Source organism: Gymnoscopelus microlampas (assembly GCF_963454915.1).
Source record: "Gymnoscopelus microlampas genome assembly, chromosome: 10".
In the NCBI taxonomy this organism is placed as follows: domain Eukaryota; kingdom Metazoa; phylum Chordata; class Actinopteri; order Myctophiformes; family Myctophidae; genus Gymnoscopelus; species Gymnoscopelus microlampas.
The window spans coordinates 23,028,017-23,172,195 of NC_139947.1; the positions used below are offsets into that span (position 1 = coordinate 23,028,017).

The window sequence follows — 144,179 nt, forward strand, 5'->3', positions numbered from 1 at the left end:
AATATTAATTACTAATGTCCTTGCTTGCTCCTTGCTCAGGTTGAGCACTAGAATGCTTTCATTTCACCTCATATGTAGGCCTACAAACAGTTGAATGTGAAGAAGAAAATGTTAAGACTTGTGGTAAAGGCTATGAGACAGAGTTCAATATATAAATATTATTTACAATGCAACAATTATGGTTCCAACAATGTGAATGCCCTTCAGCTATCTAGCATGTCTTATTGCAATGGGGATATAAAGGTCTTGTCTTGACAAAGGGAAATGCTCAGAATTCTCATAAAACTATTGACATTTTGAAAGTAAAAATTATAATAATAAATTATGAACAAAGTAGCCTAGTTTGCTTTGATGTGGCAATGCTATAGTGCAATTCAATCAAGATTAATCCCACTTGTTTTTTTCCTAGTGTCTGGAGGGGACTTTGCTACTGATCCTCTTCAAATACAGTCTTCCTTTCAATGCAGCACGCCACAGACACTGGAGAGTAATATACTGTTGAGCTTGCATAAGCGTAAAAGTGTAATTTATTGTTCACTGTTTTTATGTAATATATTTAACCCACTTAAGGCTTACATACTTTGTTGTGCGATTAATTGCAAAAATAGACTATCTACAAACTCACATCATATTGTGATGCCACATTTGTAAGCTTGTAGATCTGATATTGTCTCTATTTGTGAGAATTCGCCTATAATGACATTGGTGACATAATGACATCACGGTTGAAAGTGGTTAACACCGGCTGACTCCATCACGACAAATCTCAGTTGAGCTAAACAATTCCTGTTAGAATCTATGCTAGGCTTGACACAGTTGATCACCTCAGTTTACAGGGTAAACACAATGTACCTGTAGGCTACGTCACCAGCAGCTAAATATGTCCAGTCAACAGCACCCAGTTCAAATGTTAGATAATGTTCAATTGTCTGACACTGAGTGGTGTAAATCTAGAGGGTGCGACTGTTGGTCTGCCAAATGACAGTGTCCAATATTGCAACATGCTAAATTGTTACACATATTAACCTTCACTTCCATCACTATATAAATTGAAATTAAAGACCTGTTCTAAAAAGCCAGTAGATTAGTTCAACAAAGCCAGAAGAAAGTTATTTTGACATAAACGGGTTGTAATGGGAAATTAATGCAAAGTTTAAATCATGTCGTGCAGAATTTCCAAGGGGAATTTAGGGGATGCAGCACCCCCAGTAATTATAACTGGGTTGTGGTGGGGCCCACAACAATCCGATTTGGAGACACCTTCTCTTTTGAATTGCCTTCCCTCTGGGGCGGGCTGACTGGAAATACAGGAAATACAGATTGTAGTCTGAGAGCACCTCCAGTTTATGCATTATTTACATAATCAGACAGAGTTTGCCAGATCTGGCGGTGGCAAGCTCTCAGGGCACGGAATACAAACGTACAGAATAAGTCCATAGTTCTCCTCACAACAGAGCAATAGATTTCATGTTCAAAACAATTTAAATCGTGATAGAATGAAAGTAATATGAACATCACTGCCTGGGGAAAGGTCATTCTTTACTCATTTAAAAAATCGTAGTTGAAGTGAAAACTCCAAAGGATTGTGCTTGCCATTTTAAGGCCCTGACATTGAGAAGAGATGTACTTCTCTCTATAAAGGAAAAAAAATGATTGATGAGAACCTGACTTCAGAGTTTGCGGATTTTATCAAGACTAGGGTAATACTGTGATTGCAATGTTACCTTAATGCGTTCAAAGCACACGCACATTTGAGCTGTAAGCCAGTTAAGCCTTAAAAAGCAAATATAGTAGATCTACAAGCTGTGAGCTTATAGATCTGCTATGGCCTACAGTTTTTTTTAAATGTTTGAAATGTTTGGAAGTTTTCACCTACAGTACAGTATAATGAAATGGCCAAAATAGGGATGCCGGGGTTGAGAGTGGTTAAACGACCTATCCCAGCTTCTGGTTCATTTCCTGTCCATGACCAGTACTGACTGCAGTTTCCAATTCTGTGTTGGGAGCAGGTTGCACTGAGGGTTATAAAATCCTGCGACCAAACATTGTCTGTCTGCCTCCCAGGAAGCTGCTGTCCGGTTACTGAGCTGCAGCCGGATCCAGCAGCGAGCACTGTGAAACCAGTGATTCAGGATGAGGTGGCTTTGTTTGCACTGTCACTAAACACCTGTTTTTGCATCAACACGCAGCGCTGCATCGGTTGTTTTTCATGAAGGCGTATCAACGAAAAATGATCACCGCATGTAGGTAAGGAGCTGCTGATGTGGCTTATGTCACAACGCAGCGCTTCAAACGGCTGGGAAGTGCCAACAGAACCAGCGGGTGGCATCATGAGCCTGTCTCTGCCGACGGACCAGTAGAACTGATGAACCACCTTGCAGGAAGACAGATTTGTTTTCTTCAACCATAAATTAAACATTCAATGTCATTACACTGAAGCAAGGCACTGAGGGCAGGGGAAAAGGGAGATAAACAAAGGAGAGAATTGAGGGAATTACCAAGAAACAAAAACATGCAAAAACTCATTTTAATTCCACTTCAAAAGAGAGACAGATGACATTCAGGTGGGATCAATTGCCTGCATTGTATTTTTATCGTCTCCACCAAGGAGGTGATGTTTTCTCCCCTATTTGTCTGTCTGTTTTTGAACAAGATAATATAAATAGTATGATAATATAAATGTTGCACTATCATGACGCTCAATGAAAATTCAACTGAAAATGTGATGAAATGTGTATCCATGTTTTTCCAGTTAATTTGGTACATTCAAATTCAGACAGGGCTGCCATGTAAAATAGATATTGTATCTCAATGGAATTCAACCTGTATAAATAGGTTGGATAAAAAGATAATCATATATAAATTTGTCTTTACAGCTCATAAGGAAAAAATATTAAAATATTTCCTCAGACTACTATTTCCTCAGACTACCTTCCTACCTCAATGGCCTATGAAGAGCTTTAAAATAAACGCATCTTAGCAAATTGCTATAGCTTGGGGTAGTAAGATGTGTATTTAATTGCATAACATTTGAGATGGTTGGCCTGCTGAGAGATGGGATGTCAGTGCTGGAAACTGGGTGGAGGGACTTTGTTACTATGGTGGAAATCCCACTGATGCAATATGAGCCAGGAGCAGCGTTTGAAGTGCTTTGTGGCAGGTGATCAAGTCGCTTTAGAGGAAAGGTTGAGGCAGAGCAGACAGGCAAGGATTCTCACTGAGGAATGACTCTCAAAAAAGAACCAATCCAATCAAACAAAGTAGGAAAATGCATCACGATAAGGCAGCATCGATAGACTCACATTCTAATGTAATTCTTCACTGGAGGAAAACAAACGGATTGTACTGTACAACCTTTACAGGTCCAAACTGGGTCACTTTTTACACTCTCAGAGTTAAATCAATGCTGAGGATGTTCTGTAGCTGCACTTGGATGTACCTCCTTTCCTTTAACCACTTAAGACCTATATACTTTGTCAAACAAGAGATAGCTAAATCTACTCGTAGATCTACGATCTACGATCTACAAGCTCATCAGTTATTTTCTAATTCTTTGACAATTTTCAGCCTATAATGACATGCCCAAAATAGGGATGCTAGGTTGAACTTGAAAGCTCCCTGTGGACCAGCCCCACCTTTGTATAACTGCTTAACACTTCAATAGACCACCCATGCCAGGACTTGTGGCCCCCAGCCCAGCCCTCATTGTGGGGGCCTGCTGTTGACTATAGGCCAAATCTGCCTGCACCGCTCTGAGGATTTGTTAAGAAGGTGGTCATTACACTTCTTTAGAGGAACACAAGCCCCATCTGTGGGGGTCTCCACATGGCAGATGGGTAGAATAGGTGGGGCCGAGGCCAATTTAGACATCAGACATTCAGATGGCACGTTTCAACTTCTCATCTGAGATTTGGGGAGGGGCGTGAGGAACATACAGTACTAAACTGTCCATCAGTGGTTCTCAAAGTGAGGTCCTGGGACCCTCCAGGGGTCCCCAGCAAAATGTGTTATTATATCATCAAAATCTGGTTAACCACTTTAACCCTACAGTATATACAGTACATTGGCTATTTTCAAAGAATCTTCAACACTGCACTGGCGTTCTTTTTCCCTTTTTCTTTTCCTACTGACACGTTAGCAGAAAAATTTATACTTTAAGTTGTTATACTCTTTTGTGATGTTTCACAGAGTAGAAAACAGAGCAAAGAATACTTTATCTATTTCTATTTTGTTAGTGTAAAATAGAAGCATAATGGCCCGCCAGCATGTCGCGGGTTCGAATCCTGATCCCGACGACCTTTGCTGCGTGTCACTCCCTGCCTCTCTCTCCCCATTTCCTGTCTATCTACTATATCCTATCAATAAAGGCAGAAAAAAAGTTTTAAAATAGAAGCATACAAAATTATTATAATGCCATGTTATATGGGCATTGGAAAGGTAAAATTAAGCATTTTAATAAAAAGAACTAACACTAGACATGCATCCATGTTTGGGCTCTAGTATGGTTGGAAGGTTATAAATTGGAATATTTTTTGTCATTTAGCATGTTAATATTTCGGATAATGAAAGGAAATTATTTCACATACAATGAGAGGACCAAACTAACACATTCATTTTCAAATAACATCAATTCAGAAGCACTGTAAGGCTCACTGAGTTAAAGTAGCACAGGGTTTTACAGTGCACTGTCTCTCCACACTTGGATGACTGTAGATCAGGAGTTCTCATCCTTTTGAGCATTGAACCCATTCTGTCTCAAAGGATCAACTGAAGTACCCTCTATGATTTAAAGTTTAGCCTAATTTAAATGTTTTAGCCTAATTGCAGTTTAGAAAAATAGGCTGCATGTGTACAATTTCAACTATCAGTCTCACTTAACTCATTCTCACACTTTTATTACAATTTTAAGTCATTTTTGGAACCATCTGCAGTACTGGAAAATACCCCTAGGGATTGAGAACCCACGCAAATCCTCAGTGTTGATATATCCATATATATCATATCCATATCCTTATGTGTCCATTAGGTTTTGCTTTGGCGACCACTGAACGTCATATGTTACCGCCCGCACGCGCGCACGCACGCACGCACGCACGCACGCACGCACGCACGCACGCACGCACGCACGCACGCACGCACGCACGCACGCACACACACACACACACACACACACACACACACACACACACACACACACACACACACACACACACACACACACACACACACACACACACACACACACACACACACACACACACACACACACAGTAGGTTAATAATGATATATAGGTGTTGACTTAGCCATGTCTCCGGCTAGTGCTGGTTTTGCATCTTGGTTTGATTTGAACAAAAGAAGTCACATGACAGATCAGCCCTGCCTGCTGATCCCACACCAGCATCCGCTCAGTGAATGGAAAGTTATTTGCATAGGAAAATGAAAGCGTAAGCCTTGGGAGACTACGAGAATATACACCTGCTGACAGTGGTGCAAAGTAACTAAGTACGTGTACTCAGGTACTGTGCTAGTAAAATGTTGAGGTACTTCTCCTTTACTTGAGTTTATCAATTTTTCAATACTTTATACTTCTCTACTACACCTCAGAAGCAGATATTGTCCTTTTTATTCCACTGCAATGATTAGGCAGCTTTAGATACCAGTTGCTTTGCAGCTTTAGATTATTACAGTATTACAAAAGCCAATCTTCAAGTTCACAACGCGTCGCATCCCATCGCGTTCTGAGCTTGTAGATCTGTTATTTTTTTAACGGTTTGTCAAATTGTGACACTTTTTGTACTTCAAGTTTTGAGTACAGGCCGTTTACTTGTAACAGAGGATAGTTTATATTTTGGTATTGCTACTTTTGCTTGAGTAAAAAATCTGTGTTCTTCCACCACAGCCTGCTGAACGTGGGGTCATTCACTGACAATTTAGCATATAATTATGATAATAAAAACTAAACAATCCACAAACAGTTCATGTTTGTGGCTAGTTTGTTGGTCTTCTGTTGGTTCCGTCTTTTCTTTTCTATTTATTTGAATTCCATTGAACTTGTATTTCACCATATTCCACTGAAGTACCTAGAGTATCCTCATAATACTATTACTACACACTTCACAATTAAATTTGGAGTGTTAATTTAACTCCATTTTAGGGGAAGGAAAAGGTCCTCAGGGCAGGAGGACATTTATTTTACAGCTTCACCCAGCTGATGGCTGTTCAGATGACTTAAGATGCATACTTAAGTTAAGGGTTAAGTGTCATACAGTATACTGGGTATGCCAAGGGTCAAACCTGCTAGCTTTCGATTCGGCCTCTCTACCCACTGAACTGTGGCTGCCTCTTTACTGGGTATTTTAAACCAGTATCCTGTTATATTACAGTGTAATTGTGTGTATTGCAATTAATAAAGTCTAACTGTTGGATTTGTATCCATTTATTAAGTGTTATTCTCCAAAGATTACCAATGAAGGAGAAACATGTAGCTGCAAACAAATCCAGCAATACGACCACGACCAGTAAACAACATCCGGATGAAATGTTATGAGATCTGTTGCTATTGAATAATGACTGAAGAAAAACTTCTCTGAACTAAGTGTTAAAACACATTTCTTCCCTTCAGACTGAGTCCACGTGCCCTTCGTCCAGTGAAACAGACTGATTTGCATCCGATGCAAATGTTAACTGAAGGACTGATGTATATACTATATGAATGTGAACGTGAATGACTGTGAATATGACTGTGAAAATGTATGACTGTGAATATAATCCATTCCAAAACATATTATATATGAATACATATTTGATATCTGCTGCTAAGTGATGTTTCTTACTTGACCAAGAGACAGTTTTTTTTAAAGGACACACATTATGTATACTTGATATTTGATATTCCCATATTGTTATTTGACATTTACCTTTTCCTATGATTATCTATTGAAACCTGTGGAAAGCCTGTACGGAAAATAATTTCAATTTCATGATGTGACAATAATAAACTTGAAGTTAAAGTTGGTGGGTTGATGATGCAGACCTAAGATAGTGGTTCTCAGAGTGGTTCTGTGGACCTCAGGGGTCCTTGAGGGTGTTCCAGTGGGTCCCCAGTAAAACAGAACAATTTAATGACACTATTATTTCAGTAGCTAGAAGAGAATGACTTTGGTCAGATCATAGGTTTCACTCTTTCCACTGTAATCTCCCCACCTACAGTATCGACAGTTGCAGAATTCTGTATTATTCTACTCTTAATCCATTAAGACCAGGAAAGCATCTGTGTCATTAGCAGTGTAATAGTAGATATACAAGATATACAAGATATACAAGCTCATATACAAGATATACAAGCTCATAGCGCAGCCCTCTGTGCCGCGCTACAGTATGAGCTGTTTAACCACTTAGACCCTCTATACTTAGTAAAACGGACCGGAGTTGCACTGTACTTGGTGAGTTCTTTTTCTACCTTCTACCACTGTGAGCTTGTAGATCGGCTATTTTTGGCGAATGTTCCCCCCAGAATAGGGATGCTGGGGTTCAAGTGGTTAAACGTCAAGTATAAAGTGATTTTCAATCCTCTTAATGGAAACGGATATTCTCTCAAAGAACGTTTCCTCGTAATACTGTATCTTAGGGGGAAATATTGACATATTTACGTACCATTACTGTATATGACATAGATGTACGGTGCTATAAAGTAACTTTAGTAAATACGTTATTTTACAGGGGTGACCTGAGCCAAAAACGTAGAGAACCACTGCAGTAGACTGTAAAATCCTCAGTGTTAATATAATATAACTAAATGGGTCCAGGCTCCATTTGATTCCATTTGTACACTCTCTGAAGTACAAATGGGTTCCATTTGGTTCAATTTATACACGCTCAGAGTTGAATTGACACTCAGGATTTTACTGTGAAGGCCTCAGTAGTTACAATATGGTGTTATTGTATGAAACTGAGGTCCCACAACAGATACGATGATCATAATCTTATTTAAGACTTGTTCATCCAATGCTTACTGTTTCTCTACAGGGTGAGGGGTATTTTCGATGCGAGTTATGACTGAGAATATTACATGATGTACTGTAAGTTCTTCTGTGGACGCGTGGGAGATATCGACTTCCTGTTGGCGTGTGAATAAAGTAGCGATGGTAATAATAGTGTACGTCCGTGTCTGTCAGGTGGCACGCTGAAACACATGCACGCACGCACGCACACACACACTCTTCAAAGGGAGGTGTGTGCACGTACGTGTGTTGTGTGTGTTGGCGGGGCCTCTGTCTGCGGTCCCCCCCACATGAATAGAGCCAGGCCCAGTGCAGTCGACAGCTGTCTTCTTTGAACCCCACAAAACAAAAAAAGAGCCTTAAATCCACAGCCCTCCTCTTTCATGTGTTCATTTGATACCAGCCTTCCTCACCTCACTGTCACTGCATTCAGGTCCATGGCCCAAGGCTTCTACTTATACTAGTGCTACACTGCTTCCTGCTCCAGGGCTCCATTTTAATGACGCTCCCTCTCTGAAAGTTTTAATGAAGTGGAAATGGATCTGTTATCTCTCATTGTGTTTTAAACAAGAACAATAAAATCTAACATTCATTTTTAACCACTTAAGCCCCTATTTCACATTTTTCACATCTACAAATTCATAACACATTGTGAGCTTGTAGATCGGCTAATTTAGTACACATATATATGTTCAATAAAATAAAAAATAAATATGCCCAAAATAGGTATGTCAGCTTGGAAGTGGGTAAATCTCTAAGAACACAAACTGCACTGAAGGATTTCTGCTGAAATGAGTTGGAAAGTGTCTTTTTAAGGCATTTAGTGAAAAGTTACAGTAGCATGCATGACTGCCATAATATGTGAGGCACAGTTTGACAACATGGGGGAGGAAGTTCAAACAGTCTTAATGCTTTTTAACCTTCCTTAGCTCGGGCTGCAGATTAGTTAGGCGAGTGCTCAGTCTATAATGAGCATCGCGGGAAACTCAGGTCTCAGCTCCACGCTTCTATTCTCAACCAATCACAGACTCACTTCAGTAAATAAGTAAAAGTAAAAGAGAAGTTTGCATTGCTCACTCCTTGCTTGCTGTTTGCTGCTGTCGCTTGCTGCTGCCTCTTTAAAAAATGCTGCTCACCCTCCACCACCCCAGCTAGCAATTGTTGTTTTGGATGTGCTTTTATGTACTACTAGAGGTTCGGACTGATACGCAGGCCTCACATCTAAAGTTCGGGCCACTATGCGGCCCTCACACCTACGTCGCACCGCCGATCTGACCAATATGCCCATATATGGAGATCTCTGATGTCATCAGTATATGTCATCATACATGGGCATGCCCCCTTTTGTGCCCATATATGGAGCTGACTGATTTGTTTGCAAATTGCACCTGATGCCATGACGACCCATTGAGGTTAGACAACACACTCCATATTTGGGCATAGCTGCATTGGGAACTCCTTATATGGTTTTGGCTGAGTCATAGTGACTTGAGTGTGATGACATGGTCTGCCGGCCGGTCCTCCCTTAAGCCAATTTTTTATTATAATAAGGCTGGGGCATTTAGAGGGACCCTATAGGGAAGATGGCGTGTGTTCCCTTAGAGTACCTAAAACAACAGCCTCATTAAAAAAGTAATTTTTAATGTAAGCCGGTGAAACGAAGCTACAAACTGACAACAACAAATCAAAGTTGAACTGGCAATGCTTTGAAGTGTCAACCAACTCATTTCTTTGTTTCACCTTTTTCGCTGCCCTCCTCTCATCCCACAATTCCTGTTCTGTTCCGTAATTGGAAGAAAGTTTCATTCTTGCCGTTAACCAGTTCCTTGGGCTATTTAACCCTACCCTTTTATTTACCGGGACACTAACAAAACTAAAGCAGCTTGGCAGAGGTTGGCCACTCTTGCGAGAGTACGAGCGCTTGAGCAACACCTCAATGGTGACTCTGACAGTGTAACTGGCCACGCCTGGCTTCGTTTGCAGCTTTGTCACTATGAGTGTGAACACAGCATTAGGTAAGTGGTCCACTCACCATACCTCCCATACACCTAATGGCCTTAGATGAAAAAAAAAGAAAAAAGCTACAGAGGCGAGCTAAAAATAGTTAGTTAGGGAGAAGAATTGGGAGTTCTGAGGTGTGTGCTGTGATAACCCGGGCGATTGGCCCTCTGTGTGTCCGCCTGCCTCCCATCCAGCAAGGGCAATTAGAAATTCTTGAGGGCAGGATTCCTTGGCTCAATGCATGCGCGTATGTGTGTGTGGTTGTGCGTAAGGAGGCAGGGGCCTAGCACTGTACCAGGCAAAGGTTTCCACCAAACTGCTCTTGCATAACTCAGTGAGTGATAACACCGGTGCATTCCTCTCAACACACATCACAACTGCCAACATCTTTTCTCCTTAGCTTCTCCCCTTTTTGCCTTGCCCATCTAACCCAGCTAACATTGAAATACTGCCACAGTCTATCCCATTGTCCTGCGTGAGTCAGTGCACGTAATTTCTTCTCATTTCGAGTGGATTTAATCAAAACGCAGCAAGGAGCTGAGGCGGCTGGCCCGAAATGAAGACACCCTTTCGCTCGTCTCTTTGAGGGGAGAGAGAGGAGACGGATGGGGCTGGGTTCTCCTCCAGGGGTAGAGGTCACGTTCATCAAGAGGTAGGTCAGCTCAGGTTAAGGCTGTAGGTGTTCCCACATCTATAGAGTGTCTGTCTGTCACCCTGACACAAAACAGAAGCAGCCTCGGGCGGTTTGTGGCTCAGGAGGTGGAGCGGCCGCTTGGTAAACGGAAGGTTCCCGGTTCGATCCCCGGCTCCCCCTCGGTTAATGTCGAAGTGTCCTTGAGCAAGACACTGAACCCCTGACTGCTCCTGATGAGCAGGTTGGTGCCTTGATGGTACTTCCCTCTGCCGTGTGTGTGTGTGTGTGTGTGTGTGTGTGTGTGTGTGTGTGTGTGTGTGTGTGTGTGTGTGTGTGAGGATGGGTGTATATAATGTACATTGTAAAGCGCTTTGGATAAAGTCGCTATATAAATGCACAATTTACCATTTTAACATGTGACATTTTTATCATTATATTATTATTTTAGCCCCACATGCAGGGACATGTGTGCAGTCAGTTTTTTTCCAGCTGATGTCAGGATGTTGATTCAGGGACAACAACTGTCTCTTCCTGAGTTGTATTTCCTGTCCTGGCATTGGCTATACAGTGGTTCTCAAAGTGGGGTTCGGGCACCCCCAGGGCACCTCAAGGGGGTTCCAGGGGGTCCCCAGCTAAATGATTGATAGCTAGGAACAAAATGGCCCCTTACAGGTCTGTAACTATGAGATAAATGAACACTAACACTAGAAATGACCTAAAAATGTTTTTAAAGTGTAAATTGGGGTCCCAAAAATGGGGGTCTGTGACTGGGGGTCCTTAAAATGAAAAAGGTTGAGAATCACTGGGCTAAAAAACACTTCCCTGAGAGGGAACACAGAGATACCATCTGTGTGCCACAGCGGAGCTGTACCTGCACCCTCAATGCATCGTTATCCATCACCCAAGGAACAGCTGGTCTCCTTGACTCCCGCTGCCTCATAGGCCCCTTGCAGGGCTGTGTTGCATCTTTGCTGCCCTTTGATTGGCTGTGGGGAATACGAAGATGGTCCCTGCGCCTGGAGACTCTTTTGTTGACAGAGAGAGGGAGAGAGAGAGAGAGAGAGAGAGAGAGAGAGAGCGAGAGCGAGAGAGAGGTCCAAATGCAAAAGGTGTGTTTGGAAGGCTGTAAAAACAACTTTCAACTTGGCATGGCGCCGTCCATAATTTGGGCATATCATTATAGATGACAATTGTGCAACATTTTCCATAATTGAATGACGAAAATATCAGATCTACAAGCTCACAGCGTGATGTGGGGTGTTTTGAGCTTGTAGATCTGCTATTTTCACTATTTGTCGCACGATGAGGTGTAATAGAGCTTAGGTGGTTAAACTGGCTGAATGTGTACATTTATAGCCCTCTTACAGTGTGTGTGTGTGTGTGTGTGTGTGTGTGTGTGTGTGTGTGTGTGTGTGTGTGTGTGTGTGTGTGTGTGTCTCTCACTAGAGAGAGAAAGCGGCAGAGAGCAAGAGAAAGGGGGATGGTCAGATGACGTTTGGGCCCATGGACTTTGATCCTCATTTCCTTCCTGATTCATAACATTGAATGAAATCTGCTGATCATTTACTTGCAGAGACCAGTATGATTGCATTCAGTCAACGAGGTCATTCCATCCTCAGGGTGTTCTGGCTGGTGTCTGCCTACAGTCTTATCTAATAATGAGCAGGAATCCTGTCCTGTCCCTCTTTCGTCTCAAGGGAATCATGTACGCATGCATTGCCTACGGTATCATTCACACGCACCGCAAACAACTGGTATAAAATACATAACATTCTGACTGTACTTCTGTACACGCTCAAATTGTCATGGTTTAAACCACTTTCAAACTGGCATCCCTATTGTGGACATGTTCTCCAAAATGTAAAAACGTGCAACGTGCGTCGTGAGCTGTAGATCGGCTAGTTTGACTATTTTTTTAATTGGTGGTTAAACCTAACAAACTACGTCCTCATCCAAAGTGATAATGAATGTACAAAGTTATCAAATACATACATCTGTACATGTAGTATGGATAGGTGTTAGTAATGTTAGATGTATTACCTGTCAAAGGAAATGATTCCCTCTGTGACCTCATGGCTGTCTATTACAGTACCTGTAGACAGGTGCTAGAAAAAACATGGAGTTGAGTCACACGCTTTATTTGCCTGGTCAGCTAAGACATGGTTGCTGTCAGGCAGAAACCTGGTGTCTCCATACTTCAACTTTTTATGTTTTGTTGTAAATTAATGCCCTCATTTATTGTCATACAAGAGTGTGAGAGGCAAAAGTATTCGATTTACGAGGCAGTGTGGCGTGTCATGAGCTTGTAGATCTGTGATTTTTACAAATATTTAACAAATGAAAGGCGTTAACAAGAGCTTGTGACTAAATAATAACTACACTGGATCCATTAGAACACAGGTGTTATTTGAAGCACCAATGCCTGCCTTTTGTAGCGTAGTCCTATAGTGATGCATTGGGCAGTTAAAATGACAGAGCGGCAATAACTGACACCTATTTGTGAGAATGTGTTACAACATAAAAAAAGCACATATTCTAGAAGTACCCTTTAGATGTATACATTCCTTTAGATTTTCCACTTGGACAGTAAATATATGCATCTCCCATGGTAAATCTAGGATAATCCTGTAAAGAATTATATTTTTACAGATTTATGGTCTGTAAAGATTTTATTGCTATCCATTGCCATTTAGCTATTTCTATTCTACTTGTATTGTAATTAGAGGTGCAACAGTTAATCAAACTAATCACGCACGCACGCACGCACGCACGCACACACACACACACACACACACACACACACACACACACACACACACACACACACACACACACACACACACACACACACACACACACACACACACACACACACACACACACACACACACACACACACACACACACAGTGTATATGTGTCTACGTAACCATATGTAACCATTGTAAAGTATTAACCAGAGCTTCTAACCATATAATAACTACATTGGATCCATTGGAACACAGGTTATTTTTGGACATACTAGGTTTTGGACATACAAGGTTTCTGCCCGACAGCGAAGATGTATTCCTTGTTGATAGACTGTAAATATATTCATTGTATTCATATTCACTGTTGATAGGCTGTTCATTATTCAGATACTCTGCTAAAGGCTGGTTGACACTGTACATATATTCAGTCTCACATTCACTTTTGATAGTCTGTGCGCGCATAATCCATCCATTCATATATCCATTGGCGACAGATGTATATTCATGCATAGATTGTACATTTACTTACTGTATATTTATTGACAGAATATACATTATGTTAACTCAGTCAGACCCCCTTCAGATTTCTAGTGTTAGACTCTTCATTTTATCTTTATTCTTATCTCTCTACCTTTACCTATCCTGTGTTTCACTCTCACTGCAGTTGCTGCTTTGAGTTTATCTTTAACTAATCTTATCGCTTATCTTTAGCATAATATACAACCAGATACAGCACTATAGCACCAATTATTAACTTTTTTTTAATAACCATTTCCTGCTATACAGTATGATGTCCAGGAAACCAAGTGGTTTCTGTTTCTATTCTTCATGTGTTCCAGTGAAGGGGTGTGATGCTGTCTCGCATCCTAAGATTTAGTTCTGGTTCAATCTCTGGTTCACTCTCATATCTTTCATGAGATAAATGAGATGATTATGGAGTTATGGAGTGTCATAACTCTTGCACTCCATGCTGCTTTGTTGCTGTTATTTTTTTTAATCTAAGATAGCGTTTTCAGGCTTTTCCTGAAAAATTACGTGGGCCTTTGAGGGGGCGAGCTGGGTGTCTGGGTATCTCCCTAACCACACCACTGCTGAGGTCAGCTGTATATTTTGGCCGTGGCTATCAGTATTGCCAAGAATTGTAAATTATCAAGAGCTATAAATCTAATTTAATTGGAACCTTTAACACTGCTGTCTTGTAAATTACAGACAATGAAACCTGACCAGAATCCAAGCTTATGTGGTTGTTTTCAATGTCAGTGCCGAACTCTACTGTCAGCAGGAGAAATGTCAGATATTTATAACAAGGCAAAATAAAAAGTACCAGAGAAGATCACTTGGAAAAATGTGCCGAGGAACACAGACAGATGGTAGTCAGTTGCTTTGCTTTTTCCCTCATACGGTACTCATGCATGTGCGGGTGGATGTTTCTAAGCATATAGGGATCATTTACTACCATTGAAGTAACTGAGTTCAGCAACGTTCAGAGATTTTCCAACGTTGGTGCACGACACAGTAAAATCCTCAGTGTTAATGTATCCATTTGTAACTCGTATATTTGTACAAATGAATGTACAAATGTAACCAAATGGACTATTCGGCTTCATTTCGTACACCCTCAGAGTTAAATTAACAAGGCTTTGCGTTGTACAATTTGAGGTGATCTCTCGTTCACCTTTGATTTTGGAACACAATGCACGTGTAAGTAATAGGCATGGCGGGCCAGGATGGTGTGTGGTGTGTCCCCAGCGTGGCAACAGGTCCCAGTGGGCAGGGCCCTGGCTGTGTCTTTACCTGACTGCCTCTCTGGAGGCGCCTCTCCACATCACAAACACATGTTGCATCATTAGCGAGATCTGCTGTTCCCCTGCTCTGGAACAAGCAGCCCAGGGCCCATGATAGGCTCTCTGGGAGAGATCAGTGCTTATTCATGTCTGACACACAGGCTGACTGGATTTGCCGGTGGCTCTGTAGCTTAACGCACATTAGAATGTCATATATGTGAGATATTATAAACAGAAGTTGAAAACGTGTCTTGTCTCAGAGGCCCATATGTTGAACATTCACATAATCTGGGAGAGTCCAAATTTTCTAAGTAATATTAGTAATTTGCTTTGCTTTGCTCTTCTTAGCTTTTGTACTAATCTGATTGATGTTGCCTTCATGTACTGTCTTGAAATTCAAGTGATATGTGTGTGTGTGATGGGGGTTGCTTTTTATAAATAGGATAGTAGAGAGAGGAAAGAGGGGCCAGAGAGTGACGGACATACCACATAGATCTCCGGCCGGAATCAAATATTGCATTAGTTGATCTGGTTATCTGCCAGCATGCCCCATGAAGTCCCACTTTAATTCATTAGTAATGGCCATAAAACAGTTAGAACTGATGTACTGAGCTGGTGGTTTGAATAGCCGTGTTTCTTTTATTGTATTTCCATATCATTTATTATGATTACTGGTGTATAATCAATGGTTTTACATTAACCCATTAAGACCGGAAACGCATCTGTGCCATTTTAGATTTATTTGGCTATTCAAAAATAGCAGATCTACAAGCTCATAGCTCATCTACGAGCTTGTAGATCTGCTATTTTTTTTAAATCATGAAAATGTGTGCAAATCTGAACATATATATTATTTTTTAAAGCGAACATTTTTAAATCAAATCTTTCTTTCTTTGGGGTCCCTGGAACAAAATATTTTGAGATGGGGGTCTGCGGCCAAATACATATAATTTTGGGGGACCTTGACATATTATAGCAACATACGTTTTTCAAAAAAACTGTTAGGATTTAGAAGACATTTGTAGAATCCCCAGAAGCAAAGATTTGAGTTAAAAATATTTGCTTAAAAATATATATATTCAAAGATTTGCAAAAATGTTCACGATTTAAAAAAAAAATAGCAGATCTACAAGCTCATAGCGCGGCACTGCCGCGCTATGAGCTTGTATATCTGCACAAAAAAAAATAATACACAAATGCGTTCCCAGTCTTAATGGGTTAAGTATCAATTTAATTAAATAATCTTCTCGTTAAAGGTTTTTGGATTTCTTTTGTCATAAACATACAGTACAAATCTGTAAAATAAAAAAAATACATTTATATGTTGTTGAAACATATGATCTTGATTTTGTATAACTCACAAATGAATGAAATAATCTTTATTGTGCACTGTGTCCAATCCATTCTGTCCAATGGGAACTGTGTCTAACTAAAAGGATGGCAATATTGATTGGTCGGTAGGTCGGTCGGTCCAACAAACAAGATATCTTAAACCTACTGACTGGATTGTCATGAAACATGTGTGCACCTTGATGCTATCCTCTATAGGGTCAGTCACTAGGCCACTTTTAGACTCTGTAGCCTGTAGATATGCTATTAATTTTCGCCAAATGTTCATCGCCCGTTATGCCCAGAATAGGGTTCATGTGGTTATTGGTTGAGGGGAAAACAATACAAAATATCTTATTTTCACTGTGCCCAGACATCAAAGGAGGTTTTAGACCCTCTGTTGTGTGGTGAAGGGTTGCCTCTTTGACTAATCCATGTATCTTTTCTAGCCAAAGGAATGAAACATCTCATACTTGCTCATGACAAGTAAAAGGCCTGGAATTACCCACATAACAAGGCTTTTGTTAGTGACAGTCACACTTTTCCTTTCCCTAGGTGAGCTCATAACACAAACATAGACTGGGGTATACACCCAGTGCTTCTGGCGTTATTGAACTTAGAATCTATTGTAATTTTCCTCATCATAATGCCTTAGTAAACACATCACACAGCTAGCTAATTACCTGAGACCAAACAGAGAATCTTTTGGAAGGAACAGGCAGGTGTGTTTGGAGATGTGTACGCTATCATAGCCGCTCATAATGCAGTTGACTGAGCACACAAACCATTTCATGCTAGTAGACAATGCCAGATTTGGCCCCAAGGCAGCGAGGCACACATGCTATTTAGTGTGGCGCACAATGACTGGTGACCTTGAGGTCGACATTTAAACTCATTTTCTAAACAAACTCTAACGTCTCAGGCATGGCTGTCTCGCCCCTCACTACTGAAACTTGACACAGGGCAAGCCTTTCACAAAGGTGATTGATAGGCAATGAGAACCACACCAATGGCATAGTGAATGTCTCTGTGTGTGTGTGTGTGAGAGAGAGAGAGAGAGAGAGAGAGAGAGAGAGAGAGAGAGAGAGAGAGAGAGAGAGAGAGAGAGAGAGAGAGAGAGAGAGAGAGAGAGAGAGAGAGAGAGAGAGAGAGAGAGAGAGAGAGAGAGAGAGAGAGAGAGAGAGAGAGAGAGAGAGAGAGAGAGAGAGAGAGAGAGAGAGAGAGAGAGTGTGTGTGTGCACGTGCGTGAGAGCGTGCGTGCATACGTCTGTCTGTGGTTGTGTGGGTGAATATGTGTGTGGAGGCAAGTGTTTTAATATTTGCAATCATCCTTATCATGTATTACATTTTACTTATCACTACCAGGGCCTCTAATGGATACTCAATATACCATGGATAAATTGGATATTCCTCATTATTCTTCTCACTGTAGATTGACTGTCCATATCTATGCATTCTCCCACTGTGTATGTAGCTGGCTGACACTGTATGTGTGTAGGCTATATAAATCTGATGTGTCCAGTGGGATACGACACGGGTTTGACATCCTGACCGACGGAGCCATATGGATGGTGATAGATGGTACAGTATATTAGGCTAAGAGAAATGACTGCAAAGCAGATGGCAGAACACTCCAGGTTAAATAAAAGTGGTGCACGGCTCAACAATGTCATGAAGCACAAAATTAATGTCCTTTTCCACATTTTTATTTACCTCTCACGGACAGAGACAATGGACACGTTTCAACCTAATAGGTCTTCCTCAGCGTTGAAACGTTAGGTTGAAACGCGACATTCATTGTGTGCTGGCTATTTCCTTACTTTCATGACAGTATATTAGGCAAAATACAGTAAATGTTTCACTGTTGATTATATATTCCTCATTTATCTACTGTAGATTGACTGTAAATATTTATAGATTGTTATACAGTAGATTGTTGATTGTTAATTGATGTTTTGTCTACATACATAATCCCAGTCGGTGCAGTGCACCGGAGTGCAGACAGCCAGACCTGACCTTAAATCTCCTATTTGGTCATTTGAATATTAGTTCTACTTCCTGTATATGACTACCTTACTCTTATTATTTTTACTCTTGAAGATTAGAGGCATCTCTCTACTCCTGTTTCATACTACGGTGCTGCAATGACATCTGAATTTCCTTTGTGGGATCAATAAAGGTCTATTCCATGTATCAGAGTAGCCCTGCCTGTTGTCCAGAAGCCTATATCTCCCTTAGTAAGAGGAGATTCACCTTTGGGTGAGCGGTAGATATTTGGTGTCCCATGCAGGACACCTGGGTTTGAATCCAAATGGTAATATCAACATTATATGAGTGATTGTCCAACAAAATGTGCAAAGTCATATTCCTACAAATATATGACTGTATTGTCCTCCAAAATGCGGACTACTTTCCTTATGTGGATTTACATGTGGATTTACAAAGGTACCTTACGTGGATTTACATTATGTGGATTTACATTATATGGATTTACCCTACATTATGTGGATTATCATTTACTATACATGGATTTACGTTACGTGGATTTGCGTTACGTGGATTAACCTTATGTGGACCATGCCATGCAGAGTAACCTAATATGGATTTACCTTTCCTTGCTGCACGAAGACCTATAACCTCATACCGGTATCTGTTATTGCTCTAGTGAACTGCACCTTATGTATTCTTGCACCTGCGGCTACTGTTAACAGCACCATATCGCTGCACCGTATGTACATTTCTGCGTATGATGCCATTTGCGAACCTCATGTACATACCTTTTTCTACCTATGCTATACGTATATACATACTGCATGCATGTGCATATATACAGTATATCTTTTGATTATTCAACCTGTTTCTATCCTGTGATTTTCTCCTTGCTCTTCCTCCATCTCTATCCTCCTATATTGTCATGAAAACTACAAATGATGGAGTGTGCAGGGGGAAAAAACTATTTTCACCTACCCACTTCTTTACACCCATAGACCTGTGATGTGACTGTACATTTGATTCTGATTCTGATATAAACACTGTAGAGTCTGTTTAGGTGTGTTTTATCACATAAGGAGTGTATCCATTACTCTGCACTATTCCTAGTATATGGTGAGGAAGGGCTGTCCCATACATTGCATGCACTGACATCAGACTAAACAATAGTAAGTTGGCCTCAGCCAACGGGCCAGCCAAACAGGTGTGTTGTGGAATAAGATGCAATAATAATTGGTGTGGCTTGCTCCCCTTCCCCTCCGTCCCTATGGTAACTGCCCCACTGGGGATTATGGGGTACAGTGGTGACATACACACGCTACACACCCCCCACTAAATCCTCTGGGGCCAATTACCTGCTGCTGCTGGAAGGCGGCAAGTTGGAGCAAGGCTGTGATTGCTAGACTGCTTGTGTGCACCTTGGTCCCTCGGTGATTCCCTTCCTCCATGAGAAAAATGATGCTCAAATATCCTCAAGTCTCTCAACTAGGCACCTTGGAGGTCTAGTTGTGGAGCTAAAACAGGGTAATACAAGAGTCATACACTGTAAAAATCAAACCACGTAGGCGTGAGTGCATTGCAAACACGTCTGGTGGCTGCATGACATGCAGACATTGTTCTCCGGTAACCAGGCAGACAGGGAGCTAATTGGCGAGAGACTCCGTAGAAATCAGTGGTTGAGTGGCTGATCAGGGTAATGAGGGGCCTTTAAACATCGCACCTGTGCTAAGTCCTCCAATTTCCTGTAAGACAATGTAAATCTATGTAATTATCCCAGAGTCACCTGAGCAGCAGGGGCAGTGCATGGAGACAGGTGGATGAAACAACAGAAACTACCAAACAAACAGATGCTACTTATTGCTGTGGATGGATACAGGGTGTTAATGATAAGGTGTCTACCAATAGACTGTCTATCAATGGTGGCAATACATTCTGTCTATGGCAGTGGTTCTCAAATGTGTTATTTTCAAGGAACCCCAGGGGTTCAGGGACCTGTAAGGGTCCATTTGTACACTCTCAAATTTACAGACCTGCAAGGGTCCATTTGGAACCCTCTCAAGGAGACAAGAGGGTCCCTGGACCCCATTTTGAGATCCAGTGGTCCATGGCCTTTCACAAAGCATGGAAGGGCCATTATCAATCAATGTTAACCATGTTCAAGCATGTGATTATTCCTTTTGAAGTAGCTTGTAAATCGCTTGTCCGCTTGATTGATACAAACAGTAGAAAGCAGCATGGAAGCCATTGAAAACGTTACAGCTTTTTATATCTTTTACTACTATGTCTGTTACTACTATACATGTTCCTGTCTATCTAAGTGCCAATATCAAGAAGTTCAACGCACATCATATATACTGTAGCATCGGACTAGAAAATGTGCATGTCATGTTTCCATCACCGCCGATCGGAACTGGAACTGATAAATACCCGTGACTACTGCAAAGTCATTTGTCGTGTGAATGAATGCCAATAACCTTTCCAACTAAGATGTTCATGAGTGTCTTTTTTGTTCAGTAGGAAAGGGGCTTAAAGGACAACTTTGTTTTTTTACAACCAAGGTTTATGTTTTAGATTGTAATTAAAGTAAATAAAAGATGAGTGTTAAAACATTTTTTTTTACTGCTTTCTATAGTTTTAGCCATTTTCGCGATCTTTTTTACAGTGGGCGGGGGCATTCTGTCCAGTGGCTAAATATGTCTTTTTTTACACAATAACCCGGCGTTTTCTTTATTATTATTTACAGTAGCTCTTCTAGCCCCCAATAACTCACATCTGGCCATCAAAGACCACAGGACCTTTTTTATCGTGTAAAAAAGGCATATTTAGCCACCGGACAGTAAACTGTAAAAAAATATCGCGAAAATTGCTAAAACTATAGAAAGCAGTAAATGAAAAAAAAAGAACGCTCATCTTTTATTTACTTTAATTACAAGCTAAAATATAAACCTTGGTTGTAAAAAAACAAAGTTGTCCTTTAAGTTGAACAATCATGTAAATGCTATCTCTGTATTCAGGCTAATATCAGGATCCATCTCTCGACATGGGGTTATATTATATGCGCGTTGTTTAACCTGTGTCACTCTTTGAGAAAGGGTCATTGCAGGTTGAGCTATTGCAAACTGGCTGACATTATACACACATTGATAATGTGATGTACTGTAGCACTCAATGGTACTCAATGTTAATAACTGTGATCTTAAAACTGATTCACTGAACATTACATCATTTAAACATCACGGCTAATCAGCGACTGTTTCAGCCAATCTGCAATTCAACATATTCCTCACCATTCAGTATGACAATATTATGCTGGTAGAGGCTAAACTTGTACCTACAGTATCAGTATTTTCCAAAGGTTTTAGAATGATTTTTCTTACTTTACTATATTCAAGGAGGGTTCAAATATCCATTAAATCTGAATTAAACATAATCCAATGTAATAGCACTGTTTCCATGTCTTAATCTGTTTTCTTTGTCTTTGTCAGTCTTGTTTCTTTATTCTAACCTGTACAGCACTTCAACCTTTGGTCGTTGTAATTTGTGCTTTATAAATAAAGTTTGAGCTGAGTTGAGTTGAGTTGAGTTGAGCACTAAAACATCGTATTCTCTTCTAGATTAGCAAAACAAATATTAGCTTTAAAAAACAAATACATCTAATGTTTGGAAGCACAAGTTAAAGGTGGGCTGTTGTACTGCACCTACAATAAGGGCTATTACACACCCCTGTATCCAAGATACAGCTTATCAGTTATTGTAAACTAGCTTGTCATTTGCATACAACTACAACAAGTTAGGTATCCTGAGAAACAAAAATCTGAGAAGTAGTTCATTTGCACTCAGTAATATATGGTGACAACGATCCATGTGAAAAAAAATGAAAGACTTTCTCAAAATAATAAAATGGCGGTTCTGTGGTTAATTATCCTGTAAATCGTGATTGTAATTTGGGCCTGAACTACTATACGTACACTATGGATTCAGTTAGGGCCTGTTCTACCTCTACAGAATTAGTCACCATGGATACGGAAACACTGATTACTGAGAAGGGACTACGCAGAAATGTTCTGACATGAAAAAGGTAACGGAACATAAAGAACAATAAAACAGTTAGGTTTAACATCTCAAATAACAAGAAGCCATGGCATGATCCAGATGGCACTGAATTCTGTTGGTTAGGCCGGGGTTACTGAGGAAGACTAAACACATCACAGCGTCAGATTAACTCATTTTAAACTTCTCTTCATGTTATTGGCTATTATTTTGTTGATCTAGCCTAGAGACAAAGGGTGTTCATATGCTTATTCTTAATCTTATCTATATACTTCTTATCATCATCATCATGATCACCCCCACCAGCACCACCATGGGGATGTGAAAAAACACACAAATGCAACACTAACTGCAAATGCAACAACAAATCCTACGGGCCTTTCTCAGAGGCACCACCAAGGGCATCCTGACTGGATGCATCATTGCCTGGCATGGGAACTGCACTGCCCTCAACCGCAAGGTGCTGCAGAGGGTGGTACGAACAGCCCAGAGCATCAGTTGATGTTAGCTTCCCTCCACACAGGATGTACACCGGACGATATGTCAGTAAAGCCTGTAGGATTATGAAAGACCCTAGCCACCCCAACCATGGACTGTTTCAGCTGCTATACTGTCTGGCAAGTGGTACTGCAGACCAGAAGGCTCTGGGATAGCTCTTGCCACCAGGCAACCAGGCTTATGAACTGAAAAAAACAAAAACAATAACGGTCTGTTGTCTGTCTGTCTGCTTGCCACACACACACACACACACACACACACACACACACACACACACACACACACACACACACACACACACACACACACACACACACACACACACACACACACACACACACACACACACACACACACACACACACACACACACACACACACAGCTGTGCATACACAATCACACACAAACAGTGGATGTGCATGTGTATGCACGACACGTACACAAATGAACATTTATTAAGGTGGATGTACACGCACGCACGCACGCACACACACGCCCGCCCGCCCGCCCACCCACCCACCCACCCACCCACCCACACACACACACACACACACACACACAAACACACACCATACATATTACTTACAGTATATTATGAACATATCCCACACACAGGCACTCAGCACTTTATATTTATAATTAAACAAAATAAATGTACACACATGTAATGTATGGGTCATTCCATGAAATTGGTGCGTTTTCAAGTTCAACATTAAAAAGTAAAAATGTAAATAATGTTAATCACCACTTTTTATATAGCCAGGGAATAAAGACACCTTACAGCTGCACTATGTAACGTTTCCTGTGCAAGTGCTGAAATGTTTTACCATTGAGCTAATAGAGCCTGCCTGCTTGCTCAGGGGATAAATTGAATCTTGACTTCAGATCAAAATTCATGTCAGACCCTGTGTCCTGTGAGACATGACCTTTGACACGATCTAAATGTCTCAATAGAAGAGCAGGGAGACAAAATACAACCACCCCAATTGTATAAGTTATATTGTATTAACATACTCTACCATACAGATTGGACAAAATTGCATTTTAGTCATACAAAAAGGTTACATGGTGCCGCTCTAAAATGACAATACATTTTAATTGTATACCAAAAACACTGTTTAAGAATAAGACAAATTTTACGTTTTACAAATTAATAATCTTGCTTAAGTAAAATGTTAGGGATAGGCCAGAAACATCACCCTTATCAGCAAGAAGTAATTTTAATTAATTAAAATATTAATATTTTTTATATTTTAATATTTCTAAATTACATATTTTACATAATTTTATGAATGACTATTTCTTGGAAATACATAAGGCACTGATTCCACAGAATTACCCATATGTACTGTATGTACGCCACACACACACACACACACACACACACACACACACACACACACACACACACACACACACACACACACACACACACACACACACACACACATCCTATTGTTATTTTATTGCTATTTCTTTGCTATTTTTTCTGTATGATAGGATGTAGTAAGAAATAATCTGTCAGAATGTCACACCACTTTTATCATAATAATAAAATCACAAAAGCAATTCTAGGAGGGCCGTTGCGCTTGGGGGCCACTTGTGATTTTATGCGTTTGTGTGCATTTGCTATTACGTGCGTGCATGTGTGCGCGCATGCGTGCATGTGTGCGCGCATGCACGCATGTGTGCGGGTTTGTTGTTGAGGGGTGTGTGTCTCCTGTTTGGCTGCTGATGGCAGTTCTTGCGTCCTGCCTTGCGTGACAGGCCTGCCAGATAGCCATCAGTATCCAAATGAGTGCAGGTCAGGCCCCCGCGCTTCACTCTAAACCTCATTTGGTATGCAAATGAATATCCTAAACAAAGCAAACCTTTCAGACTGGGGCAAGTGACCATCCATTTCCTCTGAAGAGGCCTAGCTTCATTCAGGGACAGAACCTAATGGGTGATGTTGAGACTAAAATGCTCATGCTTAAAATTGCTTATTCTGGTGGTCTAGTACCAAATGAACTAAATGACCATAGTCATTGGGGTTTTTGACACATGTTTTGGTCGATCATAATGAGCTAATTTCCTCGTGCTGTTACATTTGTTAATTTAATCCAAATTTAACATTTATCGATGAATGAACAATATTGATGCTTTTCTCATCGTCTGTGATGAAATCTCACAGGTTTTTGACTCACGGATTCTAGCAATCACCTCTTTCCTCCTGCCAACGCAGCGCCACAGCAACCTGCGCCACGCCCCTGTGAAACAGGATCCGGCTCTGGCTTTGTGCTCATTGTTGAGAGACTAATCCAGACAATTACACCTCAAGACTGAGAGTGGCTTGCCTTGCCCAGCAGCTAGCCTCGCCCTGGACGGGGCCTCGGATTAGCCCCTCATGCCTCTGGGGCGGTGAGCCTCAAGCCTATACGTACCAGCCCCCCGTTGATTGACAGATCCCACTGCTCCTGCTTTGGTCTGAGCAAGAGTGACCAGACATCCCGGTTTGGCCGGGATAGTCCCGGGTTTCAAGCTGGGTATCCCGAGATCCGACAAATATCTGTAAAACATTTGCTACCAAATAGTCCTGGATTTCACCACAGTTAAAATAATAACACTTGTTTTGTGCTTACATAGATGTTTAGCCTATCATGTTCTGTTCTGCCCCGCATCCTAATGAAAACACCAGGTGAAAAAAAAACATTGTAGCAGATCTGAGTGAGCTCATAGCTTGGCTTTTTTAGCCATTTTAAAAATTGGATTTGATTAAGGGTCCTTGAAAGCGTTTTTGAAAATATGGTCACCCTAGTCTGAGCTCTCTCCCGCCCTCAAACCGCCTGTGTGTGTCTCTGCTTTGCTCACCTGCACTTTGTTCACCTGTCATTCTCTCTAATAAACGCAGCAGGGTTATAGTTGGCCTCAAATGGGCGTATGAACACAAAGAGAGGGAGAAACAAAGAGAGAGAGTGAGAAAGAAAGAGTGGGCCTGGAGAACAGGAAGAGGGCAAAGGGCAGGTACTTCAGGTTACGGTCGTGTCATACGCCAAGAAGTAGGCCAGGGTTCATGTATGTCATAAATCGTGTGTACACGTCTTCAGGGGGTGGGGGAGGAGGTGAGGGGTTTCTCGCCATAGTTTGCCAGTTTCTTGATACTTAACTTTTCTCAGCGAGCACCTTTTCTCGTCCCCATCCCTCAGAGAGGATGGTGGCCGAGGATGAGGGCAATTGCCGTCAACTGCTGTGAGTGTTGTGATAGGAACATAGGAGGCCGTTCCCACAGAAGCTGGAGCTGACATCATAAAAGAAAAAACACAAACACACACACACACACACACACACACACACACACACACACACACACACACACACACACACAACAAGGTACCTGGGGCGGATGAGAGGAAGGGAAGGTGGGGGCAGGCGAACCGGTGAGGTGGGAGTCGGGGGGGGGCTGGGCGGGTGGAGGGGTGTTTCGTCTCGACTGCGATTGGCTAAGCGTGTCGCGGTGGACACACCTGTGGGTGCCAGAGGCTAAGGAGATTGGCTGCGACCTGAAAATTACACCTGCGGGGGGAGGGGGAGGGCTACATGTAAACCAAGCCCTTTACAAGTTCTGTCTCTCTTCTTGAGGAGCTTAACCAACGAACATCGGCGACGAGAGCACCCGGAAAGAAGAAGCAGAAGAAGAAGAGGAAAAAAACAACTACTTTAAAGAGGCGCCGGGACAGAGTTCACTCGCTTCAATACCGGTTTGGTTTTGTTCCGCGACGGGCCGGTCCTCTCCGTCCCATAGATGGATCTGACCTCCCAGCGAGCTGACCTGACACTGCATCTACCCGAAAAAGGACAGCTTTTTCTTTCCCCCCCCCGAAGCCTACAAAAGTTGACCGTCCTTCAGCGAGAAGGAGGAAAGAGGAAGACTAAGCCAGCAAGGCGTCAGCGCCAGCGCACAATGATGTCTCTTGTCTTGGGTTTCTGGCTCAATGACCACACCTGGGGACAGACAGGGTAAAAACTCACAAACGTGATACTTTCTTTGTCTGCTTTTGCATCATTTTTAGACGTACTTTTGTTGAAACACTTGCCGTTTGTCGTTGACATAGTTAGAGCTTTATGGACGTTTTGTTTTACATTGACTTACAGTACGCACTGATCAGGAAATGTGTGGCAAACCAATTAGGTCATAGCGTGAAGCCTTCGGCGTTTGTACGCTGATATAGGAGGGTCGAGTTAGTTTCGATGGGAAGCAAAAGCTTAATCTGTATCAAATTCCAGCTCCATTTAAACAGAGAAAGGAGAGGAAACAATAGAAGCCAACGCTCATTCCTAAACTGGATAGACCAGTTGGGGCAGGTAAAGGCAAGCTGCCAGACTTGTCAAGGATATGAAAACGGTGGCAGATCGCTGCTATTGGAAGACTGAAATGTTCTTTACAATAGGACATTTGAGCAATTATGGTACGAACGACTTTTACAAATTGAGGAACTGATAACAGGTTATTATTTGTTGTTTCTTATAGGAATAGGAGTATTGTGAAATTGGATGTTTAGTTATGGATTAGGATTCTTGCCACAGCGAGCGATAATTCATATGAGAAACTGCTTCAACAACCTTTCTCTAACACCTGTTGACTGACAAGCCTTTGTGGTCTTTTGTTAAGATATTTGTCTGTTGAAGAGGAGGCTAAAATACCAACGGTGGACATGTTCTTGCTTGTCTTTTGGCTTGTGTAGCTAGAGATTTGAGAGAATAATCCCTGTTTTTTTGCCTTTGATCTGAGAAAAGGAAAGCTGGTACAGCCGAGCGTGCCGAACATAAAATGTCTGCTCATCCATTTTATTTGCCTCCGTGGTTTCTGTAGTAGTTTGCTAGAGAGAGAATTTAGTCGACTTCCTTTGACCAGAGAAATTCAGAGAAACCTCAAATTAACTTTTTCTTGGTTGATTTAAGGTGTTCTTTAGTAGCTCTGCGTTATGAGGTTTGAAAAGGCATGGGGAAAATGGAGGGAAAATGTCGACCACATACTGTACTGTACAGCAGTGAACGCAGAGCGAGGTGGAAGGTTGTGATTGGTGGAAAGGGAGACATTTGTTCAATTCTTTCAAGTCACATGAGTTATAATAGCTATGCCAGTGTGTGACAACAGGGTGGAAACAGAGTAGAATTTCAGCCAAAAGCGAGATGAAATGCGATGATAGGGACATCAAACAAAATGGTGGACCTGCTTCTGAATGGTTGCTTTTATAATGTTTGTTCACAGCTAGCCATTTGAAGCAGAAGAGCGACTGCCTTGTAATAAAAAGGAACTGTTGCTCTTATCACCACACAGGGTGAGAGGTCAAGTTAAAGCAGCATTTGACTTAGTGGATTGACTTAATGACAGCTTTACATTGGCCATGTGTCATGGTCAGTTTAAACAGTTAAAACTATGCTGACGGTGTATGATGTATTTTTTCCCAAAGAACTGAGCAATGATAATTAGGTGATGTATTGTCTAATAACTGACATCCAAAGTAATAACTTAATAATAACTAATAGTTGCAACTTCATGGCAGCAGTTATATTTAATGAAACATAATTAAGGATAGGAACTCCTCTTGGGAATTCTTCACTGAGCATTAGAAAAGCATTAGAGAATTAGAAAAGGAAGGGTACAACCCTTTTTGATTATCAAATTTCTTGCAAATTTCACCCATTCATTTAAATATTCAAAACAGAAAGGGAAACTGACTGCAAGGGAAGAGTTGATGATACAACGGCTCTGAAAAGGAAATATTTACATATTTGCCAAAGAGAGAGCAAAACTGAATAAAGCAGCTGTAGCTTGTAGACCTGTGGTTCTCAAAGTGGGGTTCGGGGAACCCCAGGGGTCATTGAGGGGGTCCCAGGGGGTACACAGCTAAATTAGTTAATATACCATCAAAATCTGTTAAACTACTTTAACCTTACAACATACATAGACTTATTTGTCTAAATAGGCGATCTACAAGATCACAAGTTTATAGATCTGATATTTAAAATGTAATTTATTTACATTTTTATGTGAAAGATTTAGAATATTTTTGAAACATTCTAACAACACAAATCTTATACGGGGGTCCCTGGTGCTAAATATTTTCAGGTGGGGTTACAAATTAAAATCCCTGACATGAAAATGTTTGAGTACCACTGTTTTAGACAATCAATGTATCATGAAATTTAACATGAGAGGAGTAGTAAAAAAAAAACAAGGAAGCAGCTACACATCATGGTAACTAGGCGACTCCCCGGTAGTAGGAAGGCCCAATCAGGTGCCGTTGAGATAAGGTCCGGACTTAAATAAGGTTTTGGGTTTCCCAACCATTGTTTTCTCACAAAGACGCCAACTATTGATTAAGGGCCAGGCTGGTTTACCTATCAGGTTGTTCATTTCACAGTGGAGTCACATTCCAGCACACAGAGGGCAGGGTTACCTGAGCACGCCTCACTTACAACAGCCACAAGCGTGGGCAGCCATAAGCGTTTCTACTCCCACCGAAAAGAACACCAGCTTCAACAATGGAATAACCCCGCACAAGGAACAAAGTTTGCAGAAGAGGAAATATTTGGAAGGAAATGGCAGGTTAGAACAAATTCAAAGGAAGTTTGTTGGAGGTACTGTAGGGGTCTATCGGGGCGGGGGGGGCGATAGGTAACGCAGAACAAACTAAACTCTACCTTGACCAGATACTATTACTTTTGTGGACACTGCTTCTTTCTGCCTACTCTGGGCTAATCTTTTTTTTTCTTTCTCTCTTTCTCTCTCTCTCTCTCCCTCTTTTCTTCCTCAGAGGGCCTGCAGCACTGGTTTATAATGCTGATGATTAACTAAATAGAGTCTGGGAGAGCAGGTCTGCTTGGCTTTCTCATTTCATGGGGCCTGACTGACCGGGAAGAAGACGCCGCGTTCTCAGACAACTGGCTGGAAATTCAAGTTCTTTTTTTTTCTTCCGTTTTTGTTCTTTTTCCTCATCTTTCTTTTTCAGCCACCAACCCCCCACCCCTCCATACTCACTCTCTCACTTTGGTTTTGTTACAATCTTTCCTTGGGGTACCTTTCATGACGGTAAGGTTACAGGTGTATTCTACGTTTTCCCTCTTCTTGCCTTCCTTTCCTTGAACTTTTCCCTCCCTTATGCTCTGTTCTCTCTCTCTCTCTCTTGCTCTCTCTCTCCCTCCTCCCCCTATCCCACACTCAAGCTCTTCTATTTCGCCTTGCTTTGCAGGATGACTGGAAACCTGTTCTTTTTTCCCACTTTGTCTTTTTACACAAGAACTAATCACCCAATGATTCTGTTTTCTGTCTTGAACGAAAATGTGTCACTTTGTGCGATATGGATATGACTAGACAAAATGGCAAAAGTAATAGTAAAGTGGGACATAAAGAAACCCTACCCCGAACTGTAGAATAATTTGCTGAAAGAAATGGGGAACTTCCCTTTGTTTACACAAATTATCTGTATATTATTGACTAATATGCTATACTTCACCTCTCATGTGACTAAACATTTGTAATGTGTTCACGCGGGCCTCACTGCAACCGTGTAGCTTAAAGTTTTGGCTACATAGACAAAAGATAAGGTGTAAAAATAGCATTATACAGGACAGAAACACAAACAGGGAGTGTGCTATTTTCACACAGTGTACCTGTGAATGGCACACGTTATTCAGTAAACGAGGGCTGACTGCATGACCTTCTGCCTACACAGCGTAGGCACAGGTCAGCCTGAACAGCATTCCTTCAGGCTTTCATCACAATGCAAACAACAAAGACGGGAGACTCTGAGAGGGCTGAGGGGTGATTTATACTCCGTCGTACCTCAAAGTATAAATCGGGCTAATGAGGAAAGAAAAAAAATCACCTCCAAGTTGCTTACATTTCATAAAACGATCTGTTGAAATGCATTTGACAGCATGCATTTATTAGAGACAGCTAGTGCACCATGTTGCAACGTTACAAAAACATGACCACCATCTCCAGGGAAAATTGGTGCAAATAACTCCAGGGGTTGCAGGGTTGCTTGAGACTTTGTGGTATTACAGGATGGATGTGTGCGAGGAAATGTTTGAAATAAGTAACCGCCATCTATTGTGCGAGAAGCAGCTGTCGCAGCCTTGCCGTGCCATAGATTCAGACCAGTCGGAACAGGTTTGGGCAATCATTAACAACGGCTGTGGCCCAATCTTCTGTGACAGCTAGTTTAAGGTAAAAATCCTCACCAGAACAAAGGATCCGCAATAATACATAAGAGAGAGCGAGGGACGCAGCTAATGACTGCTCATGTTATAAAATGCTAACTCCAGGCATGCAGCTAGTGACTTCCCCCTGTTCTTCACAGTAGCAGTACAGTTTGTTACTAATATTTCCACCATAATGTTCATTCATTTTGGTTGGATAATTAATCAATTTCTAAGGAAATATTAGTTGGGCCTATCTGGTTTTACCTGAGTCAAACATTACATATTAATTACAGCCCATGTACTGTATTTATTACTTAATATTACTCATGGTTGATGACTTCAGGTTTGAAACTTCCCCATCTTTCTTCTACCTTTTTTTTTTTTTTTTTAAGTTTTAGTTTTAGTTTTAGAAGTCTTGAAGTCAACAGCATACCAAAGGATTCACTTTATGTTCACACATCTTCCATACAGTAGCAGAAATCTCATCTCCTTTACCAGAGGTGTTTGTCAGGAGAAACCTACTATGGATGATTATCTCCATCTTACGAGGCAGCATTGGATAGCAACACTTTCTCTAATACTGCCTGGTAATGATGATGATAGCTGTCCGCTGTACTGCAATGAAACCCGTCACGTTTGACGTTAGCAAGATTAGTAGACTGCTTCAGACTATTATTATTATTATTAGGTTTGGCTACAGCTTTGCTAAAAAAAGGGGAGGGTTTCAACAGAATTGGCTCTCAGGACCCATCTTACCTTACAGTGCTGGATTGTACGTCTGTGTTCTAACACTGTCTGGTAACGATGTTTTCTGGGTGACCCATGGACTGCAGCCTAACCCAACTCTGAAAAAAAACATGCTAAATGAGTCACTCTAAAGCACAGCCTATTATGTTACCATTTTGACGTTTGATAGTTGTGACTTCAGTTGTTCTTAGTATCCCTGGATTTTTATGAATGTTTTTTATCTAGAGTCCTCTGATGATGTCATTGTTAGGTAAACTTACCTGTGGCCTCAGCCACTGTCATTATTTTAGCTGAAGTTAGTGCACCAACGCTCTGGTACTACAGCTGTAACTAGAACAGGAACATATTTGCATGGTGATTCAGCACAAGTACCAACTGTATACCTAAAACCACATCCGTATATTTAACCACTTAAACCACTTAAACTTTGTTGTACATCAAATAGTGAAAATAGCCTATCTACACACTCTGAGCTTGTAGATCTACTATTTTCTCAGAATGTTTGCAGACTGTTTGTCTATTGTCGCCTATGATGACATGCCCAGAATAGGGAGACTAGGTTTCATGTGGTTAAAACTGTTTTATAATTCCTATCATAATCAGATCATTCTGATAGCCATTCATTTCAACATCCTTTTGAGTTTGTGAGAGAAACATTCTTTCCTCTGGGAAATGAGAAAGAGTAGACATTTGGGCCCTAAAGCTCAGCCATTGTTCTTCCTCTCTGTACTTCCCTGTCCTGTATTCATTTTCTTTTTTTTCTTTTTTATGGCGACCCCTCCCTGTCCGAGAGTATCAGTCGGTTGATGGTTCCACCGGTCGTGCCGGGAGTCATTTCCTTGTTCCCTCCCCCCGTACAGTGTGGGCCTTTGTGCTGTGCGGCCACGATTGGTCCAACTCGCCTTACCTGCGTGGCACATCCTGAAACTGACACATGAGCTCACCTGAGCACTTAACGACAAAAATAGACCTCAACGACACTGTCGTCTCCTCCCTCTCCCCGCTACCCACGGCCTGTGTGCTACAGAATTACAGCATATTTCAAGAGTCAAGAATGATTCATTCACGTGGGAAGTAAAGATATTAATTAGAGGTTTAGTACCGCAACAAAAGACTTTTGAACCACCAGACCACCCCCACACATATTTTCCTTTATGAATTTCAGAGGATGCTGATAACGTATTTTAAGTGAAATAAGCAGATCCTTCGGGGAAAATGAGGGTTTTATCCCTTGCCAGCAGGAAAATAAAACCCAATTAAATGTGTGGAACCTTCAAACAGTCACCACAGACGAAGGCAAATAATAAACACAGAGCTGGCAGAGGCCTAATGTTTGTTTAAGGAGGGAGAATTACCCTGCAAATATTAAGCCACACCTATATTTGCCCACCCAGCTCCATTATCCGAGTCATAGACACATGCAATATATAGCTTTGCTTTTTTTTTGTCCTTCCCTTCTTGTTTAGTCACCGCCCTTTTCTTTCTCCTGGCGTCAAAAAGCCAAACATTAATTTCAGAGAGTAATTATGAAACCAGGAAGGCTAGGTTTCGTTTAAAAAGAAAACGTCATAAAAAGAGTTTTGCTAAGCTTCCTTTGTCGTCTACCTTGGCCTGTACTTACTTACAGCCAAAATGTCAGCTCTCTCCATGGGTTTGTTGTTCCTGTCCATGCATGGCAAATCACTGTCAATATACAGTACTGAACTACACTGTGTGGGCTTTGTGAACACTACAAAGTACACAGTACACAGTAAATTCCTCAGTGTTAATTTATCCAAATGGAACTCTGACAGTGTACAAATTGAAACAAATGTCCATTTGGTTACATTTGTGCACTCGCAGAGTAAAGGATTTTACTGTGTAAGTGTGCTTGTTTTGTCCTTTTTGCTGCTTGCATGTCTCACTGTCTCTTCTGGTTTCTCCTTCCTCAGTCGTGTACAGGTACTGTAAAAGCTCAGAGGTGATCCTTCCAGCCCGTTGATAGGCGTCTTACCAGACATGGTTAGATGTAATTATTTGTCTCTAATACTGTCTGGTAATGCCGTCCATTAAATGGCATTACCTTCCGCTCTCTCTCATTTCTCTCTGTCACTCTTTAACGTGTAAGTGCCCTCCGTCACCTTTGGCAGACGTATTTATTGACAAAAGCTGTACAGTCGACGCACAAGTGATTACGTAGCGACATATGGGGTGGAATACACGAATGATGGCAATAATGTATGTATATGGAACTATGAGCCTTGCACTGGAAGAATGATTGAATTCTTGGGGTTTCTTCTATGTGGTTTGTGTCAGAGTTCCCTTTGTTCAGCGGCTATTCCCCATAATGCATTTGGAACATCACTGCACCTGCCGACTATTTGAGTTTCAATAAAGGCTGTACATTTGAAGGTTAAATGTGTGATATGTTGAATGCTATGCACACAAAACATTCATATATCATTAAAAAAAAGTATTTGTATAATATGCAAAATATGTTGTTTTGTTTTGAATGAAATAAGTGCTTCCTTTATTTCCATGTTATGGACCCTTAAAGATCATTTTTTACACTGTCATAGTTAAATTAACCCTCACCCAGGATTTTTACAGTCTAGTCTCATCCAAGAACATTCCTCAGGTACAGTAGCCTAATGTTTCTGAATGCATATAATCACACTGATTATGAATGAACCCCTAAAACCATATGCAAAGTAACTGCATTTAAAGCAATACCATATCATGTTATGTACAGAAATCCTGAATAAAAATGTTTACATTGAAAATGATAATGGTCTTTTTTTCATCATTTCCATTTTCTGATTCATATAATGATTACATTTTTACTCTTTTTAAAAGGGGAGATTTATCAGTGTTTTAACTACTTAAACCCTCTATAATTAGTAAACTGACACTTAGTTGACATGGGGGGACCCTGTATTTGATCTGCTCTTTTTACCAACTCCATACCAAATGTCTTTGTCGAAAATATCCGATCTACAAGCTCAAAACGTGTCGCTGTTTGAGCATGTTGATCTGCTACTTTCGCCGAATGTTACCCCCAAAATAGTGACGCTAGAGTTCAAGTGGTTAAAAATGTATTTAGGGCTTTTTCTTTATCCACTGGGCCTCCATTTCTCTGGTCGTTGTGTTCTGGAGAACTCTTGCCTGCCCAGACCGGAATGCCAAGCCCCCAGTCAGGTGTGGATCGGGTTACAGGTGAACAGAGCTCCTTTTTAAATGCCTCAATTTACCCATGAGGTCCCCCCATCAGCTAAGCCCTCATTGTGTCCTAGAAAAGGCAGACGTGGCCTGCTTGATAAGCCCAGAAGCACAAGGCTGTAGTCTGCCACTGAGACCCAGGTTATTACAACTTTACAGTGCAATTTATATGCTACAACTGGTTTGATTTGCTGTACACCAGCCTTTTTTTTTTAGCACCCAACCCCCTCCTCTCTCACATAAATTGTAAGCCTATTGGTGTTTGATTAGGGCTGTTAGCTTGGGGGTTCAATTGACTGGTTAAATGCAGCCCTGATTTTATCAGGACGAACACAAACACAAAAAACATTTGGCCATTTACCTCGAGGCCCCATTAACCATTTAAGTGCTACTGCAATAATAGCAAAAAACTGCCTATCTTCCATTGTAGCATTGTGAGCTTGTAGATCGGCTATTCTTGCTACTTTTTACATTATCTTGAAAATAACATGCAGAGAATAGGGACACCAATGTTAAAGTGGTTACAGTCCCCAACAGAGAGGGGCCCACATGCATTCACATTACACTCGGCACCAACAAATGGGCACAGACAACAAGGTCGAAACTTTCACTTTTCTTAAAGCTACAATCCGGGACTTATTTGAATGAATAACATGTTATTTTATCGAATCTGTATGGTAGAGTATGTGACTACAATATAACTATCACATCTGCAGTGGTTAGAGATAGTCTCCGTACTTTTATTTTTTGTATATCCTTTTTAGCATCCTTTTGTATAAATCTGTACCACTGTACCTTCTTTGCAAACTGTTAAAAAAGTATTCATTCAACAAATCAAACTATTCCATTGAGAAATGTAGCCCCTGGTGTCAGCTAGGACAAACGGTGCACTGCATCTCTATTGGACACTAGAGAAAGACAACGGACATAAAGCCTGTAACTTTTAAGGGATACGCTGACATTTTGACTTGTCTGTCCTTAGTTTGCCATGTTTGTCGATGGCAGCCATTTGGCAAACTCCAATAGGAAATAAGGTGCCCTTCAGCTACACCTAAAAATTAATTGTTAGCATGACTTTTGAAGCCAAGAGGAACTGCATTGGCAAGCTAATAGTTTAGATTGTGGTTAGTAGGCTATAACTTTCAATAAGGAACAAGCCATTTGTTGGTAGAGTAAAATGTAGTTGTAGTAGTGTAGTCCTTTTTGTTTTAACAATATCATAAACCTTGGAATGTGTTGTTAATAAGACAAGTGATCATATCATACACAATTGAATAAGTCTGTTAATAAATGCATAAATCCAACCAAATGACTAGCCAAGGGCAAGGGCACTAGGACAAGGGCTACAACAGGAGATTCATTCTGATATTAAAAAAAATCCAAAATAGAAAAGAAATCCAACCTACAAGCTCACAACGTGTCGCATAGCGACGCGTTGTGAGCTTGTAGATCTACTATGTTTGCTATTTACGATAACGAAGTATAAAACAGGGCTCAAGTGTAATCATACTAATCAATTTAGTTGATTATGAAAAATCTATTCGTAGTTTTCCACATCTATTCTTTGATATATACATTTTTAAAAAACTAACTATCAAAGAAAACACTCTTCTCCCTTATTCGATTAATGGAAAAAGTAATTGATAGAATAATTCCTCCGAAAATGATCGATAGCAGCCCTACATCTGACCTAGAATGACATTCAGTATGCCAGTCAATTGGATGCAGGAAGAAATCTTGCTTCGTCATCCTGCGGGGAGGCTGAACAGAGAATGGACGTCGGCGAGCAGCCATCTTGAACGAGTGTGACATCATCACAACCACTGCAGTTACATTCCAGACATGGAGAGCTATAGTGAAGGATTCCAGCACTGGTCTGTGCATGCTCCTAGTCGGACCAGATTCCTATCCTACGCTCGACTACGGAGGAGGAGGGCTTAAGTTCAATCGAGTTTGCCACTAAGGTGAGGTGGAACAGCAGAGCCGAGGGCTAAACTGGTGTGACATACTGTAGCTACGGGTGTGGTGACGTAGGCCCAACGCGCTGTCACGCATTCACCCGAGGAGGGAACTCCTTTAAGTAGTGAAGCCAGAGGCTTTGAAAAGAGCGTACTGAAGGTGAAATTGTAATTGTAAAAAGTTATTTGGCCATAAACTATGTCGTATAGATGCAGTACTGTGTGCTAGTAGCCACTGAAATACTCTTCTAAATCACCTGGATTCAGTCAGAATAATCATTATGGCTTCCATGAGAGAAACACAATACATTTTAAAAACATTTGAACTCGAATGTCATCCAGTAAGCCAGTTAGATGGAGGCAGGACAACATTTTGAGCATTTGTTTGATCTTCCATTGACTGCAATTATGATTTGCCAATGCTGATGGATGAGGCCAGGCTGCCAAGACAAAGCATGCTGTTCTACAATCGTGGCAGTTATGTCTGAATAAGCCTGTTTGTGTCTTCATACTGTTAAGCTGCTGACTGGGTTAGCAGCTTTGCAACCAGGTGTGTCAGTGTTTAGAATCGACGGCCAAAACTCAATGGTTGCCTAGGGAACCGTACACACAAAGAGTGATGCTTTAAAAGTGCTGATCCCTGAATATTTTGTATCATTCATGCCATAGTGCACAGCACACCCATTGTGTTTTCAAGCTTTGCAAAACCAGATCCTGATATGCGTGTTTACTTATACAGCTTTATACAATGATGCAGGTAATGGCAGGAACGGGTGAAATCTAAAAGGAGTATTTTCTATCAATTACTCACCCGATGAAGCCTTGAATTCATGGAGAAGTTTGTGTTGTTGTCGCATTCCAAGCCAATAATTTGATGACCAGCTCTGGTAGGAGAGTCAATGGATACTTTTTGATAATCAAATTATTGGCTTAGGAATGTGACAAAAACAAAAAAATGTCCATGAATTCAAGGCCCCATGGGGTGAGTAAGAAATAGAAAAAAAGTTATTTTGGGGTATCTATCCCAAAATTACTATCCCTTTAACTATTCAAAGAGAGAAGTTTCTCTCTGACCACAGAAGCTTTATGGTTTGGACATGTACAGAGGAGGGGTAGTGAGTATATCGGTAGAAGGATGCTGAGGTTGGAACTGTCAGGCAGCTAGGAGGCCTAGAGGAAGACCAAAGAGGAGATTTATGGATGTAGTGAAAGAGGACATGAAGTTAGTTGGTGTGAGAGAAGAGGAGGCACAGGACAGGGTGAGATGGAGGCAGATGATTCACTGTGGCGCCCCCTGAAGGGAACAGCCGAAAGGAAAATAAGACAGAAGCTTAAACTGGGAATGAGCCATGTCTCCATAATGGAGTAAAATGCAGATTGTGATGGAAAATACTTTTTTTTATACGTGGTCAAAAGACGGTGTCACATGGTGAAAATAAGTCACAACTACAAGCTCACAATGCGAGGTGTTGTGAACTTGTAGATTTGAATGACATTAACAGTGACAACAGCTAGAATGAGACAATAGGACCAGTATCAAAGCTAATACACTCTAAAATCATGCAAAAATACTCCCATGAGGGTCAACACTGAGGATTCTGCTGTTATTTTTAATTAAGACTTTAATTAACAACGTATACCCATTAAGACCTGAGGTCGATTCTACAAATGCCTTCGAAATCAGTATTTCTCAAACGTTTTCATGCCAAGGACCCCCAAAATGCGTATTTGGCTGCTGACCCCCCCCCCCCCCCATCTGAAAATGTTTGGTGCCAGGGACCCCCAGAAGAGAAGATTTGTGATATATATATTTTTTTATTATTCAAAATCTCCTTTCAAGATGTGTTCAAATTTTGTTTTAGCAGATCACTGTGTACTTGTATATCTGCTATTTTTTAGAACCACTGTTCTAAACCACTGTTCTAAATCCTAAGAGTTCACTGAAAAAACATATATTGCTATATATATATATTATATATAGCTAAAATCTAAAATGACACAAATGCTTTCCCGATTTTAATGGGTTAATTCAGCTTTACCAGGTTGTTACTTGAGATCAATGGGCACTTTTTCAAGCAATAAGTCAAATATAAGAGAAATACAACAAGGGAAAGGCAAATGATTGGGATGGGGAGAGAGAAGGCCACTGACTGTGTAGGTTAACCTGGTAGCTCAGCTAGTCAGCTGCCCGTGTAAGAACAGGGTTCGAACCAAGTCTCCATAACTTGACAATTATCCTTTATGTACAGTATGTCCTCACTGTTCCGTATCGACAAAAATCAGATATGCCCCAAAATGAATACATTTTGCAGCATTTATTTAAGTTTCACTGAGAAAAGGATACTGGTGTGTAGCATTGTCCTTGCGGTTTTGGATGTGGGTCAAAACCAGTTTTAGTGAAACTCGACGTGAGCATATCCCTATCTTGTATGTCTCACCTACGGTGGGATGGATTGGCTCAAGACCATGGGAACGCTGCTTTCCCAGCAGACCCCCCACCCCCACCCTCAATGCCGATGTAATTCTGTAAGGAAATCATGAATAGTGGGAGAGAGAAAGAGAGAGACCCCATTGAAACGGGTCTTTCTTTACATTGTAACTTAACTCCATTCCTTCCCCTATAACACCTTGACAAGGAGAATCCTTGCAAATAATGGGTTGTGCAGGGACACCATTGCTGCAGGCAGCACCCCTGTAATTGCAAAACTACTTCCTGGTGCGAGAGGCGGTTGAGATGACATGGGAATGGGCTTGTCTCCAAAGACACACGGCTCGCAGTGTCACCGCCCAGTGACAAGGCCCCGCCCATTGGTAGGTATACACCTTCCAATTCACACACTCACACACACACACACACACACACACACACACACACACACACACACACACACACACACACACACACACACACACACACACACACACACACACACACACACACACACACACACACACACACACACACACACACACACACACACACCAAACAACAGATCCTGTAGATTTGTTGTTTGTGGTGCACAGCACAGGCACGCAACTAGGTAATAATCTGGCACAACGGTAACCTCAACCCCCTAAACCTCTAAATGTCTAATCCTAAACTTTTCCTAATTGTAAACCTAACTCTAAAAATAAGTTTTAACTATAAAACAACCATTTCTCATGTGAGGACACAATGTCCATTTCTCTAATTCTGCTATACTTGTACGGACATTTGGCCCTCACAAGTATAGTAGCACAAGTACAGTACGTGTACACACACACACACACACACACACACTCAGACATTGAATAAGATATACTCATGTACAAACATATGCCCTCGCAGGTGTACACACACACACACACACACACACACACACACACACACACACACACACACACACACACACACACACACACACACACACACACACACACACACACACACACACACACACACACACTCTCTTGGCAGATGGCGGGCTGAGGGATCGGTGGGGCTGTAAAACAAACCTGTTCTCTTTGTCCACCTACGCGGCACTTTGCACAGTGTGTCTATCAGATGGCGGCTCTTTATCAAGGTGTGGCTGACACTGGCTCGACACCAGCCAAACACAAAGCACTTTTTACACAAGAAATATACCTCCAATAATAAATGGGGCGCCTCAGCCTGCACTAACGTTCTTGCCAAAGACCTGTTTCGTCGTTGTTGCCATTTTTGTACTCCAAATGAGGCGTTCACAAAGCCACAGTCTTATGAATGACGGAACAGGCTGTGTGGCTCGTGGCGGTATCTTACTTTCTGCGTTTACGGTGAAATACGTTTCTTAAGACTTTAACAAGACTGGCGTAGAGGGTATGCATGCCTCATGATGAGATGATCCATAATTGTATGGTTGCATGGATGCTTGTTAGAAAAAACGCCCCTCCCTGTCAATTATCAGGCAGTTGGGAGGAAGAGGAGATTATGGTTAGTTGCAAACTGTGGTTGGGCCTGGGCGGGCCCTCAGTAATCAAATCACTGAGACAGGGAGTGATTAGTGGATTTTCCATACGAGGAGACAAACGCTATGTTGCTCAACTGCATACTTGGCATTGCATCTAGTAACTTTACAATATAACTTTTAGAAGTTTGCCAGAATAACAATTCACAAGGAATTCAGTCATGTGAATTCATCTGAGTAAAATCATTTCATGACATGTTCAATAACACTGAGTCATTTTTAGTTTTTTTCAGGAACTTATCTGCTTTGAATTCCAGCCTGATCTGAAAGCTAATTTGTAGATATGTTGTAGTTACAAAAATGTATGGACCTTTTTCACGTCACTGTATGAATCAAATGTAGACCGGCAGTGTTTTGACCAACTCTAACTAATCCTAACCTTAAATCAGTGGAGGAGGACCCCTAAATTAAATTGTATTTGGCCACAGACCCCCATGAGAAAATAATTTGTGCCATTTATGAGAAAATATTGTGTGCCCCATACGAGATTTGTGTAAAAAAAAAAAAAAAAAAAGTCAAATAGCTGATGTATATAGGTTTAAAGTGGTTAAACTGATTCTTTTTTTTTACCAACAGATTGGTCATTAACAAATTAATTTAGCTGGGGACCCAGCTAAATTGTACGATATGTATTAAACCTTTCATGAAAATGATACTGATTGAGGAAAGGTTTTGTACGGTATGAATGTGTGGGAATTGTGGGTCTTCAACATTTTTCAGGCCAACAAGCCTTAGCTTGTTTCTTTATTTGTTTACACATATGTTTTCTGGTGGATATGATGGATTCATGTTAATGAATATATGTATTTTCAGACATTTAACCCCTTAAACACTCAATACTTGGCTCTGTACTTCTGCTCTTTTTCCCTGTACACCAAACTTATTGGCCGAAAATAGCCGATCTACAAGTTTGTAGATCTGCTATTTTCGTTCCCCCCAGAATAGGGATGATAGGGTTCAAGACAAAAACAATCTTCACTCTGAGGATCCCCTGTTGAAGACCTATGACTTAAAGCAATACAGTATGTACTTCTGACTGAGTGGATTTGATGGTTAATAACTTCCTCAAAGGCACTTTGATAGTAGTTACTTACTTTATAGTACTAGTTACTTACTTTATTTAAACAAATTACTTAATTTGCAGATGTAAGATGTTAGAGACATGTTAGGCAACATTCAGAACATGGTGTCCACTAGAACAAGGGTTCCCAAACTTTTCAGGCCGTGCCCCCCCCCCCCCAAAACAAATAATCATATTTGAACTGGGGACCTCCCACCCTGACAAGCTCTTAGAATTGTAGGCATTACATTTAGTTTGACTCGGTTCCACAGATAAATATCGTGAAAATAGCCGAACAACAAGCTCACAACGCCTCAACTGCAAAGCCTTGTGAGCTTGTAGATCGGCAATTCTTTCTTGCGTAATATTTGACAATTTGACCAATTTGGTATTGGAAAGGACTTAAAGGTCCTTAAATTGTCTATACTATATACATGTGCAGATACCCTGTATACACTTACTGTATACTGTATGTTGGTTTGTTTACTGCTGAGTGAGAAAACAGTGTTGCACATTAAGATAATCATCTGGGGACCCCCAAAATCATTTGGAAAACCCCTTGGGGGTCCCGCCCCCAGGTTTGGGAACCATTGTGCTAGAATATTGTCACTACAATGAAGACAAGCATAAGATCATGTTGAAGCCCATAGCGCACTGACTTCGCTCGTGCCATGGCAATTTGCGCCGGCCCATTTCATCCATGAGTCCTGAATTTCACATTGTATGCCCACGGCTTGCCGGCAGGTGTGTGTTTGAGTTTTCTCCTTCATTATGATGACAGCATCCAAAGCATGTCATCAATCCTTCAGAAAATATGACTTCACCCTTTTTAGGTCTGGATATTATACGTTGGAAGGCCAACAAATCCATTTTGATTGACAGCCTGTTCTCATGTTACTCATATAGGGTTCACAGACGAAAGGATTACTGGCAATTAATATTGAATGATGTTAAACGTAGGTACAGGGCCAATTCAGGACACTTATCCTTGAGCGGTATGTGTTGGGTTGATTGTATGGCTTGTTTTCAATATAATTAGCAACTGTTGCCTAGGGGCCCATTGCCAGGGCAACCAGTGATTGTTTACACTGGTCTAGCTAGTGTGCCCACACTGACTGAAGAGTGGCCAGTCGACTTCACCTCTCTGTTCTCCACTTCAGCTTGTAAGTTAGCCATTTCTCTGGTACCTCCTGTTGGACTACGAGGTGGACTGCATTTGGGTGGAGGAGGGGGATTAGGTGTAGGTTTCATGCATTTTTGCTGACCGTGTGCTTGCTTCATGGGAAGTTGGAAGTGACCCTCTCCAGTTCTAGAAGCATCAGCCAATAAGGTTAGAGTCCACCCCGTGACAGCCAGTGCAAAACGCCACATTCATTCAGATTATGTTCTGTATGTATGTTCAGTATGTTTTTGTCTTCTCATGTCTGCTTAAACCTCTCTGTTTTAGGACTGATAAATGTATTGACAGACAAAACTATAGAACTAAACTACTAAACTATTTGCTGTCAACAACTTATAGAATTCAATTCAAGCATGTGCAGTACACCAGGATGAAAGAAGCCAACCCCAGTGATCTCCTTTCAATGTATTTCAAGTCTATCTTGACTCAATCTACAGAATTGGATATGTACCCGGTGTTCTCTGCTCTGTTAACTGTAGGGCGAGGAGACAGAGAGAGGTCCACCTCTCCCCTTGGCTGACGGCCAGGCCCCAATGGAAATTCTCGATTCTCCCCCAACGATGTGGGTCAGTGGCGGCGAATGACGTCATCCAAGTATTGGGTTGAGCCCAGCCCTGAGGGTGAAGCAGGGTTGACGGGGCTGCTGGAGGGAGACGCAGGGACACGAGCGGAGGAGGCACAGCTCGCCTGCAGGGACAAATGTCCTGCGGCCATCTGGACTCAGGGGGACACAGAGGTGTCTGGAGGACAAGATCCTTTGTCCCCAAACCGCAGGATCAATGAGGAGGTAACGTCAGAAGGAGGTCCGGAGTGGGTACAGCAGGAGGCAACAGAGAGGCGTCCAGAGGGGTCCGGCCGGGGGAGTGTGGAGGAAGGGGGCAGGAGCAGTGATGGAGGGCCAGGTGTGTGTGGGGAAAGGTGGGCCGTCTCATGATTCAAATGATTACAACTGACTGAGTGTTGCTTAACCCTTTAAGACCGGGAACGCATCTGTGTGTCATTTTAAGATTTCTTTGGCTATTCAAAAATAGCCAAAGTATAAAATAATGGTTAAAGTGGTTAAAATCTAAAATGACAGATGCTTTCCCGGTCTACATTACATTACATTACAGTCATTTAACAGACGCTTTTATCCAAAGCGACTTACAATAAGGTCTAAATTGGTTAAGGTCTTTACACACCGGGAGCGTGACCAATAAACAATCCGAAAATGCGTCGGCGAATATTTCGCATGAAACGACCCATATAGTTGATGCCTTATTCATAAAGGCCGATGCCTTTATTCGCGGTGAAAAATCGCCTTCGTTTCAAAACGACATTGGCCGCTTTATTGCAGTGTAATATTCGTGTTCTGTGTGGATGTACTCATGACACAAGCAACAGTTTGAAAACATATATAATATATCTATAATATAAGTGATATTTGTTAGTTAAAATAAGTGTTGGATAACTCTTTATTGATAGTAATCGTTGCTAAAGAATTTTTCTTCAGTAACAGGGATCTCGCTGTGTCTGTACTGCTCTGAATACGTTTCAGGTCGGGACAACAATATCATCCAATCAGGAGAGAGAATTGGAACGCTATCAAATTAAATAAATAGGTTCTCTCTCCTGATTGGATGAAACTGGTGACCTACCTGAAAATGTATTTTCTGTTTACTAAAGAGCTGGAGAGACGTTAAGAGATCCCTGTTACTGATCAAATACTCTATATATCAATTATTACTACCAGCATATTGAGCTCTAACAACAAAACTAAAAAAGCCTTTTTGTTGTAAATACAAAATATCACTTACAGCACCTTTTAATCGCACAGAAAAAAACACACGCTTCCAGTGTGGAAGGGCCTTTGGTTTTATTTTTTGTACAATCGCATGAGCCCAAACAGATCATCTAATCTAATTATCAGTGAAAGCAACAACTTACATTAACGATTTACAGCAGTTTTCTGCCTTTATTTGATAGTATACAGTAGACTGACAGGAAACGGGGAGAGAGAAATGGGGAGTGACACGCAGCAAAGGTCGTCGGGATCGGGATTCGAACCCGCAACACGCTGTGGCATTAGCAGCCTAGGTGCCCAGACTGCTACGTCAGCTGTCCGGGCCTGGTTCATCTTTCTGTTAGTTTTTTTCACTATACTTCCCTTAGTTACACAAGTCATCATAAATGACTAGTGATCACACAATGTGTACATCTGTGTGTGTGTGTGTGTGTGTGTGTGTGTGTGTGTGTGTGTGTGTGTGTGTGTGTGTGTGTGTGTGTGTGTGTGTGTGTGTATACACTTGTATTACTATACTTGTGAAGGCCAAATGTCTCCACAAGTGTAGTAGAATTGGAGAAATAGACAATTTAGCTGGTCCTGACAAGAGAAATGGATGTTTTATGGTAAAAAAAAGATATGGGGAGTCAGGCTTACAATTAGGAAAAGATTCAGGTCGTGGATATGGTTAGGATTAGACCTGGATTAGACGTTTAGAGGTTAGGTTTAGGGGTTGGGGTTGGCGTCGTGCACTGGAAAAAGCAGATCTACAATACAAGCCCACAGCTTGTACAGTAGATCCGCTATTTTCGACTTGGGTTATGGTTAAAAGTGGCCAAAAATGATAAAACAAAATCACCGTCCTAAAATGTTGATGTCCTCACAAGTTTAGTAATACAAGTGTGTGTGTGTGTGTGTGTGTGTGTGTGTGTGTGTGTGTGTGTGTGTGTGTGTGTGTGTGTGTGTGTGTCAGGTTTGTGTCTGGTGGAGCGTTACTTCAGTGCGGTCAGCAACAGGAGAACCTCGTCCAGACGAGTGGAGGAGCTCTCCTACCCAGACAGGGAGAGGGAAACCCGGGGCCCTGGGCCCTTCTATTTCTTCGGGGGAGCCAACGGGGTCGAAATGTGAGTACAAGTCCAAAACACTCTTTTTTTGCAATATATGTTTTGCCTGATATTATTTCAAACAATACAGATGATCACTTCCTAATACAATGCCTGAATTGAATACTTAGTTTCGGCATGTAAAACTAATAGCTGTATAACTTATAGCAAATAGCTAATAACTTAACTACGTTCAGCATGTCACCCCTATTTTGGGCATGTCATTATAGGGGAACATTTTCAAAAATGTTCAAAAATGTTAAAGAAATGTCAAAAAGTCTCAACAAATTTCAAACATTTTCAGAAATGTGCAAAAATAGCAGCTCTACAGGTAGATTGGCTATTTTCTCTATTTTTGACATTTCATAAATTATGTTTCAAATGACGGACCATTTATTTCAGCTAAACTGCATGATCTCATGACCTGTGGATAACAGTATGAGGTAAGAGTAGAAGTGTGATGGATTTTCTCTGGGTCTAGAGTGAGCGATTATTGCGAGAGCAAAGGATGGAGGCGGACCTACGACATGCGCAGGGAGGATTTCAAGCTGAAGTGGTGCGAGACCAAGTCTCCAGCCAACTACTACAGCTTCAGAGAAGGTAAGCAGTCATTGGTGATGTGAGATGACACCAAACACACTTTGTGGTAATTCTATACATTACACTCCCTTATAGTAATTACAGCACACTGCTTTTCCCGCACATAAAACTGGGACACCTCACACCTGGTATTTTTTGTTATACTGTACACTATCATCATTGTTGCTGGGTGAACGCTAGCTCTGGTCCATAGCGCTAGGAGTTCTCCTTAACGCTATGTGACTCTTCGGGCATTTCTTTCATATCGCCGGTAGCGATGGATAGCAAGTTACTAGGTGTGATATTTATGAACAAAGCACCAATGATGTGCTAATGATGCATGCATGCGCACGCACGCACGCACGCACGCACGCACACACACACACACACACACACACACACACACACACACACACACACACACACACACACACACACACACACACACACACACACACACACACACACACACACACACACACACACACACACACACACACACACACACACACACACACACACACACACAGGCTTGCCTGGCCCCATCGGCGCCATGCCATAAAAATCCAAATTCCATCCATGTTTGCATCCAGGTAAACAGCTGGTGTTCCAGATTCCCAACAACAAGGTTCTGACCACTAAGATCGGTCTTCTCTGCAGTCTTCGGGAGTATGAACGTGTCAGTACCAAAGTCAACCATGGTCAAGGACAGAGGTGAGACAACAAATCCACACAATTGGTACAGCTCTCTTCTAGTGGGGTTGACAACATTTTTAAATCCATTCTCCAAATGGGTACACTGGTTTCAAAAGGGAGGGATGGACCAATGAACCATTATCTGTCTCTATTGTTACACGTCGTAAGAGAATACTGTGATGTTTTGAATTTCAGTCAGTTCTTTTTCTCTGTTACACACTAATGGCTTCTGGTACTGTGTCCCTTGGCTTCAATAAATAATGTTCACAATGGTAGCAAACATCTTGGGGCAGAATATAGCAACTTTCTGCACACAATGTGACAAGCTTGTGGTGATGTCAGGATATTTCTGGAGCAACGTATTCCTTGGAGCACAGACCTGCTGTTTACTCAGGTTTCAGTGATGTGACCTGCTTGCATGAACTAGCTGTAGGCGAGCTTATACTGAAGGAAGCAATATGGTAGGCTAAAGTGCATGTTGACAGCAGATACTAGAATCAAATTACTGTTCTAATTCACGTAAACTTTTCACTTGAAAATGATTTACTACGACTGCGTGATTTTGAAATTCTTTACATGATGAACTTGTCTTAACAACTCAACCCTGAAGCACCAAAGGAACATCACATTTTCACCTACAGTAATATCTGGATTATAAATTAAACTCTAACTTTAATTAAAATTTGCCTAATAGCCTAATAAGGAATAATTATGTTTTTTATTTTTTTTGTATTTAATATCCTACATCCCATGGTTCTTTAAAAAAAAAATCTCACATGACACGTTGTGGGAGCTGCTTGCCACCCTGTATTTTCTATTTTATCTTTTAAATGACGCCTCTGGTTTCAAAACAGTTACAGATGAGAGGAAACCCACACAGGTGTGATTGTTCTACATTATTCATGTCCTCCATTCATGGCGGACATGGCCTGCAACTATTTATTATTTTCTTAGCAAGTATTCTATCTATCTATTCTATCTATCTATCTACGTTTTTGTGTTTTTTTTTAATATATATATATAATTATATCAACGAATCAATTAACTAAAGCGTTATTTTATGCTTTGTCGCACTACCGTATCGTGCAAACATTTTGAAAATAGCAGATCAACAAGCTTCCAAAGTGTCGCAATGCGTCGCTTATATATCGGCTATTTTCACTAGTTATCAAATTCTACACAATTTTTAAACCTTTTGCCTATAATTATGTTATGAAATGATTGATTATTGCTTATTTTTGATTAAATCGATTAGTTTGATTAACTATTGCCCCCTTACATTATTCATGGCCTCTAGGATAATTCCCTATTATGTGCTGTGTAGTAGGAGACTGAGAATGGAGGATTTCTTTCCTGCAACATTCCGTTTGGACGTGAAGGACGAGAGAGAGGTTTTCTTTGCCCAACAGGAAGGTAAAAAATTGTGACACAGTGCTGCACAATAGCATGCTGATGCTATCACACTGGTTAAACTAGATTCTTGTTTTGTGAGGGGGGCGTTCGTGGGAAAAGTTAGCAAGAACTCGTTCCAGTCGTTGATTTTGCAAAGAGAAGAGAAATGATGGAATTTGCCTGGTGATGTAAATATGGCTGCAACTATCGATAATATTCTTTGCGATAACTTTTCCGATTGATAGAGAAATCGAGAAGTGTGTTTTTTTTAATCAACAAATTGGCGCAAAAATGTTGAATTGACTTTTCTATAATTGTATAAATCGATTAATATGATTAACCATGTAATAACAAATGTATGCTTTAAAAAAAAAGTCATATTTCAATTGTATTAGTTCTATTAAAGTCGATTATCGATTATTTTGTATAATCCATTAAATCAAATAGTTTGATTAACTGCTCCACTCTTACTGTAGATGATGATAAGTCGATAGCAACCTTGCTGAGTGTTTCATCGAGGGGTTAATGCACTTCACCTCCCATAAGGCCATGGGAAACTCACCAGCGGAACATGTTGTTGCCATAGCGACCAGTCAGAAGAGGGCAGGGCTGAGACACACAAAGGGAAATGTTCAACAGGCTCCCAGGCCTGTACAGTACGTTGCCATTGGACTGTACAAAACTCACTCCAGTGGCCAAGCTTGTAGCTTGCAGTGGTGGAAGAATTACTCTGATTTTTTACTTAATTAAAAGTATCAAAACCACAGTATAGAAATACTCTGTTACAAGTAAAACATTTACAGTACTAAAGTAAAAGTACATATTATGAATGGCCCATTTCACTTTTCATCACCCCCCCCCCCCCCCCCCCACACACACACACACACACACAAAAGCATGTTGTGAACTTGTAGATCAGCTATTTTTGAATATCCCAATTATATAATAGGGCTTAATTAGCTAATGTATGTTTTGTAATAATAATCTAAATCTACAAAGTAAACTCTAGTGAAACTAAAGCTGACAAATAATTGTAGTGGAGTAAAGAGTACATTTTGACTCTGTAGTGGAGTAAAGGTAAAGTATCAAGAAATGGAAGTACTCGAGTGAAATATACCAATGTAATAAAAGTAACGTAAAATTGTACTTAAGCATACTACTTGAGTAAAGGTACTTTGTTACTTTCCACCACTGTGGACTGTACAACACTCACTCAAGTGGCCATGCTTGTAGCGTGGGCACAAGGACTGGTTCAGCCACAATGCAACACTGAACCATACAGTTCGGTCTGCGTGTTGTTCACTGAGGCCCGAAACCCTCAGCATTATGTCAATATGAGGTGCAGTAATGACGAACATATGGTTATCTGAAAGTCAAGACAAACACACAGTCACCTTTCATCTCTGGGAGATGAATGAATCTGTGGAACATGTACAGGACAGGACGGTTCAGTCTCAGATAGAGCTTACCTGAACAGATCAGAGGATGTTTTGCAGACTTTGCTGCCCTCCCTCTCCCGGGTGGTGTAAATGTAGGGGGTGCCGGGGCTGTGCTATTGCCATGCACTGCATAGCATGTTAAATTTTGAAAATGCCACGCAACTTTATGGGGGTCCAATTAACTTCCAATAATCATATCTAGAATAGTCTCTCTCTCGAGACAGACTGTTGCCTCACACAATTCAAATGCTTCCATCGTACATCAAAAGCTCTTAAATAAACAGTTCAAGCATGTTAAGCGTAAGTCCGCCTTCCCTCCACTTCCGTTTCATCTTTGCAGTCGCGTAAATAATTCTTACTGTAAATCAAATTATATATAGCATAGATAGCTTGCTGCTTAGCAGAAAAATGGAAATTCAAAAATATGTTTTAAAATATTTTTTTGTGAACGGAAATGTTAACGTTCTTTGTACCACTTTCTGGGGGTGTAATTACAGACTCTAAATAGCATTCAAAGATTGTGGAATAGTTGTCTGGTTTGAGAGATTATAACTAGACAATATTGTACGGATGGCTCTCATCAATTCTTACACCCCGGCCCCTGGGGCAGACTAACTGTACTATACCGCTCTGCCTGGTTGCTAGGTGCGAGCAACAAGGAGACACACATGTGGATATGTAAGCCCACGGGTCTGAACCAGGGGAGAGGCATCTTCCTCCTGAGAAGCCAGAAGGACATCACCACCCTCAGACTAATGCTACAGGATCTGGAGGACAGCCAACAATACAAGATGCACTTCCGCCCGCCTCAGGCACGCATTGTGCAACAGTGAGCAAACACAATTCTTCAAATTCCAAACTATTCCTTTACATTCGAGCATTCCACGCAAATGATTCCATGCAAATGAAACCAAATACCAAATGGACCCTTTTGGTTCCATGTGTACATTCTCAAGAGATAAATGAACACTGAGGATTTTTCAGAGTAGAAAGTTATAAAAAACAAATGGCGGTCTGTGGCCTCATGCATATCAAACTGAGGGCCCTTGAATTTAAAAGGGTTGCCTAACAACAAATGTTTCCTCTTGCCCACACAGGTACATCCAGAACCCGCTGCTCCTGAAGGGGCGAAAGTTTGACGTGCGCTCCTATCTGATGATTGCCTGCACTGCGCCTTACATGGTCTTCTTTCGCCACGGCTATGTACGACTGACCTGTGATAGCTACGACCCCAACTCTAACAATCTGTCTGCCCATCTGACAAACCAGGTAGATTTTAACGCACAGCAGCATAACTGGAACTGATTTTAAATGATAAGTTTTCCACAGAGATGTCAAGAAGACTGCAGAGCTACAGTATTAGATCACTATTTTGCAATCAAACAGCTGATGGAAAGATCTACATCAGCGATTCCCAACCTCCCAACCTGTGGGGCGAGGCTCACTGAGGATATTGTGTAAGTGGAAACCCAAATAATTTTATATTCAATAATATAACAAAAAAATAATATAAAATGGTATTTTTTCTTTAAAACCTTGAAAATGTTGTTTTCATTGTGAGTAAGAACTTCGTTGGTTCCATTAATCCAAGCCGGAGCACAATCAATTGATTGATCCTTATAATAAATGCTCTGAAAATGCACATGGCCCACTCTGACCACTTAACAAGGCTGCCGTGTTAAGTGGTCAGATGGGTGGTCCGCAAACGCTTTTGAGATTTTCAAGTGGGCCCTGATCCAGAAAAGGTTGGGAACCGGTGATCTACACATCATCTGACAGAAATTGCAGCACGGGCTGATAGTCTTACCTGATCGTCTAAAAAGCAGATATATGACTAACTGTTAAAGGAGGAGTTCACCCAAAAAATTGCTTATTTTCTATCAATTGCACACCCCATGAAGCCTTGAATTCATGGATTTGTTTTTGTTTTTGTCACATTCTTAAGCCAATAATTTGATGACTGGGTGTATTTCCGGTAGGAGACACAAATAATCTACTTTGTGTCTCCTACCAGATACATTTGCCGATAGGAGACAGGAATCAAATTATTAGCGTAGGAATGCGACAAAAACTTTTTAAAAATCATGAATTCAAGGCTTCATGTGGTGTGCAATTGATAGAAAATAAGTAATTATTTGGGTGAACTACTCCTTTAAGGCCTGTTCTGTCTTTGAGGAAGTACAGTATCTCTGAATTTCAACTTTTAATGACCTCATGAACTGGGAAAGTGATATCTCTTCATGATATATGCCTTGATATTACAAGGGAATATAACTGATTGAATACAGCTGAACATCGGATTGTACTGGGCTGGTGACAGTGCTGCACAACAATGGAAAGAGGAAGAAGTGATGAAGTCATTTCTTCTTCTTGTATTTCACTGGAAACTAGGCCGGTTATGTTTCCTTTTTTGAAAAGTCTAGCATGCTATTCTGAAGTGAGGACTTACTGTAAGTTTCCTTGAAACTAACTCCAGTACAGGCCAATGTTCCAAGCTACCTGGATGAGTGGTTTTCCAAGTGGGAGCGGCAATATATATATATATATATATATATATATATATATATATCAGTATATGTTTAAGCGTTTAACTTTCACAATATACACATGACATAATAACGTTTGGCCTATATCACCGCCCTGAAGTATTTTATCTTTACTAACGTTGCTCAACTAAAAACTTCCACTTCCAACTAATGCCATAATGCGTCCTTTAATGTGTTTATTAGTGATGACAACCCATAACCAAGGCCACAAGAATGGGAAATTATGGAAAAGCTCATTTGATTTAGCATCCAGAGTGATTATGTGAAGATGACCTTTTCTCATTCAGGAATGCTATGCATGCACAGCTATGATCTTCAGAAAAAAAAGAGCGGAAAAAACTACTACTACTATTATTGTTATTATTAATAATAATGATAGTAGAAATAATAATAATAATAATAATTGTGGTACCATTAGTTGTTGGGGTAATGCCAAGTACATTTGCACATACCTGTCATTCATCCTGTCCATTTACCCAGGCAGCAGTTAGGGGTTAAGTGTCTTTCTCAGGGACATTTCTTCAACAAACAGACTGGTTGAGTTGAGGGTCAAACCAGTGACCTTGCGATTTCCAGATGGCCTCTACAGTGTCAGTCAGTCATCATTTGCCCGCAGTAGCTTCCTGTAATAGGTTGGCATGACATAACAGATTATAGTTTCTGTCATCACTAGTGTTGTCCATTAACATTTATTGAATGGAAATAGAACATCGTAAATCCTTAAAAATTGGTTTATTTCACTCCAAGATATTTTTCTTAATCATGTACATTTTATGTAGACTACATATCTGTCATCTCACTGCTTAAGTCATTGTAACCATCCGCCTTATGTATATCATGGACTTTATTTTATGTCATTTCACATGGCCCCAACATTGATATCTGACTTGTTTTTCTGTTTCTTTCTTCCCCTATCACTTTTCACCTTTCTTGAAACTGCAATGCTGGAGCTTGTATGGCGACGAATTTCTCCCAAATGTTTACACCTGTTAACCTAGCTGTGATGTAGGCTATTACATAAAGTTGAGTTGAGTAGTTGAGTAGAAGGGGAATGAAACCCCAGGCTGATTTTTTAGTTTTCCAGTTTGGTTAAAAACTACAGCTGATTAAAAACATGGCAGACTAGTATAAGCAACGCAGCTGCAGCAAACAAATAAAGAGTGTGTTAGATGTTCATAGTGTCCAGAGCATGCATGGTCCAGAGCCAAGGGCATGCAAAAGTGCAAGCATGGTAGAAATAGCTCTGGTCCAGAGCGTAGATAGACCCAGGCCAGATCCTGTTGTAGACAGTATTGATAGTGATACTCACTGCAATCTTAACACACCCATTATTAATTTGATTAGCTGCAGCTGTGTTGCTTACGTCAGCGCATCACTGTGTTTAGTCCAGTGCCATCTAGGCTCTGGTTTAGTCTAATGCAGCCTGCCATGTTTTTCACCTTGCTGCAGTTTTCAAGCTTAAGTGGAAAACAAACTACAAAATACTCCGTTGAGTCGAAGACAAACTAAAAATGATTATTATTATATATATTATATATTAAGTATGCAGGTTTTGCCATTTGACAGTGTTTACCTCGATCCTTTCCATTTTCTCTTCAAAGCATACATATTAATGAGCATGCACGCGCGGCCACTCTCCACAATTGTTCCCCCTCTCTCCGTGTGGAAAGCCTGGAGTGGTGACGCGACTGTTTAGTTCCATTTGTGGAGTGGAGTAGAAGTAAAAGTATTGCAACTTGGAAATACCCCAGCAAGTAAAGTAAATATACTTAGTTACTTTACACCACTGGGTTGGTTATGGTTCCACCACAATGGCTCAGCTCTTCCTCATCTGTCTGTGTGTCTCTTGCGCCCCCCGCTGGCTCTCTATAGTGCATGCAGAAGAAGCATCCTCTGTACAGCTTGGTGAAGGAGGACACAGTGTGGTCCATGGAGACTTTCAACACCTACATCAACGACAGCTTCAGGGCTGCCAAAGGCCTGCCACTGGACTGGGTGATGGGTGCCTTTGCAGTGAGTGTACTTGTGTATTGTGCTTAACCCTTTGGGGACCAGTTAGTATTGTATAATGAGTGTTGCTTATTAAAATACTTATTGGTTTTGTTGATCGGTTCATTTGTATTAATTTAACTCAGTGAATGTGGTCTCAGAGTCACAGATTTTACTGTGTGTGTGCATCAACACCATAATATTTAACAATTTGATTAAATGATCTAAATATATTATTATTATTATTACTATTGTTATTATTATTATTATTATTATTATTACACTTATTATTAGTATCAGTATCATTAGTAATATTATTATTATTATCATTTCATATAATTGGTTTAGTGATGTCTCATGTAAAAATGTCTATGTGCACACCAAAATGGGAATTTTTGTGTGAAAAAAAAAACATTTGCCTGTACTTCATTACCTTATTTTACCATCATTTTATTACCTAAATTAATTGCATAGATTAATTGTATAATGAAAATAAATTAACAGATGAATCAATTGTGAAAATAGTGGTTAGTTGCCACTTGCCACCCTACGTTTGATTGATACATTGATCTAACACAGCTTACAGTACAATGAGAGAGAGCAAATGTTTAAAAATGTTTTACATGAGAGCGGTCCCATTCAGAATGCATGCCCTAACCCCCTGGCAGTGGTAGATCCATACTCATCATACCCACTGAGCAACAGTATATAGAGGCTATAATATGTTTTTGGTTAAATTATTTGTTTCTTTCTCTCTGTCATCAGAAGCGCATGCAGCAGATTATGACCCAGTGTTTTCTCGCGGTCAAATCCAAGCTGGACCGCAGACTGGGCATATTTGACCTGTTTGGCTGTGATTTTATGATTGATGAGGAATTCAAGGTAGGCTATCAAAACTTATATTTGTATATTTATTTAATTAAAATACATCTAGCTTACCGGAGTAAACTTTTGTCCAAAAGTGTGTTTGTGTGTCTACCTTTCTGGTTGACCAAGATTATCTTCATCTACCCTGAAAAGGTCTGGTTATTGGAGATGAACTGTAACCCAGCTCTCCACACTAACTGTAGGGTCCTGAAGGAAGTGATACCTGATGCTGTTGTGGAGACTTTGGGTGAGTGCATAACTTGGTGCTATTATCAAATCAAATTCAATCTACTTATTTTAAAATAAGTAAATTGAATGTGATTTGAACTCCTGCTGAAAAGAATGCAATGAGAGATAATGTAACTATTTAAGAATATTCATAGAACACAGTTACTTTAGAGCACTTTATAATAGCTTTTTTTATTTATTTGACACTATTCACTTTTTGTGTGGTATACTCATAATACAAATTTGATTTGCTCATTTGTCAAATAGCACTGAATTGATAGCCTAAGGTGTGACACCACTGACCCTGCTTGCTCTTAGAAATTCATTTTCCCCATTCCTTTCATCTTCATTAGATCTTACCCTTGAGATCTTCAACAAGTCTCGCAGAGGACAGCAAATCCTACCCTTGGCCAGGCAGAGGGAGTTTGTGCTTCTGTTCAATGGGGAATCTCCCCCAGCTTCTGCTTTGCCCTGCCACAAGAGGAGAAAAGGTCGAAAGAAATTGAAGCGAGTGTCTGAACTGAAAGCCAACAAGAAGACGTCAAACTCTGCACCAGTAAAGTGTACCCGGAGGAAATCAAGAGAAAGGAGCAAAATGACATCAACAGCTTCCTCTGAAACTTGTGTGAGTCAGTTGGCGACTGCTAGTGCAGAAGACAGTTCAAATCCTGACTGCCCCGCTGCTATTTCAACCTCCCCCATCCATCATTGTGTTCCATCAAATGAACACCTATCAATGCAGGCACTTCGAGATTCATCCGCTAGCCCGTTGGTTTCCCCAAAACCACATCTTGTAGCTAAACCTGTAGAGCCCCCCAAACACCACCTGCGTTTCCACAAGTCACATTCTCAGCCCCGGGCTGGACTCAAGCTCAGCAAATGCACCTGGCCTCACCACTCAGGGCCCCCAGTCCACCTCGCTCCAGAAGATGAGTGATGTCACGTCGCTTTCAACACCGTCTCTGAGCGAGGTGACGCGAGTCTCCTCTCGCTACTCACTGTGCCGCACAACACGTTCTGTGTGGATGGAGAGTCATGAAAACAGACCAGGACCTGATACACAGGAGTGTGGAGAAGATGCAAAGAACACAGGGATCAATGTGAAAGACAAACTGAAACCATAATGCCTCATATGCAAAAATCCAATATCTGCAATCTAGTTCTAGCATAGAACTGGTTACTGTGTTCAATCTGGACAAATATCAGGGAGTGGTTGAGAAAACAACATGTTTGTGTGATGTGTTATAAGTATAATAAAGTGTAATCTCTCTTAATAATGATTATACTTTGTTGGTATTGCATTGATGATGAATCTATCAAACATTTCTCTGCTGTAAAAGTATCTCCACAGTATCTCCAATTCTTAGTGGTACAATGAATAGTGAAAATAGCAGATATACAAGCTTGTAGCTGCTATTTTCGCTATTTACGAAAATTCAGAAATTGTTTTACTTGTCTTTGTTTTAAAATGTTTCGCCTACAGTGACATGCCCAAAATGGGGATGCCAGATGGATAGTGGTTACAAATAAAGTCATGTCTGAAAATGAAAATTACATTTTCAACAAATCTATAAATGTAGGCTACTCTCTTTTAACACCGGATGTAGCATGATTTCTTTTTCTGCAGCTGCAAATGGAGCAATGAAAAGACAACCACAAACCACACCATACAGCAGGGTTTGATAGCGTCTGTAGCTATAGGCGAGAGACTTTGTGGTTCACGCTTCACATGACAGAAACAGATCAAATGGCCCGTGGACTCTCCTCCTGCCTCAAATAAGATTCCATACAAATGATGAATACACAGACATGACATCGTGCACTCATACTTTACACCCACGCAACACATTGCTCTAGCTCCTAACCACCAACATTAACACAAGGTACAATTGTGCCGTGGTGGTTATGGCTTGCTGTTATGACTGCAACCCCTTGCCTCATGGTTTCATAACAGCTTGTTACTTTGCTTGACAGTCCACGTTCAGGTTCTGCACATGTAAACACAGGCATTACACTTCCAGCGTTTTGCCTACATGGTCAGGTCTTTCCCAACGGCTCTGCGTTCAGTTGCTTCACCCGTAACGTTGCCTCCAAAGACAGGCTGACAACATCAGGAGGATTGATTGAAAAACATGAGGGGAATGACTGACTGCTCAGTGGCTTAATCGTTCTCTGATTGCAATTGTTCAACCCTGTTACCATGACATTGAGGTCAACTGTGTCTGATAGTCAGTGACCACAAAGCTTGTCTCCTGACAGAAGTTAAAGTGTCAGCACGTTCGCAGCTCGAGGCTTGTGTTTGAAAAACCCAAGTGAGGAAGCTGCTTGGTGCCCTGCACTGAGGCAACTAACAGGAAGGAAGAACCAAGCTAGCTTTGACACCTCTCTCTTTCTTGAGCCTCCATGGACATGCTGTATTTGGTGGCGAAAAGGGGAAACTAGGGCTTAGCTTCAACCCCCTCCTACTCTGGTGCAGAATATCCTCTTTTGGTACACAATACCAGCCCCCGTCTACACGTCTCTTTGGTGTGGATGAGTCACACTGGACAGATGGTACTCACTGTGTGGAGACTGGAGCTAAAGGTACAGTAGGAGTTGTCCGTCACTGCAACAGCATTGAGGAGTGGACACTTTGGTCATGGGATGTTGCAGTGTGACCCAGAGTCATACTGGGATTGATGAGGTGGGACCTGACGAGATTGAACTCCTGGAACTTTCGGGGGACAATTTAGGGTAAGGAAAATAATGCACTCGTAATGTAATTCAGACAATAGTTAATATATTTATCTTATAAATGTTATATTAACCCATGTTATACAGGGGTTGTTATGTTGGCTTCAGTAGAAAAGGAAGTGGTAAATAGCTGTGACGTGAAAGAGAAGTGTGGTTTAATAACAGCCTGCTTTTGTTTCAACTTTTGTGGCTTTCTATGACATTTGAATTTATAATAGCTGTATCCAAAGCCTACAGTATATGTACCATTGAGCCTTATGCAGCCACTTTTCAAAGTCCACATCTGCATTTTGGTAATTTTGCAGTTTCAAGTGCTTACACAGCTCTTCATCAATATTATATCTAGCCTACATGCTTGTCTTTGTGAGTTTTGGGTTCTGATTTAGTTTTTCAAATTGAAATCCTTCTATTATGAATTTAAAAGATGCAGGGGTGCAACAGTTATTGAAATAGTCCATCTAATCAATTATTAAAAAAATAAAATCGACAATTGATCATCGAATAATTATCAATCCCTATTTTGGGCACAAAGTATCAAATATGGTTAATCGATTCATTGATTTGTCTCGTTGCTGTCTGGCAGAAACCAGCTAACTCCATTTTTCCGCTTTTGCATTTTATTCCATAAATCAGTGCTATTGATCACCCTTTACATCTGTGTGTTGATTAAAAAAATATTGAACCTTTCGGGAGGGGTAACATACATTCACTGTTTTTGTATGCCTTTTGTTATTGACCTGTATGTGAAAATATAAAAAAAAACTTGAAAAAAAAAAAAAAGTGCTTCTGACAAAACCAGCTAACTCCATTGGATCCTCAAACTTTCTGCTAAACCAGCTAAGTCGACCAAAGGAGGGTGGAGTTAGCTGGTTTAGCTGACTCCAGGCTCCACCCCCTTTTGACCTCCAACCTCATTGTGAGCTTGGAGGTCCATTCAGCTGTTCTTATCAATGATGAACAAAACCTCCTAACTCCATCTTTTGTTTTGTTTCTGTCATTTCCTGAAAAATGAACATTTTGGAATTAGCTGGTTGCCGCTGGACAGCAGAGATATATAAACTATTTGAGAAAGCACTCGATTAATTGAAAAAGTAATATAATAATAAAAATCGTTAAGAAAATAATGGATAGTTGTAACCCTAGTAACCAGACAACATCCAGATGATATCCATTGACACCAAACAGCCTAACGAGGCGGGTTGACTAATTAGTCTGTATTTACACAACGTGAATTTAGGAAGTCAGTGATGCAGCACTGATGTGATTAGAAGATTGTCAAAAGACAATGGGTGGTGGCTCAGCCAGTTAATGCACTTACCACATGCTCCATTGGAGTTGCGAGGATCTGGGATTGAATCTCTTTGCCCTCTGTTGCCTGGCTCTATCCGAGGCCGAGCTATCTGAAAAAAGCTGAAAATGGCCAAAAAGTATAATCAAAAGAGAAAAGACCATGGCCTTGCTGCGACTCCTTTTGTACATAAGGAGTTTAACACAGAGATCATGGGTGAGACAAATCCCCCCTAATTTCTGAGACTGGGGATTATCTGAGGCTAATACCTGTCCATATGTGCCTGAACTGTAACAAGGACAGTCTGCCAGCAGCCATACGCACACAGCGCTGACATGGATGCACCTATAAAGCAATCATGATGTATGCTTGATGTACTGTGTATACACATACAGTACAGTGGGCCTACATGCACTCATACACACACATGGTGATGCATACAAAGAGCACAGCCTCATAATAAATTAGTTTACTAATTTGGTTGCAAGTGCAGCATCACCATCTCACCACTGCAACCACCACATGAGCCAGATCTCTGTGTGTGTGCAAAAAAGGTCAGATGGTGCAGGTTTGACTGTGATACACTGACACACAGTAATCTGATTATGTCTGGCTGTCACTATTGTCTGGCAACAGCTAGGGGGTCACATCTTTGGGTAACTGAGTACTAGCCTGGCATGGCCAGACCAATATCACTGCATAGATATTAATAAATGCCTCTGGTGATAAACCCGCCCCATATTTGCATACTGTGCTCTGATTGGTCCCTCACAACTTCGGAGGGAGAGAAATAAAATCTCTATTGAGAGGGGCCAGACCTAATCTGCCAAGGGCACATTTTTTTTCAATGGCAGATTCGTCTGAAACCAGGCTAACTAAGTACTGCAAGCCAAGAAATATGGCAACTGACATTTATAAAATGACAAATGGTTTACTATAAACAATATGGTCAACATAACAGGCAAGGAAACGAGAAATAATAAAGTAGTTACAATGATAAAGGACCTCAATGGAAACGAGCTCTGAAGCTTTATTGTGTTTGATCCTTTTGATTGATATATAAATACTGTGTTTGTTTATGCATTTTGTCAGTAAAGATGTCAACCAATCAATCAATCAATCAATCAATTGACCAATCATTCAATTGACCAATCAACCAACCAACCAATCACTCAATCAAGTAGCTTCCTTTTCAAATCTTTTCCAAACAGTCTACATCCCAGAATTTTATATTTTTATAGTATCTATTTTTATAAATACTTATTATCATATAACTCCTTCCCAAGAACAGTGTTGGTGTAACAAAGAAAAATAAAAGAGGATTATCAACCACAAGTTTTCACAAGTTTCACTTTGGCATTGCCTGGTTGTCCAATCGAGTCATAGAATCTACTTTTGAAGGGACATACAGTAGAAATGCATTCAGTATAGACAACCCTGCTCTAGACATAATTATCATGTCCAATATTTTGTTGTTGCAAGATACATGCAAACAATAACTGCTTGTATCGTTTAGGGTATGGAAACTTGGTGAAAGCAGAATGCAGTTGTCAGTGAGGAATGGAGACGATGAACCACCACCTCAACACCCCTCAGTAAGACATCTTGAACAAAAACAAAAAAAACAATAATAACAAAAAAGATTCTTATCCCCATGGGGAATTTACAGTACTTCTCTACATTTCACCCATCCTATTAGGAGCCACGTGCAGATAGGGGTTCAGTGCCTTGCTCAGGGACACCTCCTAGACACCAAGCCAGGAGGAGCCAGGGATCAAACCGAGGAGCTTCTGGTCCCCAGACGGCCTCTATACCTCCTGAGTCACTGCCGCCTTCAAGAGTTCAAGAGGTCAGTGGAATTGTGTGTGTGTGTGTGTGTGTGTGTGTGTGTGTGTGTGTGTGTGTGTGTGTGTGTGTGTGTGTGTGTGTGTGTGTGCGTGTGCGTGTGCGTGCGTGCGTGCGTGCGTGTGTGAGCGTGTGTGCGTGCGTGTGACGCGTGTGCAAAAGCACGTGCATGCGTGCTTGCTTGCGTGCGAGACAGAGACAGAGACAGAGACAGAGACAGAGACAGAGAGACAGAGAGAGACAGACAGAGACAGACAGAGAGATTGAGTATGCACTCATGGTTTACTGATATGTAGTAAGACAAAAGTCTGTGTATGTGTAAAGTGTCTGTGTGTATTTTTTATACTTAAGACATAAGTAGATGTTCCACCATGTGCCCATGAACCAACCAATTAGAGGAAAACCACAGTTGGTTTCTCAATTTGAGCAAACAAATTAATACATTTGCAATACGGTAATATCAGAGTGTGGCAAGCAGTTGCACTGACTGTGACAGACTGTCTTCAACATCAAAATTTTCCACTCTAAACTGTTATTTGTGTTGAGACGAGTCATGTTCTATATACACACCACAGGAATTTCCATGACACAGGTGAGAGCTATTACATTCTTCATTTTACTGTATGAACCCAAAATAGGCTTAGGGAAGAAATAACACAGTAGCCAAAGGAAAACAGTTATTCTACAGTACTTGGGAAAATGGGAATGTCAGGGTTGTTGGATTGATTTCAACTGTAATGGTTGTTTGTGTATGTGTCAAAACAAGGGAACTGTAATGGTTGTATGTGTATGTGTCATAAAACAAGGGAACTGCCGTCAAGTCAAGTCTTATATTGGGTGTCCAACTAACACGAACATATCAAAATATGCAATCGGCACTTGCAAATAAGTAACAGTTTTAATTATGCAATAATTAGTAATAGTAATAGTTGCGACTTGCGAGTGCTGATGACTTCCTTTGCAATTTTCGTGTGTACTGTATACAGTATGTATTGCACCTGTCTGTCTGTCTGTCTGTCTGTCTGTCTGTCTGTCTATTGGGAGGGGAGCTGTCACTGCTGCTACTGCTCTTATAATGATACAAATAAGCCAATAACCTTTCATGACAATCAAAGAGGAAGTATATTGTATCTGCTCTAACAAATTCAGGACAATTCAAGTTCCTCCCAAATACTACTCCTATCTTCTCTGTGTCATGATTCTGGTCAGCATAGCAGGGTGTGACCAGAAGTTTAGGATTTCATGAATTATGCATTTTTCACATCTGCCTCTATAGCGCCACCAGGAGGCCGACTTATGTAAAACATTTTTTTACATTACTCCTTCAGATTGTATCCAAATTTCACGCAAATCGGTACACAATACACATGATCTCTATAGTGATGTGATCAGGAGGCCGTTTTGAACAAAATGCATCAAATCATGAATGCAGGGTCCAATGTGGTGAAACTTTGCACGCACATTTGCATTACGTTGAGGAACAAATGCCACCCTTTTAACATTGCCCTATTATAGCGCCATCAGGAGGCCTATTTGTTTTATATTTACTCCTACAGATTTTGTCCAAACATCACGTAAATCGATACACTTTATCTCTAATCATGTGATCAAGATGGATCTGTCTGATTCTTCATATTCCATTAACATTGCTGGCCCACAATAACCTACCTGACCTGGCGGAGACCTGTGCTAGGAGCGCTTTTTCGAGTTCACACTTTGTTGTATGACAAAGTACAAATCAGGCGAATCTAGTTGTACAAAATAATCACTGATATACTGCAATTAACTCCAATACGCAGACTCTTCAGACTTGTGCCAAGCTAATAGTTATTAAAGGATCTACACCATGCATTTAAAAAAATATATATATATTTAATATCATATTGTTTATGTCCCTCAAACGTTTTTCAAAAGGTTTGAGCCTAAGATGTATTCATGTCAATTAACTTCTATCTGGCTTATAAAGCACTTTCACCTGCAATACCGCATTGTCCTTATTTGGCACGTGGCACTATTGAGCAAGTTTGTATGCATGTTATCTCCTGGTTCTGTGTGGAAAAAGTTTTTTGAAATGTCGGAACTGAAGAACGGGAGGGATTTAAAGTAGGTATCGCATGTGACATCACGGACGGGGGCAAATCAGTTGGCCTGTTTTGAAACCATTTTACATTAAACCCCAGATATGCTGTGAAAGCCTGAGTGCTCAAACTGGGGTATCTTTGGAGATAGAAGAGAGGTAGGGGAGACCAAAAACACACAAAAAAAGAAGGAAAAATAAAAATTCATGGTGTTGTTCCTTTAAGATAAGGGCCGGACTGGGACCAAAATTCAGCCCTGGCATTTTGGTCCGGACCGGCCCACCCCCCCCCCATTAATTAAATTGTTGATTATTGATTATTTCTCATAATCCATGCCGTTGCACCCCTACTCTCTCTCTTTTCCCCTCTAGGTGGTACTGTGGGGCAGAAGCATAAGTGAGTTGTATCACAGGATCTACTCGCAGCAGTCTCTCCAGGGCTGGGAGGGCCAGCCTGCACACATGTATGGAGAGATCATCCACTCCTCCTTGGTGTCTGTCTTTAACACCTATACACAGGTTGGGCTTTAACCATTCATTGATGTCTTAGCGATTATTCTCTCAATTACTATTTCGACTAATTGAATAATCGAGAAGCATAGTGTGTTTTAAAATGTAAATACATATACAATATATACAATAAAGAAATGCATATCACAAATCAATTAACTTCTTTAGTGACATTTTATACTATCGTGCAAAGTTGAAAGTATTTGAAATATTTTGGCAATAATGACATGCCCAAAATAGGGATTGATTACCAATCGATTATTGATTATCTTTTATAATCGATTAAATAGATTAGTTTGATTGAACTGTTGAATCCCTATACACAGATAACACAGCAGAACAGATCTTTATTTCTGTTTACTGTATGAACGTAAGTCAGGGAAATGTTCAGATCTCACCAAAGTAATGACACTGTTGAACAGGTAGCTAGGCTACAATTAGCCTTTTACCTAGGGTAGACTGGTCGTCAGAGGTTGCCCGACAACCAACTAGCCAATCACAAGCAGGCTAGACACTTTTACCTACAGGCAGCAATGTTGCTTGATAAAGTTATAGGCAATTCTAAATAGTGAATTCTAAATTAAACCGTATATAATTAATGGTATCTGCACAACATCATAAAGTTGTTCTCAGATATTTTTCCTGCACATAAGAAAAACAGATTTATAATTTCTTACAGTCTTCTTACTCTAGTTTAGACAGGGTGAGGGTGGCAGGTTCAAAAATAATTAATTAAAAAATCATTTGTGTTCCAAAATCTAGTCTGGTCTGTGTAAAGGGATTATGGCCAGTAAAGAAAGCTAGACTAGGATTTCTGTAACAGATTTGATCCGGTGTAGAGGAAAGTTTAACAACAACACTTCTCCAGACAGTGTGCAGGTGTGTCGACTGTCAAAACCATTTCACGTACAGTATGTCACATTTGTTCCCACAGGAAACAAGAGAACACTTCCTGGTCTTGTTCTCTTTCCACTTGTTGCTGCTGTCTCTGGACCACTGTCGCCATGACTTTATTTATGAGGTACTGTACTCTCTGCTCTATCTACTTTAACCACTTAAACCCTATAGACATGGTGCATAAGCCAGGCACATAAAACAAACCATGTCAATTAGATTGGCATAATTGCACGTATACAGTATAGAATAAAATAACATAACAGCTTCTTGACATCCATAAAATCACAGATCTCTTTCCTGACCATGAGACAACATAAGTCGTACTTCTTTGAAATGTTCCTTTTTTTATGTATTCACCAAATACACACACACACACACACAGATGCACACTCACGCGAGCGCACACACACACACACACACACACACACACACACACACACACACACACACACACACACACACACACACACACACACACACACACACACAATTGGCCAGCAAACCTGACAAACAAAACCACAGACAAAAAAAACAAAACATAATCAGATAAAAAATATATAAAATACAAAATTAAAATAAAATAAGTAGAAAAGGGGGAGAAAGTAGAGATAAGATATAGAAGAAGGAGGGGGGGGCTGAGAATTCTTTTAATGAAAGAATTCCATTTATGAATGAAACCCTAGTTGACTGTGGTACTCCAAGGCTCTAAACTACGTCCACTAGTATTTCCCTCTAAATCTCGACACGTTGTAAATCGGCTATTTTGTAGATCGGCTATTTTCGCCAGATGTTTTCCCCACAATAGGGACCAGTCCTTATTGGGTTCTCATACTTTTTTTAGATTCAAATAGAAAAAATATCCTATCTACAAGCTTGGCTAGATCGACTATTTCTGCTATTTGTCGTAGCAGGTCTTGTGGTTAAACAGACCTAAGTGAACCCTTGTGTAGGCTACTTTGTTACATTTAAACATTTAGCTGTGTTGGTCCTGGGAATATTTTTTTAGGCAAGACAACAACAAGAATTATACGAGTTTATGCTAAACAAAAGGGAACCTGGAAATGAATGGAATAGCCACAACAAAAGATACATTCCATGGCTGAATCTGCTGTTGGGGGTATTTCAGGAAGATAAAAGACCTATTGTGCTGCCAAAGACTATACAGTACATCTACATTATGAAAACGTATAGAATGACATACAGGTAGCACTCATAAAGGTGCATTTCAACCACAGCACAGAACTGTATTTTGTGCCTTCAGTGCAACGGATTCACTTAAAGGTGCTTTGGTGTATTTTATTTATTCTTTTAAACAAAAGGTTTATTGTTAAAAAGTTAACGCTCTATATTCTGATACTGTAGTAATCATTGCTATAATAGAGTGTTTGTTCAGTAACAGTTGTCTCCCTATCTCTCCAGCTCTTTAGTAAACAGAAAAGAAAATTCAGGTGGGACACCAATTTCATCCAATCAGGATATTGGATGAGAGAAACCATTTATCAGCTTCAATTTTAGTACCAGTTCCATTTAATCTGCTCTTTTTTGTTTTGTTTCAGCACTTCCAATTACACTTATGAGCTCTCTCTCCTGATTGGATAACCCGCCCCCCCCCCCACCACACACACACACACACACACACACACACACACACACACACACACACACACACACACACACACACACACACACACACACACACACACACACACACACACACACACACACACACACACTTAATGTAATAACGACAATAATGATAATAATGATAATAATACTACTACTAGTAGTTGAAAGTGCTCAAATAAACCAAACAACATACATGGCCTGGTTGGTGTCTGTCACTTGATCTAACTGGGCCTGCATTGATGGTGATGTTTTATTGTTGTTGGGGATTTCCAGTGCAACATATCTATGGCAGCTCACAATGCCACATTGTGAGCTTGTAGATCTGCTATTTTCAAATAGACAAGATATCTGTTTTGTAATGATAATCTGAATCTACAAAGTAACTTGTAACTAAAGCTGTCGAATAATTGTAGTGGAGTAAAAAGTACATTTGCTTCTGAGATGTAGTGGAGTAAAAAAGTATAAAGTATCGAAAAATGGACATATTCAAGTAAAGTAAAAGTACTTGAGTAAATGTATGTAGTTACTTTCCACCCTGATGAGCTTGTCTTATCTCCTCAGGGCATCCTTCCTCTTTCTGGACTGTCCATACAAGCAGTGTCCCTCCCTGACACATCACATTCATCACATATGTTTGAGATCAGCGGTGAGTCACAGGAAATTTGTTTAAGGAAAAATAAGAAACAGTAAAACATTGATTCTCAAACTTTTTCATGTCAAGGGCCAATGTATTTGGCCGCGGACCCCGACCCCCATACAAGATTTGTGTTGTTTAAAAAATCAACCAAATGTTTCAGCGATTTTCACGATTTTTTGAAAATAGCAGATCGCTAAATAGCCGATGTACTGTTATGGGTTAAGCTGATTTTGGTGCAACATTAACACATTTAGCTAGGGGCACCCTGTAAACCCCCCGAGGACCCCACTTTGAGACTTTGAGAGCCACTGTGGTAAAAGACCCCAAAAAAGAGGAAAATGGCAAGATGCTTTAAAATGTTTCTTACTATTTTGTTAAGGTCCAATGGTGGATTCCAAGGTGTTTATTTGTGCCAGTGCTACCGAGTTGAGGACATGGATGGAGTACCTGGAACACAGAAGATACAAGTCAACGGAACAACCCCTCAGTGCCTCCCACTGTGCACTTTCATATCTAGTAATAACAGTATATTAATTGCCAGAATTAAACATGAAAAGTTATTTTTCTGCATTGATATACTCTACTCCTCGTATTTCTGCCGCAGTTACCCTGTGATGAGCATTGGAAAAGAGAGGAGCTGAAAACGTACCTACAAAAAGCTCCAATATGGCAGTGGGAGGGTTCTCCTATTCAGCACATGGGTCAGCCAGGATATGTATCCCTTGTGCACATCATTAATACACAAAGACAGGTAAATGAGGTATTAATACTAAAATACCATTGCTGCACTGTTTGCCAGGAACTTGCCACAAGAGGTTACCTATTGGATGGATAAAAGGTATGGTAAAGTCATGGGTTGCAGCAAGTTTACATTTTTTGCAGTACTATTTGTTTGAATTGGAAATGCTCAGGCTTCCATACTGAATTTTGGGTCGTTAAATAGCCAAAACACAAAACACTTGTGATGCTGTAAAGTGCATGATGAAGAAAAGATATTTGAGTACATTTCAAAATTCAGAGGTCATGAAGCCATTCATTCATCAATTCATTCATATACACAGACAGTTACATAGCCTCATTACAATCAGTTTGCATCATGTTGCGGCTCAACCAATCTGGGAATCCATTGGTTAAACAAATCTGTCTTGAGATATTACGGCTCAACTAAAATCAAAGTCTCAAAACAGGTCTTGTATGTCATACAGTTCGAGTCCGAGTTGAGCTACTCAAGTCGAGGTCCAGTGCAAGTCTTTGCAAGCTATCAAATCCATTACTCAAGTCCAGTACATGTGACTTGAGTCCACACCTCTGTCCCAATGTCAAGCTGCCCTCTATTTGTATTATATGGTGTTATGACAGCACAACACAATGATCGTTGTGACACTGGTGGCTTTGTTGCAGGGAATCCAAGAAAGACTCATGATCCTCTTCCCTCAAGATGTCCTTCTGCTGTCAGTCGACAACAAGCGCCTGAATGTGAGATATGAGGTAGCGTAAAACGACACTATGGGAAAACTCCATGATAATACCTCTGAACACTGACCTATCCACCTGTTATTATTACACAGCGGTTGTTCTTTTGACACATGACATATTACACATTGTCGTTACTCACGCGTACCCACCCATAACACCCATCTGCTCTGGGAAATGAGGCTGAATATGATCTAAATGTAATCCTGTCTTTTGTTAAGCAAACGCATTTGAATCAGGGGAAACTTGTGGTACGAACTGAGGTAGGGGTGAATGTTACATGTGCTTCAGTGTACCATATGGATTAAATGTTCTTATCTCTTTTCAACTGCAATAGGGTAGGTTACCCAGGAAAGGCATCAAAGCCGTGGAGAGGTCCTCAGTTCCCGGACGGCTCCAGTTTGAACTGACAGGTGACTTACATTGTTCTAGTACAGAAACCAGGGTTTCTCAGCTAATCTAAAATCCTGAGTGTTAATTTAAGAATGTACAAATTTTGTTCCATTTGTACACTCTTGAAGTTGAATTAAGACTGAGGACTTTACTTTGTAGAACTAGATGACAGCAAAATGAACTACAGTACAGTACAGTGAAGCATTGTGTACTTTGCTTCAGGTGACCTGGTGGAGCCCCTGCAAGTCTCCTGTACCAGTCCAGAAGACTACCAGAAGTGGATCTTTCATTTACAACAGGTATACGGCTCTCACGTCAATTACTGTCTTACATGTCAGCTTGGAAACATAAAATAAACAGACATTGTTTCGGTTGCATCACTCCGATTTGAGTGATATTCATGTTTTTACTTGAAGAACGTTTTCAGGACCTATGAGGCCGTGAAGTAATTTGCATTCCATGAATGTAGACTCTTTGGAGATATGAAAGTTACATTTATACATGATTCCAAAATTTGAAAACAATGCAAATGTATTTAATGGGTCTGCCTACTATGTGATCCACAGCCTGACAGACACACCCATGTCACAGTGAATCACAGCGCTCCTCCCATCATGCCAAAGCGCCACAGGAATAGAAGGGAATCTCAGGAACCAATGATAACCTCTGTCCACACCAATGGATGGAGCTGACTCATCAATGAATTGCTCTCCTGTATCATTAAATTATAAAACACAAACATGTAGATAGTGTGTACATTAGTTTCTACTGGGACCCAACTACCCAAGTAGTGGGTACCCAACTACAAGATACTGTATTCTCATGAAATCTCAGGCAAGGGGTTCATTTTCAGTCATGTACCCAGAGATACTTAGATTTATGCTCGCTCTGGGAGCCAGGCTAATGAAAATGCACTTATAGCGGGCATACTGTGAGGACAGAACACAATCACGGCCATTGTGAGACCTGAGTCATTGTTTGAAAATGCCAAGCTGTAGGGTCGGTCTGTAAGGGCAATTTCACGCTTTAAGTAGTTGCAGAGAACAAGTTTCACGTGGAATTGAACATTGCATTGTATTGGCATCTGTATTGCAGATGCAGATACTATTATTGCAGAAGACAACCCAAGAGGACAAAATGGTCGATATTGCACATTTTCATTTCTACCTTGATCTCTGATTTCTTTTTAATGGATATAATACAGTAACAACTTTTTTTGTTTTATCAAACAATAAAGAGTTTTTTTAAAATACATTTTATGTGATTGATTGAAAAGTGAAACAACAATAAAAGGAGAAGTATTTGCATTTATTTTAAGAATCAAACATCTACAGTGGTGTGCTGAAATCCAGTAAACATCCAGTGTATCATACTATTTGATATTGCTATCTTTCACTGCCAAATTCAGCATTATGGAATGTCAAATCCTGCTCATATAAATTATCATAAACGTAAATGAACCATATACTATTTTTTTTATACATGTAGCTACGTACATCTAGTACAGAAAGTAAATTTACATCAGTATCTCCATAGAGAATAACCAGCTATAGGAGCATAAATACCGCAATCATAAAACAGCAATCATTTAAATTAGAACTACCATCATAGTTGGTGTAACAAAAGTTGATTTATAAACATTTCATGTGCCACTGGATTGGTTTACATCTTAATGTCATTAATAGTGGTTGACCGATAACATACAGTACACTTACATTATGTTATTGACCTTCAGTATCTATAGGGTGGCGAGAGCGGTTCTCTTAAACTGCAAGTCCCCAAACTATAGATCCAATCTCATTTGATGGGAAAAGATGTAGGCCTAAATGCAAGTCAGTGCTCAGTGTATAAGTTTTAATGTAAGAATTGGGTCTAGGAAAGTTTTTTAAAGTTAATACAACTCATTTTGCCAAGACACTCTTAAATGCTAAGTTCTGCAATTTTAGACTTAGAAATGATATATACCGTAGGTCTAAAATCACTGAACTTACCATTTAATGTACGGTATAGAAGCCTTTTCAAGATGGACACGCACGGATACAGAGCCAAAGCTTTGAAAATAATGTGCTTAGTAATTTCAAAGAGCATTGAATGCATTCACAGCCAGCATGCAAAATGCAATTTTGGCTTGTTCTAGCAGCTGCATATATTAAGGACCCACATAAAGTTAAAGATAAAACATCAATGCAGAAGCTTTAAAGTAGTAACTTAATTGTATACTTTGACATTATGCACACATCACATGGTGCGCTAATGATGGACATTTTAGTGTTCCACCTCCAGTTTCTGTGTGACACACTTGATGCGTATATTTTCTCGGAGGTTGCGGAGGCGTGCACTGCGACTTGTGATCTCCTCCACATAGGTTTTGGGGAACCAGCCCCGTTCCCCGTCAGAGAGTCGGATGCCTTCCACCCAACCTGGGAAAATACAGCAACGCTTAGTAATCCAAACACAGTACCTCTGACTGTTTTTTCAATTTGGTCACCATTCAGAAAGTCTTTTATTGTTGTATTTGCTTCCAGTTGATTATCAAGCATATTATGCATTTTCAAATGTTAGAATTGAAGCATGTGTTAATAGATACATTGGTGTCAAAGTCTTACCGTCACTGGTAATAGTTTTGGCTTGAAGAATATCCGCCTTCTCCAACGTTAACTCATCATGCTCTTGCGCTTTATAGCTCTTGATGCACTGAACTTGGGATAGATCTAACGATGAAAGAAAAAATCGTGTTAATTAATTACATTTTCCAGGGGTATGAAGGGGAGCTGAATCCAAATCTGTTTGTTGTATGTTCAGTGTAAAAATGAGTGCTAGTGCCTCAAAATGGACAATTTCAAGATGACGGCCACCACTATGCTGAAATATATTAAAAAACATATTGACTAAACAAGGTAGAAACTTGGTTTTCATCCAATACCATATTCTGATTTGAGATCAAATGTGAGGAAACAGCTTCAAACGCATATACTGTATACCGGTAGGCCTATTGTGGAAATTGTTAAAAAGCTCCAAATCAAAAACAGAGTTTATCTGACAGACAAGCAATGCTTGTCTGTCAGATAGCAGCAGGGACATGGTCCTTATGGGCCTGGAGGTCGGTTAGAGTAGGATCATAATGGGAAGACTGGAGCCCAGGGCATCATGGGTTGTTCACCTTTCCACTTCCAGTTAAAAAGCTGCAGAAAAAAATACTTTTGTAACAAGCAACGGAGAAGCCTATCCCCGCCACAGGCCATAATCTACACATCCCTGCCTCGACACCCAGTATATGGTTTGTTCTGACATCTCTACAGTGAATTCCACACCCTCTGATCGATTGATTGACATTTTTATTTGGCAAAAGAATGTAAAACAACACAGTTACATTTATAATACTTTTGTTTAAAAGGTCCGACCAAAAAAGTCCTTGTGGACTTGTTTCCGTTGGGGTCCTTGAATTAATTTCATAGACATATATAGTAGCAACCAAACAGTTCAAAAATCAACACAAAAATCCAGAGAAAAAATACCACTATGTACAAACAAAAGCATGAAAAATAAAAAATATATACAAAAAAAAAGGGGGAGGGGGTCGTCTGTCTACCGGGAAACTGGTACTACCTCCTCTTATGGCCTCCAGAAAGATGAGTTTTTAGGGCTGTTTTAAATGAGCCCAGCGAACTGCATTTTTTGAGGGATGGGGTTAGACTATTCCATACCTTGGTGGCCGTGCTGTAGAAGGAGAATTTGCCCATGTTTGTTTTATGGGTGGGTGGTACCAGATTGTTGTTTACGCTCCCTCTAGTTTCGTGACTGTGGGTGTCACTAACTTTTTGGAGGTATTTAGACAGATATGCGGGTATAGGGGGCATATCGGGCAAATCTGCATTTACGATTTTGAAGACCAGTCCCATTTTTAGTTGTTTAATCCTGTCTTCCACCCTGAGCCAGCCTAGGCTGGCAAAGTGAGTGGGAGAGAGGTGGGTCATGGGCCCCAGTCCGAGAAGTAGTCGAATCAGTTTGTTTTGGGAGGTTTGAAGCTTAGTCTTCAGTGACACTGAGGTGTTGGATTACCAAGAGGAGCAAGCATAGTCAAAAAGGGGCTGAATCAGGGCCCCATAGAGGGTCCTGGGGGCCTGAGGGTTCACAAAAGAGGAAACTCTGCCCATAAATCTGGTTCTCTGGTTTACTCTTTTTACCACCTTTGTTGCAGGTATTTGTCAATAATACATCCCAAATAGATAATCTCTTCTTTGCTAGAGATGATTGTGTCATCGACTTTGACCTTGAAGTCATTTACCTTCATCTTACTGAGGGAATGTTTGGTCCCAAAGAGAATGGATTCAGTTTTCCCAAGGTGTAGTGACAGTTTGTTATCGGTAAGCCAGGTACGGACTTTTGAGAGTTCAGAGCTGAGAGCTTCCTCAACTTGCAACTTGTCCTCACCCGAGATCAGGAGTGCCGAGTCATCAGCGAACAGGAACAATTTGCAGTTACAGACCCTCTCCAGGCCCATAAGTGGCCATGTCTCTCCACTGTATCCCCACTGAGGAGCCCATCTTCCTGACACACCTGATGGCCCAGCAGGCCGGTCCCAGAATCTGGAACGTTTCAAATCCGTAGAGGGGAAAGGGGGACAGCCCTGGACATCTTGGACTTCCAGCCACCCTCTTACCTCCACACCCACACCCACCCAGACCCCGCTCTACCCACCTGAGGGCCACCCCAGCCATGCTACACTCCCGCATTGACCCTTTCACTGACCTCCACACCAGCAGCCATTCCTCACATCTGAGGTACCAGGCCCTTCTGTGACTTTAACTCCTGAGGCATTTGACAGGAGCAGTATCGTGTAGTATTTGAGAAATTGAAATAAACAAATACAGCTACGTTTTGATTTAAATGCCGGCAGCAATATACTGTATACTCTCACACAAGAAATGGGTTTGTGACGAGAGGGTAAAGTGGATGTGGTTGTTTTTCTGCCAAGGAGTGCTATTGGTGTAAAACAAGTGCTTGCAGTTGATCTAGAATCATGAAATACCCTAGTTTGACCCCACACATGCTACTTAAGGCAGAATTAAATGTTTTAAAATGTTCCCACATAAAGTTGCGGGTACCTCAACTTTCAACAGCTGTCATGAGTTACCCAAGGGGATTTTTTTACAAACACATTGCTGAAGAAATTTCTTGGCAAGGAATTTGTTTATTTATATATATATTTTATTTAATATTTTTGCAATAACCCTGACTATAAATGAAGATTTTCACCATATGAGTTTCAAGCATGTTTCCTCACATTTGATCAGAATATGGCATTGGATACCCCATATGAAAACCTTAAAAAGCTAAATTCAATCAAGTTTATATACCTTGTTTAGTCAAAAAGAGTTTTTAATATCTTTCAGCAAAGTGGTGGCCACCATCTTTAAATTGTCCATTTTGAGGCATTAGCACTCATTTTTGAGCTGAACATGAACATGGATTCAGCACCTCTTAATTAACATGATTTGCCTTCAGCACATTAAATAAGCAATTTTTCTGAAATTCTGCCTAGTCTTGTTTATATTCTTGTATGTGCTAGTGTAATTTTAAGACCTGTTTCACCATGCAATGAGGGTAAATGTAATTCCTACTTCCGGTTCTTTTTTATACAGCGCACAGAAACAACATATTAAGATGATCAACAATATTTGGACATAATATCCTTCCCAGGTACAGTAACCACTTATGATCAAAGGTTCTACCAAAGTTCAACATCGCTTTAGTGCAAACCAAACCCATAGTACTCACCTTCATTCTCACTGGCCTGCTCAATGTCTGAATCAGATGGAAACATTGCTGTGATCCACCTCTGCTTTCCACTCCTTGGTAGTAAAAAAAAGAACACAAACGGTTTAAGCAAAGGCTCAAATGTCCAATCAGAACAGTAATGAAAATGGTTTCTAAAGGAGCCCTCTGGCATTGTTCAGGACTTACAAAGAACATAATTCATAGGACATTACTCATCAAGGCTCTATAACGCATGGGAAGGCTATCAAACTGTTGGAATAGTAATACTCACTCAGTCTGGGCTTTAAGTAAGATCTGGTGCTTGAGCTGCTGGCCCTCACATAGTTGGAGGTGGAAGATGAAACCTGAAATGCCCTGGAGCTTCTGACTGAGGTCCTTCACTTTCAACTCTCCAATCTTGGCATGGACAAATACCATGAACTTCAACGTGCTACACAGAAACACAAGAGGAACACATCATTCTGGGATCGATGTGAACACACACAATACATTCAACACGTTCAAACCCACATTAGATATACCAGTCCTCGTAAGAGCAGTGAATAAGGACAGACTGCTTTCATGTATTATGCTCCACACAAATGGAACAAACTTCAGGACTCTCTGAAACTGGTGCGATTGGTCTCAATTGAAACATTTAGGGTGCTTCTCGAGGACACACTACATAGTGACTGCACCTGCTTCATGTAACTCTATGTTTATTGTCTCCGCCAGGCTGAAAGGCATGGCGAGAGAGTATGTTTTGCCCCATGTCCGTCCATCCGTCCTTCCGTGTGTCCGTCCTTCTGTCTGTTAACAGCTAATCTCCGCCACCGTTGGCCCGGTCGCTGTGCAACTGCGCACACACACTCCCTGGATGCCACAGCAGAACCTCTAGCCTGGCGTAGCTAGACTATATCACTGCGTGGATATGAGTCTGGTGCTTCCATGAGGACGTTTTGTTTCCCAAGGGGCGGGATCAAAACAATGTCCCTCGACGCAATTGGTTAGACCTACAACCAACTACCAATTACAGTCGCCCATATTCGAATACTGGGCCCTGATTGGTGCCCCACGTCTTCTGGGAGAGGAAGTGGATTCTCTATGGAGCGGTGCCAGACCCAAATCGCAGAGTGCAATTTTTTTTTGCACTCGCAGATTCGTCTGGTCCCAGGCTACAGAACCTCTGCCCCACATTTTTCAGATCAGCCTGTCATAGCGCCACCATGAGGCCGACTTTTGCAAAACACATTTTTTGATATTACTCCTACAGATTTTCTCCAAAAAAACACGCAAATCGGTATACAGTATCTCTACAGCCATGTGATCAACACGGATCTTCCATATTCCATCCTGATTGGCTAAGATTGGCTTCCAAAGTTTGCAGGATTGGTTCATTCTGAACAAAATGCCTCAAATCATGAACACAGCATGCACTTTCCGTGCAATTTTTCACGTACGTTCCCACTTGGCCCAGGAAGAAATGTCACTTGAAAACTTTCAAATCAGCCTCATGGCAAAAATCACGCAAATCGGTACACAGTATCTCTATAGTCATGTGATCAAGATGGATGTGTCCAATATTTCATATTCTATCCTACTTGGCTAACATTGGCTTCTAAAGTTTGCAGGATAGGTCCGTTTTGAACAAAATTCCTCAAATCATGAACGCAGTGTGCGATTTCCGTGAAACTTTGCACACACATTCCCACTAGGCCGAGGAAGAAATCCCACCCTTATCACATTGGCCTGTTATAGCGTCACCGGCTGGTCTAATTTAGCAAACCACATTTCTGGAACAAAATGCCTCAAATCATGAATGCAGTGTCCGATTGCCGTGCAAGGCCTAAGAAGAAATGGCACCCTTTTCACATTGGCCTATTATAGCGCCACCAGGAGGCCATAATAACCTACCTGACCTGGCGGAGACTTGTGCTCCGAGGAGCACTTTTTCTAGTTTGCATCTGTGACACTGTACTATGATTCAAATGTTTGTTATTGTTTTTCACTATGTATGTATTGTATTTTATATGCTGTTATCAGGGCGTCCTTGAAAAACAGAGCTTGCTCTCAATGGGCTTCCCTGAATAAATAAAGGAAAAAGAAAGGAAAGAAAGTACTACAGTAGTTTGTGTGTTACATTTGAGATAAGGTAGTTAAAGGACCATACTGGTGGTCTGGCAGGTTTATCCCATTGACTACGACTCACGGTATACTTGACATTAGTGACAACAATTTTGCAAAGAATTTGTTTGATTTTCATTCAAATTGCTCCTTAACTAGGGAAGTTTATCCAATGTTGATGTATCTAGTAAAGTTGGTAATGTTTTAATAACTTTGGATAAAATGTAAAACAAACGGGAAATCTAAAAATAAAGCCATTAACAGTCAAATGGTCTATGTTTATGTAAAATATGCCCAAAGCTGTGAATAGATAATGTACAGTATCAATGCTGGTATGATCCGTTAATCATGGGCTTAGTAAATATATTTCCTGGCCCGGATCGCTGGCCTTGTGGTCTGGGCTCATAAGCCTGACAGCGCGTTGCAGGTTCGAGTCCCGTTCCTGACGATGCTGCGTGCCTCTCCCCTCTCTCTCCCTCTTTCCTGTCTATCTTCACTTAAAAACATCTATCAATAAAGGCAAAAATCTAATCTTTTAAAAAAAGTATTATTTCCTTCACTGCATGGTATGACTTGTGAAACCAGGCTGTGGACTGTGACTTTGTCTCATAGAGGATCTAAATAACTTACTCCTTCCTTCTGGACAGCAGAAGACAGTCATTGAACAAGTGAAGGTACACAGGCTTTGTGGGGAACTTGAGCTTTGACCCAGAAATGCTCATCATCTGAGTGTCCACTTCCAGTAGTTCACCATGCTTCACCAGCCAGCGGGACTGAGAGATCAGAGGAAATATCTGGAAAGGGGAAGATTGCAGTGTACAGTAAGCCACCTTGTGAAAAGTGATATTATTAGCTACAATAGATAGTAAAAGTAACACCGATATAGCAAAGTGCAAAAAATTACCTTCCCCTCAAAATTAATTTTCTTGTTGAGGTGAATAAGCTCCTCCATTCTTTTCATAGACTGCACACTGAAATTACATTCCATTATGATCTGTGGAGACATAGTCCAACATAGTTATTACTGTCAAGTAATAACAAAGTAACAAAGTTATGTTACATTACACCAGTTATTCACTATAGTCAATCACTACCTTTTTCAGCTCATTGAAGGCTTTAGTTGCAGTGTCCTCATCTCGCGAGCCTGGTGTTGTCCTCTTTAAGATATTCTACAAAGTAAAGTAGAAATCACTTGAAGACATGCCACGTAGCAAACATCACTGCAACGTAATGCTATTCAGAGAGATTGGGCTAAGCTTAGAGCTGCAAAATACTTGGCCAGGAGAAATAACCCAATGATGGCTCACATAATTGAAACCAAGCGCTAACATGAATTCTGTGATCAAAGTTCACTGCTCTACCTCCACCAGCATTTTGAGTCGCGTGATCCGCTGGAAAGGAAGGATTAGGAAGGAGGCGAGAGGAAGTCTTTGGCAGATGGGGTCTTCCTCCAAGCGAGCCAGGATACTAGGGAAGCGAGCGTTCTCCTGCCTGAGAGGATATTAGACAGACGTTCAGAAGCTGAAACACTCTTTAGAAATGGAGGTATAGAGCATTTGATCATTTATAAAAGGCAGGTATCAACCTGAACGCCATTACAGAAACTTGACATTTCCCTCAGCATTAACATTCTACAGGGAATTAAAATGTTGCTCACAGCAAACGCTGGTAGGTTTGTTCTTGGTAGGCCTGGTTGGTTACATATGGCAGGTAGACCCGACGTAGGGCTGGGCAATGGTCCAAGACGATGTCACATACGTCAAAACGCAGGATGTCCTCTTCTAGCCTGTGCTCCAGATCCTGAAGGAATCTATGGATAATTAAGCAGAACGTGTATTATCAGAGACAAAACTTACATTGGAATTTTTTGTAACAAAAGTGGGCACGGCACGTACAATAAAAAACATTTTACCTCTCACTGACATATTTGACCTCAGGTAGCTTAGAGAAGAGCCATTGTTTATCCTGGGCTCCCAGACACTCGCCTAGCTCCTGGGAGAACATGAAGTGGTCCACTGCAATTGTCAAGCTGCGAATGTATGACGCTTCAGATGTCACCAGCTCAAACTTGGCCTGATTTGAAAAGGAAATAATATACCTCAGTGATGGATACAAACTATTTTGACAACAGTTTCTTTGCCTCTGCTCAGCTGTAATGTGCATTTTCATTTTTATGTACCGGTAATGTGCATAGTTTAGATCCACCCACATTCAGTGACAAATTGGCCAAATTGGCCTTCGGTTGGAGGTATTACCAATCTAGAAAAGACTACTCCCATCAAAATAGAAATGCCTCATCTACGGAACATTGGAATATAACCAGAACCTGAAATTTGTCTCAGGTTGCTTGGGACGGGTCAGATTTCTGTCCCCAGTCAAAACTAAATGTGGATAAGCAGCATTCCGTTTTTGCACCACATCTGGAACAAACACCCAGAACACTGCAGGTCTGTAACAGCTCTCAGTTCTTTTAAATCAATGCTGAATACATTGATGTTTACCGCTGCCTTTCATGATGTTTTTGACTAAATTCTTGTGCTACACTGTAACTTTTTTCTAGTCTTACACTATTTTTATTTTCTATTCTCTTAACTCAAGTGTCCTTTTATCTTTGAAATGCCTTATTGCTGAAATAAACTTGCTTTGCCTTGCCTTCCTTGGACCCAAACCACAAGGAAAATGCATATAGCACCTTAACGGAACCACAAGAACAGAATAATTACACATGCTATCAGGAAAGATGAAGGAATGCCAATCTCCAAAAACGTAATCTTTCTTAAATGTTCCATGTTCACCTCCTGTAATTTCCTTTCCTCGTTGCTGAAGTTGTCCAGCTGGCCACTGCTTCGAACATCAGGGATATCTTGCCACAGAGCAAAAGCAGAGCCTCGAGACGAACGAAAGGAACTGGATGGGGAGAGATTGGATGGAGACGGGGCACCATCAGAGCCCTCTTCCCTAAGCTCATCCTCTGTGCATGGCTCCACCCCCTGTTGCCTCTGGATCTCTCTGTTAATGGCGACGTCACTGTATTCTTGGTATAGAATCGCTAGGATGTGAAGTCAAGCCAAACAAAAGAAAGCGGTGAGATCATGATCATGAGAGTGTTCAATAAAATGTTATATTTTAAAAGTTCAACGGATACAGCATGTAAATGTTGCAGGACAACTTACAGCTAGGCAAAAAGCGAGACAGGCGATTTGAGCTACTCAAATGGGGAGGTGAACCCCAGTCTTCCTCTATGGATTTCTTTCTCATCCTGTGAGGAAGAGGAGAACAGTCAAGCGAACCTAAAGAATGTCAACATTGACATGACAGCATTTGCATCTGATTATAATGGCGTTAAAACTGTTTTCCTTCAGTGAATATTCACCCAAGCTTGGTGCTCCACCGATGTAATGGCATGCTACTATCACTGGAGGGCAGTGGTGGTGGGGGGCCAACAGGACTGTGGGGGGCACTGTCACTAGAACCCCCTGAGCCTCGATGCTTAGAGCTGGACTTAGCTAAAGAGGAACAAGCAGATGCTGTAGTTGGTAATGAACAGCTTAAAAAATCATGGTTATGAATGGGTGTAATATAAACAAAAGATGAATCTCTCTTATGCTTATGTTATCGAAATGTGTAGAGAGAACACATTGCAAAGTCAGTTCCGGGTTTTAGGAATACACATTGTATAGCACTCAATTAACCCAGGAACAATTGTGTCACGATACATATATTTTGTGTGACTTGTAATGAATCCAGTGACTTTGGTTTGCTTTGATAAAAAATCTTATTTTGAACTATTTACTAATTTCTTAGAAAGTACCTAAAATGATCATTTTCATGTTAGTTATATTTTTCATCCGTTTTTTAAATCTGTCTGTGGACCTTTGGGTACATCTTTACACTCATTTTGGATGAAAACATTAGCATTATGGTTACATGCATAATGGTATAATTAGCATTATGGTTACATGCATAATGGTATAATGGCTCCTTGTCTTGCAGCGACTCACAGTCAGGGTTGGGGCTGAGGCTGCTGGAGCACTGTCTGTCCCGGGACGCTACCCGAGCAGACAGCGACTTCCCCAACTTCAGGGTGAAGGAGCTTTTCCTCTGGGACAGCTGCAGTCTAGATATCAGTTCTGAAGCCGAGAAGCGCCGGCGCTCATGGTCCCCTTGACGAGGTCGTGATAAAGAGCTCCCCCCAGTGGCAGCTAAAGTCTCTACACTCTCACAGTCCTCTCCCATTCCTGGCATTGAGTCTTCTATTATATGCAGGGGTTCCTCTGGCAAAGTCAGAGCGTCAGAGTAAAATGGGTTTGGGAGGTCTGTAGCATCTGAAGGCGAGGGACTGGTGATCGCCTCAGAGGAAGATATTCCATTATCATCTTCCTCCAGGAATGATGCAAAGGGTCCTGGGAAAACATATTCTCCATCCAGAATTGGACTGCTGAGAGATTCATCGCTCAAGCTATCCGGGGAGTAGACTCGCATCTTTCGCCCTAGTAAACGGGGGAAGAATATTAATGAACAGTAATGGTTCAACAGAAAAGGCGTAAACTGGGTTGAAACGCAAATCATCATCTCAACTTGGTCAACCATTAGAACATTGGAGTGGTCACTGTACTCACGGAGGGACTTCTCCTTCAGCGAACCCTGGGACGTTCTCCTCTGTGGCAGGTAAGTGTCTGGACCCTGGAACCCTGGACCCTCGGGGGAGGACGGGGAGCCAGGCAACTGAGAATCCCAGGAGTCTCTGTTAGTATAAAGGGAAGACAGAGGTAAAGACAGCGGGAGGCTAAGCGCTGCATGGAGGGGACGGCACACGGTCGTTACTGAAAGAGGTCTCTCCAACTGCTGAGAAGTATCTGTCCCAGTGTCATTCTGGCCGTCAAACTCGTCACCGCCTCTTAAAGTCTGTGAGTCCAAATTCAAGTTTGCGTCGTATTCATTGTTCAGGTTGATCCTGTGGCAGCCATTTTGTATTTCGTTCAGTTCGTTCAGTGTGTGCTTCAAACCATTCAGTGTTGTGCACTGTGTGTCCAGAGTAATGGTAGACCTGGGAGAACCAAGACCATTGATTTTAGTCACTGGTGACTGTAGCTCTATGAAAGCTAGCGTTTCCTGCTGGCACACTGCGACGTGCTTGTGGTGGCATGGCCGTAGCAAAGATCTGTCATCTCGGGCCTCACTCAAAGCTTGGGACTCGCCTGAGCCAGGGATCCACATGCTGGGGCTCTCTCCTCGGCAGTGAAAGGCGTGGAGGTGGGGCTGAAAGTCAGGGAGAGGCGACAATCCATACCCAGGGAGCATAACTGAACAAATTCATGGACGCTGCAGAAGTAGAGAGAAGAGAGAAAAAGGTCACATTCATATCCATGTACAAACTATATTTAACTAGACCATACCCGGTCGACGCATCCGTGGGGGGATATGCGCACATGATCTGGCAACCCGGGAGGCAGTTCGTCCCATAGCTGGGCAGCCCCGTAACCATGGCGACAGTGTTTGACACAAAAACGCTAATAAGAAGCTGAGATTTGATGAAATTGAAAAACGGGCTTCACAGTTAAGTTCAGATGGTAATGGTCAATGGCTGTGTGCAAAATCAGAGCAATTGGTCCAGCCACTGAGGAGAGCCGGGTAGCTTCACCTACTCACTCACTCACTCACCACTACAGACGGACAGAGGTTACTAGAATTATAGTAGGATGAGTCACAAAACTCAACTACATATTTTTACACATTCTCTCCCATGTGGCCATTTGTTTTGCTTTGATTGTGTTTTTACCATTTTCTCCCAATTTACTCATTGCCAATTCCCCCATATAGTCCCCGTCACTGCTGAGCCCTACTGGTTGGTCTTAGGGATTTATAGTAGTATACCTTAACCAGCCTTTATTAGAATGAAAGGATAAGTCCAACCTAATGTATTGGAGATTGGCGGTTCGGCATGTTTAGTCCATTGACCATGACTCACAGTATACAGCAGGCTACTTGACATTACTGTCGACCATTTTCCAAACCTACATAATATGCAGGTACATTTTTATTGACTTTGGAGAAGACACTAACAGAAAATGGTTTGTTTTTATGTACATTATGTATATTATGACTGAATGTATTGACAGTGCTATGGTCCTTAAATTCTCAGTTTAATTTTATGGACACAGTGACATTACTCAAAAGAGATTTTGGATCCCTTTCTGGCCTGTAAATATTTGTAACTTTATTTGGAGGTAACTATTTGATGTGTTCAGAATGTCAATGTCTCAATTCATGCAATGCTTAAACGATCTGGCCAGGGAAAAAAACTTAAGCTAACCTAATAACCCCCCCACCCTCATCCCCACCCGCCCGCCATCGACTGACTACCTGTCTGGGGTCAGAGGCAGCATGTGTGCTGAACAATGCCAAGGACACTGGCACAGGTCCATTTACAGCTTTTACATGAACACAGATGTTATAACCTAGTTATACTGTAGGTAAGTAACAACCTTGCACACAACACCTTCAAGCACCTTAGGCACTAGGACAGCGGTCAAACCGTTCTCTTGCTTTATTATTTATTCCCCCTTGCTGTTGTATACATATATGCTTACTATTGTTATTAACACTGGTACAATGTCTGATGACAGAACAAAACAAAACAAATGTTAGTCTTATGTACACAAGACAATAAATAACTCCTTGAAGATTGAACCCTTGATGCTTGATAGCCCAACAAATAGAGTATTTGCTTCTGACCTCAACACCAGGAGCTAATGAGTCAGAAAACAGGAATTCTTTGTCAAGAAAAGGGAACATTGAGCATTGTTGTTTAGTCCTCTACAACTAAAACACCAGCAAAATACAGCAACAAACTGCTTATCCAGGGATTAGAGATGGACGACAGCACAGTAACTCATGACTGGTAAATTGGCTTCAGTGTCGCCAGAGGATTCCATGGACTTGATCAAGTGTTACGTAACACAGTGGTAGTCAATTATAATGAACAGTGAGTGAATTTTTATTTGTTACATGAAAGTTTTAGTTAATCTGCATGCACTGGAGAGGGTTGTGGGATGAACCCTATATACAGTATATTGAAATCCAATTTAACTCTGAGAGTGTAACAATGGACCAGAGTCAGAGTTAATGAACAGTATACTCCGGATATTACTGTGAAGAGTTCGTTCCACAACCCTCTCCAGCACTTCCAGATGAAGTGGAAGATTCACATTTTACTGTGTAACATGGCTCCTGTTACATTGTTGTGGTTTGACCCGCCAACATTTAACATGCCGTCTATACACCCACACACACAGGCTCGCTAAAACGCTTCCTACAGGAATTAGCGAGATGAAGGTTAAAACGATGACACGATGTGTGTATCCACACACACACACACACACACACACACACACACAGCAAAATCCTGAGTGTTCATTTAAGTCTGGGGGTGTGCAAATGGACCCGCACACTCAGGATTTTACTGTGTGATGCACACCTCAGTCGGGTGCAGTGTCTCTCCTGAGCTATGTCTTCCTGCTTTAATTAAAGACTGCTTCACACACAGCTTGCAGCCCCTGTACTTATCACACACACACACACACACACACACACACACACACACACACACACACACACACACACACACACACACACACACACACACACACACACACACACACACACACACACACACACACACACACACACACACACACACACACACAGCCAGACAGAATACCCACAACAGTCAGACAGTCTCAGTAGACAGCACATCCTCACCACTCTCACCTTTCACCTGAGATCTGAGGCTCATCGATCACATGACCGATTGTCTTCGTCCCTGTCTGTCAGAGCCTGTGTCTTTGTCCCTGTCAGAACCTGTGTCTTTGTCCCTGTCAGAGCCTGTGTCTGCCAGAGCCAGAGTCTCTTAAAGCACTGATTCTCAACCTTTTCAGGCCACGACCCCCCAAAAGAATCATATTGTAGCTGGGGACCAGTAAAAATAATCATAATTGAACTGGGGACCAGTCAAAAGAGTCATATTTGAACTAGAGACCCCCCAAAATAATCATATTTGAACCCTGACAAGCACTTGGAATTGTAGGAGTTGAGGCATTACATTTAGTTTAGTGACTTGGTTTCACAGATAAATATTGTGAAAATAGCAGATCTACAAGCTCACATTTCGCAACGCGAGCCGTTGTGAGCTTGTAGATCTGCTATTTTCACAATTTGCCTCTTTCTTACGTTTTTGGCCAATGTTTCACCAGTTTTTATAGTACAGTTTGTTGATAGTTTGTTGATTACTTTTGATGCAGTAATGGTCTTTTTTTGGTTAAAAGTCCTTAAGATTGTCACTGTAGTGTAATCTGGGGACCCCCCCTAAATCATGTGGGGGTGGTCTTAAAGCACTGATTCTCAACCTTTTTTCATTTCAAGGACCTAAAGTTTGATATGCATTTCACAACGGACCCCATTTTGATACAATTTGTTGCTCTCTACACTGTAGAATCCTCAGTGTTTATCTCTGAGAGGGTGGAACCAAAAGGACCTGTACTCCACCCACCTAGTAACAACAATATACAGTATATATATATATATATATATATATATATATATATATATATATATATATATATATATATATATATACATATATATATATATATATATATACTGTATATATATATATATATATATATATATAGTACTTGTACTTAGTTGCATGCCGGTGTCGTGCAGTGTAAATAGCCCATCCACAAGCTCACAACACGTCCTGCTGCTATGTTGTGCACTGGCTATTTTTGGTGCGCGACACAGCATGCAACAAATTATTCCTATATAATATTATTAAGTCCTTGACAGGCATTGTTTAATTTCAAGCTTTTTTCCAACACTATACCTATTAGTATTATATCAACATTTTATATTATGTTAGGACTATTATTTATTAATGCATCGTGGCTGCTAGTCTGTGCGACCTCTCTTTTCCCTTTTTTAGAGGACTATTATTTAAACATAATTAGTTTTGATACCATTTATACCTAGATACCTTTTTTGAAGATTTTAAAACGTTTTCCCATTTACTACCTGTAATTATGCCATGGACCACTGATTGAGAAAGACTCTTAAGACTCTTAAAGTACACCAATGAGATATGCAGCATTTCTAACGGGATGTTTACAGTGAGAGTCTCTTAAAGTTGCAATCCATTACTTTTATGTCCTTCAGATTTGAACCCTGTTCTCACTACCACTTCTCCAAGAGGCTAGGGAAACCACCTCCAACCACTGCAGATGTACTGCATAATGTAAACATAATGTTCTATTCATTAAAATAAGTTCTAGTTGCAGCTAGTAAAGCACACCGGTGAATCACGCAGTGTTTCTTGCTGGATGTGCAGAGTGAGAGTCTCTTAAAGTACACCGGTGGGGACGCATCCATCTTGACAGGCTGTTTAAACAGAGCCCACTGAGGCAGAGTCTGTGATTGTTTCCCCCCTGCTTCCTGAACAGCTAATCCTCAACTTCTGACTTAAACACCAGGTAAGTGGAATAGTTCAGACACAAATATGCACGTGCACGTGCACGTGCACGTGCACACCCACACACACTAACACATTCACGTGCACTTAAATGTGTCACCACCGGCACGGCAGTACACACCTATGTGTGTACTGTAGGAACAGGCACACGTGCATGGATGCACGCACATGCGTACACAAACACACACACACACACACACACACACACACAAACACGATCCCACCCCTCTCTTTTGAAACAGCCACACCCACTCTCACTGCAAAGGTAGGAAACCTGGTCGACTCTTTCCCTCTCTCTTAAACACACATACATTGTTATGCGCGTGCACACACACACACACACACACACACACACACACACACACACACACACACACACACACACACACACACACACACACACACACACACACACACACACACACACAGAGACAGAGCAGACACAAACGGTTACCTGTTCCCTGCTGCAGACAAAGGCAGCCTTTATCTGTGCGACTGGGGCAAGCTGCCCCGAGCACAGGATACCCAAGAGGCTGTGGGAACAGCTTATGCTGCTAACTCCGAGTGTACAAATGGAACCAAATGGACCGGTAAGGGTCCATTTGTACAGTACACTCCGAGGTAAATGAACATTGAGGATTTTACTGTGTGGAAACACTAAACTCCTCCACTCATATACTACTATACGTTGTAATCCTGTTACAAACATACTGTATGGTGCTTCTTACACATTATTGCCAAATCTCTCTGTTAAATTATGGGCGTTTCCTCGTCAGCTATTGTCATGACAACTACACAGCAAAATCCGGAGAGCTAATTTAACTCAGATTTTACTGTGTTTCTCAATAATAAGCAGGTCAATTGACTGTTACCATGAACCCCACATCAATGATTCAGTCCATGAATCAAACTATTCTTTTGTATAAAAACAGTCAACATGTGGTAATAACCCACTCACTGCATTCATCAAAACACAAAAAGCATCCGATTACATGCATTTTGCATTCCCTGTGTGATGATGCTATTATATCGGGCCATTCAAATTTAAATTCCAAAGACTTATAATTTTCCTTGTCATAGCAGGGTGTTATTTGTGAGCCTTATGGACTTTGCTGCCAGAGTTGCTCCCTGTAATTTCTCTAGGCTGCCGTAAGACAGCATGTCTGCATACAGCACTTAATGAATGGCACTCTGGCATCTCTTTTATGACAGCAGTGATAAAAGGTGATATACAGCATATATCTTTTTTTTGTATCATATGATTTTTCATCTTGAAGGCTCGGAATAATCCTTTTGGCATGAATACGGGCATAAACCTAACGCTGATTCAGCTTTGTGAAAGCCCAAAATGTTGTGTAATAGCATCATTACAGTTTGTTTGAAGTTTGCCAGGGAAGGCGAGGGTGTTACAACAAAATGTGTTCACTGTCAGAAACGTTTGTGGTTTATGGAGTTTAAGAGACTTTTCCGGAGCATTTACTTTTCTGATGTGTGGTTTGTGTGACGTTGGTGGAGGGTTCTGTGCATGTTGGTTGGTTTTAGCGGTCATTTTTGGAGAATCAGTCTTCCTTTGTCAGTGGATTTCAGTGTTTAGTTAAATGTCAGAAACTACATACAGTACATCTTGTATCTGACAATACTTTGTCATAACTTTTGTGAGGATCAATTTAGCTGTATATGTGAGTTAACGTGGGCTCTCTTTTCCATGACCGTGAGTCCAGTTTGTTTGGTCAGACAGGCCGGAGTGTCCTAGCGGTGTGGTGTGAGCAGCTCCTGTGTATGTGTGAGGTCGCAGTGAAACTTTGTCACATCAGACCACTAATTGCCCGGCAGCAGACTGCAGAAGCCCACACTGTCTGCTTAGACGAGTGACACCAGAGACATGACATCATTTTGTGTGTCACTTCTGGGAAAACGTTCCGCTCTGCTTCTCGTGTTTAGGGATTGTTGTCTATTAAGAGGAATGCAAGAGGAAGGAGTGTTGTTAACTAGCCAAGGAAAAGGTTTATTTCTATTTTCAGTGACTTTGGAAAAATCAGCCCTTATTTACATCCTTCCCTATTGTCTTATTGCTTCTTGAATTGTGAATACACACATTTTAATATCAGGTTTGGCTAAAATGTGGTTCTCCATGTGCTGAATTTAAAACCATTTCTGACAACTGTAGTCCCAATGAGGTGAGTCAGATGGTCTTTATGCTGCATCTAGTGTTAAACTGTCTTCCAAATTCAAATACCTCAGCAAAATGGGTTGAAACTATTCCATTCCAGAGAAGCATGTGCATAGGAGGGCAAAGTGACCGGCTAATTGGCATTTTTTTGTAAGATAAGCCATTTGGATTCCGTGAGCATGGCTGAGTGAATTCGGGTCAGAGGGTTCTTTGGTATTTGTCCCTCTTCCGCCCCGCTCCCACTCAGACAGGTGAGCTTCCCAGAGGCTATGGAGGAGGAGGGGCGGTCGAGGGGTGGCACCCGAATGTTTACACATGATGTGGGTCCTCCTAATCCTACTCCATAGCCTCCAGCAGCTACCCGTGTCCCACCAAGACACCATCAAGACGAATACTGACAACCTGGCTTAGTATCGCACAAGGCACTGACACATAAGGCCCGGATTGGACAAATGACTGAATGTTGGGCTAGTGTGTGTGTGTGTGTGTGTGTGTGTGTGTGTGTGTGTGTGTGTGTGTGTGTGTGTGTGTGTGCGCTCGCGCGCGCACACACGCACAAATGTGTGTGTATGTACACACACTGCAGTGATATCTATCTTTGATTGCATGTAAGAAGACACAAGGGAGACCTTCCCTAACCTTGTCCTGGTCTGGCTCGACTGAGCAGGTTTGGGGCTAATATAAACAGACAGCGCAAACAACAATATCTCATTTAAAAGCCTGGAAAAAATGGGGACCATCTCACATGCAAACGTCAAGACTTTGGGAACTTTTGACACCCCACCCGACTCCACCCCCCCCCACGTGCCCTTCCACAATAACAACTCCAGACAGATAGAAAGCAAGGAGAAACAGCAATGGATGGAAAAGTAAAATCCCAGTGTTAGCAACTGTGAAGAGTGTACAAAAGCCACCATTTGGTTCCGTTTGTATACCCCTTCAGGGTTGCATGAACACTAAGGAGTTTACTGCACAAATCAGCAAAAACCAAATTACCTGATCCAATTATGTTGCACTATCATGATTCATGAGTCATAAAAGCTACTTAAAATCAAATACAATGAAGGGCTGAGGACGCACAGTAAATCCACACAATCTCATAATGAGCACCGTCTAACAAAGAACAGTGGAATCTTTGATATTGGAGGCTAGGCTGAAGCCCGTATGAGAATAACTTCCTAGGAAAGGAGGACTTTAAGATGTTTGTTCAGGTCCCATGTATAATATTGATTATATTATTCGGAGTATACCACATTACTTTAATAAAGACAACTTTTTATTGTTACATTAATTATTATTGGTCAGCCCCTTCAAAAGATGCAGCTAAAATCTTTAGATAAATAATGCTAATTTGCTCAAAGGTTGCTGAATAGAGCCATCTGTTAGTGCTGTTGGATCTCTTAGTCCAATACAAGCACTGAGAAAATGCATTGAACAAATCAGTGACTGGATGTGACAGAATTCTCTTCAGTAAAACAAAGACAGAATTGAAGTAGCTGTTTTTGGAGCCCAGGAAGAACGATTAAAAATCAGGCCTCATCCCTCATTTGGTAATGTTAAAAACCACAACCCAAAACAGAAATCTTGGCATAGTCATGGACTCGGACCTGAATTTCAACAGCCACATTAAGAAAATTACATTGTCAGCCTATAATCACCTTAAGAATAATATCAAGGATTAAAGGATTTATGTCTCAGCAGGATTTGGAAAAACGTGTCCATACATTTATCTCTAATTTATTTAAGAGTTTAAGAATAATGTACATGTTTTGTCAAATTGAATCTACAATACCTCTTCATATAAACTCCACTATAATCAGATGAGGAAATTAGTCCAAAATTGGTTTTCCCTTAATTGAGTTCGGTTTGGGAATACTATTACATTGAGGTTCACCGAATGTTGTGAAGAATGTCTGGCATGCACTTATCTGCTGTGTTCCCATTTCACCTTGAGCTGTTTGTATTATTATCTCTTTTTTTTCATTCAGGCTCTAATGTGTATAAAAAGTACCGCTGGCTGATGTTCTCTACACTCAAACTGTCAATCAATAGGCTACACGTTGATTCCCATCTTATCCTCTGCCACTAAACTCTCAAGAGGCTGACCTACTTTGGGGTTTAACCACTTGAGCATTCATATTCTGGGGGGAACATTCGTCAAAACTAGGCAATCCACTGAGCTTGTAGGTCGGCTATTTGCGGCGAAGAGATTTGGTGTAGACGGAAAAAAAGTAGTGTACTTAGGTCCGTTTCACTAAGAATAGAGGGTTTAAGTGGTTAAAAGCTAATATGTGTGTGTATCTCCTGCATTCATCTCCTCCATGTTAACTCACACTCCTCCCTGACTGTTTTTCCAGTGTCGCCGCGCTTCGGTTTTTCAGCCAAGCACCAGCATTTTCTTGTCAACCCCCACCTCCCCTTTTCCAATCCTTTCCCTCTTTTATTATCTGGACAGGTATGGACAAGTAACCAAAGGGCTGCTTGTTGTTTTGAAATGTGATCGGGTAAAAGTGGAGCAAACATAACGAGCTGACCATGCGGCAGGTCTCCAGAAAACTATTTGCTGTTGCTGAGAGTTGAAGCCACGCTCTAATAAAAACAAAAACGATTGAAAAACCACACAGTGTCATCGGGATTAGGGGATGAATCCAACAAAGGCTGAGTGCCAGCATTTTGCACATTTGAAGAGAAAGAGAGAAGGAAAAAATCTAGTTGTTTCTTTAATGAAGTTGTCAGATAAGCTACGACACGGCAAAAACATGGCACAGTGTAAACATTTTTAGACTTTCAGTTAAATAACCCAAACAACAAACAAAAGCCAAGCAATTTCAATGAAAACGAGGAAGCACCAAATCTCAACCAGTTTCTATGGAAGAAGTAATTCCTCCCAGGTCAAAAAATACATTATCTCTTGCATGAGTGTGCATGTGAAACTCTCTACCCGTATTGGCCAACTCCCAACCTGGCCTAGCCTGAAGGCTACAGTCCTAGACAGGTGTGCGAGCAACACAACCGGAGAGACACTTTTTCAAACATTGCCCCCAGGCTAAGGTTTTTCACGTCTGCTTTAACATTCCCACATGCAAATATTCTTTCACACGCAGGTTAAAATCATTAAATGCACAGCCTTTAAGAGGTTCTTAAATCCTCAGAAGAATGCCACCCGGATCAAAACAACATATTGATGTATGCTTTTCGGTGGTCACGGCTGGCCAACTGAATCATTTTAAATGAGAAACAATCAACCCCCGGATTACTTTATCCATTATCCACTTTCTACTTCAAAAATAGCAGATCTGCAAGCTCACTTGTCATATTGTGACATGTTGTGAACTCGTAGATCTGCTATTTTCTCTGAAGTTCACCTGTATTTGCCAGAAGTTTGTCTATTTTCGTTGAATGTTTGTCTATACATTTTTCTACCAAAAGTATAATGACATGCACAAAATAGGGTCTGGGTCACCAAGTTGAAAGTGGTTAAAGAACACAAACATCATTGACAAGACAGCATAACAAACATAAATCTGCTGGGTCAGTGGTCCATTTTATCGAGCATGTTTCAAGACAAGTTCACGTCCAACTCCTGTGCTGCCCCGCCCCCCCCCCACCCCCACCCCCTCAAACGAGACCCTCTGACAGACACTTTCCACATTCCCTGAATGACTAGGCCCCTGTCATTCCTATGAAATTGCCCACTAAGCTGAGGCAGGGGACAAACAAAGAAACTCAACTATCCACGTGCAAAAAAGCAAAGGCTACTATTATACACCGTTAAGCCCACTGCTATTTAGGCCAAACGCTGAAAAGGCTAAGAAAGTGGTTGACCCTTGTCAAAAGCACTATAGTATCATTTCACTAAGAGAAAAACTGAACTTTGGAGGTCAGCAGGCAAATTTGTCTCCGCTTTGGAAGCGGGGTTCAGTGCACTCGGCAGAGTGGAAGATAATCACGTTGTTCTGGACCTGTGTGTTTGAAGTGCTTGTGAAGGCCGTTGCTTTAAGCGCAGGTAGGTTTTGCATGCCAAAGTTGGTCGGGGTAAGGTGGGGAAGAAGGGTGGGGCACGGCGTTGTGTATGGCTTCCCCACAGCATGCACGCGTGCACACACACACACACACACACACACACACACACACACACACACACACACACACACACACACACACACACAGAGCGTGTCTGAGTGGCAGGTGATGGGGCAGGTGCTCTCCAGACATGCAGCGATGAATGGGAGAAGGCTAGGGGAGGGTGGGGGTGGAGGGCTGCACTGTGGTGAACCGTGTTATAAATCTAGGCATGATAGGAACAGGCCTCGACCAGAATCAAATCCACTACTCCTATGGGCCTCACATTCAGAAGATTACATAAAAAGAATGCCCTGCGTACGGTACAGTATCTATTTCAACGCGGCATTCATGAACTTGTATAAAGGAAACTGGCACAGATTAACAGACATGTTCTACCCTCCAGTCCGCGGTGCTGCGCAGTGGGAGACGCTCTGTGTACATGCTTCGGCACAGGAGATGGTGGTGTGTCCGGTGACATAGCATAGTGAATCACATAATCCCAGAAACACACCCAGAAAGTCGCCCGGCTAGTGTACCAACTTGAGCTGCAGCCAAAATGCCATTGCTGCCGGGTAAAAACCTTGTATCCCCATATTTCCATAAATGAATGCCTATACTTTGTTATACTACAGTGTCACACAAAAGTAGGGAAAATACAACGCTCACGGCGCGTTGTGAGCTTGTAGATCTGCCATTTGTACTTTTTTGAAGATTTGTTTAAGTGTGTCTGTGGGTTTTATACATTTTTGAACCAATGAAAAGTATAAACAAGAGCTTGTGTCTAAAATAATTACTACATTTGGACATATTGGAACAGGTTCTTTTTTTCCATTTCCTGAAAAGTAACCGTTTAGGACATGAGAACAAGGTTTCCACCCAACAGTGACACCATGTACAGTACAGTACCTGCAGACATCCACATACTGTATGGGACACACAGACAGGCTGCCAGACAGAGGCTCTGACTTGAACTTGGACACAGACAAACTTGCATGACGATACACTTAGTCATCATGAGCGCAGACGGAGCAGCAGGCATCACCCGGGCTCACCCGCTCTGACTGCGATCATTTCTGCTACATTACAGACGATCATTATACTGTAAGACGCTCCAAAGACGTCTGGAGGGTTGTGACCTATTTTAAACACCAGTTCACCAAAGCAGTACTAAAGAGTGCGTAATGGGATTCTGGGGCACTAAACAGTTATATTGCCTGGCTGTTGAATGTCATCGTTGCGTCGTGTGTTTGTCCCTCCTGAAGCTGTGTCAACAACCCAGAGCAACTGCTGCAGGGCCCTGCCAGAGACTTGGGTTAAATAGACAAACATGCACAAACCGCCTGCGCCAGAGGATATCTGACGGTCGCCTTGGAGAAACAGACATACATTTGACATATTACACATACCGTTTGCCACACAGAGACACATAAACACATACACCAACCAAACACTCCTTAGTGCAGTGGTTCTCTCTCACACAGTTTAATGTAAAGAACCCCCAAATTGATAATGTACGTATTAAGCCCTAGACTCCCATTTGCCCCCCCCCCCCCCCCCCCCCCGTAAGAGTACAGAACTGTCTTTTCTGTAGGTGGGGAGAGAGAAACATATGATCTGAATAATCATTCTTATACAGTACTTTCTCTCATTGGATTATCTTCTACACCTACTGTAGAGGCTGGTGAAATTATACTGAAATCAACCACTTTCAATCCTATTTTGTGCATGTCATAGGCAAAGATTTTCAAAAATAGAGAAATTAGCTTGTGAGCCTGTAGATTGGCTGTTTGTGCTATTTTTTAAATAGTGTTTAAAGTGTTTAAACTGTTCCTGATTTAGCTGGGGACCCCCTCGAACCCCCTCAAGGACTTTGAGAACCAGTGCTTTAGTGTACAAACATGGGGTCACTCTTAGCCTACAGCTATGAAAAGTTTTGACTCTTCCACTTTGCCCTGCAAAAAGGAATACTAAAGTGAGGAGAGTGCAACACCGGCGCCAAGTTTCAGCCATGTACAGTCTCATCTCTTTTTTAACAACCCCTCATCCAACATAGTCCAGACATGCACTTACCTGCCCCGCTCTGCAACAACTCACTGCTCCACACTGTAAAGCATCACACCGAAGCCCATGGCTTAGAACCGCCTCACCTCTCTCTGCACAATGCCTTACGGTTCATCAAGCATTATTATTACCGATGCAAACGCCAACGCTTCCAACAGAATACATTAAAATTCATAAAACCCTGGGGAGGAGGGTTATGCATGTGCTATGCACTGCTTATTCACATAATGTGAAGCCTACAGTATGTGGTGTGTGTGTGTGTGTGCGTGCGTCACGGCACGTGAAACACAGCGCTGACGCGCCACGCACAGTGGCAGCAGTGTACAGTACATCAACGTTCAGTGCTTCAAGACCTGCCATTGAGTGGCCCACTTTTTCCCAATTATGATGAAAAGGAGTTTTAAGACGCCAAAGTGAGCGATCCTTAAAAGCCTGTTTTATTTTTTTCTTTCTCATTACAATGTCATGTCTGTAAGTGAAGAGGAAGAATGCATCCCATATATATATCGCGCGCGGTGACATAACGTGTCACGGCGAGTGAGTTTCGTATATCCCATAGGAGGCTGACAGAGTCCTCCACACAGATCCTCCACAGTGCTACCTTTGTCTCCAGCAGCTAGTGCACCACTGACAGAGACAAAGCAGTGCACCTGACATGCAGCAGTGCACTACTTTTTTTCTCCTCCTTTCTCCAAAAGTGCACATGCAGCGCACAACGACGCACAGCCTGGGTGACTCGCAGGCAAACAACGCGGCTCAACTTTCACCTCCCCATCCCCAACAAACAAAACACTTAAATGCTACATAATCACTGACAGTGGAACGGAATGTTCCCAGTATTGATTTCCAAAAAGTGCATTAACATATTGGGACTGAGATCTTATTTGAAGTGTGCACAGGAAAACCCTCGGTGTTAATCTAACTCTGAAAAGTGTACAGATGGAACCGAATGGACCCGTAAGGGTCCATTCGGTTCTGTACACTCTTCGGATTTTACAGTGTGACATTGTGACAACCCACAGAGAGTCTGCGGTTGATATTTTCCTGTGTACCTCATGAGTGTCAGTATGTTGCATGCTGGATGGTGGCCAGCATCGGTGTTTGAATCCAGGCCGTCCCAGGGTCAGGCTGAGCCGCTGTGCTATCCATTGCTGCCTTGAGTTCCTCTCGGCTTCTTGTTTCCCTTTCGCCCTGGTTTTCTTAAACTCCACTCCGTCTGCAAATCCCCGGCACCCGGACAGGGGTCCTGGACGAAGCCGTGCTCCGAAGCCCCCCTTCTGTCCTTCTGTACTCCTCAGGCGCAGAAAACAGGTTGAAAAAAGCTCCAACAACAACCACTTGCTGTTCTCTGGGCTACTTACAATGCAGATCCCTCTGTAAGCTCTTCTCCTCGCTCACATTTCTCCCTCTCTCTCTCCCTCTACCACCCTCTCTCTCTCTCTCTCTCTCCTTTTTGCTCCCTCCCTCTCTTTCTTTCTCTCTGCTACTGTTGGGGAAGCACTCTGCTGTTTTCCCTCGCCCTCCCCTCCCTTCCTTGGAGTCTAATAGTTATTTAGTGTCTCATTTCAACACCTGCTTGGAGAGAGAGAGAGAGAGAGAGAGAGAGAGAGAGAGGGGGAGGGAGAGAGAGAGAGAGAGAGAGAGAGAGAGAGAGAGAGAGAGACGGAGAGAGAGAGAGAGAGAGAGAGAGAGAGAGAGAGAGAGAGAGGGGGGGAGAGAGCGAGCAACAAGGAAGGAACTATAAAGAAAATCTCATATACTCACATACACTCTGCGAGTGTATGTTTGTGTTTGTGTGTGCGTGTGCGTGTGCGTGTGTGTGTGTGTGTGTGTCAACATGCAGTAAATGTGAGACAATATAGAGCAGGTTTAGAGGGAGAAGTTTTGTTTTGTATGCATGTGCTAAAAAGTGTTATGTGGCATTATATGTGTGTGTGTGTGTGTGTGTGTGTGTGTGTGTGTGTGTGCATGCACTTCAGCTGCAGGATTGTGTGAGATACATTGGGAGAATGTCTGTGCATGTGCAAAAACGAAGCATGTGTGTGCGGAAGTGACGAATGTGGGCATGCATGCATGAATACAAAATATTCGTGTGAGCGAGCGGCCGACCACGTGCGTGCATGTGCCCTGTGTGTGTGTGTGTATGTGTATGTGTATGTGTATGTGTGTGTGTGTGTGTGTGTGTGTGTGTGTGTGTGTGTGTGTGTGTGTGTGTGTGTGTGTGTGTGTGTGTGTGTCTGTGTGTTTGACAAAGCAACATTAAATCAAATGTACTTTTTAGTAATTCTGAAAGTATACATACCTGTATGTAATCAAATGGACCACTACGGGTCCGTTTGGTTGCATTTGTAGACTCTCTGAGTTAAATTAACAATTTTAACATTAACCACTTGAACCCGAGCATCCATATTCTGGGTGGAACATTAGCCAAAAAATAGCAGATCTACAACACGTCGCGCTGTGACGCGTTGTGAGCTTGCAGATCAGCTATCTTTGGCAAAGATATTTGATGTAGATGGAAAAAAGCAGTCCAAGTACAGTTGCAACTCACTCAGGTCTGTTTTCCTAAGAATAGAGGGTATAAGTGGTTAACATTCTACAGTGTAAGCGTCTGCGTACAAGATGAGATTTGGGAGACAGAGAGTAGCGGCTAAGGCATGCTGCAGAGCTCTGTGTCCCTGCCATCGCTGCCTGGCATTTTATCGACCTAATTACTCTCTAATCAAACATGAAAAGGCCTATGTGGCAAAACAGGTTACCTCGGGCCAGCACTGTACCCAGTAAAATCCTCAGTGTTTGTTTAACTCTGGCAGTGTGTAAGTGTAACCAAATGGACCCTTACGGGTCCAACAGTGTAGGTGTACACTGTGGCAGTTACAAATGGATAAACTAACACTGAGGGTTTTACCACGTACCCAGCAGTGCTGAGAGATCCGCAAAAGAGGGAAACCGTGCTCTGAAAGCCTGGGAGTCTGTCGGCACTAACTTATCGAGGACCTCCTCTTTAATTACTATTAATTAACTAATCCACGAGAAATAAAAGGCCTTGGGTGATGGGTTTATAATAAATTTGATATGAGCTATTATTATATTATTATATTATAGAATGTTACATTATCATTACCATCTTTGTGTTTTGCCAATTATTGGGGGGCCCACTTGCAATACCCTCATGGCCCACCAGTTGGACGGTAATCGCTGATGTAGATCTTTTCTTATTATTATTTTGTTTTTGTAGCTCATGTACAGTACTTTGGCTTGGCAGTGGGAAAGTCAGGTCAGTCAGTAAATGTTTTAGAGTCCACATTGCATACCTGCTGCTTGCTGACATGTACTAACGCTGCACTCTTCTTCCTGCAGGCCATGGAGGAGGAACGCACAGCAATCATAACAATAAAAAAAAACGATGAACGTGGCTAAAAACAGGCTGGTAGTGAGAAAGAAGGGAGGGGAAGGTGCAGAGCGACAGGTAGAGATAGAGGAGGGGAGTGCCAGGGAGAGAGGGAACAAAAGAAGGCCGACGGGAAGTGAAAATAAAAAGAAGGGAGGAGAGAGGGGTGACAGAGCGGTGAAGAGGAGGAGAAGGGAAGGGAGAGGGGATCAGAAGTACCCCAAGGCCACAGCCACACACACAGTAAAATCCATAGTGTTAAATCGGCAATCTGGAACTTATTTGAATGAATAAAACATTATTCTAATCAATCTGTATGGTAGAATAGAGTATATTAATACAATATACTGTGACTAGCACATCTGCAGTGGTTGGAGGTGGTCTCCCTACTCTTCCTGTCAGGTAGGACACCTACTGGTTGACAAGTAGTACTGCCTGAAGCTCCTAAGTGCAGTATCTCCCGTGGTCAAGCGGAGATTTCATCTTGGAAGAGTGATAGAATTTTGGTCTCTCAGGCGGGAGACCTGGGGTCAAATCCGGATAAGGCATAAAACGTATGGATGATTGCAGCTTTGAAGTAATACTCAGGATTTGACAGTGCACCAGGATGGTTTAGGATCGCGAAGGAAGGGAGGAGGAGCGATTGGAGAGAGATAGAGAGATTAAGAGAGAGGGGGAGAAAGAAATCATTAAAGAACAGCTGTCTCCCTCTGACTCCTAATAAATCACTATCTGTGTCATCTGTGCCCCTCGGTTTACAGAAGGTCACGTTTGTCAATGTGTGATGGATAGAAGAGGAGACGAGACAAGCTGTGGTGGGATGTAAATTAAGTATATTTACTCAAGTAGCCTACTGTACTTAAGTACAATTTTGAGGTACTTGAATATTTCCATATTTCAATACTTTACAGTTCTGCAAATATCGTACTTTTTACCCTACTTCAATTATTTGACAGCTTTGGTTATTGGTTACTTTGCACATTTAGATTATTAACACAAATAACCAACTGGAAAAAGTGCTCCTCGGCGCACAGGTCTCCGCCAGGTCCGGTAGGTTATTGTGGGCCAGCAATGTTCGGATTTCGCCAATAAGGAAGGAATATGAAAAATCGGACGGATACGTCTTGATCACTATAGACTATAGAGATAATGTGTACCGATTTGCATGATGTTTGGACAAAATTAGTGGGAGTAATATAAAAATAAATTGTGCAAAAATCGTCCTCCTGGTGGCGCTATAATAGGGCAATGTTAAAAGGGTGGCATTTGTTCCTCAACTAGTGCGAATGTGCGTGCAAAGTTTCACCACAATCGGACGCTGCGCTCATGATTCACAGCATTTTGTTGAAAACTTGTCACTCCTGCAAACTTTAGATGTCAATCTTAGCCAATCAGGATGGAATAGGAAAGATCCGTCTTGATCACATGACTATAGAGATACTGTGTACCGATTTGCGTGATGTTTGGATAAAATCTGTAGGAGTACTGTGAAGAAATGTGTTTTACCAAAATCGAAAGATTTGGGGCAGAGGTTCTGCTCTGGCATCCAGGTAGTGTGTGTACACTGTTTCGCTGCAATCAAGCCAACGGTGCCGGAGATTAGCTGTACACACAAAGAATGGCAAATGCACACACGGAAGGACGGACAGACAAGGTGCAAAACATACTCTATCGCCATGCATTCGGCCTGGCGGAGACAATTATGCCCTATTTTATACTTCGGCTATTCGAAGCTTGCAGATCAGGTTTGTTTCTGAGAAAAAATAGAGCACTTTTAATTTGGTACGTTAAGTATATTTTGACACTTTTGTACTTTTACTCAAGTAAAATTTTGAATACAGGCCTTTTACTTGTAACAGAGTATTTCTACCTTGTGGTATTGCTACTATTGAGTAAAAAGTACAGTACTTCTTCCACCACTGGAGACAGGAGAGGTAGACCACTTTTCTTATGGATGATGCATTGTTTTTTGTTGTTGTCTTGCATTCATCAAACTATATTTATTCAGAATTCTTTTCAAAACAGCTTGCACACAAAATCTGCCACATACTGTATGGAGATTGTTTTCTGCATGTTGTCATAGCGATTCTTACACTGAAACCATTAGCAACATAACAGGGACTCCAGTGAATTTTCCATCTGCACACAAACCATAAAGAGTTTCATACATGCTTCACATTCATACACAGTCAAATACTCAGTGTTCATTTAACTCAGAGAGTATAAAAGTTGACCCCAATGGACGCGACAGGTCCATTAGGGTCAATCTTTAAAGTCTCAGAGTTAAATGAACACTGTGTATTTCACTGTGTAGCCATTCAACGTGTGTGTGTGTGTGTGTGTGTGTGTGTGTGTGTGTGTGTGTGTGTGTGTGTGTGTGTGTGTGTGTGTGTGTGTGTGTGTGTGTGTGTGTGTGTGTACACTGAAGAGAAGTACAGTATGGATATTTGCAGCTGTTACTTGAGCAGCATTTCAATAATAGTGCAAACAACACACAAATCATGTGAAATTAAGTGAGCTCAGAGCAAAACGCAAAAAAATGGAGATGAATAGAAACCATAGTTCTAGTGTGTGAATCACTGCTCCTTGTGCTTGTGCTTGGCCTTGGAGATGAAAGAAGTCCATAATATTGATAACATGATCGAAGCCTTTTTCTGAACTAGAAGCAGTAAAACTGATGGAGAAGATAACACTTTACTGTAGTGCTTCTTTTGATCCACTAGCGTCCAATCAAAAGAGACAGCAGTCCAGTGCGGAGACACGTCCACTGACGATAGCCTGAACGAGTGTCTTTTCTATCAAAGGAGTGTAGTCTACACAGTAAAAATCCTCAGTGTTCATTTTTCCATTTGTAACTCAGAGATTATACAAATGTGTGGGGTGTAACCATCGTATACTATAGTGGCGTGCCGTGCAATACAATATTCGTATTGTAACTATTACATCTACAGTATTTGGAGGCGGTTTCCCGACTCTTCCATTGAGAAATGTAGACCCTGGTGTCGCCGTGTCGGGTAGGTCTCCTAATGGTTTACATGCAGCCCTGCCTGAAGCTCATGAGCACAATATCTCCCTTGGCCAAAGTGAGGATTGCTTTCTTGGATGAGCAGTAGAAATCTGGTATCTTAAGCGGGAGTCGGGAGACCTGGGTTGGAATCCCAGCTAGGACATAACAGTAACGGATTGCATCTTAAATGAGCACGAGCATGAGGATTTTTGCTGCGTAAATCTCTGCTATCCCTGGCAAACTGTTCCCCCCTCCCCTCCCCTTCCCTCCTCGTCTTCATTGCAGCGTCTCTCGGGCACTGCGGTCTTAACTCATGTTGCCAGAGGACGTGTTGCTTGCTTGAAGGCAGGGCAGGACGTACAGTAGAAGGTTGACAGGGAAGGAATGAAGAAGGCAGACAGACAGAGAGAGAGAGAGAGAGATATAATTCTACATGTCAGTGGACTACTGTGTCTGAAGCAGACACAAACACCTTAAGGGTCCAATTTACTCCTTGTCGCGACAAGGACAAAACTACTGTAACTGATTCAGTTGAAAATGTGTTATTTTACCGTAAGTGGCTAATTTACACCTTGTTGCAACGACGACGAAAATGCTGTAACTGAATCAGTTACACATGTGTTATTTTTGTCTGTGACAAAGTAGGTTGTAAATAAGCTTTTTGAGCTTACTGCTATGATATAGTCCAGTGGTTCTCAACAATTTTTTACTACTACAAATCTTGTATGAGTGGATCAACGGCCAAATACATATTAATTTGGGGGTCCTTGAAATTTGAGAACCACTGATATAGCCTACTGTACATAAAAACAGACGCCAGAGCAACAGAGAATGTATAAACAGCACTGGTAATTATAACTACACTTTGAACTCTTGTTTGTAAAAAGTCATAATATCTCTTCCAACGGATCTTTATACAGTAAACAAATTAATGGACCTTAGGGGTCCATTGGGTTATATATTAGTACACTGAAAGTTTTCCTTTAACACTGAGGACGTTGACTGTGTGTAGAGCCTACAATGAGGTTTCATTATGACTGTGTGTAGCCTACATTGAGGTTTCATTATGATTATGTGTAGCCTACATTGAGGTTTCGTTATGACTGTGTGTAGCCTACATTGAGGTTTCGTTATGACTGTGTGTAGCCTACATTGAGGTTTCATTATGTCTATGTGTAGCCTACATTGAGGTTTCGTTATGACTGTGTGTAGCCTACATTGAGGTTTCATTATGACTGTGTGTAGCCTACATTGAGGTTTCGTTATGACTGTGTGTAGCCTAATGACTATGTGTAGCCTACATTGAGGTTTCATTATGACTGTGTGTAGCCTACATTGAGGTTTCATTATGACTGTGTGTAGCCTACATTGAGGTTTCGTTATGACTGTGTGTAGCCTACATTGAGGTTTCATTATGAATGTGTGTAGCCTACATTGAGGTTTCGCTATGACTGTGTGTAGCCTACATTGAGGTTTCGTTATGACTGTGTGTAGCCTACATTGAGGTTTCGTTATGACTGTGTGTAGCCTACATTGAGGTTTCATTATTACTGTGTGTAGCCTACATTGAGGTTTCGTTATGACTGTGTGTAGCCTAATGACTATGTGTAGCCTACATTGAGGTTTCATTATGACTGTGTGTAGCCTACATTGAGGTTTCATTATGACTGTGTGTAGCCTACATTGAGGTTTCGTTATGACTGTGTGTAGCCTACATTGAGGTTTAATTATGAATGTGTGTAGCCTACATTGAGGTTTCGCTATGACTGTGTGTAGCCTACATTGAGGTTTCGTTATGACTGTGTGTAGCCTACATTGAGGTTTCGTTATGACTGTGTGTAGCCTACATTGAGGTTTCATTATGAATGTGTGTAGCCTACATTGAGGTTTTGTTATGACTGTGTGTAGCCTACATTGAGGTTTCGTTATGACTGTGTGTAGCCTACATTGAGGTTTTGTTATGACTGTGTGTAGCCTACATTGAGATTTTGTTATGACTGTGTGTAGCCTACATTGAGGTTTTGTTATGACTGTGTGTAGCCTACATTGAGGTTTCATTACATTTTATTAGAATCTAACAACAGCATGAGGCAGGACAGATTGAGTACTACTCACCCCACCGTCAGGAAAGGGAACACATCACAACATTGTTGGTCAGAACACAGGGAGACACACACCATCAACACAGCACAGCACTGAGCTAGGGGTACAACTGCTAATCTAACTAATTGATTAATCAATTATAAAATACATAGATGTTAATGAAATAATTAATTTGGGGGGGAATTGAAATGAATGATTTTTGCATGAAACAATGATGTACAATGTTGTTGTTGTTGACGTTGTACAATGAAAAGTAATCAATGTTATAATCGCTCTGAGAAAATAATAGATAGTTGCAGCTCTACACTGAGCGCATCAGTCCAGCATGGGTGGCCACGTGGGCAGGGGATGGCGCACGATGTTATGTTGGCTGCCTTGGGGGGGGGTTTGTGAATTTAATAGGCCGCCGTTCTCAGGTGCAGAATTTGACCTCAGGTTTTACAGCTATAGCTTTAAAAGAACTCGGCATTCTACATATTGGTAGATTATTATTAGAATACCATAGGTATGCCATAAGACTTTTTCAGTTTCCTTTTCTACAGTGCTTTTTTTTGTTATTAATTCAATAATAAGGAAGTGATTAAATGGTAATAAACACATAGAGGCATGTGGGAGGTTCTCATTAATAAATCTCTCTGAAATTAGTGGTCATGACGCATTTTACTGCCAGGGGGAAAAGTGAGTCGTTACCACAAGCGACTTTCCCCTTGAACATTCCTTTTCCTTTACCATTTCCCTCAGTTTATTATTCCTTAGGAAATCATCTCAGGGATATCTACTGCTCATTTATACTAGTTGTCCCTCCACAGAATGCTATAAAAATGTATCTGGAAATGCGAGAACAACTTCAACAATCACGTTCACTGTGTGGGACTACTGGGGACTCTATGACGGCAAGTCGAGCTGCAGGTGCTTTGCAAAGTGAGTAGTGAGTTTGTTGGCGTGTAGGTTCCTAGGCACAGGGGGCTTTAAAAGCCTATAAAGTGTGGAATTTATTTATGGGAAAAAAGCAGTCTGGGGGATAGGTTTAATATGTAACCTATTAACACTACTGCCCCACTTGCACTGTTGGGAATGCAATTGATCGCATTGGAGATTAATGTTTCCTTCCCAGTACCAAGCCACAGGAAATAAACTGTTTACAACTACAGAACACCGTGAATGTAAAAAAAGAAATCATATCAATCATTTTACATGGGCAGATAGCCCGTGGTAAATCTACCGTATACATTTGTGGAAAGACATGCAGATGCAATGCAAGGAAGACCAAACAAGAAAGGACCTAAAAGACAGTAAAATACAGCACACAAAAAAGGGGTGATAGTCTCTAGAGCAGTGGTTCTCATAGAGTCTGTAGGACCCTAGGTGTGTGTGTGTGTGTGTGTGTGTGTGTGTGTGTGTGTGTGTGTGTGTGTGTGTGTGTGTGCGCGCGCGCGTGCGTGTGGGTGTGTGTGTGTGTGTCCCCGTGTTCCACTGACCTGGCCTGGACGGGCCGGTTTAGGCCCATGGCCTCGACTCACCAGCAGAGCCTCCTGGTTGTCAGTCAGGGCCTGCTTGGCCAGGAAGCGCTCCCGCTTGATCTGCACCTCCAGAGACTCAGGCACGTCAGGCACCATCCAGTCGATGGCACGCAGCACGAAGAACACCACGTGCTGCCAAGTGAGGGAAGGAGAAAGAGAGAAACACCAAGGAAGATTTACAGCCGAAAAGAGAGAAGCGCCACACCCCCTCCAGGTTTAAGAGCTTAACCACATTAACCCTGCTGCCCCTCTGGGCATTTTATCTGAAAAATAGTCTAGGCATATGCACTTTTTGCACTATTTTGTCATACGCCGGTGTCGTGCGACATTATCAAACAACAAAGTATGATTCAGGCTTAAGTGGTTAAAGTTCCGATGTGCGTAATACCAGCTGGATGTCACGTGTAAAGCGTCACTTATGATTTAGAGAATAAGTGCTGAATATATCAAGTGCAAAAAGTGCCGATGTGATCATGTGTCACACAACACTTTTCAGCTGAAGTATGAATTAGGTTTAAGAAATGAACAGAGAGAGGAGAGAGTGAGGGATGCTGCGGCAAGAGATGGAGGAGTGATGATGGAGATGGGAAAAAATGGAGCACAATTATTGACAAAATCTGAGAAGACGGTAGAAAAGAGAGAGATATAAGGCATTGGAAGAGACGAGTAAAGGGGAACGAGAAGATAGCTGCCAAATGAAAAGAGTGTGCGGAAAGATGGCTAATCAATACGGTGGTTATAAACTTGAAGAGATGGATGACAGATTGTTGAGGGTAAGCCAGTTGCAACACGACCACATAAATTACTGTGTACATACGGGCAAGCATGAAATGAAATGGACAAAACTGAAACATCAGTCAGTGGATGGATAGATATACAGTAGAATATTAAGAGAACCGATGTACTGTACAACTAGGCAACACAGGTGAATGGAACGATAAAACACAGCAATGACTCAGACACAGCTCATAAGCTATACCAGTCATTCTCAACTGTTTTTATTTCAATTTTGATATGCATTAGGGCCCAATACAATACACACACAACACCCTAATGATTAGGCCACGCACCGACATTTGATACAATTTTTATCTCTGGGACTCCAATCTAAATTCTCAATGGTAATTTATTCTCTTGAGATAGACGTCTCAAATGCCTGTAGCCTATTTCAGAAGCTCTTAAAATGTAAATGAGTAGAAAATAAAGCGGAGGTCCCCCCCATTGATTGACTGATTGAATACCTTATTAGACAGAAATGTAAACAGCACAAGGTACAGTCAATCATTTGTTTTGCTAGCTAGTCGAGGCCTATACAGGAAAGAGAATGTGATGTCACACTGTGATGTTGTAGTAACAGACCTCACAAGGTGGCGCCACCTGTCCATTGAAATCAATAGACGGGGGGCGCCATCTTGTGAGGTTGTCTTGTCTCCTTCTCCTAGCTAGCTGCTTAGCAGAAATATATATTTTTAAATATATTTCAAAACATATTTTAAAGGGACTACACCATGAATTAAAAAAATATATATATTTAATTTATTATCATATTGTTTATGTCCCTCAAACGTTTTTCAAAAGGTTTGAGCCTAAATCAAGCATCAGATATACTCATTCCAACTAACTTCTCTCTGGCTTATAAAGCACTTTCACCTGCAATACCACATTGTCCTGTTTGGCACGGGGCGCTATTGAGCCAGTTTGTATGCATGTTATCTCCTGGTTCTGTGTGGAAAAAGTTAAAAAAAATAATAATAGAAAAGAATAATAATTTTTAAAAAAATGTTTTGGTTGGAACTGAAAAACGGGAGGTATTGTACACTGACGTGACGTCACGTCAGGGTGCAAATCAGTTTGGCCTGTTTTGAGACCAATTTACAGAAAACCCCAGATTTGCTGTGAAAGCCTGAGTGTTCAAACTGGGGTATTTTGGGGGATAGAGAGAGGTAGGGGAGAGGTAGGGGAGACCAAAAACACACAAAAAAAGAAGAAAAAGTTAAAATTCATGGTGTAGTCCCTGTAATACCCTTCCGATCTGAAGAGCAGATGACAGCTTCCGGTTCTCAACTTTCACGGGGTGGAATTACAAGACTCTCTATGGTGGAATAGATAGTCTGGCTTGAGAGACAAAATTGGTGATTTAACTTTGTTTCCATTTGTACACTCTGTGAGTTACAGACACGTATGGGTCCAATTTTGGTTCCTACTGTAACTATCAGTTGGGGACCCCCTGGAACCCCCTCAAGGACCTCACAGAGACACTGTTGCTGTCTTACCTCAAATGCAATGATGAAGCCCAGTCGTACAGCAAGCAGTTCCCAGTAAAACAGCGTGTAGTTTCCATCGTCCTCTCTGAAAGCTTTATACCTTAAAGAAGAAGACACACAAATCTAACTGATAAGTCTTGTTAATCAACACCAGAGGCATCTGACAAGCAGCAGCAACAATAAAATGAGAAATGCTGCCCTCTGTTGGTCAAGTCTTTGAATCTCATGATGAAACCAGTGCTAAAGTTTAAACTTTTTACAAACATTCTTCAATCAGCTTTGAGTTTTTCAGAAAGAAAAATAAAGACTAACAACCAAAATGTATGTTGGTAGGTCAAGCTTTTAGAGATGTTTGTTTTACTATTTTATTTTCTGGCGTGTTACAAGAAAAATGCAACTTAGTCATTTCTTCCCAAAGCATTCGCACAGCAGCAGTGGTGGAAAAAGTACTAACATTTTCTACTTAAGTAAAAGTATCAATACTGCAATGTAGAAATACTCTGTTACAAGTAAAAGTCCGGAATTCAAAATTTACTTTAGTAAAAGTACAAAAGTATTGGTATCAAAATAACTTAAAGTATAAAAGTAAAAGTATTCATTATGCAGAATGTCCCATTTCACAAGTTTTCAAACGTATAAAAATTGTTTGAAAATAGCAGATCTACAACCTCATAATGTGTGGCATCGTGACGCATTGTGAGCTTGTAGATCGGCTATTTTCAAATGGACGGGATGATATAGGGCTGAAGTGGGTAATGTAAGTTTAGATAAAAATCAAAATCTACAAAGTATCTAGTAACTAAAGTTTAAAAATAATTGTATTGGAGTAAAAGTACAATATTTGCCTCTGAAATGTAGTGGAGTAGAAGTAAAAGTACTGAAAATTGGAAATGCTCCAGTAAAGTAAAAAATACCTACAAATTTTAATTAAGTACAGTACTTGAGTAAATGTACTTAGTTACTTTACACCGCTGGTTAGCAGAGTAAACCTTTTGCGCCGTCACAAAATATTCAGCACACGGTTTACCTGCACATTGGGTAGACGGTGTAATTAGCCGGAGCATGAGCCAGGGTGAAGTTGACATATCCATGCAGATCTTTATGAAACTTGTACTGGTACAGCAAGCGAGGTAAGAAATCTGATGTGAAGGCGATCAAGAAAGCCTGTGGACATAAACAGCAAGAATAGGGATCTAGATCAGTGGTTCCTAAACCTTTTAGCTTGAGACCCAAGAGAGAAATTAGGCGTTTGCCCGGGACCCAAACTGGTAAAAGTAGCAGATCTACAAGCTCTGCTATTTTCACAACTTTTAAAACTTTTTGTAAAATATATTTGTGGAAATGATTTGATTTTTTCATTTTATTTATAAAATATATATAAATATTTATATGTAATAAACGGAAAAAAATCGATATTTTCTGGCGACCCATAAAAATTGGTCCGTGACCAAAAGATGGGTCCCGACCAAGCCCACAGAACCACGGTAGAACAGTGAAGCTGCCTTCGCCTGGTAGTCAAATCTGGAATAGCAACACTTCCACATTTAAAATGCTACTGCGCGTGCGTCTACCGTTAAAACCTACAAAAGTCCCTTCAGAGGCTTCGCAGAAACCCTAGTGTGCCTGCTCAGGACCAAACCCTAGTGTGCCTGCTCAGGACCAAACTTCCATATAATGGAAGTACCATTATATGGTACTTCCGGGTGCTTCAACCGCCACTAAGCAACTTTCATGGAAATGAATAGTTGGGGACGGGGCAATCCGCCCTCTAGATATATCATAACTCTATGGTCCCAACCCACTGTTTGGGAAACGGGTTAAGACAAATATGAACAACTTGGACGGTGCACAGTAAATCCTCAGCATGTGACGCACATTGACTATGACGGACAGGTGTGACAGGCCTTCCAGGATGTTGAACCAGACACCTATGTTCTGGGCGCGCTCGGCCACGGGCCGCCGGTACTCGCACACAAACTTGTGGGCGTCTAGGCGGACCTCTGCCCAGTTGTTGAGGAGCGCAAAGAGAGGAGCCAGTGGGAATGCTGCCACGAAGATGGTGATGAACCCAAACTGCAACACTGTTGATGGAAATTTCAAAACCATTAAAAAACATTAAAAGATTAATCCTTTTTATGCTATTAGTCATAAGACAAATATAGGCCAGCAATTTCCAATGTGTTAGGTGGTGTGAGATCAAACTTCAGGTTCAGTTGACAGGACCATAATGATAATAATAATAATAATAATAATAATAATAATACTTAATCTGTGGGCAATGGGCATATCATGGTTATAATAGATAGATCGATAGTTAGTTAGGTAGAGCAGTGAGACCCTCACCCATCTCCAGATATTCCTCAAACAGACCCTCATACTCCACCAGCTGGTAGTCTTCCTCCCAGCGCCGTGGTTCATTGGATGCCTTATTCCCACGCACCTTGGCCATGGCTCGCTGCTGGCGCCAGGCCTTGACCTTACTGTCACAGGACACAATGATTACAAAAATGTAAATAACACACACACCACAGGGCTTATACTGTAGCAGGTTCTGTTTAACCACTTGAATCCCGACATCCCTATTCTGGGGGGAACATTCGCCACAAATAGAAGATCTACAAGCTTACAATGCGTCGGCAACCCACTTGAATCCCAGCATCCCTAATTTGGGGGGAACATTCACCAAAAATAGCAGATCTACAAGCCCACAATGCATTGCGTTGCAACGCATTGTGAGCTTGTAAATTGGCAGTATCTGGCAAAGAAATTTGGCACAGAGGGTAAAAAGCGGTCCAAGTACACAGTTGTAACAGATCTGTTTTACTACAGAGAGTATTTAAGAGGTTAAGATAAGAGACTCAGGAGGGAGATTTTTGTGTTCCCTTTTCGTCTTTGTGCTCCGACTGTTTGTTTTAAAACGTAAAACTTGTCAAAACAATGACACGTATACATTTGCAGAGTACTGGACATATGACCAATTTGTTCATCACATACTGTACACACTTATGCCTGCATGCTCTCGCACACACACACACACACACACACACACACACACACACACACACACACACACACACACACACACACACACACACACACACACACACACACACACACACACACACACACACAGTCCCAGGGCTGACTGTGCCAGTACTGCAGTAATAGTACAGTATTGGGCTGTACTGCACCAGGCAAACACATCTCCACTCAGCATCCAGGGAAGTATAATGCAACACAGACTATAGGCTTGATTTATACTTAGTTGCGTGCAGGTGTCGCACACTGAAAATAGCTGATGTTCAAGCTCACAAAGGAAGAACTTAACAGACCACTTAACGGCTGCCGTTAAGTGTTCTGGGATGAATATTCGGCAAAAGTAGCAGATCTACAAGCTCACAACACGGCACGTTATGGCGCGTTGTGGCAGAGAGATTTGGTGTAGATGGAAAAAAGTACCAGTGTAACTCAGGTCTGTTTTACTAAGATTAGAGGGTTTACATAGTTAAAGTGTGCAGAGGAAACGTACGGGATGACAAACTCCTGGACGTTGCCGATGACCTGCTTCCCCACCATGATGATGAACAGCTGCTCAGCTAGTTCAATGAGACAGCCACCTGGACCGCACTGAAACACACACACACACACACACACACACACACACACACACACACACACACACACACACACACACACACACACACACACACACACACACACACACACACACACACACACACACACACACACACACACACACACACACATCAATGCAGAATCTTCATTAACATGATAATAATACTGGTACTACTACAAATATTAACAATAGATAATAATGATCTAAAAGTAGGTTATAAAGTGCATAAAACAGATACAAAGGTACTTAAATCATAATAATTTTAAATAAATCAAAATGAAAATACACAACAAATTCCTGTCTCTACTACAAATTACTGTAGTTTTAGGACTTAAAAGCTACAGCTGATTTGGCCAGCATTAAGCTCTTTATGCTAGACCTAAAGCACTGTACCAAAACGTAGGAACTAGGCTAAGAACCTCTTATCATCCAAACATAACAGAGAAAACTCACATCTTCGTTTCTCATCCCAAATAAGGTGCCATAGTTGGTGGGATAACCCACAAATCTATCAGTGACATGGAAAAGAAAATTCAATTATTTACATTTGGTTATTTTTTGAAAAAAGTAAACAAATTAACCACATGAACCCTAGCGTCCCTTTTCTGGGCATGTCATAATAGGCAAACATTCTGCGAAAATAGCCGATCTACAAGCTTGTGTCGCACTGCGGCGCGTTGTGAGCTTGTAGATCGGCTGTTTTCAGTGAAGAGATTTGGTGTAGGGGTGAAAAAGGAGAGGTCCAAGTACAGATCCCTAGGGGGACCCCGGTCAATAAAGTATATAGGGTTCAAGTGGTTTCACTTGTGAGCAGAAAAACAGTGTTGCATACAGTATGAGTGACTTCTCTCTTACCTTCCCTTGAAGAAGGCCACGTAGAAGGGAGAGGAGTAGAAGTTGACAAACTGGAAGACAAACACCTTGAAAGTGAAAGCATCTTCATACTGGGTCTGCGTTCTGTGCATCTCTGTCAGAAGTAAGAAGAGAAAAATTATCTTCATGTCACTGAAGAGTAAAGACTGTATAAGCTTTTAGCGTGCTCACATCTCTGTCCATGGTTAATTTCACAAGCCACTTGACTGATCAGCAGCAAATGTTTTGTGCACACAGTATGCCACATTTTATTTTTTTGAAATATTTCACATATTTTATAATGGCAGTCGGATTGGGCTGAAACCTTGCTTAAATATGGAGTCATAGGTCATATCATGTGAAATTACATCAGTATGTGAAATAACATGGCATCCAGACAATGTGCACAAGAAATACTCGTTTAGCCCCAGAGAGGAAAAACAGACAAATACACCCCCTCTAGACAGTTGGCCTCCTACTAGCCTCGGGAACCCATGCCTTTTTTTTGTTTAGCCTCCTACAGACCCACCCAAAAATGTTCCATCCAGAACATATACCAGGAGATGTGTCATATGAAAGATATGGTCAAATAAATCTTCACTGATCCCTGGGGAGAAAATCAGGTGTCATACTAGATAATAACAAGATGTCCATGCCCTAGTGGCTTTGTGACATTTGGCACTGATCAGTCCAGTGGAACGGGTGTGACAAATACATAAGAAGGTGGTTTTGCTGCAAATCACAAAATGACTTTAGAGCTACAGTTAGTTCAGTTGGGGTTAGAGAGTTACATATTAATAAAGAGTGGGGGGATGTATGTTGTTTTATTAATATTATGTTTTATTATTATTTTGATGTCTTTGGTTGGTTATTGCACTTTTGCCTACAAAAGAAGCATGTAAATTTAGAATGAACTGTTATATGATGCTTCACAATATAACTATTGGAAATATTAGATTCATAGTGGGTTTGCTAGTTTCAGTTTAGTTGTTATTTTTTTTTAAATGTTGTTTCGGCTTAGTTTTTATCAGTTTCAGTTTCAGGCATGTGTAGCAGGGCGGAATTTTGATACCATAGTGCACTTGGTGATACAAGCGCGAAATTTGGCACAGATGACCTTCATATGACCCTAATTGATAATCAACCTCTGGCCACGCGGAATTCCTAAGATTTCAAGATGGCCACCACCAGTTTTCAAAATGGCTGCAACTGGGCCAATGTGTTGGACTATATCGCTTTGCTGGGGCTTATTTTAATATAAGAGAATATTTTCTGGAGGTATTCCTACCAAGTAAGATAAAAAATAACATTAGGTTCCAATATGGCGGCATATTTTCCAATATGGCTGCCGATAAATTGCAGAAATGTGCATCTGCTTATGGTTTATCCACATGAGCTTGTAGTACATGTATTTGTATTAATTATCATACACAGAATCCATTTATGGAACATTTGAAAGTGATTTATTAGCTTGGTAAAGCTTAGTGCTTACTTTTTGTTTTGTTATTAAGTCATTATAAACACATTCTCATTTACAATGGTGGCTGGGCAAGTGACAGGCCAGTGTACTAGCAACTGCAACCACAGAGGGGTGTGCAGATAAGTCCAAACTTAAAGCATTTTCAGTGTCCAGAACATGCTTTTTTACATCCACATCTTGTCAGCTTCTGGCATAATTTGGCAAACAGGACTGCACAAGAGTGACTGGACCCATATATGTCCTGTTTGGAATGCACTTCACTTGCATTCACTTCCTTGTAGGAACTACTTCTATGAAGTTCTATCGTACATGAGTACTATGAACTCCTCAATGACTTGCATATGTTTATCATTTATTGCAACAGGTGTTGAACCTAATTTGGAGAAGTTGTTTGCCATGCTGACCTTTTTCCATTTCCATGGAAGGACGAAACTGTGTGGCATCCCCTGAATGCATGAAAGAAGCAAAGACCTGATGACTTTGATTCAATAGCTGATGCAATTTCATGAACGGGATCCATCTGAGATCCTTCCCTCCTTCCAAAGGCAATCCACAGCTAATTCAAGCCAAGTCTTTGAACAAGTGAAACTGTTATGTCAACAATGTCAGTATCTGAGGCAGAGCTGCTGAGGATAGCATCTGACACATCATGATTCGCAGCTCAGATACTGACATTGTTGTCATAGCAGTTGCACTTGTTCATATTAAGTAAGTCTGAGACTTATTGTCAGTATCAGCTGAGAACGCAGGGGTCTTATAGACCCCCTGGTATTGCTGAGGTGGAGCGCCACACTCACTGTACCTACTCATACACTGATCCTGATCAAACCCATGACCATGTGATCCGAAGGTGAAAGCTCTACCGACTGAGCTACCCAGACACAAAGACTTGGCTTGAAAAAGCTGTCGAAGGACCTCAGATGGATCCCCCTTCATGAAAATGCATCAGCTATTGGATCAAAGTCATCAGGTCTTTGCTTCTTTCATGCGTTCAGCAGATGCCATACATTTTTGTCCTTCCATGGAAAGAGGAAAAGGTCAGCACCTGTTTGAGAAAATATCCCTATATATATCTAAGTTTTTGTATTTATTGGTGAACATATTGAAAAGTCTGTTGCCCTAGGTCATTAAAAAGCTACCAAATCACTTTAAAATGTGCTATAAATTGATTCTGTGTATGGTAATTAATAAAAAAAATACATGTGCTACAAGCTCATGTGAATGTACATTTATGCAATTTATCGGCAGCCATATTGGAAAATATGCCGCCATATTGGAACCTAATATATATTTTTTTATCTTACTTGGTAGAAATACCTTCAGAACATATTCTCCTATATTGAAATAAGGGGAAAATCAAAGATTTACAGCCCCAGCAAAGTGATATAGTCCAAAATGTTGGCCCAGTTGCAGCCATTTTGAAAACTGGTGGTGGCCATCTTGAAATCTTAGGATTTTTGCGTGGCCAGAGGTTGATTATCAATTAGGGTCATATGAAGGACATCTGTGCCAAATTTCGCGCTTGTATCACCAAGTGCACTATCGTGTATTGAAAACGGCAAAATTCCGCCCTGCTATGTGGTGTTTATTTTTAGGTTGTTTCATTTATTTAGTTTAAGTTGGTCTTTGTAATTTTTGTGTATTTGGCCGGGGCAAGATTTAAGAAGTTCAGAATAGGTATTGTGTAATCGCCCTCTCCCCAATACAATACTAGACAAGTACGTTCCTGGAATAACTGCAGGCTTGATCTCGTCTCGTCTAACACGTTCCATGTAAACAGGGGATGTTTATCCATTCCTGGACTCCATTCCTGGACTCTATTCCTGAACTCTCCCAAGTGCGTTGTTATAATCCTATATTAAAATTGCCTAATGGGTGGGTGGGTCCATCGGTGGACCACCGCCCTTGGGGGCCCCCAGTCAAATGCACATATAGCCCCGTCAAATGCACATATAATATGGAGTCAAATGCACATACAGTATATGGAGATCAACATGCACTGATGTGGTCAGACACAACCTAAACAAAATGCACATACATGGAGATTTGATTTTCAACATACACTGATGTCAGACACAACAGAAACCGTGTTAAATGCACATTTATGGAGATTTTTCAACATGCAACATGTCAGACACAACAGAAACCATTCAACATGAACTGATATCAGACACAACAGAAACCATGGAGATTATCAACATGCACTGATCTCAGACACAACAGGAACCGTGTCAAATGCACATACTATATGGATATTCTCAACAAATACGCCCATATGTGGGCATATCGGTCGGATCGGTCAAACCTCTAGTTATTCAAATATGTTTATTGGTACTACCCTGGGCCGATGCAAGTCGATAACGATGCAAGTTGTGAATTCATGCCCCACCCGTTTATGCGATACCCGTACTTGTTGTACATGTTATCAGAATACCCGCTGTACCTGTTGTCAGAGTACTCAGTGCGGTACCCGCTACCATAGGACAGATCAACCAAATATGGAGATGTGTGGATCCCTGATGTTGTCAAAGACTTCTGAGCTCACATAGGTATAAGTGGGAGACAGACAGACAGACCGCAGACAGATACAGACCTGCATTGCCCTTTAAAATAAGTTGTATTGTGCACACTACCACTTATACTGGGGCAGAGGCACAAACATGAAGCAAACTCGGCCAATACCTGAAACCAATGGGTTGGGTTGGCCAATCAGGGAACCCGATGCCATGTTCAAGTCTAAACTAAGCTAGGCAGAGCTAGCGTGCCACAGTTTTGAGGAGAAAAAAAGTTTTAATAATAAAGACTATTGCCAATAACATCAATGGGCTCTCCCACATGCCTGATTCATCCTTCGGTGTATAATTAAATAATAATTTAAGCCATGTTTAGACTGGATGCTGTCTTGTTTTAATATTGTAGCTAGGCAAACCAACATAGTTTTAACAGATGACTACCTGTCCTCAGCAATGGAAAGAATTGTATTGATTTATTGATGGGATATATCCGTTGAGCAGGTCATAAGACCACCTTACTGGGTGTTTCTATTTCTGTAGATTCTATATTGGTTTATTTATTTTGTCTCCTAGATGACTGACGTCATAGACTGTGCATGTGTGTGTCTATGCAGGAGACAGAGAAATTCATCTGAACCAAACCCTATCCACACAACTCCATGGATAGGCATCCATGGAGCCTTTGAGTTTAAGCAGACACAATTGTCAAGACTGGACAAATTGTTGTCTCAGAGTGGTATATAAGGTATGGCTATGGCTAGTAGCCTAAACATGCAGGGAGAGGTAGACTCATGGGCAGAGGCTGGCTGATAGGTGAGTGCTCATCTACTAACAATAATATATGCTAATAATATTACATTACTACTAATAATACATTACTGCTACCGATACAACGTAACTACAAAAATACTACATTACTACCCACTTCAATACATTACTACTACTGCACTAAACAAATACTAAATAACTTCAACAAGCATTATTACTACTGACACTTTACCACAGATAAACATTAAAAAGTACTACTAATACTAAATTACTACTACTGATGCTTAAATTGCTACTACTGATACTAAATTACTATTATGATACTTAAAGGGATATTTCACTTTCAAATAAGATAACATTAAAATACAGGAAACAAAATTACAATCACGGCCCCTCACTCATTAGAAGGACATTCTAATGCGTGAGAGGTCCGTGATTTTTCCATTACTTTTTCATCTATTTTTTATATATTTGTTTAATGTTTATTTTATTTGAAAGTGCAATTACTAGTACTAAATTACTACTACTGAAAATGACTACTACTGATACTAAATTACTACTGCTGATATATTACTAGAGGTAAATAAATACGAAACTCTACTACTAATAATAAAGGTATTACATCTTTATTACTATCATTCTGACTACGTTACAACTATTACCAATACATTACAATTATAACTAGTACTACTACTATTTGTGGTATCTTTAGATCTATGACTAAAAGTAATATTTGTGTACTATTACTTCTCATATGAATGGCATCATTTTCCCAGGATGCTTTGCATTGTGGGCATGGGCCTATGGGCTTGGCTGTTTAGAGGTCGTTGAGAAGCGGAGCTACGCCAGGAGGGCGTGTCTCGTGGAGATTCAAAGGCAAATGGTTAATATCATCGCAGTGACGCACAGAGAGGTCAGTGTGTTACTACTACTACTTGTATTAATAATAATACTTTTTTGTGCAATAGTGCTACTGTATTTTTGCTGTTATAGCTACCATTACTGCTACTAGGTAGTACCACCTGTATAAAGTAAAAATGTCTCCTCAATGGGTTCACCAATCGATCTGAACTTGCACATGGGTACTGACCATGCAGGAGAGGAGGAAGTGCATTTTTCACTTTTCCTCAAATTATTTTATATTGCTGTTTATTAGCTTTTTCACCATGGGATCTCTCACGGCCGCAGTCCCAATGCCGTGGTTCTACTGCCCGGGCAGTGGGTAACTATGGACTAAATTGAAACTAATAATAGATTTGTGCCTACAGATTCTCCAGATTTCATATGAGAAGTGTGAAATAGCTTACAAGGTAACCTACACTAATATGAATACTATTATTGTTACAGTATATTGGACTCACAAGGCAGTCTCTAAACATTTTTACTAGAGATGGGTGAGAACTGAGAATCAAACAGCCTTCATTGCTGAAACTGGGAGAAAACAATTCGAAGATAAAAAAAACACTGCATTGCAGAACGAATGCAAAGACTTTAGGGGGGTCCTTCATATTGGAGCCGTTTTAGCAGCCGTTTCAGCAACTAGATTGAATTTTGATGTCACCAGATGTACTGTAACTAGCGCTATAGCACTCAATTGAAAAATGCAAACTTTGAACAGACATAGCTCATGAACCGTTTGACCTACAGCCATGAAACTTCATTACACATATGTGTCTCCCCATAAGGAACAACCTTGCCTCTTTGACCTATGACCTCTGACCTTTAGATCTTCCGCCATTTTGAATTGAATGAAAAACTGTTAAAATCCATCTCTCATCGCTTTTGAGCAATCTGCACGAAATGTTCTAATCATACACAATCTATGGACCATTATCTAAAATCCCAGTTGAAGAGAAGTTTGTATGTGAAAATGAATATAATAAAATAAAGAGTAAGACTACAATACCCAGAATCCCTCAGTACGCTGCTCAGCTGTTTCCAGCTAATTTCTAAACTGCATAGGTTTCATTCTCTCGATCACAGCTTGGGGGTAGCAGTAGTTCCTGTCTGTGACGTCCCCAGGTTCTAACCTTGCATTATGCAGGTTTTGCTTTCTTTATTATTTCAAAAGATTAAAAGATAATAATCAAACATTTTCAGCGCAAACCCCCCCCTGCATATTGCGTTTTGCATATTGTATTATTTGCCCCCCCATGTTGCTGCTAGCAGCTATATTTAATATTATTATTAATATTATTATTGTTAGCTAATCGATGCCAGCTTTTATTTCAGGTAGTTAAACCTAATTGCTTTTGGAAATGGACTCAAACTCCCAGTGATGTCACCACAGAACTCACTGCTGTTCACGAGGACCTGAGATCAGCGTATAGACACGTAGGTTACTACTACTGCTGCTACTGCTGCTACTACTACAACTGCTACTGACACTACTAATAATAATACTGTTATTAGCCTGTCTTATCGTGACTTTTTTTTTTCAAATCAAACATTTCTGATATCATTGTACAACTGCTACTAATTATTATCATTATTTTATTATTACTACTATTATGTGTACTGTACTAGTTGTTGTTTGGCTGAAGAACAGCAATGTTTGATTGTTAATACCAAAACATTAATTGTTGATGTTTGTCATTGTTGTTGTCTGTTATCCAGGCAACAGAATGCCAGCATCTTCCGTCATATCGTCACAGACGGATCGCAAGGCGGAAGTGGAGTTGTCCGTTCATCCGCTGCTGGTACTGTTTCATCCGGACCAGTCTGGACTGAGAACTGGCTTCCTCTGAACTGCTTTGCCCATCAGTGCGCAGCATCAAATTAATGGTGTTATCAATACGTTGATAAGTTAGATTAGTTCAGTTTGATTCCTCCACGCATTTACCTATAATGATATGGCCAGAATAGGGATTCCAGGTTGAAACTAGTTTATAGACGTATGGTTGGCGACAAAGCAACGCATATCTATAACATGTCTTACAAATCACATGTAGATGGACACGCATGGATTGAGATGCACTCAGCATTGAGCTGAAATCCGATTAATCTGCAAAAATGTTCAGAGTTGGGGAAAATGTGCACAAAAGATCTGAATTTGAGGTTAAATGTGAACACTAGGGGGTGGCAGTTGCCATTCCCTGATACCCCAAATGACGCGCCTGTGCTCCAGCAAACACAATTGGCCACGGTTGGGAGGCCTGCAGTGAGGGCATTCTCTGTCACTGCCCTACTGACTCCTACAGGTTGGTCGGGGCGCCTGTTCAGTGAGCAGAACTAGGAGGGATGGCTTTTCACTGTCAGTTGAAAAGAAGTGACAGGCGACTCCATGTGTGGAGACGTGGTTGACTACACCCTCCTCCAACCAACAGTAGGGGTTGGATGTGACAGGAACTATATACACATGGGGGAGTTGGCGACTAAAATTGGGGAGAGAGAAGAAAAAAAAATATTGCTTAGATTATTAGTTACCAAAGATGGTCTGATCAGGTGCCAATTAATACCGCAGTGCATTTTTCCATATGTTCATTTAAATTGTTTAATGAATATGAAAATGTCTACTGCTGATTATTAATTTCTAACTTTTATTGAATATTTGGTGTTATGTATGTCTGGTGTTATTGAAACAAAAAATATTAAAATATTCTGTTATTGAAATAAGTAGTGTTATATGTATTCAAAATATATCTTAAGTAACTTCTGTACATTATAAAGTCTGACCAAAATACTAACTTTAGCCCTGAGGCCTTGAGCTTAAACACAAGCACCTGCACTAAAACCTAAAGTACTCCGACCTGGAAGTCAGTGGATGCTTTCGACGTGGTGGGCATTGATCCCGTATATCAACGGGAGAGGTGCCAACAGGCAGCGATGCTTCAGAGTAGTGCTGTATATCAAACGGGAGAGGTGCCAAAGAGTGCCGCTGGCTCTTACCCCATTTAGTGAGCTTCTCTGCTAATGCGGTGTAAACCTGTCCCATCAGCAGAATCAGCCCCAAATTCACCATGCTGCTAGAGATGTTGGCGATGTTCCCTGCCTGCGGACACACACACACAAACACAGACACACACACACACGCACACAGACACACAGACACTCTCTTTGTGTTACTTAAACTAGACCATACCCGGTCGGCGCAGCCGTGGGGGGATATACGCACATGATCTGGCAACCCGGGAGGCAGTTTGTCCCATAGCTGGGCAGCCGCAGCTATGGGACGACATTCTTTGACACAAAAACGCTAATAAGAAGCTGAGATTTGATGAAATTGAAAAACGGGCTTCACAGTTAAGTTCAGATGGTAATGGTCAATGGCTGTGTGCAAAATCAGAGCAATTGGTCCAGCCAGTGGGGAGAACCGGGTAGCTTCACCACCACCACCACTACAAACGCACGCACAGAGGTTACTAGAATTATAGTAGGATAGTAGGATGAGGATCTCCTGGAAGATCTCTCTGGCATGGCCAGACTAATATCACTGCATAGATATTAGTCTAGAATCTCTGTGTGGAACCTGCATTTCCAGTAAAAAGGGCTGATAAAAAAAATGCCTCTGGTGACAAACCCGCCCACATTTGCATACTGGACCCTGATTGGTGCCCCACAACTTAGGGGGCAGCAAAATCCAATCACAACGAGCCGGGCCAGTAGTTGTTTTTTTTTGCACTGGTAGATTCGTCTGGTTTCCAGGCTAGGAAGGTGAGGCTGGTGCCACGTGCCGAAAAAAGCAGATACAAGCTCTCAAAGTGCAGCGGTGGAACAAGCTGTGAGCTTGTAGATCGGCTATTTTCGCCATATAACAAAGTATAAAGGGGGCTAAAGCTTACCTGTGTGCGCAGCACTGGGCTCCCAGTGTGGAACATCATGACACTGATGATAGCGCGGTACATGATCACCGTCACCAGGAAGATCATCACCACACACAGCTGAGTGTCAGGCAAAAGATTACAATTCATTTCACTCACTTCATAACGGCAGAGGTGTAAAAAGTACTTAAAGTAAAAGTATCAATACCACAATATAGAAATACTCCATTACAAGTAAAAGTCCAGAATTCAATATTTACTTTAGTGAAAGTACAAAAGTATTGGCATCAAAATATACTTAAAGTACCGAAAGTAAAAGCAATCATTATACAGAATGTCCCATTTCACAAGGTTTCAAATGTATAAAATGACAACGTGTTGTGAGCTTGTAGATCGGCTATTTTCAAATAGCCAAAGTTTAAATAGGGCTGAAGTGGTTAATGCATGTTTTGTGTTAATAATAAAAATCTACAAAATAACTAAAGTTTTCAAATACTTTTAGTAGAGTAAAAAGTACAATATTTGCCTCTGAGATGCAGTGGAGTAAAAGTAAAAGAACTGAAAATGTAAATTACTCCAGTAAAGTAAAAATCCCTCAAATTTGTGTACATGTATTTAGTTACTTTCCACCACTGCATAACGGCAGAGGTGTGTATGATAAATACGTCTCCACAAAACAGCATTGTCCTGCCTACTTTTCAACATCAATACAGAAAGCTTAAGAGGCTTGTACTCATTATTTTCCAGATGGTCATAGATATTGCAACCTGGTGAATGTTCCCTTTCTGTGCCGACTCTGCGATACAATGCTGACTCAGCGTTGTAGCTGAGCATGCCATTTGTAACTGAGATTGGATGATATTCTATTGTATAGGTCAGTATAAGTCCAGAGGCCACATGAGTCATGACTTGGTTCAATTAAATGATTAGACGTTTTTCTATTATTGTTATTGAGTGGAAAAACCCACAGGTCTTTAAACCACTTTAACCCTGGCATCCCTATTTGGGGTTATGCCCAAAAGAGATTAATTATAATAACCGAGGAAGATGAATAACATCAAAGGTGACAAAAAAACACCTACTAAAATACAGAGTGTCTCACCATAATAACGATGACCATGGAACCTGTTAGCATGCGGGACAGCCTAGCCTTCTCAGGGAAGTAGGGCTCTTTGACCCCTGTCACCGGATTCTCCTCCATAGCAGGGGCCATTGCTGCAAATTCTGGCCTGGGACGCTCCTGGACGGACAAGGGGGACATTTAAATGTCTGACAACATCGACATTTAAATGTAATTGATTCATCAGCAAAAAAAGTGACGTGAATAAATGAATGAATGAATAAAACTATGACTCATCAAGCTAATTCTAAACAAAATATTTTCCTCGAGGTGAGGAGGGGCTAATAAACAGGAGGACACGAAACCTCTTCTTCCTGGAAGTCCATGCAGTCCCAGTGGTGGGCCAGGGTGGCCATCTTGCGTTTCCAGTACTCCAAGAAGGTAACAGCCCAGAAGGACATGAACACGCTGAAGAAAACTGTACCTGGGTGATCAAACAGGTAGCCCACCTGAAAGGCAGACAGGTGAGGCAGCATGCTGACAAAAAGATGACTACTGGTACTGCACCCATTTTTTGGGTGCAGTACCCATGCTTCATTTCTACAAGAGATCTACAGTATATATTAAGAATACATAATTAAAAGCAAATACACTTCAAAGAGGCTGTGGTATTCTGTTTGTTCTCTTAAACACTTTCAACCTGGCATCCCTGTTTTGGGCAGGTCATTATAGGCTAAAATCTTCATAAATAAATACAAATGTTCAAAAAGCAAAAGATAGCAGATCTACAATCTCAGAACACTTTGCTATGCATTGCATTGTGATCATCATTTCTTTCCACTATTCGTCGTACGATTAAGTATATAGGGCTTAAGTGTTTAACAAGGTTGCCAGCAGAAAATGATCCCTACTAAAACTGGGAACGTCTTTTGAATAAACCCTGGATGTAGTACCTTGGCCATGGGGCAGATGTCTGACATGTTCCACGATTGGCACGTGTTACACAGAGGACACATCAGGTAGCTGTCTCCACTGTCACAGATCTCCTTACTGCAGACATGTACGGTATATACAAACACAGTAGGGGTGCAACAGTTAATCAAACTAAACAATTTAATTGATTATGAAGAATTATGGATAATCAACAATTTAATAAAATAACTGATTAATAATCGATCCGTATTTTTGGACATGTCATTATAGGCAACAAGAGTACAAAGTACAAAACATTTATTAAAATAGCAGATCTACAAGCTCACAATGCATTGTTATGCCACACCCTAGTGCAACAAAAAGTAAGAAATGATGTGGTTAATCTATAAAGACTTAAAGATTATATATTAAAAACCATGTATCTCGATGATTTGATTAATCGAAAAAGTTCAAGCAATAGAATAATAGCTTTTAAAGAAATCGATAGTTGCAGCTTAATAGACAGGTACAGTATACAAACACAGCAACACATACAGCATGGGGGAAAGAAATTACATGTTTCCGACTTTCCCTCAGAAAGGGAATAGGAAATCTGAATCACCTCTGCTTCTCACAAGCACAATGAAATGGTAAACAGGACTGCGTCTCTGAATTCTGACCAGCGAGAGGCTTGATGCTGTAAATACACTATAGGGCTGTTTCTTAGTTAGGATGCAAAATCAATTTCTTCTGTTATCTGTTGTTCAACCTTGATCCCAGTAAAAGCATAGTGATTGTGTGGATGATTACTGAACGATTTTTGCCTCAGGGCAATTGCTGTAGGAGCAGTTGGAAATATTTTGTAGAGAAGAATGGCTGTCTGCAACTGTGGATGCACACCAGCTGGTATAGATATAAGATACAGCACTCAAATATATCAGACACTGAGAGACCTCCAGACTCTATATGTGAATAATGGAAAGATCATTATCCACTAATTGCCTTGGTGCAGTTCATTATTACCAATACAGCTCTCCCTGCTCGTCCCCAGTGATCCGTAGCCCTAATCTACACAACAGATGAACAGTCAGACAAATGTCCCTGTACGTTAAGACAATTGCTTTAGCTTCCCCAACATTATTGTCTCGTCGTAAACTCTCTTGTATTTCTCATTTGCTACTTATTCGAAGGCACTATAAATATAGTGGGGAGTGAGAACAGAAAACAGTAAGACCCTCTGAGGAGGAAGTCATGGTCAATGGCTGCCATGGAAACAGACGGGTGAAATAAGGACCTTTGACGAGGCATTATTACAGCTCGCTGTCACCCAGAGATTCACTTCAAAGGGAAACAATCCAGCACTGCAGTGTCGGTAGAAGTGAGCCCACTGAGGTGATGCATTATTTATATATTATAACCTGACCACAGGCGTACACATACCCCATGTGGTTTACACAATTAGTGTGTTGATTTTAATCTGTGCCTTGCTGGAAAGCCGAGAGGCGGAAATTGTGTTTTTGGCCTTTTTGGTGTGTGTGTGTGTGTGTGTGTGTGTGTGTGTGTGTGTGTGTGTGTGTGTGTGTGTGTGTGTGTGTGTGTGTGTGTGTGTGTGTGTGTGTGTGTGTGTGTGTGTGTGTGTGTGTGTGTGTGTGTGTGTGTGTCGGTGCATGCCTGTCTGTGTGTGTCTCTGTCTGTTTGTCTGTCTGTCTGTGCGCAAACAATCTCAGGAACCGCTGGACTGATCAGTGTCAAACTTTTCATGCTCGTTGCAGTATGTGAACGAAAACGCTCCACCCCAATTTCGTCCAATCACTAAAGCAGGCCGCTGTACGCTTTGGCCTATAAATGGAACTGGATCATGATGCAACTCCCCATAATACAGGCAACTTAATAGTAGGAAATAAGCCCCTGCCACACATTTTGGAAGGTAAGAACCACCACCATATATCATGAAAGCAACATCCAATCAACCTCAAATTGTACTATCACTTCTGCCCATAGGGGGTGCCACGAATGTGCAAAGTTACACCATATGTTATAGGGCTGTGAATCTTCAGCTATCGCACAGTTCAATTCCATTCCGATTCTTGAGGTCACGATTCGATTAAAAAATTAGATTCTCAATAAAAAATGATTCCCAATCAGTTCAATCCAAATGATTTCAGTCATATTGTTTTCATTTGGACTTTAACAACCAAGTGTAGCCTAGTTATTTCCAACAGCTAAAAATTAGGTGTAGTTCCATTTGATGCAGAAACACAACATAATTGCTTTGATGCAAGTAACATTAACAAGTGTCAATGAGCGACAGACAGTGACACACACACCTCAGCTGTGCTGAACTGAAAGTGACTGGAGTTAGTTTAAAAAGAGCCCTTGAATATGACTGAAGACATGATAATGTTCACTGTGATTATGTTCCTCAATGTCTCAAACTGTGCTTAACTTAATTCAAAAGGGAATACCCACAGGAGCTTTTTACATATTCTCAATAGCATTTCACTGTATCAACAATATTACAGTGTGAGACAGTAATATTGTTGATACAGTGAAATGCTATTAGACTTTTGTTGTTTTTAAAGATTTTTGATGAGAGTTGGAGCAGGACTCTGAAGCATCTGAGGACCCATTCCATCCTAGTCTGGCATACCCGGACGATCAAATACGTATCTTCGCCTATTTCCAATTGATCAGCCGGAGATCTCCGTTTCAGGAACGATGCAAGTTGGAATTGAATCCCCCACCCAGTTATGCAATACTTGGACCCGTCTGTCTATCTGTGTCCCTTTTATGCCCATATACAGTATGGTGATTTCTGTATCCGTCTGTCTGTGTCCCTTTTATGCCCATATACAGTATAGTAGTTCTGTGTCAGGCATGCCCAAATATGAAGTCCAGTCCAGTCTATGACGTAAGTACTATGACGTCATATTGCTGACATCAGGGTTGTCCATATATGGGAATTTGCAGATTTATCTATTATTTTTTGGAGATCTGCTGATCCGACTTACTGCTTGGCGCATCACTCCCTTGAGTCCTCGACTCCTCTGCGATACACACACCAGGTATGAAGTCGGTCGGGCGGTTCTCGAGATACCCGGTGACACACTCACCGGCGTGAGATAGTTAAAATGGCCATCAGCTTGTACATTGGCTATTTTCGCTACTTTTGCGCACGACTGTCGTGCGATGAAGTATAAGATAGGTTTAAGTGGTTTAATCACTATACAAATTGTTTCACTATGGCTATTATGAGGAAGCATGGTTGATGGCTGATGGAGTCATAACCACATTAGTAGCAGGCAATTTGTAGCTGCAAATGGATGGACATTAGATTGGTTGATGAAAAGATATGACGGTATTTTTGGTATCATTGGTTCTGGGGCCTATATAAACACTTGGATTTGAATGGAAAGCCAAACATCTACCACTGATCCAAGGGGAATCCCTTCATACATTATTAGATGTCTGGCTTCAGGCAGGGCCACTCTGCTACGACTACATCGATGGCCTAGCAACTACAAGGGTCTAATAACAGCGTGGCTTCTCCGTGGATTTCTGACATCATGTTGATGATGTCATATTGATGATAGCAGTCTTGCCGAAATATTGAGGGACGACAGGACAAATTGTGAAAAATCTTCACAAAGACGGAAATATTCACAGCATGTCGAAAACATTCAGCAATTTATTACCTTGCAACATACCTTCTACCTAGGGGCAGCGTGCACAAGACATTTGCACTGATCGTTTCAAGGGCTTTGTGAGACTAGCCGCAGATACACAGACAGTCACACAGACCCATAGAAGCCACACGGTAAAAAGAGACGATTTCAGCTCTTTTTAAAACTATAATACTACCATGATCTTGTAATATAATGAATTATGCTCATTGCTGAAGTACACACCAGTTTGGGAAAAACATTACTCTAGATTAGGTGCAATTTGGGGAAATTGCAAGTGTAGTTCCACCAACACGTGTCGTGGGTTGTGGCCGCCGGACCTTGAGGAATACGCTGGGAGGAATATCGTTGGAGGCCTTGCGACGTGCGATTCAAATTTGATGCTGATCGGATCCTGCGTTCATAATATATGGCGTTTTGTTTTTTAAGAAATAGGCTCCTCCCACATGTTCTGCAAGCCAAATTACATTGTCCCGTCACTCCTGAGATCACTTCGTTTTGAAAGGATTTATCCCCCAAAAATTCATGTTTTTGCATCAAACGAAAACCATTTTTTGTAAGATTTGGACAAAATCTGTGGGAGGAGGAGCACAAAGTGTGTTTTGAAGAAAATTCAAAATGGCGGAAAATCCATACAGATGCAAATGGGTGTGGCCTACATGGGAAGTTGTGTCATGATCCAAGGAATCCAGGGAAAAAATATTTCTAATTTACGACCTACGGCTCTCGGCCAAAACGTAAAGTGGGCTGTTATAGCGCCACCATGAGGCCAACTGATGTAATAATCTTTTCATATGTAGGCCACCGGACTCTGAACCTCCCCTCCAAGTGTTGTAACTGTAGCCCGTATGGTTTCCATAGAGCAAAATACTTGAATGGGAGTTTTTGCATTTTCCCATTCAAGTCAATGGGAAAAATGTATTCACTGATAAATGTATATAAATTAAACTATACAACAAATCTCTTGGAAAATGGAATGGAAAATGAGCTGAGGCGAGTATAAAAAAGCAATACATGTTTTCAAAGCAAGAAATGTTGCAAAACTAATGTTCATCTTTATGTCTGAAAGAATGACATTAGCCAAGCTTCATCAACCAGACTTCATCAGCCAGACCCTATGAGTATGTAGTAAAAGCACATTTGCCATGGATATCATACAGTAATGATGTGTCTGTCTACCATCTGCAATTTGATTGATTGGGTATATTCTTAACCTGTGTTTTAATATGTTATCAATGTTGTTTTAGCTGTCACACATTGGCTACACAGTAAAATTCCCAGTGTTAAATGTATCCATTTGTACACTCTGAGTTAAGTTAGCACTAGATTTGAATGTGTACCAATCTCTGCACGATTCATCCTTTAAAAACAGCTGACACAATCAATTATCTAGAATCTGTCCGATGAAACAATGTTCCTAGCTTTCATTCAATTAACTGACCGTTCAGTTTCTCTGTCTTCTGCACAGACGCACACTGCACAAACACTCAATATCTCTTCTTTTTCAAACAATCTTAGTTTCTCTCCAAGTCCTGTGTTTTATTGCTTTAAAACATTTTAATATCATTACTACCATGCCCATTGAAAAATAATATGTGCGAGACTAAAATTTCAAGAGTTTTGGACTCACGCAGGAGTGTTGCTTCCCATGGACATGACTCCTGACACGAACACGAAGGTTCCCACTGCTGCAGCGGGCAGCAGCCAGGCTGTGTAGAAACCTGCAGACAAACAGAAATAAATGTCTGTTACACCCTGGAGGAGCGGGGGTCCATTTCACTGCTCAATGCTGCTACTACATGGAGCAATAGTGGCATCATGTCTAATTGGGACACATCACTCATCCTGAAAAAGACTTCAAAACAATTTATAAATATCAATCAGTCAGTATAACTGCAAATAAAAAATATGGGGCTTTTTGTTTTGGGACAATTCTTTCATTTTTCTTTCTCTCCCAATTTAATTGTTATGCCAATTCCTGATTCCTCATGTATTCTAGTCTCTTGTCACTGATACCTCCTAAACCTCCTTGGTCCTGAGGAGAACACAGACAACCATATGTCTCTTCCGATACATGGGTGGTGGGCAGGAACCCGAGCGCCAAGATTTTTGGCATTTTAAGAATATATACAGCACGAGTTCATCATTCACCGAAAAACAAGCTCACAAGGGATTTGATGCATCACAAAAACAGCTTTTTAAGACCTCTGAAACAACATGCAATAGTTAAATGTATTAATGTAATAACTGTAAAATAAAATGTTAAGAATTGGGCCTGTGAATAGCATGACAATCCACCATATGTATGCAATCCTAAAATGCATGGAAACAAGAACAATGATAATACTGAATTAAAGATCTAATCTTTGGACATTAGGATTCATGTTTTACCTAGCCAGGCAAAATAAAGTGCAATCTTCTCTCCAAAGTACTCTCTGATGTGGTCCAGCGGCTGGTACTTGCACCATTTGGACCAGCGGGCCCAGTAGTGGAACAGAACCTGCCTCTTATTCAGCTCGTCAGGACGGACCTCATACTTTGGAAGCTCAAAGGGACCCTGAGGAACAGGACAGGCACACAGTCAAATCCTCAGCATAAATCTAACTGAGAGTGTACAAAATTGCACAATCTCAGAGTGACTGTGCACATGTGCACAAGAGAGATGAGGACTACAGTGACACTATGAAGTGATACGTGTGCAATGATCTGACCTCATGCAGAGGGAAAGCGGCGGTGTACGCCCCCTCGTTAAGCAGCCTCGCCACGCCCACCTCAGCTCGCTTTCTTTTGCCATACTGCGTCCGAGAAAGAATCTCATACACCTGGAATGGAGAGGGTTTAGGGTCACTTGATGCCACGTACAGAATTTATAAAAAATGTCATTGTGCTTTATTGACATGACAACAGGAAGTCAACTTATCAGAAGCCATACTACACAACAGAATCCTTAGTGGCAATTTTAACTCTGAGATCCCTTACGGGTCAGGATTTCGCAGTGTACTGTACTTACAATGCGGTGCCTCTGAGTATTTGTGAAATATATTTCCTGGTTGTTTGAACCGAGGAACCTGAAAGGAGAAGTCCATCAGGATATGCCAGGCATGAACTATTCTGCCACATTTATTTTGTATGTACAAGTACAGCAATATAAAGTACTGTATATGGCAGGGCCTATGACACTTATGAAAGTGGATCAGACTATTACTTTTCCATCTTTGACTTGCGAAAGGCACACGTGTAGTAGTCCAGTGGTCTGTTTGGCACATACTCTGCCATGATGTTCGGTATGTATAGTTTCTTAAGAACCCGATCAGAAGTGTTGAAGTCTGGGTTGGGCTGCGCCTGTGTGGCAAACATAATTTCCCATCATTCACTGAAGGTGTTAAAAACAACTCATCATTAGGATTACAGCAGTGACATCCAGGCCAGCTTCCTCTCAACAAGAAATATTATCGCCCACCTGCAGCGGTGCCCTTAGGCTGAGGTCCTCAGCGTAATACACTAGCACTTCCCAGGGGGCGCTGACTTTCAGGAAATGAATAGTTTTCTTCTCATTGGATGTTTCCTCCTAGTGGGATGAGTTAAGAGAGGGAACACAAGACTGTTATGCCCAATTTATAATAGCAGATCTACAAGATCGCAATGCTTTGCCTCACAATGCTTTGTGAGCTTGAAGATCGATTGGCTATTTCCGGCACGGACTACATCTGTTGTAGTGATTATTAATTAATAAGGCTGTTGGAAGCTCTTTTACATGTGACCTCTGTACCTTCTCCATTAGCAAGCCGACACTCTGCAGATTCTGGACAAACCTGTCCCTCCACTCTCCCAGCTGGGCCTTCCTCCTCTCAGATCTGCTCGTCTCCACGGCTCCCGCCGTCTCCCCCTCCTCTCTGGCAGGATCGGCCCGCTCCCTCTCCCTCCCCTTGGAGCGGCGTTTCTTTTTCCGGGATCGCACCTCCCACACCAGCACAAAGTCTGGATATGATTGGCAGCAGAGGCCAGTGGTTAGACTCAGGTCAGATTTGTGATTATCAGTCAGGGTATGCTCTGTGGTTTGTCACAGCCAATGACGCATGACACCTACCTATTTTGGTGCGTCCATCTCTGAAGTAGTTTCCCTGGAGAGCGGCTGGTTGGTCGCTCTTTGTATCAAACTGAAGGTAGATGGGGTCGACATCGTCGTCATCCGCATTTTCATCACCAGCTGCAGCTGAGAGCTGAAAACGAGCCCATACAATTAAATTATACAGTACTCTAATGCGCTGAGTACTTCATTCAGTGAGCAAACAATAACAGGACGAAAGCACAATAAATAAATAAAAGCACTCGATTTTCTATGGGTCTCTACTGGTTTATCTTATCTTTTACCATTAAACAGCATCATAACGGGCTCCACTTTGCAATATTGATCTTTAGATGCACTCTCTATAAAACATATAAAGTAAGAAAAAGAAAATGCTAGGAACAAGCTTTTTTTTTATAATGTACTGTACACCAATCTCCTGACCTAGACCTAGATCATGGTGAAATCCATATAGAAATGCGAGACGTTTCAAACTACAAGCTCATACATAGAGCAGTGGATGTCAGATCTGGGGTAAAACGCATTTCAAGATTTACTGCATCGTCTTGGAGAGGTCGGCGAGGCGTGAAGGAAATGAGACGAGTGTGGTGGGGGGTGGGGCTTGGGGGTTACAGTTTGGCTGCATGATTATGGCTAATGTGATAATCCTAATTATATTGTTTGTGATGTTTGTTGTTGATTTTTATGGACGTTTTAAAAAATAAATCATGTTCTTAATGCTTCTATTTCTCGTCGTGGTTATCAGTGTCATTTCTTTGACCAAATGGTATATAATAGCCTGTGTGATTTTTATGGTGCCTCTGTGAGCCTGGGGAGATGGGTTAGTGTTCTGTTGGTGGGGAGGCGAGGGCAAGGTTTAACAGCTGACCAAATAAGGTGTTTGAATAAATTGCCAGAGTTCATTATGTAACTGTGTGAAACATAAAATAAAAAAATTGAATATTCTGAATTAATTGTGCAGCCCTGGGTTACACTAAAGTATGAAATCTGTGCACGCAAAAGTACAAGTGCATACCGATTTACAATTAGGAAAATATTCAGATTGGGATTAGGGTTAGGATTAGAGAGTTTAGGTTTAGAGGTTGGGATCGGAGTTATGCCTGATTTACACGTGGTTGTGTGCCGGTGTTGTGCACCGAAAATAGCTCACAATAGCTCATAATAACTCACAACGCATCACGTTGTGAGCTTGTAGATCAGCTATTTTGGGAGCTAGTCTAAAGTAGGCTAAAATGTTTATGTACGTGTGTGTGTGTTTGTGCGTGTGTATGTTGCATAGAGAAGGTGGGGGGGAGGGGGGTAAAACAGTGCTCACATATCTCGGTGGGATGAAGACCCCATTCCCCAGACTCCCGTAGCTGTCGCTGCCTTGGGCTTCGCCCGCGTAGTCGAGATCCAGCAGCACCTTTCTGTCTCCCATCAGCAGCTCTGAGCCTGTGAGAGTGATGACAATGATGATGATGATGTTGAGAAGGATGAAGTTCTAGCCGTTGGGTCTCACAGGTGTGTCTGACATGGGACCCGCATGACATGTGGAGTTTGCACCCACTGTAAAATCCTGATTGTTAATTAAACTCTGAGAGTGTACACTCTCTGAGTTATAAACGGTTAAACTGAAACTGAGGATTTCACTGTACAGACGCTCAGTGCACATCGCATGCTGTAGATGTTTTATGCACATATTCTGATCACAGGTTCAGGATGCTAATGTGACCCTGTCAAGTGTTTTGACAAAAATAATGAACATGCTCTGAAAATGGAGAAGAGTGGAATGGCTGATACTGTACCTCTTCTGTAAGGGAGAGGAGCCTGGAAAAAAACACGGATGGAAGCGAGAGCGGGTGGTTCAGATATGGAGCAATCTCTACCTCCCTTCTCCTCAGCTCTCTCTGTATCCTTCTATCTCTTCTGCTCCATGGGGAGAATAGCGGAGCACTGTGAATTGCCGTACTGCTCAGAAAATAGGCGCAGTTAGTGGGTCGCTCCTTTTCAGCACAGGGGAATCCGCGTCAGCGCATGCAGTACGCATCCATCGCACCATAAATAATACATTTATGCATACAGGATCAGGGGCAAAGTATGGGTGTGAATCCTCACTAACATTCTTATTGAATGAATTAGGTAGGGGGAAATCGTATTCCCTCATCCACACAGGCTGATTCACACATGTAAATTGAATTAAATAGACCGGTGGGATTTCTGAAATATGTGATTGTTAGAGGCATTTGGGGGTAAAAGTCGGTAACCAGGCCATTTTACATAATTCAAGGGTGCTGAATCAGAAAAACACGGTTCCCAAGCAAAATTCTTAGTGCTTAACCTCCTAATTTGCATATCAAAATGGCTGCCGATTTTGAAGTATTTCTTAAACAACTCTATAACAAAGCAAGCAAATCTGACAAATAAAGTGTATATATTTATGTTCTGAGGGTCATACAATGTGTGGAAGATATTTGTAATGTAATAAATGTAAATAAATATGCAAATTAGAGGCCACCATTACATAAAATGATGTACCGTAGTACTCAAACGGTGCAAAAGGTGCATCCCCCTTATTTTGTTCCTAATTATCTGTATTTTTGCCATCCTTAGGACATCTAAAATACATACTTTTTCCCCATGCTAAATGTTTAGTTTTTGACCTTCTAATCTGCATATCTGAATGGCTGCCAAATTGGCAAATTCGCACCTTTATCTTCAATAACTCTGTGGCCAGGCAAGCAAAATTGACAAATGAAGTGTCTATATACATTTTCTACAATGTGAGTAAAGAATTTGTAAGTAATATAATATGATAATATAATATAATAATCAGCCTACTCCGAAATATGCAAAATAGCGGCCCCCATAACAGATAACGGTTTAGTACTCTAAAGATACTGTATTGGCCATTGTTGAACGAAAGTCTAGACACTAGACCACATTCATACAAGGAGGTTGATCATCACTCCGTTGCTGACATGCACACATGGCTGTGCATCGTAACCCAGATTTCCGGCATTTGCAACGACGTGTTGTGCATTGCTTATGGCATGCACATGAAATCATTTCTATAGGCTATACTAGCATGGAACAGGTTGGACTAGGCTAGAGTAGGTTGTACTAGGTTGTACTAGACTCTAATACTCTCTATTAGGCTTTACTAGTCCCTTGTCAGCCCTGTAGATACTCAGACCATAGGGACTAACCACTGTGTACACAGGCCATAGCTTGTGTGTGCACGAGCAATAGTTTTGCATGAACCTTTGTAGACCATAGTACAGATCTGCCTTGTACAGCCTAATATAGCCTAGTACAGCCTAGCAAAGCCTACTAGAGATTAAAAAATCACACCCTGTGTGAAGGTAGCGGCGCCTTTGATACATTTTGTCATTGATATGTGTTTATAATGTGTTTATAGCCATGTGTCGCGTGAAGCTTGACCAATCACTTTGTTGACGCACCTGACCAATCAGAACGTTGACGCACACGGACAAAGTCAGGTATAGAGCGGCTAGAGCCGCTAAAAAGCCTATTAGAGACCAGTAGAGTCTAGTACTGTACAGCCTAGTACATCCAAGACTAGTCCAGCCTTTTGGGAGAACAGACTAGGGGAGGGTGGTATAGGCTATACTAGCATGGAACAAGCCGGACTAGGCTAGACTAGGTTGTAATAGGCTGTACTAGACTCTAATAGGCTCTATTAGGCTGTACTAGGCTCTTGTCCGCCCTGTAGATCCTCAACCCATAGGGACTAACCACTGTGTACACGGGCAATAGCTTGTGTGTGCACAAGAAATAGTTTTGCATGAACATTTGTAGGCCAAAGTAAAGTACTGCCTTCTATAGCCTAATAGAGCCCAGTAAAGCCTAGCAACGGCTGCTAGAGCTGAAAGCAGACCATTAGAGCCCAGTAGAGTCTAGTATAGTACAACCTAGTACACCCATGACTAGTCCAGCCTTTTGGGAGAACAGAATAGGGGAGGGGGTACAAGGCTATGCTAGGACTGATAAGGCTGGACTAGGATAGATTAGGCTGTACTAGGATGTACTAGACTATACTAGGCTCTATTAGGCTGTGCTAGGCTCTTGTCAGCCCTGTAGATCCTCAACCCATAGGGACTAACCACTGTGTACACGGGCAATAGCTTGTGTGTGCACGAGCAATAGTTTTGCATGAACCTTTGTAGACCATAGTACAGATCTGCCTTGCACAGCCCAATAGAGCCTAGTACAGCCTAGCACAGCCTACTAGAGCTTAAAACAGCCTATTATAGACCAGTAGAGTCTAGTATAGTACAACCTAGTACACCCATGACTAGTCCAGCCTTTTGGGAGAACAGAATAGGGGAGGGGGTACAAGGCTATGCTAGGACTGATAAGGCTGGACTAGGATAGATTAGGCTGTACTAGGATGTACTAGACTATACTAGGCTCTATTAGGCTGTGCTAGGCTCTTGTCAGCCCTGTAGATACTCAGACCATTGGGACTAACCACTGTGAACACGGGCAATAGCTTGTGTGTGCACGATCAATAGTTTTGCATGAACCTTTGTAGACCATAGTACAGATCTGCCTTGTACAGCCTAATATAGCATTGTACAGACCAGCACAGCCTACTGGAATTTAAAACAGTCTATTAGAGACCAGTAGAGACTACAACATCAAAGCCTAGTACACCCAGGTCTAGCCTAGTCCAGCCTTTTGATGGAACAGACTAGGGGACGGCGATATAGGCTATACTAGCATGGAACAGACTGGACTAGTTAAGACTAGGTTGTACTAGGCTCTATTAGGTTGAACTAGGCTGTGCTAGTCCCTTGTCAGCCCTGTAGATACTCAGACCATTGGGATTAACCACTGTGTACACGGGCAATAGTTTGTGTGTGCACCACCAATAGTTTTGCATGAACATTTGTAGGCCAAAGTAAAGTACTGCCTTCTATAGCCTAATAAAGCCAAGTACAGCCTAGCAAAGCCTGCTAGAGCTGAAAACAGACTATTAGAGCCCAGCAGAGTCTAGTACAGTAAAGCCTAGTACACCCAGGTCTAGCCTAGTCCTAGGACTAGGCAGTAATAGGCTGGACTAGGCTGTACTAGGCAGGGCCCATCGGGGGTGGGGGGGGGACACAAGCTTGTATGGCAATCAACTGAAAGGTTAGGCTACATAGCTTAAACAATTTCAGCCTTTCCCTGTTGGCCGTCTAAGCGCATCTAGGAAGTTTCATAGGTTTTCGATGCTGGGAATTGGAGTTATGGCTGTTTAAAGCCCAGCCAATAGGAACACAGAGGGGCGGGGCTTAATACATTTCAGCTAGTCCCTGTTGGCCGTCTAAGTGTAACTATAGCCATCCCCATCCCACTCTATATAGTTGTGTTGAAAGTAGTTTGTGTTCAGTTATCAGTACCAGTTCTGTGGCTCTAACTCATTCTGGGGGTGAGTTATACATGGGGGCAATTTATTTTTTGGTCATCAGGGGCCAAATGTACCAGGATTTTCCATGATCTAAATATGTATTTTAGATGTCTTAAGGATGGTAAAAATACAGATAAGTAGAAATAAAATAAAATAAGGGGGATGCGGATGAATCACTTTAAGTACGAAACCGTTTTCTGTAATAGTGGCCTCTAATTTGCATATTTATTTACATTATTTACATTTATTTACATATATTACATTATAAATACCTTCCACACATTGTCTGACCCTCAGAATATAAATATATACACTTTATTTGTCAGATTTGATTGCTTTGTTATAGAGTTATTTAAGAAATACTTCAAAATCGGCAGCCATTTTGATATGCAAATTAGGAGGTTAAGCACTAAGAATTTTGCTTGGGAACCGTGTTTTTCTGATTCAGCACCCTTGAATTATGTAAAATGGCCTGGTTCCCAACTTTTACCCCCAAATGCCTCTAACCTCCTTATAGAAGGCCTTTTTTCTGAAATCCCTCCTGTCTAAAATGGACACCTTAAAATAATTAATGCTATTACAAGAAAAACCCCACCCCTCACTGCCTTTTATTGCCTGAAATAGCACAGGCAAATTAAAGCCATTGCATTGACGAATAATTCTCTTTGCAGAGCAAGGGCACATAATAGGTTTTGAGTTAAGTGACATTGGAAATCATTTTACAGCATGTGGTCGTCTGAATTTGAATGGCCAATTTTCAATTTGTTACTACTACTATACACTGAGGAAGGCTGTCTTGAAACGTGTTAATATTTATGATGCCCAATTAAATAAAGGGTGCCTAAAGGACATTTCTGTGAGTGCTGGTGAATCTTCTGGACTCTTCTTTGCATTTCACCCTGCACTTTACTGTGCAACCGGTAAAATAAATTACTTGAGTCCTTAAATCAGTGATTCCCAAGCAGTGTGTAGACTCGAGGCACGCTGGTGTGCCGTGACGCAAGTCCAGGTGTGCCTTGGGATTTTGTGAGAAACACACATTATTATTACAATATATGCAATTACACAAAAAGCTAAAATAGCAGAACTACAAGCTCACAACATGTTGCACAGCATGTGCCAGGAAAATGAATACACGTGTGCCTTGAGATTTTGAATTGCCCATTGGTGTGCCACTGGAGGTGGGGCTCTAAGGATGCCAATGTTGGCCCCTCCGTCCGTCCGTCCGTCCGTCCGTCAGTCAACCACCTTGGTCCCAAAAGTAGTTGGCTGGATTGCCATGTAATTTTCAGTGCAATTTCATAATCCTCAGAAGTTGATCCAGTATTTAAATTTGTGACCATGGGGCCTTTCTTCTAGCCACATCATTAAACCAAATGTTTCCACTTCCACTTGATTAACTCAATGGACAGTGGCTGAGTACCAGGATGCCTATCTTCAGCCCTGGCTTTGAGGTAAGAAGAGTAATTCTTACTGTCTCTGCTGAAAATAGCAAGTGACAGCTGATTGTACGATGACGTAAACATCAGGCTAAAAGAGTTTAGCGCACCACGCCACAAAACGCCTTCCTTCTTTTCCAATTAGCATTCAGACCCCTGTGGTTTGGTTCTCTCTCAGTCAGAGTAGTGGCCCATGGCTTTTCCATCTGTCTTTCCCCCTTGAATTTGAAATTCACATTTAAAAGGCTTTTCCTCTCATTGCCAAGACTTCTTGGTTGGGTGACACAAACTATCTTGCTGGATTCAGAGCTATTCCTTCTCCTGTATGGCCTTCGCATTCTGTTTCATCAGTTCCTTTTCTTCCAAAAATCTCTGCTTTCCTCAATTTGTCTATAATTTCATTATTGTGTGGTTCCAGTTTTGCCTTATTTCCAGTGTTGGACTTTCAATATGTTACATTATTAAATTAAATTAAAAGTAATGAAGTATGTTACGTAATATGTGTGCTACTTTCTTAAAGCACCTGTAGTAACTGAGTAATAATACTGTAATATGCCTGACTACGCCACCTCCCGCTTGTGGGGGCAGGAGGAACCCCTAAACCTTATACTGTTCAACTTCCCTTAAACAGGAACAATTATTCTACTAGAGGCAGTTTGTGGAAAATATAACAACTTTATTACCATAAAATTACAAAACACATCACTGTCTATTAGAAACTAGCACGACAACTAAGGTACTTAAGGCAAGGTATTTAGTATTTAAAATGGCAGTCTAACAGTTACCTCTCACGTTATAAGGAAGGGCGGGTCGGCCCGTGCACACAGTGAATACCAAAATAAACTAGGGGAAAAGAAAAGGGGACAGACCTCAAAGAAACCATGCAATATAAATACAAAATTCAAATACAAAACATGCAGTGTCAGGTTATATCAATACACACCAATAAAAACCAAAGGGGTCCCCAGTGCAATCCCAAGTTGAGAGGAAATCCGTGTGCAGCAGGGCGGACCCGGCCTTGAACAGGGTTACACAAATTACGCTGTAACAGAACAGAAAAGAGAAACAGTTAAAATATGCCAATATGGATAAACGTTAAACCTATGCCTACAATGTACCTTGGCTAGATGGCTCAAATAAACAAACAAAAAGAGTAGATTAACTGTGGAAAACAGTGGCCGGTGTGGTCCCTTTAAGGAGACAAACAAAACGCATTAGTTGCCAGCCCTAGTATCACACTATAAAACATTATATTCAAATCATTAAAAGAACAAAACAGCTTAAAACTACTACTTTGTGTTGCAGTAACAGTGCACAATGCAAGGCCAAGGCAAGGGGGGCAACCTCAACACCAGAGCTGCTGTATAAAAGAAAACAGTGATGTTACAAACTAAAATACATTAAAATCCACAAAGAGGCAATGCATAAAATGTATACTGCTTTACCCGTGTCTCCAGGTAGGGCAGACAGGACAGAACAGACACCACCAGGAGGTCACTTCGTTTGTAAAACTGAAATAATAAATAAATGCATTAAAATAAGGTAATAAAACACAATGATGTTGGCTAAATTAAAGTGCTAAAGAGCCTGGGAAGCCTCCATGTGCTCAACAGAAAATAGGCAACCAAACAAACAAAAGCCAGTAGTAACATGTGCTCAAACAATAAGCTAAACATTAGCATGAGCTACAACAAACAAAAGGGTCACAAAGTAGCAGATCTACAAGGTTCAGCCAGTGGCCTACCATGTGCTCTCCTTATCCCTGCATGAACCATGCAGCCTACAGCAAAGACAAATGGCTCTCTAATGGGAGGAGCTGGCTTTTATACTTCCTGGTCACATGACCAGGTCAGGTGCAGTGGGTGCACCAGTCACCTAGATTCCCACATTCATCCCCCCCAAAAATTGTCGTCGCCCCGACGATCAACTGACTCATAACCATGGCCTAAACTGATGATTACTAGCCATCTCAGGAACCAGGGGAGCAGCAGCCCTTACCACCCCCACGTTGTGGCTTGCCACTGTTGACCTTGGCAGATTGTGTGGGTTAGAATTTCTCCCAGCGGTAGGCCGGGTGGTGCGTCGAATGGTTGGCATCTCCTGTTCGCTATGGGATGAAATGGAATCACCTTCAGGGGCCTCGTTGTCCACCCCATACGTGCTCCCGGCTCTATTGAGGGCGGGTGGCTGAATGTCCTGTTCAGTTGCAGCAGCAGGCTGATTGGGTATTTCCCTACCAATCCATGCCAGAGTGTCCTCGTCTCGACTACTCTCCGGGTCACTATCTTGGTGGCTAAACTGAGGTGGTGACTCGGTCTCCACTGGCACAGACGGTAGTGCCTCAAGTTGTGCTGCCCTCATCTCTGTACGGTTAACCCGTCGCACGTTACCAGTGCCATCAGCCAGTGTGACAGTGTATGGCCCACCGAATTCAGTTGGCACTCTGGCCACTTGATAAAGGACTGGCGACCAAACATCCTGGATCTTCCTACGACCTTGACCGCGATGATCCTTTAGGTAGACCATCTGGCCCACCTTGAAACCAGGATCACGCACCTGTTGGTTGTGGTGTTGCTGGCGGTACTCTGCTGCCTCTCCAAGGTTCTTGCGGGCTAGATCTCGTGTCACTTGAAGCCTTTCCTGGTGCTGACAGACCCACTCATCCCAGGACTTTGTTTCAGCTGAGTCATCTGCCTCCAGGAGAAAGTCTATTGGAAGCCGGGGTGGTACCCCGAACAGTAGGGTATAAGGGGAGTGACCCGTGGAGCGATGGATCGAGGTGTTGTATGACCACACTAACTGAGAGATGTACTTCGGCCACATTCGCTTCTTTTCAGGGGGGAGAGATCGAAGCAGGTCGTGGAGTGTCCTGTTAAATCTCTCACATTGGCCATTTCCTTGTGGATGGTATGCCGTGGTTCGGGACTTCTCGATCCCATACAACTGACAGAGTTGGCGGATCAGGGCACTCTCAAAATTCCTTCCCTGGTCGGAGTGTATCCTTTTGGGCACCCCGAAACGAGTGAACCAGCTATCAACAAGGACCTTTGCTACTGTCACAGCACTTTGGTCTTTAGTCGGCACAGCCTGTGTATATTTAGAGAAGACATCAGTCATAATAAGCACATTCTCTCTCCCGTCTGTTGCAGATTCAAGCAAGGTGAAGTCAATGGCAAGTACCTCCAGTGGCTCACTGGCAAGGAGGGCACCCTGGTAGGTCTTCACCCTAGGCTGAACAGCCTTGGAAAGAACGCAACGCTGGCAGTTCTGACAGTACCTTTCGATCTCTGTTCCCATCCTTGGCCAGTAACATCTTTGCCTTGCCAGATCAGTGGTCCTTCGCACGCCCTGATGTCCATGTTGGTCATGGATACTGTTTAGAAGTTCCTGGTGAAGGCATATGGGAAGAAGAAATTGAGTTAACAACCCTCCTTGTGGTGCGTTGATCTGTCTATACAGCAGGCCGTCCTTTTCCACGATGCGGTCCCACTGCTGGAGTAGACGCCGCACATCTTCCGGGAGCTGTGACCGCTGTTCCTTATTTGGTGGCCTTCCCGTCCTCCAGAAAGGAAGAAAAACTTTTAGAACTGGGTCAGCAGTCTGTAAGGTTATCAGTTCAGCTGTTGTTCTACTGGGCAAGGCGCCAATCTGCAGCTGGTACACCACCTCAGGTTCCTCTAGATTTTGCTGAGAGTCTGGGGTGCTTTGGATCTGCTGGTCAGGCTCCTCATGCCGTCTCACCGGGTCACTGTACTGGCGGGAGAGTGAGTCAGCATTTCCGTTATTCTTTCCTGGTCGGTAGTGAACAGTGAAATCAAAGGCTGCCAGTTGGGCTACCCACCGTTGTTCAATGGCACCCAGCTTAAGAGTCTGGAAGTGGCTTAGAGGGTTATTGTCAGTGTACACTTTGCACTTACTACCCAGCAAATAGTCTCTGAACTTCTCAGACAATGCCCACTTCAATGCTAGGAACTCCAATTTCATAGAGCTATAATTCTCCATGTTGCGCTCAGAACCCCGCAGTGACCGACTAGCATAGGCCACTGGCTTTAACTTGCCTTGATGCTCTTGTGAAAGGACAGCTCCTAAGCCTTGATGACTAGCATCCACCTCCAAGACAAAGGGCTTGGTGAAATCAGCAAAAGCCAGAATGGGTGTACTTGTGAACATCTTTTTCAGGTCACTGAAACTCCGCTCGCACGCCTCGGTCCACATATTGGGCAGGACTGCGGCTGGCCTCTTTCTGCTTTCTTTAGCTACTTTGATGACATCAGCCACCAGTTGGTGCAAGGGGGCAGCTAACTGGGCAAAGCCTTTTACGAAACGACGATAATAACTACAGAAACCAAGGAATGAACGGACCTCTGATACATCCTGGGGGCGCCTCCAGTTCGCCACTGCAGATACCTTCTCTGGGTCAGTCGCTACTCCTTCTCTGGACACTCGGTGTCCAAGGTACTGCACCTCTGTCTTGAAGAACTGGCATTTGCTCAGTTTTGCTTTGAGCCCCTTCTGTTGGAGTCGGCTGAGAACCATCTCCAGTCTCTTCAAGTGCTGTTCAAGAGAAGTGGAAAAGACAATGACATCGTCCAGATAAAGCAGAACTGACTGAAGGCTCTGATCGCCGAATATCCTTTCCATTAGCCTCTGAAAGGTCCCAGGTGCATTGCATAAGCCGAAAGGCATTCGTTCGAATTCAAAGAGGCCAAATGGTGTACAGAAGGCTGTCTTGGCTTTATCTGCTTCAGCTACAGGGACTTGATGGTAACCACTTGCTAGGTCGATGGTGGAGAACCATTGAGCTCCACAAAGGCCATCCAAAGACTCTTCAATGCGGGGCAGTGGATAGGCATCCTTCCTGGTCTTAGCATTTAGCTGTCGGTAGTCCACGCACATCCTCAGCTCTCCCGTCTTCTTCTTCACCAAGACAATGGGGGATGCGTAAGGACTGCTGCTCTCCCTGATCACTTTACTATCAAGTAGCTGCTTAATGTGGTCTTTTACAGCCTGCCACTGGGTAGGGGGTATTCTCCTATATCTTTGACGGACGGGGGCCTCATCAAGAAGGGGAATCTCGTGTAAAATTTCATCAGTGCACCCTAAATCTCCCTCCTGTTTAGCAAATACTTCACTATACCTCCCCAATAACTCTTTTGCCTGTTTCTCTGCTACAGGTGGGAGTTCTGGCCAGTGCAACGCTGCAATGGAGTCAGGGATGGTCGGTGGAGGCCCTACTGCAGCCTGTGCACTGACCAGTGTCACCTGAGCAACTTCTTTGCTCCCTTCCTCAAAATGTAGCTGGGGTTCTTCTATTCCCTCAACTAGGTGTAGCATTCCTAATACCTGTTTGGAGTGAACGGTAGCCCCTGTGGCTCCAACATTAACCACGGGTACATACGCCACACCATCACTGACAGTCACAAGGGCAGGGGACATCAACAGACCAGGGGCAAGATCTGAGCCACCAGGCTCCAACAGCATAGTTTTAGTCGGGGCATGGGGAACCTTTGGGCAGTTAACTTGGACAAATTTTACGGACCCCGCTGGTATAAACTCCCCTGCCTTGTCAAGAACACGGACACGGCCTTCGGGAAGCAATGGGCAGGCATCCAGCCTATGACAATGGCGGAGGGCTGAACCCCAGCTTACATCTGCCTGGATGGTGGATAAAGAGGCAAAAAGAGCTTCCCCATGTTCAATGAATAACTCTCTGTAGCACTCTATGACTACATTCATCCCCAATAAGCCTGGGACAGTGTGTTGTTGTGGGGTACAGGCAGTGTCTTTTATAACCAGAACTCCACGACTTGGAATCTTTTTACCCAGCACCTGGACATCCAATTCCAAATATCCTACATAGGGGATAGCTAGCCCATTAGCCGCCTTCAAAGCCAACCACCCACAGGACCTAAGTTTATGGGCACCCCAGGGCTTGAATACTTCATTAAAAAATGACTCTGAAATGGTGGTAACCATAGAACCTGTATCCAACAAGCATTTCACCATTACCCCACCCATCTCCACATCTACTTCAGGGCATCTACCTATAAGTTGTCGTGCAGCGTTTGAAAAGGGTGGGAACTGTGTAGGTTGGGCATTGCTAATAGTCTCATTACTAACATTTGCACTGTTGACAGAGCCCATACCTGGGGGTCTCAAAGCGGGGTGGGCTG

General features: G+C 41.6%; 3 protein-coding genes across 9 annotated transcripts; 2 read left to right on the forward strand and 1 right to left on the reverse strand.

Moving 5' to 3' along the window:
* The first annotated feature begins 26,662 nt into the window (after nucleotides 1–26,662).
* ttll10 (tubulin tyrosine ligase-like family, member 10) lies at nucleotides 26,663–57,882 on the forward strand. Of its 6 annotated transcripts, none has more exons than XM_084070286.1 (12): nucleotides 26,663–27,032; nucleotides 43,832–44,254; nucleotides 46,088–46,238; nucleotides 46,699–46,817; nucleotides 47,390–47,510; nucleotides 48,817–48,905; nucleotides 50,969–51,152; nucleotides 51,421–51,592; nucleotides 54,742–54,882; nucleotides 55,624–55,740; nucleotides 55,879–55,972; nucleotides 56,307–57,882. In XM_084070286.1, the coding sequence occupies exons 2-12, from the start codon at nucleotides 43,933–43,935 to the stop codon at nucleotides 56,888–56,890; spliced, it is 2,094 nt and encodes a 697-aa protein (XP_083926412.1). In that variant the 5' UTR covers nucleotides 26,663–27,032; nucleotides 43,832–43,932; the 3' UTR covers nucleotides 56,891–57,882. The 6 variants fall into 6 exon arrangements, with proteins under 6 accessions (XP_083926412.1, XP_083926415.1, XP_083926417.1 ...); XM_084070289.1 differs by having other exon boundaries at nucleotides 48,820–48,905; XM_084070291.1 differs by having other exon boundaries at nucleotides 55,929–55,972; nucleotides 56,307–56,447.
* A 192-nt stretch (nucleotides 57,883–58,074) lies between these two features.
* LOC311054378 (putative pleckstrin homology domain-containing family N member 1) lies at nucleotides 58,075–70,686 on the forward strand. The gene is made up of 12 exons (XM_084070292.1): nucleotides 58,075–58,686; nucleotides 61,491–61,569; nucleotides 61,674–61,823; nucleotides 64,269–64,415; nucleotides 65,341–65,427; nucleotides 67,491–67,575; nucleotides 67,946–68,082; nucleotides 68,171–68,317; nucleotides 68,968–69,054; nucleotides 69,377–69,452; nucleotides 69,655–69,731; nucleotides 69,999–70,686. Exons 1-12 carry the CDS (start codon nucleotides 58,592–58,594, stop codon nucleotides 70,122–70,124), a joined length of 1,293 nt encoding a protein of 430 aa, XP_083926418.1. The 5' UTR covers nucleotides 58,075–58,591; the 3' UTR covers nucleotides 70,125–70,686.
* Nucleotides 70,687–70,716: 30 nt separating this feature from the next.
* arhgef19 (Rho guanine nucleotide exchange factor (GEF) 19) lies at nucleotides 70,717–96,558 on the reverse strand. Of its 2 annotated transcripts, XM_084070284.1 has the most exons (16): nucleotides 96,188–96,558; nucleotides 81,933–82,635; nucleotides 81,315–81,803; nucleotides 80,687–80,819; nucleotides 80,487–80,572; nucleotides 80,109–80,362; nucleotides 79,226–79,386; nucleotides 78,971–79,123; nucleotides 78,675–78,804; nucleotides 78,408–78,482; nucleotides 78,218–78,307; nucleotides 77,944–78,107; nucleotides 75,482–75,640; nucleotides 75,211–75,284; nucleotides 72,039–72,143; nucleotides 70,718–71,852 (listed from the first exon to the last, which is right to left on the reverse strand). In XM_084070284.1, exons 2-16 carry the CDS (start codon nucleotides 82,612–82,614, stop codon nucleotides 71,698–71,700), a joined length of 2,910 nt encoding a protein of 969 aa, XP_083926410.1. In that variant the 5' UTR covers nucleotides 82,615–82,635; nucleotides 96,188–96,558; the 3' UTR covers nucleotides 70,718–71,697. The 2 variants fall into 2 exon arrangements, with proteins under 2 accessions (XP_083926411.1, XP_083926410.1); XM_084070285.1 differs by lacking the exon at nucleotides 80,687–80,819 and having other exon boundaries at nucleotides 70,717–71,852; nucleotides 80,487–80,603.
* Nucleotides 96,559–144,179: the final 47,621 nt, after the last annotated feature.

Coding starts and splice junctions, on each gene's coding strand:
- ttll10 (XM_084070286.1), top strand. CDS start 43,933: ATGACGTCATCCAAGTATTGGGTTGAGCCCAGCCCTGAGGGTGAAGCA. Junction 48,906..50,968: donor TTTCTTTGCCCAACAGGAAG/GTAAAAAATTGT, acceptor CCTGGTTGCTAG/GTGCGAGCAACAAGGAGACA. Junction 51,593..54,741: donor CTGCCCATCTGACAAACCAG/GTAGATTTTAAC, acceptor GGCTCTCTATAG/TGCATGCAGAAGAAGCATCC.
- arhgef19 (XM_084070284.1), bottom strand. CDS start 82,614: ATGCTCCCTGGGTATGGATTGTCGCCTCTCCCTGACTTTCAGCCCCAC. Junction 80,363..80,486: donor GTCTCGCTTTTTGCCTAGCT/GTAAGTTGTCCT, acceptor TTCACATCCTAG/CGATTCTATACCAAGAATAC. Junction 79,387..80,108: donor AGGAAAGGAAATTACAGGAG/GTGAACATGGAA, acceptor TTTTCAAATCAG/GCCAAGTTTGAGCTGGTGAC.
- LOC311054378 (XM_084070292.1), top strand. CDS start 58,592: ATGGGATGTTGCAGTGTGACCCAGAGTCATACTGGGATTGATGAGGTG. Junction 61,824..64,268: donor CGCCTTCAAGAGTTCAAGAG/GTCAGTGGAATT, acceptor TTTCCCCTCTAG/GTGGTACTGTGGGGCAGAAG. Junction 65,428..67,490: donor GCCATGACTTTATTTATGAG/GTACTGTACTCT, acceptor TTATCTCCTCAG/GGCATCCTTCCTCTTTCTGG.